Genomic DNA, 143,133 nt, shown 5'->3' on the forward strand with positions numbered 1-143,133 from the left:
CATACATTCAGCTGGATGGATTACATAGCATAATACTTTTAATTGGTTCTAGACTATGGTTCCTGAATTCACCTTCCTGTGTTGTATTATGTTCCTTGGATTTCTGTATAACCTCTGTGGCAAATAAATATTTCTGCATTATAGGATCATTTATTTGTTTAACATTTTACTTATGTCTGCAATTCTTTACTTATCTAAATGATTATTCCTTTTGTAATCATAGAGTCGATGATCAATGAAATATCTCATAGTACATACTTTTTCTTGTATAAACAACAGATACCAGAGAGCTGAGACTCCTCGTAGTTATCTTTTCCCTAGTAGATTCTATTGCTGACAGTTCAACGGCTAGTTTGTAGTAAAATCATCAAAATGTAATTACAACACACTTGACTATGCTAAAGTTAAAGTATGTTGATGTTTGGACTGCAGGATATCTTTAAAGTTCAACATATCAACAAATAATATTTACAGAAACAACGCATCCTACTGTTGAACACACAAGTTTGGTTCTACTGCATCTACGACTATTAGAGATAATATACACAAGCTACAATTCAGATTCACAAACACCTAAGTCAACTATTCACAAAACAAGGCCTAAAGGTCAGTACAAAAAAAATAGTTGTAACTTGTAATTAAATAGCTGAAATATATTTTGGGTGTGTTTGTCTCCCCCTGCTGGTCAGACAAAAAAAACATCGCCCACTAAAAAGTGCCAGTATCAGATATTCAGGAGAAGGGGATCACCACCACTCTGTACCACCAGTTATCTGGGATTTAGAAGGTGGAGTAGCTCTTCTGTTTGCCAACAATTGCAGTACCAGTACCATAATTCTGTTCTATTTGGGAAGTGTATGAAAAACATCCTGAGTGAAGCTCCTTTGTAAACCTGGTGGGGAAGATGCTAAAATGTCCAAAGGTTCATATTAACAAATAAATAATAGTTGTAATTTGCTTTTTTTTTTAATTGTATAACATTGTGCAGATAGTGTAGCTAAGATAGTTAAGAATGTGCTGGTCACACACATATTTGTTCAAATAGAGACTGAGATAAAGATTTTATTATTTAAATGATGAGCAAATTTTTCCTCATATCTTGAAAACCAAAAACTTGTGTACTTGGCCCAAGTAACCTTACTCACTGAATCCCTGATGTCATGTCGGGGTGGATCCAGGGCCTGTTACTGCGTATGAGTATACCTGAAACTCAAACACACACGCAAACACCCAATTCAATTCAATATTCAACATCTGAAGCACCACCCATATTATAACTGTTTACATGCTGTTTTTTTTTTGTTTGCACTTTTACGCAATTGCTGTTTTGCCACAAACTTCTGCTATGAAGAAGTGTATATGTTTACAAGAACCATCTTTGTTTACAGTTCTCCTATTTTCCACATTGCACTGTATAATATAATATACAGAATGCATTTTGGGTGGTGCCATTTTGTGTATTTTGTGAATCTGTCTTTTGTATTGTCTGTTTGCACTGTCTATTTTGTCTGGCACTGTTTGCACTAGGTTGTGGCTAGGACAACTTACTTTCAGTCCTTGGCGCTATGTTGCTATTTGTTTTATGTAGCACCATGATCCTAGAGAAACGTTGTTTATTTTCACTGTGTACTGTGTCAGCTATATATGGTTGAATTGACAATAAAAGCTTCTTGACTTGACTTGAGATGAGAATGTACCCTGAATGGACATCATACACACACATACATTTAAGGCCTTAGGCAGACAACCTTATCCTGGACGACTTACAAATGTGTGTTGAAGTTTTTATCAATGAATACATTCATACTGATTTACTAGGTCAAGGACCGAGAATACCACCAGTCTAAAACTCTATTATGGGGGTAATACAGCAATTCTATTTTCCCACATGATTTACACTAAAATAGCCCAAATATTCAGTCTGTTCACACCGAAAAGCCAACAAAGCAGCCAAAAAACTATATTAGTGACAGGTTACAGAAACTTGTGACTGAAGACAGGCCAGAGACCAAACTTGAGGACGAACGTCCATCATCTTGAAAAGGTTGTTCCAAAGAAAGGCCACACAACTTCCATTTGTAACCGCTGTCAATCATAAAGTGCAAAATATGTCACTGTTCGGTGCTGGAAACACCTCATTTAAAATAGCACCGACCCATTAACATTTCATTCTCCTTTGGTTGTTCTCTTGTGGTTTTCTTACACCGATCAGTCATGACCTGCCTAATATTGTGTTGGTCCCCATTTTGCTGCCAAAACAGCCCTGACCCGACAAGGTATGGACTCCACTAGATCCCTGAAGGTGTGCTATGGTATTTGGCACCAAGATGTTAGCAGCAGATCCTTTAAATCCTGTAAGATACTGACCATTGCAGACTAGGAACACCCTGACAAGAGCTGCAGTTTTGGAGATGCTCTGATCCAGTTGTCTAGCCATCACAATTTGGCCCTTCGTCAAACTCGCTCAAATCCTTATGCCTTACCCATTTTTCCTGCTTCTAACACATCAACTTTGAGGACAAAATGTTCCCTTGCTGCCTAATATATCCCACCCACTAACAAGTGCCATGATGAGGAGATAATCAGTGTCACCTGTCAGTGCTCATAATGTTATGGCTGATCGGTGTACAGTTATATGACATGTAGAAGACATGTAAATGGTTGCATTACGTTCATTTAAGTTCGTTCTGCAGGATGAAACTTGACTGAAAACATTTCATAAATATATTCAACCGACATAGTATATTTAAAGAGAACAAATGAACTCCATCAGCGCAAGCTGTTGAGTACCAGGCCCCAGATGTAAGAATCAGTACGCATGCGCAAATCGCAAATTGCTTGGATTGTCGATACGCGCGCTGCTGTGTCTGTCTCCCCCTGCTGGACAAAGTGAAAATCACACAGGTAAATCACAAAAGCCTTGATCTGTACAATAATCTGTACACAAGGGGGCGATATCCACTTTGTTATCTGCTTGCTTACAAGAACGGCACGAAGAAGAAGGAGGAAACTACGGTATGGGTTTGATTATTTTTTAAGCTAAACACACTTGTTTTGTACACTAATTTTGACAAAATCTGCACATCTTGCTTAGCAAAAAAACTGGATTTTTGGTTGCACTTTTTGTCGTCTGTGTAGCAAAGCACGTTAGGGGGTTAGTTAGCTTTAAGCTATTAGCTAGCTAACACATTCGCAGTCTGCACAGTATATGCAAAATAATAATCCGATCAGTTTCCCATGTCTAACTCCACATGAACCCTGGTGTTCTGCTTATAGAGTATTTCACAGAGGGACCAGCTGTTCTGCGTAATGGCGATGATCCGTGTGATTTCTCAAACGTTTAGCATCTGTGCTGAAATGGGAATCTCCCAGATCCTGTGAGTCTTCAATCCCAGTAAGGCGCACCAGTGTGCACACCAACACCAGTGACAGTTCTAGGACAGGAAGTATTATGCTTAGATTTTAGTTGAGACCTAGCCCTGGAATTCTCCCAGTCCCTGGCCATTTTGGTGTTTTCTTTTCTCAGACACACGTGGTCCAAATAATCAGCTAATTAGTGTCCATTTCTGATTTGTAGTGGGTGCGTTAGAATTGAAAGAAAACCATTAAAATGTGCAGGACATGAGACATTCCAGGACCAGAATTAGAGACCTTTTGACATATCCAACTGTACTCACACACTGTTTTTTCTGAATTCATACAGAAGTGGCTGTTTGAGACGATTAGCAAAGGTAAACACCTCTGATTTATCATATGTCATTACATAAACAGAATAATTACAGACACATCCTTTAAGTGACCAGTGTGGACAAATATTTATTTCCTATAATAATGGCTATGATCAATACAATCTACTATTTCATATTATTATTATTATTATTATTATTATTATTATTATTTACAGGAGCTTCGTTTGTTAGGTCTGAGTGTTCCAGCTTTCGACACTTCCCCTTGTTGATCTCTGAATATATCTGCACTATGAGTGGCCGAAAGAGCAGAGATGACACCCCCAACAGTCTGTCCAATCGTGACGCCATTGACCTACCTGATGATGCCTCTTTGAGTGACTCGGATCCTGACGAGTCTCTACAGCCCCTCAGCAGGAAGGTTGAGGAAGTGTCTTCTTCCTCTGATGAGGATAATGTTCAGCATGGCAGTGATGTTCCTCAAGGAACTTCCACGTTCAAGTTGACTGGTGGGAGTCTGGGCTTCTCATTCCGCAGCAGAAGCATCTTTGATCAGCTGGACAGTGCTGTGAAGCAAACTTCAAGTCAGCTGGCTGAAGACAACGTCATCGATGGTGCGTTTGCTCGACCTGCTCCTCCATCGCCCCCTATGAAACGTAAAGAGCCAGAGAGAAGCAAGAAAGCTTCATCATCCAAGACAGTGCCAGACTACCTGCTTCACCCTGAGCGTTGGACTCGCTATGACCTGGATGATGTTCCTGAGACAAGTGACAGGAAAAACAGCCAAGTGGCTCATGAGTTCATACAGGAACTCCATAACCATAGAAGGTCCCAAGAAGCTGCTGCAAGTTCTTTCAGTCCAGCTTTCAACCAGGACCACAGCAGCAGCGCAGAGCACAAAATTATGTTCTCCAAGCCCAATCAGGCCTCAAAAGATGAAGGCCAGAATCTGCACAAGGTGAACCGAGCAAAGACAAAAGAGGTTGGTTTAGTTCACTTGGATGATGAACAAGAAGAGGAAGAGGAAGGGGGAAAGATGGCATCTCTTCCCCACAACCTTTCACTGGATGGCAAGGAAAAGAAAAGAAAACGGGTGGATGAAAGCAGCAATGAAGATGCAAAAGAGACTAATGTTATTTTCAGTAGCGGGAGGAAAGTGAACCGCAAAAACTTCCGCAAGACAGTTGAGGAAGAAGACTAAAAGCTTTTGAGGGAATGCATATGCCCATTGCTGATCTCTGAAAATATAATCCGCTCTTATTCTTAGTCTCTGTAACTGATCAAGCACTTAGAATTTTGTTAATTTACAATGGTTGTAAAAGCAACAGACAAGGCATTTTTCCAAAGTATATTCTCTGTTTCATCATTTGTAATTTTTTGTGGGTGTAAAACAGTATTGTAAAGTAGGAAAAGTGATCTGTAAACGATTTTAATGAATAAATGTCAACTGAAATAATAAACTGTTTTTCATGACATTTTCATAGTAAAGAAACTGATATCAGGTTTGTATGGTCATTCGGCTGAGTTGGTCCTGCAAGTTGAAGTTTAATCGTCTTTTAAAAATTGCTCATACACATTGTTTGCACATATATCATTGACATGACACATTTATAGTAATGTTTTGCAAAGAAATAAAATTAGACCCAAATGTGGTACTTATAGACAATATCCCAGAGATTCTGTGCTCAAACACATCTGATAAAATATACACAATGCTGGACTCCGTCTCCTCTGGGCTAGATAGATTAGCTGACCTCTACACTCATTTGCCTTTTTATCAGTTACACCTACCATCTAGCTGGACTTTATACAGATACACATAATGAATAGCTTGTCTGTTGCTAGGTATGATTTGTAAACCCCAATTTACTTTCAATCAATAGGCACGAGCTTAAAGATAACCAAGGCCTTGATATTAGGTAGGACTAGATATTTGGTAGATATTTTTCAACACTAGAATGCCACACCACTGCTGCTGTGATTAATACACTCCTTATTGTCACTGGTTGAGGATTAGGGTGCTGACAAAATATGTAGTGAACAGCAGCAGATGATCTCCAGTAAGTATTATGTGTCCACACAACCTATATAGTGGTCTTACAAGTCTAGTAGGATTTATTAGTGTAGTACTTCTTGTGAAGAATAGCATCATCTTCTTCTATTTCTTCTTCTTCTTCTTCAGTAATAGCTTTTTCCTGGTCAGGGTCACTGTGGAGGTCAGGTGTTCTGGAATAGTTCTTGCAAGAACAGTATTGTCAAGTGCATTTGCAAAACCCATCAAGCACCATGATGAAACTGGCTCACATGAAGACCATCCCAGTAAAGCAAGACCAAAAATTACCTCTGCTGCAGAGGAGAAGTTCATTTAGAGTGACCAGCCTCAGAAATCACCAATTAACACCTCAGATTAGAGCCGTTATGAAGGCTTTACAGAGCATCAGTAGCAGACATATCTCAATATCAACTGTTCAAACGACATTATTGTGTACTGTTTTACAATGTAGAAAGAAATAAACATCAGGAAAGACCGTGGAATTAGAAGGTGTGTCCAAACTTTTGACTGGTAGTGTACATATGTGTGTGGGGTTTTTTTTGTGTGCATGCATTTGCTTTGGGTTGTTTTGCTTTTGTGTGGGTTGCTGTGTGTTTTCTTTTTCTGTTTGTAGGCAGTATTCCAAGCTACATGCCTATTTAAATTAATTGGACTAACGAGGGGATTGGACGACGGATTAGAGCTCTCGTTTACAAAAGAGCAGCTGTGATCGGGAACAGCTGTGAAGTGGAGGTACCGTGTGAGTGAAATTGGGCCTAGCTTAATGAGAGGGCGAGAAGAAGAAGAGGAGCTTCTGCACCAGCGTTTCCAGTAAGGAGTGCGCTGTATACAGCGTGGCAGTTTATGGCTGTGTGAAAGTGTAACGTTGTGAGTAATGCCGGAAGGGTTATTGGTTCATGGAGCACCGTGGGCGAGCAACACGCGTGACTGGTGGATGGATGTTTGCGGGAGTCTACTGCGGGTGCTGCGAGATGAGAGCGAACACTGGCGTGCTTCTTCCGTGCCTGACTACACCAGACTGGATAGCGGGGTTGCTATCCGGTCACGCTGTGAGTGATTTTTAGCGATTGGTTTCGATTTTAGCGGATATACTAGTGTTATTGAGTAGACTGTGTGGATATTAAGTACGTTAGACGCTGGCAGTGTTTTCTTATTTTCCAGCATCACCATTCCCCAGTGGCGGACCGTCAGGGCCAGCAAGGCCTTCTCTGCTGGCCTATTCAGCAGTGAGCTGACTTGCATTTTAATATTTTTCCATGCATGTGTATTAAATTATTCCCAATCTATTCTCTACATTTCATAGCTTTTCTCTCGGTTGCGCTGCTTCCACTAGTGTAAATTTATGATAAGAGTATTTATCCAATCATATTTCGGCTAGTGGCTGACATGTGTCGCCCGGCCGTAAGGCCTTCAGAATCAAAAGTGCAGGCGCCCGTAGCTTAAAATAAGTGGCGATGAAATTGTTCCATTAACCAATCAGATTTCGGGTTGGCATCACTGGTGCCATCCTGCAGGCATACGATTACGTTAGCAATTCCCCGTCCTTTGATTGGATAGTTGGAGTTGTCAGAGTCAGCGACCCGCCCATGTACGTTGTTTCTATATTCTCTGCGTCTCATTTTGAATGCTGCGTCCTCCGGAGTAGGGGTGGGCGATACTGCAAAATTTGGTATCGAGCCGATACCAAGTAAATACAGGGACAGTATCGCCGATATTGATACCGATACTTTCTAAAAGCATGAACTTGACTCTACATCTACTTTCCTGTAGAGCAGTTTGTCATGATTTATGAAGTGAATGCATCATATGCTAAATTAGAATACATTTTCTTGGACACTGAAAGATTTTGTAATTTGTGCTCTCAAAGCACCTGTATTTTTTAAAACCCAGGACAGATTTTAAACACTTCTAAGCCAAATAAAAATACATTTTATTACTGTAATGAACTGAATTTGCAAAAATGAAATTTGCACAAGTATTACAAGAGAACAATGATCTTTTTTTTAAACTTACATTTTTTCCTTTAGTCTGGGGATTTTTGTTCAGAAACAATATAATTTCTTTTAGCACTTTGTCTTTAAACAAATAACTTTAAAACACAAATATTTTTTAAATAAAGTGCACAATTACTGGAGAACAAATGATTTTATTCAAAATAAAATGTTTCCCTTTCATTACACATCTGCCTCATTTTATAAAAAGTGAACAGCTTGTAAGAATGAAGTAAAGTGCAGATAACTGAACAAAAGCACATACTATTGCATCCGAGTCTGTCTTTGGCTTTATACCCCCAAAGCCCTCCATGTCCAAGGAAATATTCCCTGCAGCCCCCTTTTAAACCCTGACACCCTGTTAAGACTTGGAGGTTTATGTTCAGAAACAATAGCATGTTTACATGTTTCCCTTTCTACAAACATCAGTTTGCAACGCTTTGATTTACTGCAGTAAAAGTTCACACAATGCTCCTGTCATCTCTCATTCAGAGCAGCCAAAACTGCTTGTTTGGCGCAGCTGAGTCACGTGATTTGCCGGACAACTGAACACGGAGCAGGGGCGGAGCAACGTGTGCGTACGAGTCGATATATAAAAGGAGCAACTTATTCAGAGACATGTAAGCTTTTTGATGGACCAGAGCAACGTACTTCAGGATAGATTAGAGAATTTTAAACTAAAGTATCGATCTCGGCAGGGTGGTATCGATCCGATATCGATACCAACGTTGGTATCGATATTAGGATCGATTCGCCCACCCCTACTCCGGAGATTACAGTTTGCTGCAAACGGCATCAGGGATGTCGCTTTTTTTTTTTTTTTTTTTTTTTGAGAAAAGTAACCGGGATGAAATAAAGGTTTGACTAACAGGGTAGGATGGTGAACTTATTGCAGCATTCCACTGTATTGCACAGATGTGTGTAACGTTTGAGTACTGAATAAGTTAAATACGAGTCTTCCTCATCTCTCTCTCGCGCACACACGTCCTCTGATCCTCGCTTTGAGACGCCGCGGATTGAAGAACACGCTGAAAGATGGAGAGGAGCCGAAGTCTGCCTCCGTTTTCATATGAAATTTAAAGGGGACTGAGGCGACCACCAATTTGTGTACAGTTTATGGAGAATCGCAGAATTTTAAGAGGGAGTAGAAAATGTCAGGGGGTCATAATGATGGTATAGAGGTGGATTAATTCAGGAAGGACACCAGTGAAGGCCTAGGTGTGAAATGCTCGGCCCGCCACTGTCATTCCCATGGTCTTTATTTGGGGAATTGAGGGTAAAAGGACAGTGGCTGTGACTTCTGATGCCCAGCTGAGACTGCGTTAACTCCAGACTGTTACTGAGCGTGGACTTTGGACTCTGGTTTTCTTTTTCCTGTATTCCTTGATTGTAATAAAGAATTGTATATTTGAGTTTTTTGTCGGGTGATGTTTTTCCACTGTTCCATACCTTGAAAAATGAACCTATTTTGGTAGGGAGTTCCTGGGGTCTCCATTTATGCCCTAGGTGGCGTAGTCGGTTGTAAGGAAGCTTTTGCAAATTTAACTGTCATACTTGTCAGCCGGGTGGTTATCACAGTATACAATACACACACACACACACACACACACAGGCCTAGGGGCAATGTAGAGTAAACAGTTCACCTACTGGAAAATGAAAAGAAACCGGAGAACACTAAACACTGCATACATTGACACCAGCATCTTATTTGAAGATTCGCTTTCAGTCTCACTGTTCACCTGTAACAGTCGCACGCGCCTCCTTCGCTCGTAGTACAGTGACGTCACTGGCACCTAAACAGCCGGTGCAGCCAACTTCGGGCGCGCGCACAACTTTTTTTGCCAGCAGGAGTTCGTGAGCCAAGTAATGCGGAAGTATCTGATTGCGAAAAGTTGTGTTTAATCCTAAAGCACCTGATGGACTTTCTGTGTTGCTTTTAGTCGTGGACCGGTGGACACTGCAGATGTCGACAAGGCAACAGAACTGAAGCGCGCATTTTTAATTAATGATTGTCGGACCTTAAATCCCCTTAAAGATCTCCATCATGCCTTTGGGAGAAGTCGAGGTAAGGAAAGACAGGGTGCGAGAAAGGAAAAAACTTGTTTGTGTTTTGGGGCAGATGGATTAAGGTTATGACGTATAATTGGTGTGAAAGGTCGATGTCTAGTTCTCGACGTATGTAAAGTCATTCTAATGACTTTTTTTTGCATGTTATTGCAGAACTAATTGTACTTTGACACAGTAACTCCTTGCCAAACATGTAGTTGATTCTAACCAGTTTTCTCTGAAGCTGAATGAAGTTGTTCCACCTCGATGACGCATCTATTTCTTTCACATCATTTTAATATCATTTGGAATTTCCCCCTATTGTTTAGAATCCACAGGCACAGTCTTTTAAAAAGTGAGTTGCTTAGGAGTTTCTTAGATTAATGCCTTTGTTTTGACAGCAAAAACACTGTGATCGGTATTTTTTTTATAGCATGTTAGGATTGTTTTCCAGGAAGGAATAGGCCTACTGTATCCCTAACTTTTCATAGCTAATTCTACATGCACCAAAAGGTAAACATGTGATCTGATGTAGAAATCTGGGTTGAGGTTGTTGTAATAAACTTTCAGAACTATCCCAGCCATTTCATACCTTCTAAATCCAGATTTTTAGATTAAGTGTTGTCATGCTTTTTAATTAAAAACAAAAGTGAAAGCAGATAGACCTGTGCTGTAATCCCACCCTGGAACATTTTGCGATGTGCTAAATTGTTTTGATCTTAAGGGTATTAGATAAACATGTACAAGAGCCAGACTCTTATCAACAGTCTGTCTTTATATATTGTTTGGACATTCTCAATGTGAAGGTAAATGCAATGTGAAAATGTGTATATTTGTGTCCAAATGTAGGTGAAGCTAATAGTTGTCTGGGGTATTGTGGTGTAAAAAGAGAAGACCGGATGAACAGCCCTGGTTATACTGGCTGTGTTAAGAGCTTTGTTGCATTATTTCTCTCTCTTTATTTCATGCACCTACACATGCCTCAGAGTCATGCCTGGACCTGTAATTACGTTAAACCTGTAGGAGTAGGCATTACGGTGCAACCTGTTTGCTGCTGTTACAATGATCAAACAAAATGTAGCATCAGCTGGTAGACACACTCTAGTCCACTTGTTTACATAAACTGGTGGTTTTACTTTTACACTGACCTATAAAAACTTGCAAAGTGCTACACCTATTTCCAGATCACACAACGGAAGAGCAGTTAATAGTATCAATATGTGATGGCTTTGGTTTTATACTTTTTCTTGTATCCTGACAAGACAAATACAAAGATTTTGTGTTGTCCTGATTGTATTGTAATGTTCCTTTCAGTTAATTGTACTATATTGTGATTTTAATAATAGACCTTGCCAGAAAGCAGCTTTACAAAAAACAAATGTCGATTTACATTTAGATGTCTAATGAACAAGGTAGAGGTAACAGTGGCAAAAAAAAATTTCCCTAAGATGGCATGTGGAAGATACCTCAAGTGCAACGAGACTTGAAAGGGAACTCATCCTCATCTGGGTAACCATAGATAGTGACTTATAAAACATTACAGTATTACGTTATAGTATAGAGTAAAGTTAAACACTACTGAAGGTTTTGTAAAGAGGTTCTTTATGAACTTCTTAACCCTGACAGAACCTTGTATACTAAGGTCATAATTTGTGTTTACGACCTTAAAAAAGTTCAGAGCTGGAGTCAGATTACTGTTGCTTAGCAAAAGATTAGCAGGAAGTTAATCATTTGCATCAGATTTTATGTATAGAATGATATCTTTGAGTTAACACACAGAGCAGGATACAATGGCAAACGAAGCAGTTCTTGAGGATGTCTATTATTTAAACAGGTATGCAACAGGTATGCAAAGACAGTGAAACCAAAAACAGAAACGTGTCGCGCATCACTGTTTCCTTATTATTTTGTCTAAGAATTAGATCTATGTTTTAAAAGGACATTTACTATTTTTGGTCTGTTATGCTGTAGGATGGCATAGAGCTCAAGGTGATGAACAGGAAAAGCGCTGGAAATGGCAGAGATACCTTAATACCATTGGTAAGACTCTTTATGTGAATGAAATAAAGGCTGTTGAATCATTGGATTCTCACAAGACTCATGGTTAGCCGACATATCAACGTATCATATGAGTATTACATGAAATGTATTACACTGTCACACTTCCTCTCAGCACACCAAAAACCACAGATAAGCAAATAAACACAGTATACTGTGAATGTCAATGAGTCATGTGAATGGGTTTTTGTTGTCTCATCTGTATTGTTTTCCATGTTGCTTTTCAGCTGAGCTCTCCTAATACTGCTGTGCGATCATTTGACTGCATACTAGTAGCACACACAGTTGAAAACCGAGATCAGAGATACCAAAAGCAGAAAGTCTACATCAACGAGCTCAAATCGAAAAATTTGAAAGTGACGGTGAGTCCTCAGTTGCAGTCTAACAGAGGCCAAGAAATGTTTTATCACAACAGCATAAAGCACTTGTCCTCACTCTGCATTCACAGAAAATCCAACACGATAACAAGATATTCTATGGCATTCGTGCTCCTGAGGAACTCTTCGACAAGTATAAGTACCTGCTGAAGGTGTCTGATTCTTGTAACTGGAGTGCTGAATATGGAGGCTGTGTCCAAAACACCACAAGGTGTGTGAGAGAACTTGTCTGTCATCTGTAGTCCAGTAGTTTACTTCAAAATTAGTGTTTTATTTTATATACACAAGCTCATACTGATCCCACTTTGTCCAGGATTAGGATTGTCTATTACATCCTGCACCATACATTTATTGGAAAAGGAGGTGAGTGACCTGCCTGTCATTTCAATGTTTATTTTGAAATTCTGTATAATTTTCATCTATGTAGAAGTTGCTGTCATATATTTACATTTATTCCTTACTATAATACATATAGGCACATTATTAGAAGTAGACTAGATAATCAAGGGCCATACTAATTTTTAGTGTCACAATAATTTTATATATATATATTTAATATAATTCAGGAGATTTCCAAGTATTTCTTTTATTTGTACACATACATTGTTTAAGAAGGGCTCAAAAAATTTTTTTAGAAATATTTTACATTCCTTTCACAGATAATACTTAAGCCATTAGATTTCTGTTTCTATTGTAATGGATAAATTTCACTACAATTGGCTGGCCACAGTTAAAGTATGGCCTTGAAATAATAATAATAATAATAATATAAACTACCAAGAACCTTATCACAAATCTGACTTGAGGAAAGCTAATGCTACACACTAATGCATTACATAAGCAACCAGTTTATGTAGTATACAGAGAAATGAAGCCTCTATGTTAATCAGTTGTATAATAATCCTTCTGAGCACACCCAGAGGGCTTCAGGGATCTTTTGAGGCAGGAAGTGTTCGAGACCTTGTTCTGCCTCCATGAGGTAAAACCTTATTTGTTTGCTTGCTTTTATTCATTTTATTTGATTAATTGAGATCTAAACATATTATCATACATATTATTGATGTTTTTGCATTTGTAGAGGACGCAGCAGAAGTATCTGAAGAGGAAGTGGGCCAACTGGGGGGCCTTAAAACATCTAGTCAACCAACCTGTTGATGATATCAGGTAAAGCCTGTATTGTTGTTTTTAGAGACCCATCTCAAGTTGTACTATTTATTGAGTGTTTATTTTTTAAATTACTCCATGCTTATTCCCCTGTGAATTAGTATTGGCTTACTGGCAACATTGTGCTCTTGCAGGGATTACTTCGGTGAGAAGGTAGCATTGTATTTTCTATGGCTTGGCTGGTACACACGCATGCTAATCCCTGCTGCCATCATTGGAGTGGTTGTGTTTCTTTATGCCCTGGCCTTCTTTGACTCCAACCCCCTCATGTGAGTGAGCCAAAATTCCTACTGGCATGTGTGCAGTTTTTGAATATAAACTTTACATTATACGCCAAAATAGATAAACAACCTTGATGTTCAAAAATCAATGAAAGGTTAATTATGTCTCTAATCTGATTAGATGTAGATATGTTTTGTCATGATGTTTGTGTGTGGGTTCTAGAAAGGAAGTCTGTGAGTCAAACATCACTATGTGCCCAATATGTGACAAAAGGTGCCGCGTGTGGAATCTGTCAGACACCTGTTTTTATGCTAAGGTAATAAAATAAGAGCTTCACTGGTTTTTCCATTTATTTGTTAAAAGAAAACACTAAAAGTCTGTATGTCATCTGTCCTTATTTTAAGTTGAGTCATCTGTTTGACAATGAAGGAACTGTGGCCTTTGCAATGTTTATGGCTGTATGGGGTATGTATCATTCTCCTGTTATCTCTAAAACAAATACATCCAGACCACATCTATGCCTAATGATTTATTGTAATATGTTTGAACTAGCCACTTTGTTTCTGGAGCTGTGGAAGCGGCATCGATCACTACATGTCTCCCGGTGGAGGGTCTTTGACTGGTGTGAAGATGAGGTGGAGTATTATTTCATTTGAGAACTAATGTCTACCAGTATCAGGCCATCTTCTTTTTATTTATTTATTTTTTATTTTGTACCAGCAAATTATACTTTAATTAATTAATTAATTAATTACCAAAATCTGTCTTCCTGGATTTGATTAAAACTTTGTGTCCACAGGAGGATCTGATTCTGGAAATTGTAAATGACCCACATTGTAAACCCAAGGAGTACAAACACTCATATTTACGGAGCATTCTTGTTCTTCTGCTGGTCACAGTGGTGGTAAGTCATGCAATTCACCACACTGCTCATTGTCCCTTTGTTGATTTTGTTTGAGAGTGGTTTGAGTATTTGATGTGTGTTACCTATTAACAAGCCTCAAATGAAATGTTGCCCTAAACCCAGTGGTCGTTTTTCACGCATGTAAGCGAGTAAAATGTCTAGTGTTCAAGGTGCATGGGAGTAAAAAGAAATGACACAAGATCATGTCAACAATTTCTAAAGTACTGATTATGGACCAGTAGTTTACAGTCAGGGTTGCAATCATGTGGAAATTAAGCCACATGTATATACTTTGATTTCAAAACTTTCTGCACTGAATGGTCCAAGCATATCACAAAGCACTTTTTAGATAAAACACCACTGCTGAGTTGCCAAAAAACCCATTAAGAGCTCAAAAGAGGAATGTTAAGCACAGTTTTGGAATGCAAAATAAAAAATGGGAGAAGTCTGTAGTCTTAAGGAAATTGGAGTGTCCCTTGGGACAGGGAGAAGGATGGTAACTACTAATCAGCTTTATGCCCTTTTTCACTGTGTATAGCTAGTGGTGATCATAGGCTTAACACATGCTCTGGTGATCGTCCGTGTGGTATCGGCCATGCTCCTATCAGACACCCAGTGGAAGCTTATAAACGATAATGCCAACATGATTGCAGTGACTCTGGGAGCAGTGCTGCACTACCTGACTATACAGGCTATGACTCGGGTAAGAACCACCACCTAGCACCATATTTACAAAATTTCAGACCAAGATTCTGTTTACGAGCTGCTATTAACGTCCACTGTCAAATACTGGTGTGAATGAGGTCAAATAGGTGGCCAGGCTTTCCACATTTCTAGTGTGACCAATAAAGATAAATACTGTACATCACTAAAGAGTCCCATTAAGTAAAAGTATGCTTACTTAAAAATAGTAATATTTAAAGCTGTCATCCAAATAACAAGTTGGGTAAGAGTAGGCAAGCTAAACAGCATGTTACGGACTACAGTCAGTCATCCATTTAGAATAGCCAGTCCACTGTTTCAGCAACATTTTTTAAATGGATAAAAACCTGGACAAGCTCAAGATCAAACCGAGGACCCTGGAGCTCTGATGCAGCCACAATAATTAAACATAATCAAAATTATGTTCTGTTCAATTCTTAATTCTATAATTAAAAGTATTAGTCAGTAGTTAGTCAGTGATATTAATGAAATCTACTCATTGAAGTTTTCTAGACATGCCTAATGTGAACACTTCACTGTCCTGTGTACTTATGATCAAATGTTAATACTGAGTCTGAACAGGTGGCAGATTTAGGATCAGTTGGTGTTGACAGCTCTGGGGTATAAACTGGGCAATAATACAGGCAACATTTATCTGATTTCGGTGCAGTCTGCTGTAGTAGTTTCAAACAGTTAATGCCTGTGGATTATAATGACTGTCATGTGACTCCAGTTTCATGACATCACCAGTGTGTTTCACACACAAAGAGGTAAATGCTGTTAGAGCAATTTTTCTTCCTTCAATAGAGCATATGAAATCTTACAAATGGGATGGAAATAAGTTTTTATTACCTGCTTAAACATATTTGAACATGCTTATGAATATCCAAATCATGCCATGTTTTTGAACTCCAGAGAACCTGCTCTCACCAGTTTGTTCAGTTATTTGTTCATGTATTTTCTCATCAGACAAGGTCTTTGTAGACTAGCTTATAGTTAAAAAAAATTATAATTTATAATAAGTGTATGGTCATTGAATGGTGTTAACCTTTTTGTTTGCAGGTGAACAGATTTGTGGCATTCAAGCTGTGTGCATTAGGTAGGTATAAACATTCAAGAAATAAGTCGTGTAATCATTTGATTCCTCCACCAATCATGTGTTCAGTGGTGAGCTGCTATAAATAGAGCCAAATGACTCAGAGGCACTAGTTGAACAGGTTTCTGAAATGAAATCTGTGTCTAAACAGTGTATTTCTTTGCCTGTCTTGTATGTACAATCATATTTGATACATTATCAAGTAAAGTATTTTCTTTCCAATTCTAAAAAAATCCAGTGCATATTATACATATAATATTGTGGTAGCTTAGTGGTTAAGGTGTTGGACTACTGATTGGAAGGCTGTGGGTTTGATTCCCAGGTCCAACAAGCTGCCACTGCTGGGCCCCTGAGTAGACCCTTAACCCTTAATTGGTCAGTTGTATAAAATGATATAAACTGTATGTTGCTCTGGATATGGGCATCTGCCAAGTGCCTGAAATATAAATATTCAGGCTACCCATGAAAGAACAAAAGACTGATTAAGTATGCTGATTTAGATGCGTGTTTGCGACCATTAACTTGCATTATCTCTGGCCGCCACTTAATCTTCTGAGACAGAATCTTTAAAAATAAAAATTCATGTAAGAATAATGTCTGTTAAAGTAATAAGTGAAAGGTATTGATGCTAATGAATCTGGTATTGCTTATGAATGTGTGTCCCTGCAGAAAAGACTCGCTCATTTGCAGCCACAGAAAGGAGCTTTACTGTGAAAATGTTCACCTTCCAGTTCTTCACACTCTTCTCCTCACTAATCTATGTGGCCTTTTTTCTGGGCAGGTAATCGTATACTAATTTCAGAACTTATATTAAATAAAAATGTAATACATGAAATTTTTAAATTAAATGCATGTCTGTCTTATTGCCAGTCAGCATATGTAGTACTAAAAGATCACGCATACTGTACTTTGCTCAGGCTTAATGGTTACCCAGGCAACTATGTGCGAATAGCGGGAAAATGGAGACTGGAGGAGGTAAATTTTATACATTTTACAAATGCCATAATTTTACTTCAAAACTTACCACATAGATTATGGCTGTCCCCAACAGACATAAATGAATAATATGAATATCTGTGTATAGCTGATGTCACGCATCCATTGTGTTTTAGTGCCACCCTAGCGGTTGTCTTACTGACCTCTTCATTCAAATGGCCATCATTCTTATGCTTAAACAAACCATCAGCAACATATTTGAGTTTGCTGGGCCGTAAGTGATTTTAACTGAACTACTAACTTCCCATTTATTTATTTATTTATTTATTTATTAAAACTTGACAGTCTTATTAAGGTGATTTGTTTCCTCCAGGTGGCTCAAGCTTTGTCTTAAAAGGGCAACATTTATGAAAGACCTGGAGAAGTGTGGTAGCTGCAAGACACCAGCATGTAAAGAAGACGGTCCTGGTATTGAGCTCTGTGATGTCTGCAGTCTCCAGGAGTGGCTGAGGAACTACCATCTAAATCCAGTCCATTCCTTCAGTTTGTTTAATGAGTTCCTAGAAATGGGTAGGTGTGTGTGAACAGAAAACACAACACAACAAAACAAATAAAGCATTCACCCTTTGGTAAAGTTCAAATCCTGATGATGGCACCTGTGGTTTGGAGATGAGGAAGCAACATTGGCCATGTTCTCTGACAGATGATAGATGCCGTGATAGTCACCAGCTTTTCAAAACTGTGAAGAATATGGTGTAAAGATTGTCAATTCAATTGTCTATCATACAGTGAGGGAAAAAAATGATTTGATCCCCTGCTGATTTTGTACGTTTGCCCACTGAAAAAAGAAATGATCAGTCTGTACTTTTAATTGTAGGTGTATTTGAACAGTGAGAGACAGAATAACAACAAAAAAAATCCAGAAAAACACATTTCAGAAAAGTTACACATTGATTTGCATTTTAACGAGTGAAATCCCCTATCAAACAGAAAGATTTCTGGCTCTCAGGTGTCTTTTGTACAGGTAAGGAACTGAGATTACAGTAGGAGCACTCTCGGGGAGTGCTCGTAATCTCAGCTCATTAATTGTATGAAAGACACCTGTCCATAGAAGCAAGCAATCAATCAGATTCCAAACTCTCCATCATGGTCAAGACCAAAGAGCTGTCCATGGATGTCAGGGACAAGATTGTAGACCTAAACAAGGCTGGAATGAGCTACAAGACCATCGCCAAGCAGCTTGGTGAGAAGGTGACAACAGTTGGTGCGATTATTCCCAAATGGAAGAAACACAAAATGACTCAATCTTCCTCGGTCTGGGGCTCCATGCAAGATCTCACCTCATGGAGTTTCAATGATCATGAGAATGGTGAGGAATCAGCCCAGAATTACACTGGAGGATTTTGTCAATGATCTCAAGGCAGCTGGGACCATAGTCACCAAGAAAGCAATTGGTAACTATGACTATAACTCACTACGCCGTGAAAGACTGAAATCCAGTAGCGCCTGCAAGGTCCCCCTGCTAAAGAAAGCACATGTACAAGCTCGTCTGAAGTTTGCCAGTGAACATCTGAATGATTCAGAGGAGAACTGAAAGTGTTGTGGTCAAATGAGACCAAAATCCAGCTCTTTGGCATCAACTCAACTTGCTGTGTTTGGAGGAGAAGGAATGCTGCCTATGACTCCAAGAAGACCATCCCCACCGTCAAACATGGAGGTGGAAACATTATGCTTTGGGGGTGTTTTTCTTCTAAGGGGACAGGACAACCACACCGCATCAAAGGGACAATGGACAGAGCCATGTACTGTCAAATCTTGAGTGAGAACCTCCTTCCCTCAGCCAGGGAATTGAAAATGGGTAGTGGATGCAAAGAGGAGTGGGCCCAAATTCCTTGAGATCTGAGATGTGTGCAAACCTGGTGGCCAACTACAAGAAGTGTCTGACGTCTGTGATTGCCAACAAGGGTTTGCCACCAAGTAGGCTACTAAGTCATGTTTTGCAAAGAGGTCAAATACTTATTTCACTCAATAAAATGCAAATCAATGTATAACTTTTTTGAAATGTGTTTTTCTGGATTTTTGTTATTCTGCCTCTCACCGTTCAGATAAACCTACCATTAAAATTACAGACTGATCATTTCTTTGTCAGTGGGCAAACGTACAAAATCAGCAGGGGATCAAATAATTTTTTTCCTCACTGTATGTTTGTATCCTTAAAATGCCTTAGTTATCACAGTCTCTGTTAAACCATGTGCACTGTGCCTTATCTGAATTCATTATAATTTGCCATTCTCCCCTCTCTGTAGTTATCCAGTTCAGTTTCACAACCATCTTTGTAGCGGCATTTCCCCTGGCTCCACTTCTTGCCCTCATCAACAACATATTTGAGATCAGGCTGGACGCCATTAAAATGTTGCGCATGGAACGCCGCTTAGTACCAAAGAAAACCAATGACATTGGTAAGAGGTACTTACTTGCAACTGTGCATGTAATTATTCTGAAAGAATATTCAGAATATCAGCAAGCTTTGCTATTTTATTTAACCATGCCTCTTTCCTGTATGCACTCAGGTGTGTGGACTAGAGTTTTAGAGGCCATTGGGGTGGCAGCAGTCATTGCTAATGGACTTGTAATCGGCATTTCATCTGAATTTGTTCCTCGTTTGGTTTATCGCTATCGTTTCGGACCATGTGCCAATGGGACAGCCACAGACATACAGTCAGTATCAGAAATTGGATCCATCACCTTATATTTATGAATACAAAGCTTCACTACATTCCTAGCCTTGTTGTCTCAAAGGCTTGCTATATGAATGCTAGAATAGTCTATAGAAAAACTTTTAACTACATTATTTGTGTTCATCAGGTGTTTGACAGGCTACACTGACTACACACTCACCACTGCATACATGTCTGATGCAAATGTGCGTAAAGACTTCACCACTGAGCAGATGATGGATGGTGGGATCAATATCACTCAGTGCAGGTGAGGTTTGGCAACACATTTGTCTCCAACTAAAACTTTCTTGAACCCAGCCAATGACTGTAGATATGGGTGGAAAAGCCAAATGTATGAGTCCCTCTAGTGGCTGGATGCAGTACTTTTTTTTTTTTTTTTTTTTAAAAACCCCTCCTATTCCCATGTTAATGGATGAAACAATTTTTACAGCCTAAACTTTGTAGATCCTGTCAGATAAAGCTAAGATGGGAAGATGGTAAACTAACGGCTATAAAACTAGTGTGAGAATGTAGTGATAAATGACATGTATTTAATGGAATTAGCAGTAAAAGAGCCAGTCAAAGAACACTGTAAAAGCATTACTAACATGTATTTGTCATCCTCCAGCTACAAAGCCTACCGCACTGAAAATGACCAGAGCTTCACTTCACAGTACTGGTTCATACTAGCAGCCCGCTTTGCTTTTGTCATCTTGTTTGAGGTATGATTGTTAGCCTTGTCTATCAAGCTGTACATATAGTTGTCTGTTTATACCAGTCTTTTATTTATTTATTTATTTTTTATTCTTTACATTTTTGATTGCTTTTTACCAGTCATAAAGAAATACAAATATTTGCTAATATGAGATTGGATCACGAGAACAGAGATGGATTTGCTTTGGTTGATGGACACCTTAGAATTTACTTCAGGATGAAACGCTCTTTTCTTTCTATACATACATACATATATATATATTCCATGCTAGTTGGAATGCCATCATGCTGATCTGTGCTAACTATTCAAATACACAAGAATTTATGCTTTCCTGTAAATATTGTAATACTTCACTAACAGTTCACTAACAGTTCTGCTTCTTCTTCTCCTTCTTCTCAATAGCATGTATTAGTGGTGTGTAAGTTTATCGTTGCCTGGTTTGTGCCCGATAACCCATTGCGGGTGAAGAACGACAGGCTACATGACAAACTGAGCAGACTGAAACAGGAGTTACAGTGAGTTGCATAGATAGATAGAACATTGGATAATTCTGTCTTGTTCAAGATTTTGTCATAGCACTGATTTTTTGCTTTTTTCCCCCTTTTCATTATCTTTAGGGAACAGAGTGCAAAATACGACAACAGGACCACTGACGTTTAATGAATCTTTTCACTAATTGCTTTCTTTAAAAACTGAAATTCTTACATGGACTGTGTTTGTGTGTGTGCACAGAGAATGCAACTATATAGATACTGGCTCAGATGTACATGATGGAGAGATTTTAGCCACGAATTGCACTTTGACTCTAGGTTAGAACCAGATTAATGTTGTACATTAATTGAATCTCCATTTTATTTTGCTAGCCATGATTTAAATACATTTCATAGCACTATTAGATAAAGAAAAACTGAAATATTAGTTGCTGGGGTAGCACTCTCAGGTTACACTTTTTGTACAAGGTGCACCTAAAAGATAATTCCATACTTTCTGTACCTTAAATCTTTTTAAAAGTCACACTATGTATTTTTATTACATTCATTTTTATTACATCCAAGAAGGGCAAGGAAAAGTACGGTTTAGTAGCCCCCAACCCAACCCCCCCCACATATTCATTATTGCAGGTTACTTTTTTTAACATTATGTATTAAGCTTGTCAAAATGACTGTATATCTGTATAACCCCAGTTCATTTGAACTTGTAACCCAAAGCTTTCACAGTGTTTATATAGTATAAAATTATATAATGGATGATACTTGCCTATTCAGAGACACATGCTCTCCTAATTTTGTATTTTTTGCTATTGCTATTGTATTGTTAACCTTTTCACAGAAGGTAAAATGAACTTTAGAACCATACTATAACCTCCTTTTAAAACGGTTTAATAGTAAACACTGTTATATTCATTGTCATATTGTCCCCACTTGATGGCAGTAGTGGCAAGGTTAAACAGTCATGAAGCCTATGTTATTTTTTATTTTATTTTATTTTTTTACATACAGTAAGTTACAAAAGTGCCTTACTGAATCTCAGAACGTTTGCAGTTTACATGTGTGCATGTTTTATTTTATTTTATTTTATTTTTTAAATATATGTACCGGTGTTATTTTTTTTGCACAAACAGTATGAAGGGAGAAATTTTGGGTTACATGAGTGAAATTAAAATTGTGGTTGCGTACTCTAAAGTAAGTTGAAGCTGTGTTGCAAGAACTGTGAATGTAGGAAACCCCCCGCCCCCAAACTTCCTGTCGTATGGAATTACATTCAGGTCTGAAATGTTTTAGATGATAACATATTAAGAGGAAACCAAATGGAAATGTATAAAGTTTTCCTTCATATGTTTTACAGATGTGTAAGAATTGAATGTCTTTTTTTTTCAGTGATATTTGTTAGTGTATCTAGATAAAGTAATAGATAAAATGGCAATGGAATCAAAAATGTTTTTTTTTTTTTTTTTTTTTTTTTTTTTATTTTACATAAGTGAAATTATATGTGCAAAATAATTTGATATTGTGTTGGTATGGTATATTAGAACTAGCACATTGTGTGTGTGTTGAATTGAATTTACACTTGAGAAAGGAAGGAACACGATGTCCATTGATTATAACGTGCAAGCCAATAACTTTCTTTTGTGTTTGGTGCGTAAGCAGTTGTACTTCAAGCTAAGAAATATTCGTTGACCACTTACTCAGGATTAAAACTACCATAGGACACTTTAATTATATGTAATTATGACTGTAGTTAGTTTGTTACTTTACACAATTTCCCCTGAACCTCATCCATCTGTGGAATGTGACTGCGTTTGTTTTCTTCTTTTCTAAATAACCACAACCCCCAGCCTTTCCTATCCTCAAGACATATGTATTTCAACACTGTTTATTTGTAAAGCTTGATTTTATATCCAAGAATTGTATTTTTGATCTTTTTTTTTTTTATTATAAATTTGTTATCGTGGTCTATTTGTGTTAAACTTGGTTTATATCATTGTCCACTAGGTGTCAGGTTATTGGAACTTTCTATCATCCACCCTGCATTTAGTCTAAAGAGACATAAGATGACCATTTTCTTAGTAACCGGTGTGTAATTGGTTGAACTTTATTTACACTGGAAATCCCCAGAGAAACAGAAGTCCCGCTTTTCACATTCATACATAATGCACATGCTTATAAAGTTTAAGTCTCTTTCATTTTGACTTACCAGAAATCAAGGCACATACCAAGAGTATTAGATTAGTAGTAGATTTTAAGTAACCTCTGTGTAGGGGAAAAACGTTCCTGTTATAAATGCTTCCTTAAATGCATGCATTTGTCCTCCTGGGCATCTTACATCTGAGTGATGGGTAGTAGCATAAATATTTCATCATATTCACCAAAAGTCAAATTATTGATGCTATGGTTTGATTGTAATGGGACTTAGAATGATGATAATGACATTTTTCTGGGACAATATATTTCGATTTAGACTTGAAACATACTCAGCCAAATACACACCATATACCCATAAAAACTGCCTTGTTGACTGCAGAAGCATGTTTTCACTTTATAAGAAGCTTAAATATTGCATTGTAATATTTGTTCTCTTTTAAGTAAAATAAACATGTTCTTTGAAGCTGCTACAGGCTTTTAATAAAAGAAGCAAAAACAATGGATAGACCACCAACCGGGGTCATCCGGTCACTTTTCGCCTGTAAAACTTGCATTCAGCTTCTGTTTGGACGTGGCTTTTTAGAGAACACTTAGGGAGGCTATTTTATATATTTTTTTCATAATTAATCTTGACTTTCATAAATAATTTTGATATAATTGTTCTTTTCTCCTGCAATAGAAAGGCATCTTATCCCACCTTGCCTACTGTGTTCACAGTATAAGTGCTAGAGCTGGACTTTATTTATTCATTTGTTTCATAAAGTTTGGTTTTATAATCCAGTAGACCAAGTTTTAATTTCTCTTTCTAAACTATTTCAAGTAACGTCACAAAGTTTCTTCAAATGGAGCCACTTGAAACCAATCTCAAGCATCTCCGCTTTAACCTTGTCTATAATCTGTGGTGACCCATTGCGTTTTAATGTGAATTCAGAGTAAAGAAAATTGGATATATTTACCAATGCATCTTGTAAACTAAATGTTATTTGAACCTGTTATTAAAGCCCAGAGCAGCTATTTTAAGGAGCTCAAGACTCCGAGGTAATTTTCCCTTTCACTGAACCCTACTTCTTTCGTTTTTGTGATGTAGAAGAATTTTTCCCAGTAAATTCTTTAAAAATGAAGAACACGGCCAGTTCTGAAAAAAAGTTAGTGAGTTTATTGCAATTTAGATTCATAGTATTACACTCTTTGCCATCCATTTATCTCACTATTTTCCACAATGTAACTCCCTTTTTGCCTTTCTGTTTCTACCCCTCGTTGTCCCTCATTCTCTCTCAATGGCCTGCACAGTGAGAAGATAATAATAAGCATTTGAGATAAGGTCAAGCCAAGCCTCAAGGTCAGCATTTTTGGCTGAAGACCACCAGCTTCCTGACATCTGTTTTTGATCTGTTCCTTTTACATTTCTCAATCTTCTGTTATTTACCACCAGTTTTTCCAAAACACCCCTTTCATACAGCTATTACCATTTGCACCCATACAGCAGACAGACTGTGAGGAGGGCAATCTGTCTAGTCACTGCCTAGTGAGAGAAATGTGTATCCTGTTAACCTTTAAATCCTCCCATGTGTTTGGAAAATATCACCCGGAACAATGTGCTCCTGATACGCAGACTGATGCCAGAGAGAGAGCGTGAGAGAGACACACTTTTTTAAAGTTAAAACATGAAATGATGGACATGCTAAAACAATTTTAGTAACACTAACAAAAGTAAACATTATTACCAGGACTAATGTAGTGCGGATTCATTTGTTCAGTTATCTTTATATGAGATGATTACGATGTTAATTATAGATGTCTGAAAACAACAGGGTAATTTTTTTAAAATAATGGGCAACGTGACGCCAAATCTTTGGTTAATGTGTTAAGATGAACGTCAAAGTCGAGGTACCGTTGCCGCCTCTCATATAACACTTCATTTCGGTATTTAAGTCAATCTATTCTGTTACACTAATAGTAATTTGTTACTGTAACCGGAAACCCTTCACTGACAAAAATAAAAGAACACTCAAATCTTGTAGATTAATAAACTTTAAACATCAACCAGCAAAGCTTGCAGCTTGAGTGATACAGAAAAAGCAACAGCAATAAATCAAGCATTAGGAGCAAATAAACTTGATTTAAGATACCCTTTCTTTTGTTTTAAATCCAAGTGCATGACTGTACTAGGCACCACATCCTTCTTCTTCTCCTTTTTTTTGTTTTTTTTTTTAACTCTGCTAAGCACCTCAGCATGCTTGGAAGAAAATGTTAGTCATGTGGCCAAAGGTTTAACAAAGGAGATCTAGAGTGTAAGCTTAACATAAAATCCCGTCCCCATTAAGACACATTTGTCTCTTGAGATTCAGTCCCAGTCCAAAATGCTTGAATCTTTCTTTCTGACTCCAGGAAACAAATCTGAATTTACATTTTTTTTTTTAAAAAAAATGATAATACTATAATGATAAAAATTTGAAAATAATGTGTGAACCAAAACAATTGAAAAATGTTCATGATAGATAGCAGGGGAAAACATCTAGCATATTTTCAACACTGAGTTTGACAAATAAAAGCATTAACACACACATCCACACACACACACACACGCTCACTCACACTTAAACACACAAAGGACTACTGGACATAGAATGACAATTCTTTTCACGGGCAGTTTATATATCATGGTATATGCTTGTGCTGCTGAATTGAGTGTGCAGAAAAAGTCCAAAGTGTTCATTAGTCCTTTTATGAAATGGTGCTAATCCATTCCAGTTTTATCCCACTTCACTGGAAAAAATAAAAACAAGTCGCCTTCCCAGAAATCCACAGCAATCAAACTCGGGAGGAAGAAGGAGCTAAAACAAAAAGCACTCAAGCTCAGTCCACAGATTAGAAGCGTATCCTCAGAATGTCTTCCTTCATGCTGAGCTTGGTTATTCGTGTTAAGTTTCACAACAGGTCCAGACATTTCTCGGTATTTCTCAGGATGACTAAATCAGAACGTATCGGTGAAGTCTCTTCTCGTGAACCCCTTCTACAAAATGGAAATGGAAACAAAAAAGGAACATCAGTGAAGTACTGCTTACAGAATACATTATTTTTGTTTATTGTACATTCATACTGAATGAGTGCACAAGACTGCGAACTCTTGCTTTAAAATAATGATAAAACCAAGACATTTGGCTGATTTTCATTTATCATCATATTAAGATATTAAGAATGATATGATCAAATAGATATTTCAGAATAAGACATATACTATGTGTATATTAATACAGAGCTTATTACACTTATTATGCCTTATGACTTATTATTGGATTTGGCCAATTCAAAATTTTTTTTATTTATTGTATTGTACTTTTTATTTACAAGTTTAAAGGTTGTCCATTGTTAGTATGTCTCTTTCTTAACACTAGAATCTTTTAGATTTTTCTTCAGCTCTGTGAAAGTTCAGTGTTATGTGTTGTAGGTCTTGCTATAGCTGTTTTTATGATCCCAATGACAACTGACTGTTCACAGCCAACTCCCAGAGTTTTCATCCAACTTTTTCATGCTCTAAATACAACTTGACGCATTGTTTTTTTTGCCTTAATAAGGCACTTTCGAATAAATTATCTAAAGCATTTCAAAAGGACTGCAAAAGTTTGGACTTTTGCAACTTTACATGATGAAATTTTAACAGCATCCACGCCAAATCTTAAATGAAGTGAGAACAAACAAACAAAAAAAAGTGTAACAGGAATAAAACATGGCATAAAATCATCCTTAAGATTATCTGCCACACCCAGTGTAATCCCTGTAGAACTGGAGTTTGATATTATACAAGCTTGTGAGAGGTGCTGTCTATTGTTCAACTTGGAAGACTACAACTGCCTCAGCGCTAACAGAACTGGGTGAAACAATGCTTTCTGCATTCCTGTCACATTCCACACACTGCACTTATCTGACCATAAGCCGTAATGAGTGTAGTGTTACTCTGAAACAGTGCCATTACAGCGTCTGAAAGCACAGCGCCTTTTGGAAGCACAAATTTGAGCTTATTATTCCGGTCACATGAAGCATGAAAATACAGTTCCTTTGAATCGGTACTTCCAACTTCTCAAAAAAAAGGGCAGGTTTGTTCATTCAGTAAGCAATAAAACGCGTGGAATGTGCTGTTGTGTAAAAATAATCAACGGTGTGGTAGTGATTAAACGTGAAGCAGAGTTTCCACTCTAAAACATATTATTTTCCTAAAACAGCACCATGTTTTACTCTTATTTATTTATTTATTTATAAATAATTATTTGTTTGTTTGTTTGCTTATTTATTTATTTAAGAATGACATACTTTTGATCTGTTTTTAGTTACGTTTAATGTTGTGGAAAATTATTTAGTCTGTTATCAAGTTATATCAGCTAGAAACATTTGTTTCCTCACCAACCTCTCCTTTTACACCCGAAGAAGTTAATCAGACCAAAGAAATGCAGCTTGTCATATTACAGCACACTGCAAAGCATCACATCATCGTGAAAAATTTCACGATACCAAATGTTTTTAATCCAACATGTGGAGCGTCTTCCAAACAAATCCCTGTGTTTCTATTACTGTTACCATAGAAACGATAACATACTATAATTTCTTTTTCTTTTGCAGCCAAACTACTGTCAGAGCTGCTGTTATAACGACAACGCAGTAGAATAATATGCATTCAAAAATACAAAATATGCTAAACTGAAATACAAATGTACCGGGTTCGATTCCCGGGCAGGGTGCTAACCCAGCCACTGAAGAGTTAACTCTCAGTACCGGTCCCAAGCCCGGATTAAATGGGAGGGTTGAGTCAGGAAGGGCATCCGACGTAAAAAACTGTGCCAAATCGAAACTTGCGGACCAAATGACCCGCTGTGGCGACCCCAAACTGGGAGCAGCCGAAAGAACAACAACGTATTATAAATAAATTAAGCTTCAATAAATTAAGCTGGAACCTTTCAATGTGTCCAAATCCTTAGAAGTATGTGCCTAAAACTGCCTCTTAGTTTGTGCTGTGCATTTTTAGAGGATATTGTAAAACGTTAATTAGTAACAGGTTTCCGGTGAATGAACCTCATGTAACTCTGGAAAAGATCAACAAGACTTGCAGGATGAGCAGTGAAGCAAAATAAACAACACCTGTGCAACAGCAATATGACCATGTCCAGCAATACTGTCAGTATCTCTTAATGCACTGCCTGTTCTGTGGTTTCCACAGACATGCTGTATGTTAAAAAAATCTTTGCTACTGCATGGTTTAGTTTTAATAATTCGGCAACTCTGAAACTGTAACATCTGTGAGATAATGAGGAGGAGCTTCCAGGCCCTCAACCAGGAAAACACACTTTTCTGCATTTCTGCAACACCATATAACCTCAACCAAATTTAGCATATGTTGCATTAAATTTGTAATATAAATATAAATAAATATATGTTATATATATTTTCTCTTCCTGCTTCTATAGATAAATTCTATTTCTATGACACGCACCGTCCGAAAAAGCATTTAACCCTGCACGTCATACTGTGCATGGTTATGAATGTAAAATTTTCATTTGGATTTGAATATCAGTCTCACCTGCTTGTAGTCTTTATGCAGCTTGTTGTACTGAAACATGTTACACAGCACTGTAGAGGCGGCCTTAGCTGCTTTCACCTTCCCTGGGCTGAGACACAGAAGGCAGTTCGAAACATGAGAACCACCCACTGGACAATACACAGGACAATTTTGCTAAATAATGAATAAGCCATACAACACGACAGCGCAGGAGTAGGAGTGGAGGAGATCGGCTTGAACAGAGGACATTTTTGTGTCCTGAAGGCATTTGCATCACGGTTGATTGCTTAAAGACTGCAAAGAAAACACGAGGGACATGAACAGCTTGGCTTTCGTTATGCTATGGACTCTCAGTTTACTGTCATACTCTTTGATTAAACATCATAACCTGGAACATCAGTGACTCCTTTATGCAATAGGATCCTGCTGGGTTTAAAATCACACAGTGAAGTAGAAATCTTTGAGAATTCAAGCCAATTTTAAAACTTACATTTTGCACCCAGGTCCCAATTGGATGCAGTGCTTTAAGTGGATGTCACTGAAGTAATCATGAATGCTTTTTCTTCAAAATTTTAAGTTAATTCTCGATGTAATTGGTACTGCGCTAGCATTTTTTTGGATGTCACAATTAGCAGGTAATGGTGTTGACCTGGTTTTAAAGAAACCTCTACAATTCTACTGCTCACAACAGGAGCATGGCCTGATACCTAACACTAGCATTAACGCAAAAAGAAAAGAGCAAAAATAATCCTTTCCAACTTCTTCTTTTTTTCCACTGCATATAAAACTGTTTATAAATATTTTTTACAGGTCAAATCTGCTTTTAAAGCTTGTTTTGCTGGTTTCTTGCTTGCAACCAATAAACATTATGCTGGTCATACCGGTGACCAGTTATGCTATTTTAAGCTGTTTTTTTCCCTCAGCAGGATTGGTAAGCACTCTGTTTACATCTGTCTTGCTTATGTCTATGCCATTTTTATACAAAAAGTAACATTACAAAAGACTAATCAGCATTTTTTTTTAGTTCTACAGAGATAGCAACGTTACTTGACAGGGGTTATAACTCTTAACAAATTAAACATGGCGTAAAAAACATCACACAAATTTTGTTTTGTCATAAACGGGGAATAAAATGCTCGAAAAGCTGTGGATATAAATTGGTAGCTAGTTAGAATGTTTACTAGCCCCATTAATATTACACTTAGTATTAGTTAGTTAGTTATTCATTTGTTAGTTATTTATTATAAATTTTCAGTTCATTACAACATGTACAATTTTCTAAATTGAAGTTACATATTTAAAGTAAAACACTTTCCCTCACTATGTTATGTTGTTTGGCCCATAACAGAGAAAACTGACAAAACATCAGCTCATTATCTGGGCCAAACAACCAGTCCAGAACTAACCTAATTCTAGGGTTTAGTTTTTCCTTTTTTTAGTGCCTGCCTATTTTCAACTCGGTCACTTTTCAGACCGGTCATTTCACACCAACTGTAGGCTACGTCATCACATTTGGCTCAAATTACTATAGCGTCCACATGGTGAATATAAACTGTATAGAAACTTGAAGTTTATACATCAAGCTACAAAAAGAGGCCAATTTTACCTACAATTGAGCAAGTTTTAATTTTTGTAGTTTTGTACATAATAAAATTTAACACTTGCTCACCAGAAGATAACATTAACCTTATTAATTTAATTTTAATCCAGATCTGTTCGGAAAGCCAGACTAGTTTATCTTCGCTACCTGTTGTCATGAGACGTCTTGATTCCAACCAGTTTGGGCACTCCGTCAAAGTAAGTCACATCTCTTGCAGCCACTGAACTTGCCATGACCAGGTTATTGAGAATGCCACAGATGTTGACCACCACATCGCTAGATGGCTCTTTCTGATGGCCATCACTAGGCAGCTTGGGCACCAGGACATTCACCACTTTTGTAGCTACAGTAAGAGAAAGGGGAAAATATCATGTTAGGTCAGTGACAGATGAGAAAGAAATTCCACTGGTAAACTAGAGGAGTAGAACAGAATGAATGGGGAAGCAATAAACTGCAGCCAAAAAAGAAAGCATGGGTGGAGACACCCAACAAGTATGAGGCAAGTGGGACCTTGGGAAACAGAAAACAGAATTAAGGCATGATAAGGCAGAGAGACGTTGTGTAGAGATTTTGATATATCGCTGGAGTTTCGTGGAAGAAGTTCTCGTTATGTTTAATTAAGAACGTGAAAGGGCAGGATTTAATTGTTGATTTAATTTGATGAGGTGGCTCTGAGGCTTGTGCAATTCAGACTTTCCAGCATATGGTTTTGAGTATAAAAAAAGAAAGTGAAAAGAAAAAAAGAAGCCAGTTTGGCTGTTTAAGCACAGAATTGTGAAACAAGCACATTGCAGAACTCTGAGTAAAAACCCCAAAACTTTTTTTTCCCTCATCCACAAAGAAAAAAACAGGAAAGTATGAGAGAGAGAAAGAGAGAGAGAGGACATGGAGAGTGGGAGGCTGGTCAAAAAGGAACAAGTCATGGAGAATGGTTTTGTAGGTTATTTCCGGTGTGTAATGTGTAGGAGCTAGTTTTACAACGACATTTTATGATCTCTGTGAATATCTATGTTGCAAGCAAGTGAAACTGAGCCAAGCAAAATCACAGATCTTAATCTCCACAGAAATTTAGCACATTCGCTGGTGCCTGGCACTTACCCATATCTGCCTTGTCCTTGGAGTGCCGGGACAGATTCCTCAACAGACCGGTGAGAGACCTCAGCTCAGCTTCGGTCGGGGTTCTCAACTGATCCAGAATCACAGGTAGCATTCTCTCCTGTTCCAGAGCTACACGACTCAACACTGATGCCCACTGAGAGACAGAGACATAGATTGAGAGATAAGAGACAAATTCAGGAAGAGAGATGATTCCTATGTTTGGAATAATTAGGGTGCCCTTCTCAGAATAGGAAGATAAACAAAATGATGAAAGCAGAACTAGAGATAAGAAGTGAAAAAAAAAATGACAAGCTGGGATAAGCCATGGAAATGACGGAAATGTGTTTTGGTTTGTGGGAAAAAATAGATAATACTTGCTCTTTGTCCAGTTTCAGGCACAAAGATTCCCTCAATAAAATCATGTCAATTCTGTCAGTTCTCAGAAGTTATTGAGACTTTCTTTTGTATAACATTATCCAGATGTTTTGAAGACGTCACTTATAAACATCCTGTCATGGAAAATCTGAAGTATTCTATATTATTAAAAATCTAATATTAAAATAGTATGCATATGTAATGCTAAATGTATTCACAAAACTTCCACTACATAAAAATTAACTACTATTTTACGACAATTACGCAAAATAAAACAAACAAAGAAGAACTTGATGTTGACGAAAGACGTCAGAAGAGACTGGACAGATTCGTTTGAGCTAAAAGAACGACTGTGATAACTCATATAAAATCCCTTTACAACTGTGATAAGCAGAAAAGCATCTCAGGAGCGGTATTTTTAGTTGTATGCCATGCTGATGTCACAGTATCACATTGGCTCAATGGGTAACGGTCAGTTTTTGATTTTAGTGTTTAAAAGCGGAAGAATAAGCACATTATTTCTCACTCACCATTACCAGTAATATTAATGAGAAATACAAGCATCCGAAGTGCAATGTTGCAACACAATGCAGCTTTGATGAGCTGCAGAAGAGACATGGTTCAGCTTGTTAATGACAAGAACAGCGGCATTGTTGGTGGTATTACAATGAAATTCGAAGCTTTGTAAGCTGATCTGTTTAAGCAGAACTGAGAATGCTGAGAGGTGAGGGAGCTGAACAAACTAAGGGAATGAACTGCTGCTGCACCACTCTATTTATTTAGAGATGAAGCAAGAACTGATTCCCATTGGTGTCACCATCAGCTGGTAATTGAGCACCACAGTGTGAAATATAGGACACTGTTAACCAAAGTTTTGTTCAGTCTGCTCCAATTACGAGTCAACTCAGGAGTTAACTGATCTGCATGTTTGATTTTGGCAAAGCTTTACACCAGATGTCCTTCTTATTTGTAGCCAGGTTTTGGACAGATATTGAGAGTGCACTGACTTGCCAGGCCACAGAGGCTGGCTTGGTTTCCTGCCTGGAAATTGAACCTGGGCCACTGCATCAAGAGCAGGAGATCCTAGTCACTAGACTACCAGGGATGCTAAAGTAAACTAAATAACTAAATGGTCAACTCAGATATTCATAACATAACTCTTGGATGCCACTGAAGGTCACATGTTAATTATAAAAACTAATAAATATGTTAGAATAGAGTGTTAAGTAGAACCAAGGAAGTGCAGAAATGAAGTCTCAGCAATTAGAAAATATTTCACAGATTGTGGGTATGCTGAAGAGTGATGTCTGACCCGGCCATCCCCTGCTGTGATGTTCTGTAAGGCTCCAGCTGCAGCTTCCCGGGTAGCATTGTTCATCTCGCAGTTTTGCAGCACTTGGTTATACAACCCAACTATCTGAGGATGCCAAAGCCACTCAGCCCCCTTTGGTACTCGAGCTACCTCAGACAATGTGGACAGCTCGTGGTTCCTCTTCTGCAAGACAGAAACAACAACGATTTGGAAAAATTTGAAATAAAGCATTAAAGTACTTTTCTTTTCACAAATGCACGTCACTCACATCCTTTGTCTTCTTGCTCTGTGGTGTGAAGCAGCCGATGGGGTCTCTGCGATGTATTTCCTGAGCTCGTGTCCGACCCTCTAGACGCTGCTGCACTGATGTGGGGATCTCAGCGTACAGCTGGAAAGACAGGTTTCTCAGGACGCACACACAGTTCTCTACACCCTGCATCATAGGAAGAAACACAGAGAAAATATATATGAAATGCCTTGACTTTATTATTGACAATGAATCAACTTTATTTTTTTTAAACAAATTTTACATTTTTTTGTACAATCCCTTAAGTTTATTTTATTACTTGAGTCTGATATCCTATCGTTCTTCTCATTAAGTCACATTTAAAATAATATTCTTGCGAGATATTCATTTTCTTAGAGATTGTAACTCAAGCACATTCAAATATTTTGTAATACACTCTAATTCTCAGAGCTGACCTTGTCCTCAGCCTTGCCCTCCTGCAGAGAGCTCTGTATGTATCCTATGAGAGAGTCAACAAGGCCACGAGTGTCTCTCATCTGCTGCCTGGTCCTCCCATTCACCGAGCTCAGGTTTCTACAGGGAAGGATGGAAGAATATAGGATACTGTATATGTAATGCATACAGTAAATGCTTTGGCTTTGCACAGAGGCACAGAGGTGGTTGGGTTTTACAAGAAATGCATCGCTGATAACTTACTGTATTTGAATAGAACTCAGTTTGATTATGCATGCATGCATATGCAGATGCACATGGATCTTTTAAATATTGCCTATAGCCTTTGCATGTGGGTCTTGTAAACATTTACACACAAACACAACCACCCACCAATACACACACACACACACACACACACAGACACAAAGTGCTTTATCAGCTGTGCAGGCAAAGTGCTCTGAGTGTTTGAGGTGTGGATCTCCTGTTCCTCTGTAAACTTGATGCACCACATCTAAAACTGTTAGACTTCAGTTGGATTCTTCTTCGGGTTTATATAACATGGAACCCAAAAAGTGTAGGCAAAATGTCTACTGCAAAAATATTTCAATTTGGCATTCTTTTCAAATTTCACATATTCAGCATAGCAACTTAAGTTACAAATAGAATTTATCAAAAATATGTACATGACTTTCAGAAGTCCCAATTTTGCTTTATTGACAGCTGGTATGGACTCCACAGACCTAATTACCCATGTTAGAGGACTGAATGAAATCTATAATCTGAATTACTTCCTTACAATGTAGAATTAGCCTGTAATCACCTTTAAAACAATTGGGACTTTATGCACTATGATATTAACTTGCAGTTTTTTAAGTGAACTGTCAAAAAAATATCCATCCATCCATCCATCCATCCATTGTCTATACCCGCTTTATTCCTAATTAGGGTCACGGGGGTCTGCTGGAGCCTATCCCAGCGCACATTGGGTGAAAGACAGGGGTACACCCTGGACAGGTCGTCAAAAAAATATATATACCCGATATCAGGAGGATGCAAACCACTGTACTGTAAATTGTGTTTGTGTGTGTACCTAAGACAGCCTGTAGTGTTGTAGAATATGTCCGTTTCAGACTGGCTTTGCTGGATAACTGCACACTCTCCACCTCCTGAGAGAGGAATCAGCACTCGCTCTGTCAGCTCAGCTAGACTCTCCCTCGCCAACTTCTCCTTCAAACTGTCCTTAGACGACAAGTTCCACAAAATACCTATAGAGAAAAATCCCATATTGAAGAACTACACCTGCACATTACATTTATTTAAAACATCAATAGTGTACTGTAACTTTGCTGTATTCTTGCAAAATCCACTTGTATTCATGGTAAGTTTTATGGCAATAAATAGAAAATTCACATATAACACATAACTGACTGAGCCAAAAAATATTGCTAAATCACCTGGCAACCGAGAACAGAGAAGCAAAGAATTTCTTGCCCTGTTTGAGTGTGTGGGTGGAAAAAGGGGGGGTTATACAGGCACAAAGCAGACCTATGGGAGGGAAACGTCCACAGTCCCTCAGGACATTAAAGCTGGAACAAGTCCAAAGAACGGTCTGACCATTTGCAATCTCTGCCTTTCTTTCTAACTGGGTGTCTCTGACCTCTACGTTTCACAGGATACACTCAGTGCTCTACTTGCAGCAAGTTCACCTGTGCTTATTGCCAAAACTAAAAATAAATCACTCTACCTACTTAGTTATTAGAACTTTTTCAGTACACCGTTTTTTTGTGTACTGTTTTTTCCGTACACAAGTATTTTCACCGTACACAAGTATTTCAGCTTGTTCTCAATTTGAGTGCTTTGAATAGTAGCCAGTAGCTGCACTATGCCGATTTGTCAGAAGTGATCAGGGAGGAATGTATCAGGAAGGAAGTTTTAGTTGTTAGAGCTGATCCTCCCACTAGCACTGAAAGCATAAGTGAAAATTCTGCTTGACAGAAATCCTTACCACTTAGCAAGTTCAAATATTGTTAATATAGTTACATCGTCTAGAATTTCCTACTACGAGACTACATTAAACCGAATATGATTATCAAATCTAATTCTAGATATTAGTTGCTAATATTATACTCTAAAAAAGCTAAATTATCTTCCAATAGAATAAGAGCATGTTAAGACTGAAATCAGTATTAGCGTCTAAAAACAAACTAACAAAAATAAAGTAATGTTTGCCCATATTCACGATATTTTCCAAAATGTAGGGTTTTTTATTCGATGTACTGTATGTTATACCTGTAACGTTCTTGCGAAGTTCATCATCCTGCTCTCTCAATGCAGAAACCAGTTTGCTGATACCGCCGGCCTCGATCAGCGCTGCTTTGTTTTCCATGTTCTCGTAAATGAGGTTGCGTGTGGCTCCTGTAGCGTACCGTTGCACTTCCTGGTTCTCACTGCTGTATAGCTGCACCAGTGCAGGGATCCCCTTCAGATTTCGTACCTTTGAATGTGTACAAGTATAGAAAAATGCTTTAATTGATGGTTTTTGTATATTGCACTTCAAAATTCCTGGTTTGTCACTGTCGGACACATGCAGTGAAGCGCAGCCTAACGTGGCAAATGTAGTGCCAAACATCTGCAGCTTCAGAGATGAAAGGAAAAGTTTTGGCCAGTTTTTGCTATCATGTGTTCTCAGGCACAAAATGTTTTCCACCCCAAGGGCCTCTGGATTACGACTGCAGACACGCGGAAAGCATTCCATGCATTTGGTTTGAATGTGAAGCTGAACAATAGAACATATGCTTTAAAAATAATTCTCGGAAGGAAGGGCTTTAAGGTTAAGAAGAAAAAAAATCTTCATATTTAATAATATTTAAAGCTTTACAATTAAAATATTTACTCATAATGATGTTTTTCTCATTAAAAATTAGATTTCTATTTAGATTAGATATCATACCTGGGAGGAAATCAGATTTTTTGTTTTTAAAGGGGCAATCATTATTTTTCATTTCAACTAAAAATGAAAAATATTTTGGAAATGATGTAGAAATGATTGAAAACAATAGTTTTTTAAAAGCAATTGTCAAAACAAGTGTATAGTATTTTGAAAAATTTCCTTTAGGGAATTTGGAGTATCTGAAATATTTGTTTGTATTTGGATTAGGCTCTTGTCAATAATTTTATATAACACCTTTTTGCACAGAGGTTGCATGTTTATAGATTTTTAACTTGGCTTTCAAGCAGCTGAGTGTACAAGTGTGCCTGGAAGTGATGACATGACATTCCTTGCTAATGATAACTCTAGTTTGCATGCTAACTCTAGCTGAATTGGAAATAAGGGTGGACTCAACGGGTAAAAAATGCATTCAAATTTTATTCGACACCACCCTTTTTTATCCTTTAGAGGCCTACCTACTGTACCGTTACTGTTTAGTGAGAGAGATGCACTTTCAGGCCCATGAAACCAAAGAAAATGGGCCAACAATGAGCACCATTGTGTCTAATACAGATCAATTCCTTTTACTTTTACACAACTGGAGAAAGAGCTAGGTTTGTCCCGCTGCCTGCTGCTTTCGGTACAGGATTCTCAGAGATGTCTTGAGTGATCATTTACACATTTAACCATAAAACAAAAACTGCTATTAAACTACTATTAAAACATTCTAATGAGAATAGTTTTGTGTTAGAACTCTCTTGAACAGTCTAGTTGCCTGAGTGTCATGTAATATTTATTGTGTTTAATATACATTTAGTTTTAATCATTCTGATGAAAAGTGCCATTCCGAGTCTCTCACTAGCTGATTTTGGAATGGAATATGATTTAATGTACAAAAGCTGTATTGTAGCTCTAAAAAGGGAAATTAATATAAATATAGATAATGTTTATCTTAGGAAAATGTATCTATTGGTTTACAGATAACACCTGAATGTTGCATAATAAAGATTTGTTTACCAGGTCCTTGGCTTCATTGCTATGGTAACACTGATGCTGAATGTAGGCGGCTCCAAGCATTTGCATGGCAACATCTGCTGAGCTGAGATAGCTGACTGCAGTTGTCATGTCCAGGCTGTGGATTCTGACCATGGGACAAACACAGGAAGAGCAGGAAAGACATCATGGAAAAGGTCATGAGTAAATCATCAGCACAGATCAGTCCAGTTTCCAGTATTCCATTATTTTAACGGTCAAGGGCCAAGCAGCTTACTACATCACAACAACATGAATGGAAAAGCTATATAGCTTTTACTTGAACCGTTTGACCAAAAAATTAAGCCAACTTCTGGCATAAAAAATACCCAAGAGAATACTGAATGCTTTCTTTGTTGGCAATATATCATTAATATATATTATGATATATTCTGATTGGATTAAGCTAGAAGCTGTAGGGCCTCACCCTCCAGAAATATCCCTGCCACTGGTCAATGCATCAGACACATCCACCCCTCTGCCGACACTCTTCAAGCTGTGCATTGATCCTGTTCTCCTTATCATACCAGGATACTGCCCTCCGGCCATCATAGTGCTGCCCCCAGCCTGCTGCCACTGAATAGTGCTGTTGCCCATCCTCTGGTGCGGCATCTGCCGGTTATTCATGCGCATTAGGGTGCGATGGGCTGGGCCTTTGGAAGAATACTGAGGAGCAAGCTCTGCCTCCTTCCATCCTCTGCCACCAGCATCTTGCACCAGCGTACCACTGAGACTCCGTCTCATAGGTGACACACTGGACAACGGGCTATGGCCATAGTAGGAGCGCTGATCCGAGGATGTCATACCCTCCTGAGTTACCCAGTTGCCACTGGGAGAAGGCTGCCCTTGCAATACTTCCTGCTCCACTCGATTTACCTGGCCAATATGATGCCCTTCATTGTAGGTGTCATCATAATATTTGTATGGGTTGCCCACAACAGCAGGCACAGGGGTACCAATGCTGACCTTGCGCTGCGTGCCCATTTCCACAGCTGAGCGTGAGCTGAACCCTCCGCTAACCTGATGCAGTCGTGGGTTCTAGAGCAAGAGACATGATAAGACCATAAATAATGAGTTAGACAAGAAATACTCCTGAGAATTTCAAAACTAATCTCTATCTACAACATCTGTAGCACATATGTGATTACAAAATTCAAGAAATTCCCGGCAATGAGAAAAATTCAGACTACATGTTCATTTGAAACATATTCACATAATAACCCTTAAGATACAAATAAGCTTGTAAGTTAATTCCTAAAGGAGTTAAATACTAACTCTTGTTGAATATTATAATGAAATTCTTAGTAAATAAAGATCTAAATCATTAAATAGTAGTGACTTTAAAAGATCTTAGACTTTTCTCATTACTGGGAAACATGTCATAATTGTTATGCAAAGTAATCAAGCATATAGCATCCATAAACATTAAATGAAAAATCCTTTAATATGCCAAAGAAAAACAAATAAACGATTTAAAAGTCATGCTTGTGCATTCCTATTGTTTAAAAGACATTAGGACACATACATACCACACATACCTTGTAACTATGCTCTAAATACGATACACTAGTATGTCTATTTCATAACTTTAGATTTATAAAAATAAAACTCGTGAGTGGAGAAAACGTTTGCAGTCTTAGTTTTGTTTCTGATTTATATTGCAATAGCACACACTTGGCACATTTCCTGCATTTTTTGCTATCACAGCTTTTTCTTGGCCATTCAACTCATGAGATCATGGATTGGGAATGTTCCAAATGGTCCCTGAGCACTACATGTGTAGCGGCTGTACTTCACCTTCTAAACGTGGCTTTGGTAGAAGAACGTCAAATACTACACCAGCGTGTGGCAGAGGTGTAGTCACATAATGTGTCACTGCGGAGCTTGTCACGAGGCTAACAAATGCTTATTTGTAAATTAAACTTTTACCCTATGACGTGATTGAACAGCAGTTGAGGTTGCTTCTCAGACCTTTATTTTTTAATAGAATTAAAATGATCTGGAGAGTCTCTGCTATACATTTCTTTCTTAGCCCTACATTGTGACCTTTTTAAAAGGTCAGTAGTGACACATAACCTCAATTTACCCATCGACCGCAATATTTTTTTTTGTCTCTCCCACATTCTTCAACCTTTTCAGCTCTGATAAAAGAACAATACCTAAATTACAAAATTACAAAAGAAACAAGCAAATAAATAAACAGACGTTTCTTTTAGATGGTTGACTGTTTGCACTATGGTTTAATTTTTTTTTTTATTTTAAAAAGTAAAAGAGCACTTAGTGTTGATGTGATGCAATACTTACTGTTATTCTGCTGCCATTGAACATAAGTGTCTTAGAGTTGATTCCAGTCCCTTGGCTGTTGTACCTCGTCATGGATATGCCACTATACTCTAATACAGAAAAATAAAACAAAATGAATAAAATAGCTTAGAGGTTAGCACTGTTGCCTCACAGTATGAAGGTCCTGGGTTCGTATCCCGAGTTCAAACAGGCAAGGGTCTATCAATAGGTTGATTATTAATTCTAAATTGCCCAAAGGAGTGAGTGGTTGTCTGTCTATATTTGGCCCTGTGATGGACTGGTGACCTGTCCAGGGTGTACCCCTGCCTTTCACCCAATGTGTGCTGGGATAGGCTCCAGCAGATCCCCATGACTCTAATTAGGAATAAAAAATGGATGGATGAATAAAATAGCACTTCTATATTCCAAGTTGTTTTTTTGCCAAAAGAACTACAACAACTCTGAATGACACATGAACCAAAAAGACACCAAATACGCCTTAATTAATTCACTGTGGTCATTCAAACAGATCAGGTTTTCAATTTAATTCAAGCGTCTCTTATAATCCGAACCTCTCTGCTGTGAGAAGTTAATACCACACATTCACATTCTTTGTACATGACATCAGCGGTAAGACCCCAGGAAGCTAAAGGGAATTTAGTCAAGTGTTTGGATAACATCTTAACAAAAGTTCAACAGAAGAACTCATACTACAGGCAGAAGTACACTACCAGTCAAAAGTTTGGACACACCTTCTAATTCCATGGTCTTTCCTGATGTTTATTTCTTTCTACATTGTAAAACAATGCTGAAGGCGGCCGAAATACACAATAATGTCATTTGAACAGTTGATATTGAGATATGTCTGCTACTGATGCTCTGTAAAGCCTTCATAACGGCTCTAATCTGAGGTGCTGTTAATTGGTGATTTCTGAGGCTGGTCACTCTAAATGAACTTCTCCTCTGCAGCAGAGGTCAGTTTTGGTCTTGCTTTACTGGGATGGTCTTCATGTGAGCCAGTTTCATCATGGTGCCTGATGGGTTTTGCAAATGCACTCGACAATACTGTTCTTGCAAGAACTATTCCAGAACACCTGACCTTCGTGTCTTAAAATAACAACTGACTGTTTTTTGTTGTCATTACATATGGATTACTTAAGTCCATGTGTGTTATTTCATAGTTTCGAAATCTCCAGTATTGTTCTAGAATGTAGAACAAAATAAATCCCTAAACAAAAAACATTGAAATAAAAGGTGTGTCCAAACTTTTGACCGGTAGTGTATCTGAATTTTACTGAATAATTAGAATTTTTTGAATTACCTTTGGTTGCTATAATTCACTGTTAATCTGTCACTTTTTATCTCCCTTATCTCTTTGGACCACCCCTGCTCTACACACACACACACACACACGTTTTCTCTTACTCCTAATTCGACCATTAAAAAATTTCAGAGGAAACAGGAAAAGATGAAGTCAGCTATAAAGAAATGAACACCAGTTAGTTTGAGACAGTGGGAGGAGGACTACTTATCAGACTTGTTTGCTTCAAAAGCTAACCCTAACCCTAGGATTTCAGAACCAGCCAGACTGTTAAAACACTCTATAATCTGATTCGAAGCCAACCAACATACCAGGTCTTTATAAAATGTTTAAATAAAACTACAGTAAATGAAAAATTGACATACTTTTTCCAGTAATCATGAAATCACACATAAAAGCACTATTCTGTTTAAATTGCTTCATTTCTGATTTTCACTTTTCATTACTGCTTGTCTATATATTAGCATATGGATTTGATTTTGTCTTTTTATTTCTTTGCAATAATTAAATGACAAGTATGCCAATCTTCATCTGAATCATATTAAAAATGTCAGAAGAATTCCGAATAACAGTCTGTGGTAGAACCTGCCAACATAAGAGAGCTTATAAACGAATGCAGAAATTATACATATACATATATATATATATACATATATATATATATTCGTGTTAATTTCGTCTTAATACTGGGATGGCAGGTCTGTTGGGTTTAAACAAAAATGAAAGAAAATTTTGTGACAGCTATATGCTTTAAAAAATGTCTGCACTTAAAAAGAGCCTGAAATACCTTAACCAAAAAATCCCCAAATTTTTATGGTCTAAAGTGTAAATTATGCATACAGTAACAAAATGCATCAATAAAAAAACATCCAGATTTTTGTCTTAATTTAATGGCTTGACACTGGTAAGCTGAGGACTGGGAAAAGACCTGTGCCTACTATAGCCTTAGATTCTATTCTTGGCTGACAGGACTAGAGCCTGAAGTTGTTTTTCTGCTATTTAATCCCAGCTGCCTCAAAATTTGGCATGTTTTGTGTTCTGAAATACTTTTCCAGCATGGTTTTGTAGTCCCTGTATAATTCCCGTCAGCTCGATCCTGTCTGGCCATCCTCCTCTGATCTCTCAACAAGCAGTTCCTATTCAAGTGGCTGTATATGAATTGCATAGGTAGTAAATAACATAATTCTTCTATTTATTGTTTTTCAAGACAAATCGCCAGCTAAAGAAACATACTAACTAATGTTTATTTCATTTAAATAATAAAAAATTATACACTACATGATTGCAACTGTTTCTTGTTTTGTCAAAGTAGGTTAAATAAGACTGGCTTTCTTTCATAATCATGACATAAAATATAAAATCATAATTACATGTTATTTGAGAAATGAGCATAGAGAAGGAGTTCACAAGCCTTTAATCACAAACGCGTTAGTGTGTGGTCCTTTTTTCAACATATACAGCAATGATGAATAAATTACGGATGCCTAGCTAGACATACAAAAACAGCTCCCTTTTTTCGTCCGACAGTGTAGACAATTCGGCACTGGTGGTCTTGCTGAGAAGGTTTTGGAGTTGTTTTTTTCCTTTTAAGAAATCAGAGTTTGGCTTTCTGTGTGCTGCAATTGCAGCTCATCAAGCTTGCCAAAAGTGTGAAGTTAACTCTAATCTAAAAATCCTTCTACATTTCTCACCCCCCCCAAAAAAATGAACAAAACTATTTTAGGTAAACATTGTCATGCTTTATTAATGTTGTCTTAACAGCTATATTTCAAGATTTTATTTCCCCCCAGAGACCTACACGGTGAGTCAACCAAAAATCCCCAAAAAGCTCCAAATAAGTGTTTGAGGGGAATGTGTAGAGAGAAATACTTATTTTTCATTTTTGTGGATATGTTCTTGTTTATAGTTGGGTTCGTACTGAAGCTGTAACATAACTGTAAGTATCAGAGTTTGATAATACTTATTGTACTGATTCTGTAATGCTAAAAATAAAATTTCATCTCTATATTGCTTTAACTATCAAAGAGCATTCAGCAGAAGAACAGTAGGACCGGTATGAGCAGTAGCTCACCTTGACACAAATAAAATGAAGGAGTTACTGAAAGATATTTACTTTCTTATTAAATGATAAACCCTCAGGACAAGGAGTTTCTTGAGAGTCTAATCAGAGCTTTCTACTGATATCTGGACATCTGGTCTTCTTCAAAATGCCTTTGCGTGACCAGGGCACAAAGATCTGACGCTTACAAGCTGCTTGCCTCCTCTGTGTTCCCAGCTTTTCATTCTAGAAATTTTCAAGCAGAATGTGGGAGTGTGTTGGTCACGTCCTTTCTTAAACTGATCTGGAAAAGTTCAGATACAAAGCCTCAGCTGAGCTAAAGTCATATGGTGATGTTGCAATATAGGTATTTAAAACAGTTTCAATTGCTTACTAGTTGATTCTAACAATGTTTTACACTCTAATCTGTTAGACCTGATAGCTGTTTCTGGGCATCCACAGACTTAATTTCTATCAAACTCCCCCTTCATCTCAGTAACATTGCATCCTTAGTCCTTTTGTTCATGAAACGGAAATTCCTTACTGTAATTTCAAAAGAAGCGATCAATATGAGCCTAGCTGTATTCATGAGCAACGCAATAAGGGAGGCTATTGTCTGGCAGCTGTCCTGCTAAAGCTGGGAATGCAATCATAAATCCTACTGACAGCTAAATAATGAAGCGGATGCAATTTTTCCGAGCATCGTCTTAAAGTAACAGTAGCCTGAGAAATATTAAGGAGTATTACACCAAACCCTGCTTATATCTGTCAGCTTTATCACAAAATGTTTACTCGGAGACTTGACGAAGTTCATCACTGCACAGCTTCCCACTCAATCAGCAGTCTAAAAACAGCAGTGGGTTACTGATAACACATCCCGAATAACAAGACAGGAATGTCTCCAACACAGGAGTCATTGATTCAAGAGGAGTGACCAGTGAACAGGTCATGCTGAGACTGTCTGATACAGAGTCTGGCTAAAGGTTCAGTCAAAATACGAGAGCTACTCAAAGCAACACTACTGTTTTCAATCTTACATCCATCTACTGTGTCTGTAGTGTATGTGGAATTATCTCAAGCAAGAATTTACCTGAACTGAGAAAAGAAACAGAAAACCTACTTACCAAAAATAAAAAAATCGTCTAAGAGCAGTTGCTGAATTACAAATGAACAAAGCTTCTTATGTTTATTTATTAAGCATTTGTGTTTGTGTACCTTGAGCTATAGCATAAAATCATAAAATTTCAAATGCAAGAAAAGTAGTTCTTCTTCTTTATGTTCAGGACTGCCTTGTATGTAGCTGTCATGGATTCTACCTTTTCCATTGCCATTTCCTTAGAAACAAACTCTCATGTGTTCATGTGTTGTTTTCTGGTCTAGTCCCATCTTCAAACCCATTGTGTCTTTGCTTTATCATGCATTATTAATATGCATATGATACAGATTATCATCACTTGTAAGTCAAGCAAGGCTCATTTTCAGCCTTTTCTAGTTTCCTGATTTTCTGGATTTGATCAGTTTCCATGTTACATTTCTGACATAGATTATACCTACCTAACTCTGCCTGCCTCACCCCACACTATGATTTTTGTAAACGCCCAGACAAAGCTCCTATCAAGTTTACACACTTGCATCCTGTCTCATGCTGCCTATACCAGGTCTCTGCTATATAACGCTTATCCTTTTCCTGGTCTTGTCTTGCCCAGGAGTTGAGGAAATGTATTCATTACCCTAAGTATAGCTCTCTAGTCCTTTGTTCCTTGGTATCTTTGTTATTCTTATATCTGGACAATAAAAGGAGTGTGTGTTGTTGACGCACAACATGCATGTTAAAAATTCTTATGTTTTACTTATTCTCATGCCTGTTCATTCTGCAGACATATAAAGACACTGAGTAACTAACTTCATAATTTTATACCTTCATAACATTTTGTGAATTGCCAACCTCTTGTATTACAGGGCAGGATGGAAAGCCACTTGTTCTGGAGCTGTATGATGTACACTGGTCAGTGCTCAAACTGAATAAGCATCAAAGCTCTAAATGCAGCATGATGCCAGTAGAGATGTAACTCCTGCTGACTAGTCATTATCCTTTCTTTGATGGTGTGTGGTCACTAAGGAAACAAACACAGCTGCAGAGCCTCCTCTAAAGAAACAGGGAATAGGCTTAGGCCCCAGAACTAGAAGAATGCCTTGATAACATTGAAAAGAAGATGAGGTGGCAGCAGGCATGAGCCAATTGCAATAGTGGAGGAAAGCGAGTATAATATACAAATAGTACAATATGGTTCAAGCATACGTCTTCTTCTAGCCAACTGGAAACATCTTTTTTTACAGTTTCTTCCCCTGTGACTTCAGGACCATCAACTTATAAACTTTAATAAAACCAGTAAACTTTGCCTAATGACCTTAAAGTTTGCAAACAAGACCTATTAAACACATATACCGCCTGACTGTAAAGCACACAGTTGCGGAAGTGTAATGACTCATAATTGCACCCATATCATCTGCTGTCTCCCAGACAAGGAAGGGTCCCTTGACTTGAGAGTGTGGTTCCTCTCAAGGTTTCCTCTGCATCTTGTCTTAGCAAGTATTTCCTCTTCCTCTGCTGCCTCTGGCTTGCTCATTTAAGGATCTAAATTTAAAGCTGTATCCATATTTCAGTGAAGCTACTTGTTTAAGAATGTCCACTGCTAAAAGAGCTATGTAAATAAAAATGTGAATAATGAAGTTGACTTGAACTGTATTCATGGATACGCATATCTTAGACATTGGTTCTGTTCCAAAATAATGTTCTTCCTTAAAGCAATCTATCATAAGGTTATATTCTACTTTACTGTCATTCTATTTCATGTCTTACTTCATCACTCAACAACAGCTCAAACAAAAACTGAAAGGCACACCACCGTCCAGAAACATCTGCATCGGATTTAAATATTTTCATTAGTGCAGGGTCATGTATTGAGCATCTTCAGCACACTGAAGCTATGTAGGATTTAATTCAAACAGGCTGGGCTCTAAGATCTAGACCTCACTTGTCATACAGGCTAAAGAAGCTCTGAATGCAAATCCATGACATGCAGCCGAATTAAAAAGAGCTGCCACACTGGTTCGCTAAGTATACAATGCAGTGTGGGTTTTATAACACGTGGCACAGTTGTTCCTTGAGTTTGAGATAATTCCCAAAAATTCAGGCCTCATGGGAACGTAAATTCTACAGGCACCAACGAGAGACATCGCAGTGGAGTTTAGTAGTTCACTGGGGCCACAGATGAGGAGATAACATAGCATGCCATTGCCAAAGTCTAACACTAGTTAAGTGTTAAACACTAGTACTTGGATAGGTCTTTGGTGCACAGACCCATAATGAACTAAATCTTGACCTCATTTGACAAACAGTACTTGATTAATTCACCTTTATAACTCAAAAGGTAGCGCATTATATAATAAAACACATCTATTCCATCAACAGGACTGTTCCTACAAAATTGGGTTTCTGAAAACACAGCTACGGATGGCCAGAATTACGCAGGACACAATATAGGCCAGGTTTGTGCTATATCAGGACACGATAGCTCATACTGAATGTCCTGAGACATCTCAACATTGTTTCTGAATACTTTACAGCACTTAAAAGTTTAATCAGCGACCACCAATAAGCACATAGTCTGTAGGGTCGATTCTTTTCATATCCAGAGTTCTGATTTCCTAATAGTCTAATTGTAATTTATCTATTAGGAATCTAGAATCCCTATCTAGTTGTGTTCACAGACTGGAAACCAGTTATTGGTACATAATTGGCAAGGACACAAGCAGAAAGGAAAGAAAACTACCTCAGAACGAAAACAGCATGACACCTCCACCATGGCCTTCACACAAGAACAGTTACACACACATCCTTTGAAAGGATGAATTTTACAAATTTAGATCTGGCCCAACTGCCCATAAACTTTCATTATAAGGGAATTTCCAGTCAGCAGTTTTCTGTTCCTTCCTTGGGACAGGGAAATGAGTCAAAATTCTTGTCTGGGAAAATTATGACATTTACTTTCAATATAAAAGCAGGATAATTCTTTAGAACATGTTTATGAACTATTTTTTCCAATGAACAAATTATTCTCTATGCTCCAAGGAACATACCAAATTTATCATGGCACATAAAGCTTTGGTCTAATGTATTTGCTTACATAAATGTAAATCTTTGGCAAACACTTATCACAAGGTTTTGTCTTTCACAGTAGTAGGTGAAGGCGTAAACACGATAATGTTAACACTGGAGCTTCATTAAAGGCTCAGAAATGACACATGACCTAATTTCCATGCCTATAGTGAGCCAAGAAGAGGTAAATGATACCTTGCACTCACACACACACACACACACACACACAACTCTCTAGCCAAATACTACCAAAACACAATAGTCTGGTGTGACCCATTTTCAACATTTTGCATTTGTAAAGCAACATAATCACACCTGCGTCTTTCACACACACACGCACACACACCAGAATGATTTTTATTTCTTTTTAGTTTCTAATCCTGAGGACAAAAGTGATCAGACAGTATCCACTGAAAGTCTTAAATGGAGGAAAGAAAGTCTTTATGCAGTTGTAAAGTAAGTCTTTAAAGTCTTAAATGCAGGGCTTCTGAGGTAAAAGGAAACTGCAAAATGTTGCCCTTTAGTGAAGCTTTGCGGCTTTTCATAGTGACATAAAAAGATCTACATAAAACGAGATAACAATTTTCCCACAGGATTTTCCATAATCACAGTCGGTTGCCTGGACATCCAGCATCTGACAAAACTGTGACTATCAGCGTGACAGTGCCATTCTGAGTTCCTGAATATTAGGAACCCTGTCTTAAGACAAGCCCTGTGAAAAGCCTTCTGAGTTTTAGGGGAAAAAATGGCTGTGGTTTTAATAACAGAAGCCAAAATAATGTCATATCTGTTAGCCAGTGTGACTAATTCATTAATTGTGGGATATGCAAAAAAACCCCACAATATACAGGGAAATTTTGTCAAACTACTAGGGAAGTTTTTTTTTTTTTTTTGCAATTTTTGCATTTTCTCTCCATTCTGTTCGCTCCATTTTTAAACTCAAGCAGATCTCAATTGCGTGTAGCTTTTCAACATGTCCTTTTGTCTCTGCAGGCTTTTTCCAAATATTTGAACAGCAAACCATGAACCCTGTGATACAATAACAATGCTGAAGGCTATGGAGGGTGTAGAGGCTTATTGTGTGTATTTAGAGATGGGTAGAGGCACTGCCTGTGTGTACTGATAACAGAACTGTAATTCCCATCAGCTAGGTTAATTAACCTTATTGCTGGCTTTTGCGTAATAGTAACCAAAATGTAAAAAACTGTACCACTGTATTTGTTATTATAAGCAATAACATCATAATAGGATACAGTGAACTGATCCAGAGAACAGAAACCCCACAACTGGGCAGCAGGACCTCTAGGTGAATGCCATGTTACAGAAGGGTCACATGAACTTCACATGGGATTAATCACCCAGTGAAACTGAAATGTGTTGTTGGACACTTTATATTAGTTTAGGTCCTAGTTTTCACATGTGATAGTTCAGATGACCTTTTATTTTAACATGCATATCACATTTACTTGTTTCACGTTCATCACGTTTCCATTTTTCAGATGGTTTGCTCACATGAATAATTATTAGTTTTACATGTCACCACACACTTTGCATGACGTCACACGTGCTGTAGCTACTAACGGAGTACGCACGTGCAATTTCAGGGCATCGCATATTGCATTGCACCTTTCCAACCTCCTCCCATCCACCTCACAATATCACATAATTAAGGAAGAATCGTGAAAAGTGAAATCTATGTTATATATGTTAAGAAATAACTAGACAAAGTTGTCTCGTGCAGGTTCTTGCTGTTCCGCGCGCCTCACCTGTTGACGCTTTTTCCGCGAGCCTTTGTTGGACCTGCTGCTGCACGCGCTTCTCCCTGGACTGCCGGTCCGCGGTGAGGTCTCGGTCATTCGGTACGGCGTATGTGCTCACGGCTGTGTGTGGCTGCAAAGCCGAGAAAAACAGACCCTCACTGGTGCTCATCCCGAATTTAACGCACAGTCCAATATACCAGTGACCGAAAACGAAATAAAACAAACGGGGGGAAAAAAATCCAAACTTTCCAAGGAAATCGTATCCGTGCCAGAAAAAGTGGTTCGAGATTAAATAGAGCTTCAATAAAGTCTAGCGACCGCTTCCGAAATACACAGGCAATTCAGGTCTATTACTTGACTCCTGTGTCGCCGTTCCACAGAGTAGTCTCCTCTTTCTCTTGTTCGGGTTGCCAGATTGATTCATTTGCACGCTACTGATCACGCATTAAACCCCACCCCAACCTTACTTAGTCCATCCCATACCCCAGCGCTTGTATTTTCAAACGAAACACTACGAGTCCAGCACAAACTAAACATCCTTACACATAAAAATCATTATATACTTTGTAAAATCTGGCAACCCTGTCTAATGAGCCCCCACGCAGCAGTCCACCGGGACAAAAAAGAACTATGTGGATGCGGGTGGTGTTAAATGGATGGATGGACAGGGAATTAAAGAAATGGCGGAATGGATTTCAGTGCAAATCTTCCTCCAAAGCGTCAGTTCAACCTCGACTTTAATTATGCAGTTAGAATAGTCAGGAACGGAAAGAGTGCGTTAGTATGCACCACCTTAGAAACACAGTAAAAAAAAAAAGAAAAGAAAAGAAATTAGAGAACTTCTGTAGTTTGATGGAGAGTTAAATGTTCTAATGAAACGTTTACTGGAAGCCTATGAAAGAGTTTCCTCAAAGAGTCATGTTTTTCTTAGTTATCTGCTTGCTTCTTCTCCAGTTTCTCTGTTTAGTTTCTCTTTTCTTTGTTTCTAAGGTGGCTCCCTTATCAACAGGGGTGAGAAGAGGAGAAACTTAGTTATACCCACTCAAAAATACATTACATCATCCCTCCCTTCTCCTCATTATAAATCTCAGAAGATGATGGGGGTGTGGGAGAGCAGTTATTCTCTAGGACGAGGAATGAAACCAGGCGCAAACCAATCTGAGTATGGAGTTGAGGAAACCAGGCAGTCAGTGCTGGAGGTTGCTGAACATCAAGATTTTGAAGAAGACATCTCTCTAAAATGGTGCGGAGCAGTTTGACTTCATGTGGAGCTTTCCTGGTATAATTACATGTTTGTGTGCTTCTACATTAGCAGCCTTACATTAGACAAGATTTGTTTGATCTGTGTTTTTTCCCCTTTTGCATTTCTCCCAGTTTGAAAGGAGAACTAAGAAGCCTTTGTTCCTTAAATAAAACTAAAGCCCTGTACTGACTGCTCAGTCTGATACGCCCAGCCCATAAATGTGACAAGTTACCATGTTGGTCAGCATCCACTGTTTCTTACAAAAGCCTCCCTGTGATTCACAGTCCTGAGAATCTTTTTAAAGGTTTCTTCCTCCTTTGAGTTCACTTCAGGGTAACGCTTATAGCTGAAGATAAATCTTCACAACACAGCATTTTTCAAACCCCAACATGAATTTTAGAACATGAGACCAGTGAATTTCATGACACATCAGTGAATAGAAGGGTTAAATATGTGAAAGAAAAATCAAGCATTTTTGTAACCTCTTTCATTCCATCTGTAATGCATGAATCATTACCTGAAACAGTTTCAACCTATTCCCCACTAGTGACGAAAGAATAAAAAGTTGTCAGGGAGATTGTTGCCTGAATCTCCGTCCTTAGACTTTTATTATGGCTAAGTCTCAAGTAAACAAGTTGCAACTCTGTTCTTTTTTTCTATCAGCATTGGTACATTTTCAGAATTAGCCTTGTTTTTGTTTGCTTCAACTTTACCACATAACGCAAATGTTTAGGTCTAAAATCTAATAAATAAATGAAATCACAGCCTATTTTATCCAAATTTATCTGCATATTATAATCGCTTCTTATTGTATTACTGCTTTAAAACCATATTATATAGACTATAAGGCTAACAATGAACCTTCCCAAACTGTTGGGACTATTGTATCTTTGTATTCTGTACAATTAAGATTTCCCTGCACTTTATCAAAGAGGCCCAAACCTGTTTCAACATGATCATGACCCTGTGCAACAAGTGAGACTTATTTTGTTTGTTTACCAAGGCTGATGTGGAAGAAACTGACGGCACTGCACAGAGCCTCGACCTCAACCCCACTGTAGAAGTTTAGGATGAACTGGAACATTGACTGTAGACCAGGCCTCCTCAACAAACCAACAGTGCCCAACCTTTAATATTAATAATCCAAAATCTAGTGGCAAGCCTCCCCAAAATCTAGTAAAAGCCATACACACAGGGTGGCCAACTTTGGAATAAAATTCTCAATAAACATATGGGTGTGATGGTTGAGTATCCACATCTTGGGCGATATAGTGTTCTTGAAATGAAAACAACATGACAGACGATTTATTTGTAAAATACATTTAATCCCTAAGTATCTGGGCAACAAAAAAGAACCAGGAACTATATGAATCGGGTGAACCAGGACAGAGATTGGAGTGAGAGTGTGTCCCGCTGAATGGGACATCGTCCGAATGGATGCTGATTACGAATTCCATCATTTCTCTTCATGTAAATACTGACTGTTATTATCCATATGTCTGACTCCTTCTGCGGGACTGCAAGGCCTGGCCAGCTGTAATCACTGTAATCTCTGTCCTTTATTTGACAAGTACCAGAAAAAAAAAGATATCACAATGCCTTTACATAGTCATTAGTACAATAATATATAGCTGTACATATTACAAGACATTTGATCAGCATATCAGCGTAGGCATTAAGTGACAGTTACAGCTTGTATGTAGGAAACAATGTAAGTGGTGCATGGGCATGTATGTGTGTGTTGGGTTAAAAGAAACATAGCTGATAGAAGGAGTGCATTAAATTTATGTAGTGAATACGATGTAGGTGTATGTCTTCGATTGATATTAGAGGAAGTTAATTAAAGTGTCAAGAAACAATGAAGTGTTTCTGATTGTAGAAAACGAATGTTATTTGGGCGACACCTTGTGGAACTAAGAGGTACAGTAACTGCAATCAATGGCAGTGGCAGAGGCAGTGAGTTTAAGTTGTAAATACTAGATCTTTCCAAAAGGCTATACCATCAACACATCAAACACACGCTCACACACCAGAGCCTTACAGTATACTCAGTAGACTGATGCTATGACATTGTTAAGCAATTCCCAGCAAAGTTTTGGCAAAAAGGAGTTACTTAGAAGAAAAACAAAATACTATCATCTTTTATCCTTTTTTTTTTTTTTTTTTAAAGCATTCCATCAAATGGATACAGAATATAGAGTACAATATACGAGTAAGAAATTCCACTAGGAATCAACAGGACATACTAGATAATGCAGTCTCAATTACTGAAGGATAGGACATTCGGTCAATAAGGCTGGGAGGTGCATATAAGAGCTTTGGCTTGGGTTAGTCAAGAGCGTGAGGGTGGCCTGGGGTCAGAGGTCAGAAAAATTCCAGCAGTCAAAGCAAAGCTATGCGAACGATTCTGCTGGTTTCCACCTTCCTCAGTGAACAACATGCAGGCAAACATTAGTCACAGCATTAGCATTAGAGGACTTTTAATTTCTAAAGACTTGCTAGGGTTTCAGAGCATGGTCATGCTTGCAACAGCTATGATTCTGGCAATTTGCTGGCCCACAATGTATGGCACAAAGGAAGCCAGGGCTACATGGCATTACATATTTCAGCTACACAAAGGTACAAGATTGAAACTTCAATATTCATGTTTTAAGGTCTGACCCTCTTTCTTTTCACTAATACTATTTCTTAGTGGTTGACCTTTTGAAAAAACGTATAAGCACATTCAGAAAAGAAGGTTCATAGGGCTGTCCAATTACAATACTCATGCTGCAAAGCCAAATATACAATTTGTGTTTTTTTACATACATAAGAAATCAATAGTCTTACGTACATAATAAAAGAATAAAAGAAACCAATAGCAATAGTAATTCTCCTCACTGTTAACACTTCTACAGAAAACAGAATCTAAGTGGCCGATTCGTTTTATGTATCCAATTTGTTTTCTTAACTGTGTATGTGTGTATAAGCATCTAACAATTCTGTCCTAGTCTTGCCATTGTCTACTGGAGTATCATAATAACAAAACACACCAGAGAATAAAATCATTTGCTCCTTAAGACAAACTGACTATATTAGGAAATTAGGGTAGATACAAAAATTAATCAGGAGAATAAAGTTTTCCTTCAATTTCATTGGCTGGTATCTCCAAATGCCAAACACCCACAGCCTGCTTCGCCAAATCGTCTTTCAGTATACCGGGCTGTTTCGAATTCCACAGCAGAGCACCATGCTGAAAATCATCTCGAAGATCTTTAAAAAAACAAACAAACAAACAAACAAACAAAAAAAAACAAATTAAAAATCATTTCTACATTTATTCCACTATCATACAAAAGCTAGCTGGTACTTTCTGAGACATGTGAAGCCAGCTAACCACATCTTTTTCACAGTGCTGCGTGTTACACTCGGAGGTAAGTGCGATCTACCCTCTATCAAATATATAAACTGGCAGATGTCCACAACTGCCCAGTGCTGGGTATACCATCCCACTCACACAGACAGCACTGCAAATTCTGCTCCTGGCCCAGAACATCTGTGGGATCATGGCATGATTTCTCAAGTATAGAGTGAAAGCTTTTCTGCTGCCTATTCGGGAGCTCACTCTTTCTTGCTTAATCTGGTGTTCGACTGTCTGATCAGGGTCTTTTAAGACAGTGACTTGTCACATTGTATGACATGATTGCACTATAGTCAGATTGTGTGAGGCACATCAAATTAATCAGTGAAGATCCATTAATGACAGACTAGTGAGTAAAGATAAAAATGACTACGTTGTGTTTATATCATCATTCAGCATGATCTGGGCTCATGCAGAGAACACTTGTCTGATGTAATAAGGAGGTCTTAATAACATTATATTTTTTGCATTGCAAAGGCTGCTTAACTCAATTCAGTACTAATGAATTTTTCCATAATGTGTGATTTTCTTTTTTTCTGCGACTGCAAAATCAGGATTAAAATAACTCACCATGATGACTGCAACAACCAAGGCAGCAATGCCAATCAGATAGATCTTGTCATTGAAGAGCTCCGTGATTTTGGAGTGACAGTCCTAAGAAAGAATATATTGGTTCGGTTAGACACATTGAAGTGTATGTGATCAGAAACAAAACCATTAAATTATCGCTCATGAAAATAAAACGAACGCAAATTGAACTAGGACTCAATATGTGTTTGGATAAGGCTTACCGGAATGAATTCAATAACGGCTGTCTTTTTAGGACAATGTTCGACCAACCAGGATGCAATATTTGACCATATTGCATTCTTGCCACAGCAATACAGCTAAAAAGCAGAGAGATAGCACATTTAATACAGAACAAGATCAATGTGTCACACTGTGTTTGGAAAAAAGTAACGCAACAAGACCAACTAAAGACAGAGTGGTGCTTCAAGAAACATATTTGTCTTTTAAACAATATTTGTCATGCTTCAAAAAAATTAAGAAATAAATAAATTATTAGTAGATTTTTATTATCATTTTTATTAAATATCCGTGTAGGGGTGTGTGTGTATGTGTGTGTGTGCATGTCTGGGAGACGTATGTGTTGAATACTGCTGCAAATACAAGTACAGCATCAAGAAATTTGTGTACTACATTTAAGTTTTCTTAAAGCCACCAAATGAATAATGAACAAGGGCAGCAAGGTATGTATTGTACATGACAAAACCACTACTTTGTGATGATGATGACTCCTTTAATAAATGAAATAATAAACAATCGTAACAAATTTTCAATATAATGACAATATAATATTTAGGTCATGATAAATGATGCCACACAAAGATTTTCTGAGATATCATGTTATCCTTTGCTTTTACGAACTGACTGTAAGCTGTTGATTTTAGTTCTTACATGTAAAAAGGTTTTGTAGACATTAATTTACAGGAAAATGCAGTACTTTCTGTACATTTTGCTGGCTGTTTGCCTGTATATCATGAGACATATTATCTGTTGTAGATCGTCTCTAATAATTACTAATAATATTTCTATACCTTTGTCCAGTTCCTCACCTCTAAATCATTCTTTATGTCACAGCCTATACAGTGTTTACGGATAAAAAATGTCACAGTTTGGGTGAACTTACAGTCTCGTGGAAGACCTTTAGTACAGCAACTGCTGAATCTTTCTTTTCTGCTTTTTCGCCACGGTCATACACGGTGTCATAGAAGGCGATCACATCTTTAGAAATCTGAAAACACAGTGAAGATAATCAGTTGGAGGTGTCCTGGATATACATTACAACTAAATGGAAAATGTGTCTTATGTTAGTATATTCCCCCCTCACATGGTCTTTGTGAATAAAACCCCAGATACCAGCAGCAACCTCACAGGCAAACAGGATGACCAGGCAGGCGAAGAACTAGAAAGGAGAGAAAACATAGTGATAATGAATTCTGTACTTTTTTCATCACTCTACCTGAAATCTAAAGCCCACGCAGCCATAATGTTATTCTTGAAAACAAACAATCTGGAGTGATCTATTGTTTTTCTTTTTTACAGTTGAGATGATTTCACAGTTTAATTTTTAACATGGGCAATAAAAGAAGTTTTGCACCTGTATAAAAATATAGTCAGGTGACACACTGGTGCAGCAAGTAGAGCTGTTGCCTCACATCTCCAGGGCCCCTGGTCTAACATCAACCTCATGTTCATTTGGGTTTTATCCATGTTTGCCTGTTTCTAAAAAATGAAGGTAGGTGGATTGGCTATGCTAAATTAAGTGTATTTGCTTCCCTAGCTTTGGATGTGTGTGTGTGTGTTCATTTCACATCACAATGAATAAATGTTCAAAAATTGTCAGGAGGGTTGGACATTTCCCTGCCAGAACACTAGGGGGCTTTCCGGCAGCGTGTGTTCTGTGTTGTGTTTTGGTTTGTTTTGTGTTTTCACGTGTTTGCCCTGCCCGATCCTTAGTCCCTCTCTACCTCTGCACACTTGTTCCTAATGTGTCACTATTACTTTCCCTATTTATTCCGGTTGTGTTGCGTTTATTGGTTGCTGAGTCCTCGTTGTAGTTGTGTGCCTCTTTCGTTCCCGGTACCCTGTTTTGGTATTGTTGTTTCTGAGTTTTCTCCCCCGGTGTTCCTGTGTACGTCCTGTGTATGTCGAGGCACCCGGCCGTGACAAAAGTAAAGCAGTGCAATTGTTTGCAGCACAAGTTAACTGCAATATTTATTATGGAACTGTCATAGCTGGATATAAAAACGTGAGAAAACTGAGCACTAACATGTGAGAGCAGACTTGTCTCTCTAAGGGAGATGACTGAGGGATAAGATAAATGTACTGACTAGATAATGAGTGACTCACAGTTCCCAGCAGGCACTGAGACTCCTGGATGGCGCCATAGCAACCGAGGAATCCGACAAACATCATCACAGCACCAACAGCAATCAGGATGTAGATACCTATAGGAGGGAATAAAAGCAGGTCAATATTATGGATTTTTCACCCAGTACATTTTTGGTGATTTTAACAGTTCGACTATTTAGTCAGAGAAAATGAGCTAGTATTGAATTTTTGAGTGGAGGTGTTTCCATTTCCCTGCAAATTCATGCTTCAGTGCTCCAGTCTGTGAATCTGAAATGATTTTTCACTTGTTCGGCCTATGAAGACCGTATTTGCTCACCTAAATTTCACTATAACTATAATGCAGACTAAAGCTCTTTAACTTGTTAGAGTTTTGTCTGTAGTGACTGGACTTTAATCAAAGTGAAATCTATTTGGCAAAAAAATAGCAATACAAAAAAAAAAAAAAAAAAAATATATATATATATACATAGATCACTAAAGAATAAATAATCTAAATATACCTAGTTGAAATGATGTGTTGTTTCTCACAGTACAACTGTGTCGAGAGTGTAGTACTCCCATATGACCACCAGGTGTCAGAGTGAGAGCAAGGTTATTTACACGCTAGTCCCTACTTCTCAAGTGACTGCGACTTTTTCAGGCGTTAATACTTCCTTATTTCACAATTATTTTCCATTGCAACATAGATAAAGCGAAGATTTAAGGAATTCAGTGGACATATGACAACAAACCAGCAGATTCTTTTTTTGTGTATAAATAAACAACAAAAAAGAAAAGGGAGACAGAGAGAGACACAGAGAGAGAGAGAGACAGACAGACAAAGAGACAGAGAGAGAAGAGAGAGGACAGAGAGAGGGAGGGAGAGAGAGAGGGGGGAGAGACAGACAGACATATAGAGAGAGAGAGAGAGAGAGAGAGAGAGAGAGAGAGACATAGAGAGAGAGAGAGAGACAGACAGACATAGAGAGAGAGAGAGAGAGAGAGACAGACAGACAGAGAGAGAGAGAGTCTGGAAAAAAATAGAAATGAAACCACATTTCAGCCTGTTTACAGAGGTTTGGCTCTTGTACTAGTTTTGTAACCATAGCAACCAAACCCAGACAACGGAGACCAGGGAATGGGAATCACTAGAAATATACAGTGATTATGTAACTCTGTAAATCTAGTAAATGAAACCATAAAAAAATGTAAAAGCAAGATCCTACATGTGCGCTTCATGTTACTCATAACCAGCATCCTCCATCTTGTGCTCGGTTTCTTCAACAAATACTGCGAAAATGTGACTTCTATTTACGATATAAAAATATTCCAGCACTTCACTAAGAAGATAAAGGATCCTGTACTGGAAATGAGAACATGACCCCCCTCTGGTATTTTCTCATCCAACCTCAAATCCACACCCTTAAAGCATCAAATTACTTCAGGAGGACACTGTGGGTAAAAAAAAAAAAAAACATTACCCAAACATCTTCAGACAAGTTAGTGTCGCTTAACGGATGATACTTTCCCTTGCCCTGGAGCTCTTTGTGGCCTTTTTGTTTCTCTCGTATTGTTCTGTCTCCTTCCATCTCTCATATCGTCCATCTACCGACCCTAATTTTTAAAGGAATAATATATAATAAGAGGAATATGGCAGAGGGTGGGAGACAGGTTAACATCTTTATACTATCTCTAACTTACAGTTGTCTCCCAGGGATAATTTGATTCTGGATCCCTAGGTTTAAATAGGTCTGTGTAACATCTCGGTGGTTGGTGCATAGACAAATTGATGGAGGGAAGGAGGATGGGAGCTTAATTGTGTTGTGAATCTGGCATAGAGCACAGACAGCCATCAGCCCACAGCTTGCTGAGACACACGCAGGGCGAGCAGTGCGTGACTGGCATGCTGAACAGCTGGACGATGCAGACCAATCTCTCTCACACTTTCTCTCTCTCTCTCTTACTCCCTTTATACATCCACCCTGCCCTTTCCCTCTCTTTCTTACATTTATCGGAGACACAACGTTCCGTTTATGTCAGCATCAATCGGCTTGCATGGCAAAAAGCTCAGACATTGACTTTCCTACTTGCGTTCCCTCAATTAGCATTCAACAGGTCTTTATACTGTTTCAGTAAATCAAAAATCAATGCGAAAGTTGACTTTAAAATGAGAGCGCACCAAAAAGTTTCCTTAAAACACAATATTCCAAACCGTACTGCGCTTGTGACGATCAGTTTATCTGACACAAGTGTACAAGTGTTATTTTAGTTTCAGGTTTAACAGTAGCCATAGTTTAGTCATTTAGCTATTGGGAGATTTAAGCTAACTTAACTTACTTTATGTTTCCAAAATATCCAAAGTACTACGAAACAGCAGCTCACTCTAAACAAATATTTATTAAAGACATTGCAATTACAGGCTTACTAAAGCCCTTGTTTATCTCTGAACAAGATAAGAAGAAAAAAAAAAAAAACGGTTCTGACATTTGCATCCTTTTTGACTAGACAGTTTTTATTACTTTTATATGGAGAATATTGCGGAACATATTTTTCACATTAGTTTTCGTAAAAAAATGTTAACACAGAGTCCATCCCCCTGTTTTGGCCTTGAAAAGTCTGTCTGTGTGATTGGGCATGTTTAGGTCCCTTTAAGAACCAAATGTTCCCATAATGATTAAAAACACACAAGAATGTGGAGATAGATAAAGTACTTTCCTGAATGTCAATAAACAGTCCTCAGAAAACTAGTAAACACGAACTGTGTGTGTTTGAGATCAGGGGTGTGTGGGGGTGGTGCGACAGGTTTTTATTTTGTTTGTTTTAGTGCAAAGACAACCAGCAGCGAAAAGAGGAACCAACAGAGAAAGAGGGAGAGGGAGAAGAAGAAGGAGAAAGAAAGAGCTGGGTGTGGCATGTAGCGGGAATACCCAAGCCAAACAAAGTAAGGAAAAATGGAGACTAATGAAATAAAACCCCTAGGCACCATTAGCCCTGAAAAAAAGGTGGACGCTGGAGAAGTGGTGGAGATTGAAGAAAAAAGAAAAGCAAGAAAGAGTGTAAAAAGGCTGAAAAAAAGTGAAAAAAGTGACACAAGGTCGCAAAAAAGTTGAAAGGAAAAGAAAACGAGCAGACGCTGTACACTACTGAGTTTAAACACAAACAGATGGGGTGTAGTGCAACCTCAGTGGAAAGCAATGATGTGAAGCAGAGAGAGAGAGAGAGAGAGAGAGAGAGAGAGAGACAGAGAGAGAGAGAGAGAGAGAGAGAGAGAGAGAGAGAGCTCGTCGACTTTTTTAGACAGAGAACAGGGGCCATTAGTAGGGGGCTGGAAGGAATTTTCCTCTTGCCTTTTTAACACCCGAGCTTGGGTTTTATGGGTTTTGTGTTTTTCTTCTGTGACATGAAGTACTTGAAGTAAGAAATAACATTTACTTATTTAAAGTATTATTCATTATTAATTACACTACAGTGCTGATCAGAATGTGCGAATCTTTGATGACAGCAGTGTTGACTTTAATTTAAAAAAATTATTAAAAGGTTTATAAGGTCACTAATACGCTTGTTATAATACGTGATTGGTTTTATAGTAACGACGAATTCACTGTGACTTATGACAGACATGCTACATAATCAGTAACTGATGGTATTTGACATGGTGGCGGCTGTGTTTTTGCCTAATTAACTTCAAGAAAAAGATAAAAACAGGCTGGCTGATTTCTGTGGCATAAAGGAAGCATGTGCTTGCTGTTTTTAAGAAAAGCTCAGGGTGGGTATTGTTTAAGACCACCCATTCTACATCAACAAGCTTCCTGCCTTCAACTATGAGGACGATCGTTTCGTGTAAATGCTGCCTTTTTCTTTTTTAAGAGCGTTAGCCGGGCTGTATCCTCTCCCTCAGGAGTCCAGCCCTATAGACCTTGGGCTTGTTGGGTATAATTTAGGCATAATGACATATTTCCCCTTCCTGTTTGCATTTTTCTTGCATTTGCGTCCACTGATTATAGTCATCTCACTGGTAATGTAATATATCAGTACATGTAGGTGTTCCCTTCCCGATTGAGCCAAGATCCGAACATAAGCAGGTTGTAATGATGTGAACGAAAACCTTCGCCATTTGTCTCATTTATATATAAATTACTCCACAGAATGGTTTATATATGTCCCGATGAACAGCGGGAAAGCGTTCTTTTACGTGGGCACACATGTATACACACATTTCCCTTGTTTCAACTGTTAAGAGAGGTTGTGTATAAATTTAAACAACTGACTTCCTTTGAAAAGAATTTAGGCAGGATGTGCGTGCTTATGTTTGTGCTCTTCTGTATGAGATAAATTGACCGTTGATTCTCGACCAACTTGCTTTCAGATGCTAATAACTTGACTCTCATTCTGGCTATATTAGCTTAAGAAGCAGTGTCACATGCTCATTATGATAAGCAGATAACCTCTAAGAAAAGCCCCCCCCCCTTTTTTTTTTACTAATAGATCCTGAATCTCATATAAATGTGGATTTGGTGACTGTTAGGTCTAAAATAAGTGCCAAGCTACAAATAGGAATAAATCAAAATAAATCAAATCAACGTAGCGTGCTATAGAAAGCCGCTTATTAAGCAGATTGGTCTTGTTTGGGAGTTTTCAAACAGGTGTGGTCATTCTGCCCGCTTGGCGGTCGGCCAAAAAAGCACTTTTCCTTTCACCACCTTTAAAAGCTCTTAAAAGTGGACCCAGCATGGCTTGCGAAGATGCACTTTTAAAATGCTCAAGATTAAATATGTTACACAAGATGTTGCTCGGTAGGAGAGGTTTTCCGTTCAGCATGTGGAATAGGCATTAGCTTATGTCAAGTACACATAAAATTGATTAGCTGACACCACAAATTTCACGTTTTTAAATGAGCTCACTCTAAATATTTTGTCTTCCAATCTATGTAATATGTAAATGCAGTTTCAGTTACAGTAATAGTAATAAGTCAGGAAAATTATCCGCATTAATAGTTATTTTTGTGTGTTCTATGCACGAAATCAGAAGTGAACCACTAAATTTAAGTGTATAGTGATATCAGTGTGTATTTTTCAAAATCATTCCCTGTTGCCTGTAGTTGCGTGGTCACCTCCATTCCTGTATACATTTCGTGGAAAAGCGTATTACCATCTAAGCAAGAAACAATTCTTTTCTATTCAAAGCTACTCAATTTATTCCCAGATCTCACCCTTGTATTTGTGGATACATTTTAACTGTTGCTGTAATTATGAGGACTGTCTCCCAGTATTCTTATTCACAGTATCATTTCGCCATCATCACACCAGTCACTGACAGGATGTTGCATGTTGCTGTTCAGTTTCTGGGTATCCAGTGACTAAACCATAACCATATTTATAACATAACATTCATAACATGATGGTACTTGTTTTATACCAGTGTTTTATCTGTGAAGTGTTTTCAGATGATTGGAATCATAACAAGCATGTACAGTCTTAGGTCGAACAAAAAGTCTTGTTAAACCTTCACAATCACACACACACACACAGACACACACACATTTATTTCGTTTTGTGATTAGTAGGAAAATTGCAGAGGCTTTGGAAGCACAACAGGTCCAAAGCACAACAGGTACTAACGTTTTTCTAGAATAACTTCAGTTTAAGTTAATTATCTTCAATGACGTTACAAATAACAAATAACGTTAATAATGAGTATTTGCAACAGACATTTAGGAGTAGTTCTCACAACAAAATCATGCTCTATATTGAGCAAGATAATAACATGCCACGATACAGGCAATATGGAAAAAAAAATGTAGTTAGCAGTCCTGGTGTAGTAATTAATGTTCTGACTGGAAGGTTTTGGGTTGCCAAATCCCAGGACTGATATAGCAATACTGCTGGGTCATTGAACAAATTCATCAACTCTCAACTGCTTGGGCTTCATTTTGTCTCAAATATACACTGCACTGGATAAAAGTGTTTTGTAAAAGTGAATACATTCAGAACAGCGATAACACTATTTAGTATTTGAAACCAGTATTTGACATTTTTGAAAAATGCCTGTGAATATTTCAGAGGAAAAAACAAACAACACACAAAAGTACATTTAATAAGATAATGGTATCATCTGCTAGCATTCAATCAGCAACTAGTTTCTATGTAGCTTTTAATTTTAGGGTGTATCTTAATGTTCCGGGGTTTTTTTGGTAATGTACTGTATATTAGGGCTGGATATTGAGACGAACAAATATATCAGTTGAGATAACACAATATTATTTTTTTTTCATGTTAAATCATTAAGACGTTAAGTAAAAGCACAATTCAGCTAGTGGTTTTTCACAGGATTTTAAACCGTGGCTCATAAAATGTTCTTGTTGTGATATATTTTTGCTATACTGCTCATTGTTAATGTATATTATATATGCTGAGATGACTTTCACCTTTAATATTCACCTCACCCAAGAGCACCAGTTTTAAAGCACTATTTTCAATCTATATTCTCCCTGCAGTACAAGCAGTATAAGTTTTATAAAGGTTTTGGACATACATAAACACACACTGGGCGTTACAAAAAATGCAGTCAATTTATATAGATAGACTTTAGTTTATGTGTATGCAATATTAAATAAGACTTGCTCTTAAGTTCTTAAAAGCAATATTTCACATAGATTTATGAATGGACATAAAGTGCGGGAAAATTCACGCCTAATACTTAAGAAGCCCATTAGCTTGATGCATGAATTCTGCCTCCAAAAGGCTCTTGTCTCATGCTGGACTGAAGCATTAACAAAGCAGAAGCACTCAAGTAATTTGGTTTCTATGGATATATCACTCTCCTCCCATCAGGGGTAATTGAGTCACCCCAACCAAGCTCGGTTCCTCTAGCACTCCGTTCTGTGCATTCTCCATGCAAGGCTAACCACACACACACACACACACACACACACACACACACACACATGCACACACAACACTGAGCTGATGTATTTTTACTCAGCATAGCAGTGTTTTAAAGAGTGCAGTGGATAAAAAGACTAGGGCAGTGTACAGCCAATGGACACCAGCTGGGAGCTCTTGTCTTCTTCATGTTATAAAGTAAATACTATGACTTATTCAGTAGTCATGGGTGGAAGGATCATAAATTTATTAGCAAGCCCAAAAGGTTAGTAAACTCTAATGTGCTTGCCTCCTTCGGCAACATGCCATTCCCTAATCAGCCCGCAATTATTGTCACACTGCAAAATGTCCTTATCTAAACACAACTGAAAAATTCTTGGCAACAAAGTTGCCCCAAGAAACCCACTACAGTTACTGAACTGTGGAAGAGACTGGAAGAAGAGTGGTCCAAGATTACACCACAGCAGTTTGAAAAACTAGTGATGTCCTGTGACCACAAACGTGCTGATGTCATTCAGTGCAAGTCCTCTACACTTCCTTAAACTCATTCCTCATATTAGCCCTCTCTACTTACATCTAATAATATCAATCTGCTTTCCTTCATCCTGTATTATGACTGTGTGGATTAGCGCTAATAGGAGTGAGCCATGCCAGTTCAACAGAGAAGGCCAAATTGCCCAATATCTACATAGACCTGGTGTGTGCCATCCTACCACAAAGCTCACCCAAGCTGAAGGCTCTGTTTTTCTTTGGAAATATTCTGATTAACTAATTTCACAGGAAGCGTATGGTGGTTGTAGAAAAGGTTGAACCAGAATTAAATGTTAAACTATAGTAACTGGTGGCTTTTACTTAACCAACCTTTGGGTTTATTTACAGAAGCCGGTCAACACATAGAGAAACTGTCCCTGTCATTAGGGTGTACGCTCCAGATTCTAGACTTTCTGGTGGGGGGTGCGTCCTTTTTTCAAAGGGCAATCTGTTACAGGCATGATCCAGAAAAATGGGAAATGGCAAATGAACTCAGGTCTAACTTAATGGTATGTCTGATATTTTTTTTCAAGTGGAAGTGGTAGATTAAACTATTTTCAGCACTAAAGAAATGTGCGGAAAAGATGCCTAGTCATGTTATTCTCTGCAACATGAGTATGTATGTAAACTGTGTTTGACTGTAACCAGAAACTGAGAGATAGCACGTAATACCATGCAACACTGTAAGTGAGCTAAAATCGTACAAACTTCAGGGCTTCTGTGTGCTGGTTATGGATACTACACTAATACTTTTTCTTATTTACTGTACTTAAGTACATTTTGTCTATTTGAGCAGTATTGGCTTCAGTGTCTACATATTCACCACACCACATCAGCCTTTCAGAGTTACAGGAATAGTGTACTTTGTCCAGAGCTAGGTATTTGGTTTACATGCTGAAATGATGGCTTTCAAAATACAGATGACTTACGCAGACGGACTATTAGGTCTTGCTTTGTTTACTCAATGCAGTCTTGTGACTTTCTTCTAGTTCACTCTTTAGGGTTACCAAAATGTAAAATGCTAGAACGTTACTTGTGGTTGAGGTATGGTCAAAGAGAAACGTATTTTAGTTCAGGAAAACTTGTAATTTTCAGAACATCTGAAAGGGTTTTCCCAGGCCGCCACATATATTTGGGTGAACTACAATTAGCCCTGCATTCCCGCCCATTCCTCTAGTGTGTGACCTGCAGCTGTTCCCAGACATCAGCGCAGTCACCCACAGAGATTCACAATAGGCGCTGTGTCTCCATGAGTCCACTGGAGCCTAAAGGTTAAAAGGTCAAGGCCTGGTTAAACTACTTTGCAGATATTGGGGTTATGAATTTTCTTCTGCTTCAACAGCTGATTCACTGTTGGTTATGTGAACATTGCTGTGCACATCACATCAAACTTCCCTTTTAAAGCACAGGCACCACACCCATGACTTTCTGAGTCACGTCCAGTAGTGGTTAGCTCATTCTCTCTCTTTCATTTTCTCAAAAAGGCATGTGCAGGAGAGAGTGAATATATAAAAATACACAGTGAGACACATTTTCGAACAGGGCTTAAATGTTCAGGAAATACCTTGACTGACTCACTGGGGAATTTTACATTTTCCAAAAACTCACACAAGTCCCTCTTTCTCAGCTTCCCCTTTCAGCAAAGAGGGCTCTTCTAAATGTGCACAATAGAGATAATTCAGGACGCCGAAAATAGAGGGGTTCAGTTTTCAACCGATCCTCTTTATTCCCAATACAGAGAGGAAGCTAAAAAGGGAGAAAAACCACACAGATTCTCTTTGCTTAAGGCTCATGGTCAGTTCTTTCCTTGTTGCCACTAGCAGCATGCTTCTTTCAGCTACAAGGCTGAAATTAACAAGACTTGGGTTTGCATTTGGATTTGTGTGAGGAATGGAGTTTTCCATACGGCAGGAAATGTAATCATGCTGGAAAACTCTGATAACTGTGCCAAGATTCCTCCAAAACACTGAAAGCAGTGAAAGAAAAGAGTATGTCTAAGTGTGGGAGGGACCTAAAAAGTGAATGAAACTGCCTTAGAGTTCTTTAGAGATGTGGTGCAACTAAGAAAAGGCTGATGTTTGTGGAAATATTTCATCAGTCTGGAAAAAGCAGTCATGGGAGAGATGTATGTGGGTTTCTTGAAAATGTCAAGTGACAGACACTTTATTAAAAAAAAAAATCCCTATTTGCTTTAATGATAAAATCATTTAGTGAGTTCATTGTTACTTTTTTACTAAGACACAGACAGTGGCCTCGCTACACTAGGTACATGATCGTAAAATACTATATACAGCACTCAAGTTTCCCTCACTGCAACAAGTTCTGTGTTTCCAACTAAGGAATATGTTTACTTTAAGGCAACTGCTTAACACCAAGCTAAAAATTTCTTTATATACTGTATGTTATTTATGTTATTATATTATTTTAGATGGCTAAAATAAAATAATGCATTAATAGAGTGTGTGTGTAACATATTAGAGCATTAAAGTCTGCTGTTTGGTATCTAGCTTATATAAAATAATTTAGAATTTACATGTAACTTGAAAGCTAGCTTCACTTATTTCTATGATGCGTTTTTAAAATATAACCTTCAGTACATGGACTAATTCTGGTTAAAAGTCTGAGGTGTGTTTTGTCCAAGCTGAGTGCCAGTACAAAGCAAGATCCTTTGGTGAGAAGAACCTGAATAGCTTTATACATACACACACATATGTTAAGTTTCGTAAAAGAATTGTGGATAAAGTAGCAACAACAAAACTAAAAATAAGCTCACATATAATGTGTCTTGTCTTAAACAATAGTAAGACAATGATTAAGCAATGGCTAAAACCCGCACCATACAGTCTGACGTACTATTAATGGGTTTGGAACTCAAAGGTTAGAGAGGATATCCTGATGAAGGAAACACATCAGCTACAGCAAGCAAAATTTTGCAGTCAAAGTACAAATACAGCCTTATCAGATTCTTGCAATTAGCTCTTTTCCTAAACAAAATTAACAAAACTTAGCTAATTAAAACATAGTCTTCTCAATAAGATATATTTTCATCTGGAGAAGCAGGGCTGAGATTAGACCATGCTGCTCACAAATTAAAAAAGGGGGGAAAAAAGAAAAGAAAAGAATTTAAAAAAAAGTAAAAAATCATTTTTAAATGTTGTGCTAATGTGTAATAATATATATATATATATATATATATATTACATATATATTTATTATATAACATTAGAACTATTCCTAAAATATAAATATATATATATATATATATATATATATATATATATATATATATATATTTTTTTTTTTTTTTAAGTATAATTCTTTTCTTTTTTCCCCCCTTTTTTAATTTGTGAGCAGCATGGTCTATATATATTTATGCATGGTATATATATATATATATATATATATATATACATTTAAATACAGTTCTAATGTTGTGTAAAACAATATCTTTAAAACACAGTACATAAAGATGTTTTTTTATTTATTAGTAATTTTATTCCAAATTGAATAGGTGGGCCTGAGCCATGTATAATTAGACGAATGTGACATTAATCCAGTGCTCTACTTACACACAAATTAGGTTTATTCTCCATTCAGTCAAAGATGAATTTTTATGCTATTGAAATTTATTTAAATGTATAAAATTCCATTTATTTAATTTGTGATACCAGCTATTATACAATAACATTACTTCCTACATTAATTACAAAATTAAGGAATTTTTTTTTCCTCAACAGGACTGGTATGGTTACCTCGTTACTCCTTGCTGTTAAACAGATGTAGGGCGCTCCTGAATAAACACTTATTTTCCCACAGAGAATGAAACGGTGTGTTGTGGAATGGTGCACCTGTGGACCAGTTACAAACTGAAACCCTCTGACACCTAGTCTCCTTGGTTTAAAATACAAAGAATATGGACATAAATCCGGTGTTGAATAAAGCAAAGCAGTCATACTGGGACAAATGGTTATGATCATGCCTGTCTGCACAGGCTTGTGGTGTAATTTCTTTTTAAACTAGAAAAGCATTCGTGAAGTTCTCTAACAAATGAATGGTTTAAAGAAATCCAGAAGCTTCCAGGATCATTGACTTTTAAAAGTAACATGAATTTGTTGGACATTTAAGGTGTGAAATCCAGTAAGAGCTGTGTTTTACAACGCAGATTATTAATGTCACTGCCAGATGAACCTCTGCACTGTGCCAGGACAAGTACTCACTTGGTTGTATGCCAAAAGGTGTGTGTGTGTGTGTGTGTGTGAATGATCTCAGGTTCTCTGACTCGGTTTGAACTGAACTCAGATTGATCATCGAAATAAACTCTCAGTACTGTATTTACTTGTCACTGGGGTGGTTACATAAATGGTGTATTTATAGCATTAATAGGTATATTTTAACTGAAACATGAGTATACACTCTTTAATAGAACTCACTATAAAACACACTTTTACTGAAACACACCTGCACATTCATGCAATTATTCAATCACGTGGCAGTAGCGTAATGCATAAAATAAAGCTTCAATTAATTCTCACAGCAATATGGGAGGAATATTTCACTATGGCATGGTTGCGATTGCCACCTCGACTGGTTTGAGTATTTCAGAAACATGCCATGCCTGGAATTCACATTTTTCTGTGTAGTTTACACAGAATGGTGTGAAAAACACTCGCATGAATGAGCAGAGGGAGCAAGTGAACTTGTGGGGCTATAAACTACAAAATGTTGATGTTATGCACATCTCCAGGACCAGTAACTATAACAAATTTGCTCAGGATGGAAAAAACAGAGGGGAGAGGGAGGAGGAGGAGTCAAGTGTATCAAGAATTTCGATTAGAATGATAGTGATACAGCAAAAATGTGAGAGTGCTTACTGATGTAGAAGGTGTTGGGTGCCTCTGCGTCATCATACTTTAGGACCAAAAGGCTACTGGTTTTCGTGTCATGGCGGAGCCACAGAGAGACACCCAGGATCACACATCCAGCCAGCTAAAGAGAGAGAAAGAGAGAGATTAGTCTTCCGGCTATTCTCTGTCAAAATGATCCCTTGACAGTGGGCATGGGTCAAGGTTCAAAGTTCAGCTTGCCTACAAGAAATGCTGACAAATTCTAAACATGGACTTTACCAGACCTTTCCCACATTTCTTCCTTTGGGGCAAAAAAAAATGCAATGTTGGTATCTTTCTGTCAGCAGGTTTGAGTGACCTAATGATCCCCTGTTATCTTTCTTTCCACTTCATACAAACAAGAAAAAACATCTGTGCACAAACTTCTGGATCTGAGCACACAACAAGCCCTCAACATTTTTACTCAGTTTAAGATTTTGGCGTTTTAGCAAAAATGGAAAATTCTGCTCAGAGACAAAGAAGCAACAAACTGAAGGTGGGACGTCGTTATTTAAAGCTGGAAAAAAAAGTCAGACTGTGTCCGTCAGACACTTTTTAAAGTTGCTCTACAATGAGTGGTATTGTATGGGTGGGGGCTATTAGAAGCGGGTTAGAGACCTCTGTTTCCAAATAAATCACTGTCAATTCGAGTTGGGACTGCGCACTGCTGGGGCAGCTGGACCTCGTCTTGAGCGCACAGACACTGTGGAGGAATGTAGGATACAAATAAAGGAGATCAGAGACAGTGCAGACCCCAGCGGGTGCTCTCACTAGCTGAGTGAGTGAGAGGAGATCCAAGCACACTAGTCCCAGCAGAGAACTGGGAATGAGAGGAGTGGCAGTTTACAGCAGGAATTCCAGGAGAGTTCAGACTCTTAGCCAACAGCTCAGAAAACAAAGAATTGCTACATTCTCATTATGTTCTCTAGCGTGCTGCCCACCTCGTTATAGGTTCCAGCAAAACCCCCAACCCCCCCATCACCCAACCCTGATCTCCTCCTTCTCTCCCACAAACACACACCCACACATTCAAGACACACACACATCTGGGAACAGCTGCACAATGAACATTATCCACCCACAGGTCAAATCTAATGGGATTTTCTCTCTCATATACACCATATGAACTGAGAAACATGGTGGGAAGACAAGAGTTTTAACATTAATCCCAGTGATAACATGTTGTAACACAGATTAAACACAACCGCATAAAAGACTAAGAAAGTTTACATGTTTCGACAGTGTCATTTCCCCACATGTTTAAAACGTGCTCCAAGCTACCAGTACAAGTATAGCTATTTTTATTAACTGAGAAATGCTTTCCCTTTGGGTGAATGCTAAAACTTTGTAAAGTCAAAGAATCAGAGCAAAGGAAAGTGATTCATTCCTGAAACCCGAACTGTTGCCATGCCAGATTGCTGTCCCAGGAGAGGGATAAAGTTCAACCACTTCTCTAAGGGTTTGAAGCCGCCCGAGTAAGAATCTGTGGGACTGATACAGAGACTCTCTTATCCCACTCCTCCCCCTCTTGCTAGGTCTCCATTTTGGTTCATTCCTGAGCTCAGGCAACCCGTTGCTCAGTGACCGGGTAAACACAAAACCTACCGGGAACAGCACTCATCTTCAGCAACACAATCATATAAACCATGTTCAATCATGTTCTGATTTTAAAGTGATGCTTAACTGAGGGGGTTTCCATGGCTTGTTTAGTCATTAGTTAGACTACAGTGACAAGAGTCATTACAAGTGAGTAACCAGCCAACATGTTTATTGGAAACTAAAAACAAAACATGAAGCACAATTGAAATCTTGCTATATTATGAGTAATCAAAAGATGTGTTTTTGGAACATACTAAGATTACACCCCAGCTGTGTCTTTCTGGTGCTCTTAGAGGCTCTGGATTTTCCAGTATATGCGTTAGATTACGGTTTCCTGTAATTCACACATACACACTCACACAAACACACACCACCTAACAGCCACTTGCTGCCCAACTGTAACCCTAGCCCTAGGCGTAATTGCACATACCCAGCTAACTTTAATAACACCGTGGAGGAAATTGCAAACGTCCAAGCTATGCTTTCATAGTGCCCGAGTCATGTGACAGAACTTAAACCTTTAAGGGTCAATCTCTATCCAGATCAGTTCATCTAATCTAATGACATCATTTGTCTTCATTCACTTTCAAACCAATCACCATTTTCAAAATCAATCACCATTTTCATTAATGAGTTTTATGTGTTTAGAATTGTTTCCTGTATTTTGAGAAAGATTTAATGCAAAATATTTTCTAACCTATATCCTATAAATTGCCGAATATTAAATAACTGTTACTCTTAGATTGTAATGTGGTGTCTAGATATTTTTACAGTGTTAAAAAGGTTCAAAAGGTGAAATACACTGATTGACACGTCCTGCTAAACAGGCTAAACAGGTTAGCATTAGACCTAATTCATAATTTATATTAATAACAGTGCAAGGGGTTTTGGACTGAATGTGAAAGCTTATTGTGAAACTGTAGGCCTGCATGATGGGCTACAAAAAAAAATAAAAAAAGGAAATGCCTGAACCAACCACAAACCAATCAGTGTAAAAACTTGAGAAACATGTTTCTCTTATCGTCCTATTCATCTCTTATAGCTCTAATGCAATGAAATAAAATCTACTGCCATGATCAGGTTCTTTCGGTATCACTGACTGCACTTTATATGCAAGTCATATACAAGTGTGAAAGATGCGTTCAAAGTCTGGACGCCATTGCACACCCTGAGAAGCAGTGAATGGATGTGTGGGTTTTTTTTTTCAATGCCTTTGTCAATACAGATGGGTCATTAATGGTAAACATCGAGATAATGACTTTACTCATGAATTATTAATTTTTGTAAGTCTACTGAGATTAAAACCTCTTCTGCAAGGTGAAAGCTGGATGAAGGATAGCCGTATAAACTGAGATGATAAGATCAAGTATTCGATGATTGACCTCTAAGTGGAGGAAACAAAATGGACAGACACTGATCATTTTTCAGTGAAGTATGGTGTTTTGGAGAGAGCTCTGGAGTGATGGAGAAAGCTGTAAGTGTGCATACTGATCTCAATCTCTAATCAAGATGAAATGGACAAAACACTTTCAGCAATTTCTCTGACATATGAAAAATGCCAGTTGTCCTAGAGTTTAAAATATCTCCAAGACCATAATATTCCCCTCCCATTAAGTTTGGGCTCATAGAGTAGATTTAAAGCTGACAGTAACCTTTTCTTAACCACTAAATAATACACCAGTAATAACACCCCATTACCACACACTTGCAGCAACACCCAAGTAATGCAAAGCGGCCGGAACTCATTCATTCACAACAATCTATAATGACAGGATGTGAAGAAAACCTAATGCAAAGTAGGAGGAGAGACCAATGTTTAACCTTTCTAAATGAGGCAATCAACTATGGAGACTACAAGTAGTAGAAAGCTCCTTCTTCCCCCCCACTGTAAAAGCTTTTTTGGGACTAGTTCCTAGTCAAGACTTTACAAGCTGCTACAAGATTTAACCAAATTACAAATATTGTGGTTATTTTGTTGTTTGTATTTATACACAAGCAATTTCTCTTCAGAATTTCTAGTTTAGCAGGAATACATCTGAGCAGGAGTCAAAATGGGCAAGATATCTCATTTTTAGCAGGCAACCATCTAATTTGTGGTCAGATGGGTGGGCTTGCACAAGGTCTGCCGCCAGCTAGGCCATTTATGTGACCGCACACACACCGCCGTGACTAGAAATAAAACCATGTTAACTGACAGCAAGTGAAAAAAGGAGTAACCATACAGAGTACAGTGAACAGCACAGAACGACTTGAGCAACAGGTAACATATTCGATGCCAAAGGAAGTTAGTCACAGCTGAGTCATACTCTCCACCGAAAACAAGTCTTTCTTGCATCTGTACAATATAAGAGCCCAAACGATCATGTTATTCATGCTATGTATGTAAAGCCACTGTTTTTATGTGGACTGGAGATTACCTGGCCTCTACACCACCTCAGGTTTAAAAACAATTTAAATTATAAGCTAAAAACAGATGTGGTTGTGTCAGCCTTAGTCATTTGCTTGTCCTAATATGCAATAGGAAGCCTGATATTCTATCTCTGCTCAGAGAAGAGTGCATCGCCATTAGGCAATCGGAAGAGCAAACGTGACAGGCAGAGAAACCGAAATCTCTAACAAACTGAATTCTCCATTTGAATCAACAGGGCCTACGAGGCTAGATCATCTCTTATCCCTGATACGCCCATGCCAAAAAGGTCATAGTGATCTGTCCTTCTGTCCTATTTACTGTAGAAGAAATATTATTAAAACAGCCTTGAGCTGGCGTGAACCATTTATATCAAAATTCTTGTGGACTAACACCTGCACAAAAAGCAGGACATCCAATGCTTTTTTGGATACCATCACCATGCTAGGAAGTGCTATCTTTAATGATTTTGATGCGTCTTCATGGGTCACTCCTCTCTTGGACTCCTCCTACTCCATGCCAGAGTCACAGTGGAGGCTATTTCTATCCTGTGACTAACTGATAGGGGTTTGTAGAATCTCTGGCATGCCACTGATAGAATCCAAACATAATTCCAAGCAGACCACACCTCAAAATTACTCTTTCGATTCAATGCTTGAGAGCCTGAACTCGGTTTTAGCACGATGGTTCAATAATGTTCTGAATTCATAATTTCAATGCACTTTTTTTTTATTGCTTGAAGACGTCTAAATGGGCCATTTTTAAATGGAGCCGCTCATGGATCCTGTTTGTAGTGTACACATCCAACAGAAAATTGCATCCACCTGTTGTGCTTTTGAGATAAGTGATCACACAAATCTCCTCAGCTACTATCAGTATCAAGTTTCCCTCAGGGAGGACGTGAAGATAAAAGATAAATGAATGAAATCCATCACCGGTGTAGACAGATGGACACACTTATATACTGTAATGCACTGTATTGATCAACGTACAATGAATGTATAATCTCGGAGTGAGCTGCCAATACCACAAGGCTTCTTGTCTCTTCCTGTCTCTCTTCCATCTCTGGACATGGTTGCATAAAGGCGTGCGTACGTGTGTGTGTTTTTGCCTCTCCATTGTTTGAGAAGACCCGATGTTTTTTTCCTCTGTGGTGGTGTTTATGCCACTTAAGTCTGGTCATAGTGTAAAGAATCTCTCAAAACAATACTATTCAGCTTGACGCTTCACACCGGGCTCAATGTGTGTGGAAAAATCGCCTCACACTCTGAGGTCTTTTTCATGTGTTTGGTAATTTTCCACAATCCCACTGATGACTCATAACGTCTTAGACAGAACATCTGGTCACAATCAGTCATCTTTTATTGTGAATTAAATGTGAGTGCTGAACCTGGTTAATGGCTGTTCATTCTTAAGACTTGTTTGGGCCACACACACACCCACCCACACACACACACACCACGGCAGATTTCATTTCTAGGCGCATTTAAAGGACAACCGGATTTAGACGTCACATGTCTAGTGGAAACAAATATTCCATGTTTTCTCAAGTCGATTTAGTGATATGTTTGCGCCATTCACAATGAAATCCAACCACATGGCTCTAACTTAGCCTCAGATTTCTGATATCGACCCTGTTTTGGTTTATTAGTGTGGGCTTTGATCATTTCAAAACTACACCTCCCCCACATTACGTCACACGACGGTGACATTTAAACACCGAGACGGAAGCATGAAGTCCACGCACCACCTTTACAGCAAAATCCCTGTCTGTTTGGACTGTTGACCAGCGCTGGCCTGAATCATTTGGGTCAACCTCTTAAGCCAAAAAATAAATAAATAAACAACAGATGTGCTCCCATCGGCAGTGAAGGACATCAACATACACAATAGCTCCGTTATTTCCAGCCGTTAAAAAGAAACCGTTATTTCCGTTTTAAACCTAAGGACGCAACCATCGTGCCCAGCTATTACAACAGTCTGGCTGCTTATACTATAAGCCATCTACCTGCTTGTCAATTACGCAGATCGCCTTCGCTTGCAAACGAACAAAATCCCTCATTTTCCCTGATCTGATGGTAGACGTATCGCTGCAGCCGTTTGTTTCCTGATGCGAGACAATGCGGTTATAAGAGAATAAGGAACACTCACCCAGAAAATAAAGTTGAAGAAGAACAGCATATATTTGATGCATTTCGTGCAGCCTTCCACTCCCATGGTTGCGGGTGTTTTCTTTTTTTTAGGTGCGTCCCTTTCACAGCGAGTAAAGCGTGAAATGTGTGTGTCGACCAGACAGATGAGCGCAAAGAAAAGTCAGTAATGTGGGCCACCCGATGTGTACGTTATGCTCCTCCTGAGGAAAGAGTGGGCACCACCCAGCCTCCCCCTCCGCCCACAAAAAGTGGGACAGTCCAAAAGAATCATGGCGTCTGTATGCACACAAGCCTTTATGTTATCCTCAGTAAATATAGCTACAGCTTTTTGAGGGCGTCTTTTGTCAAATTATCTTTTCCTAGTCGAGAAATCATCACCTTCTCAGCATGTTTAAGCCTTTTTCTTTGTTTACATCCTGGGAAACCCAACTGATTAATTGTTTTTATCTACAATGAAACCCAATTCATTAGACATGAAACTACAATCTGTTTCAGTGAGCTTCATAGTTTCTAATGTAAATGGGCACATTTTGGGGGGGAATGGTTTAATAAAAGAAAGGAAAAGTGTACAGAGGAAAACATCAAATTTATTTACACAGTGAAATGTGATGTGGTTAGCGGTTATAGTTGTTTTTTGTTGGTTGGTTGGTTGAATGCTACAAACATGATCAATAATGTGATTTTGCTGTTAGGTCATAAAAACAAAAGAGTAATAAAATTACTTTCTGGCTTTTTTTTTGAAGATTGATTCAGAATACGGATTAACACATGACAGACCTTGGGTTTTTTATTTTTTATTTTTATGTAAACAATGCTATTTTTACAGTATGTAAACAATGTTATCATAACAAGTGACCACAGAAGGTCACTATTTCTGCCAGCGTAGTAGTGTTTTATTCAGCTTATGCTGTAATTATATGCAAATAATGACATTATTTAATATATTAACAAATGCATTTTAATGGCTTATAGTTGGATTTTAAGTTGTGGAACATACACTATATTGCCAAAAGTATTCGCTCACCTGCCTTGACTCGCATATGAACTTAAGTGACATCCCATTCCTAATCCATAGGGTTCAAAATGACGTCGGTCCACCCTTTGCAGCTATAACAGCTTCAACTCTTCTGGGAAGGCTGTCCACAAGGTTTAGGAGTGTGTTTATGGGAATTTTTGACCATTCTTCCAGAAGCGCATTTGTGAGGTCACACACTGATGTTGGACGAGAAGGCCTGGCTCTCAGTCTCCGCTCTAATTCATCCCAAAGGTGTTCTATTGGGTTGAGGTCAGGACTCTGTGCAGGCCAGTCAAGTTCATCCACACCAGACTCTGTCATCCATGTCTTTATGGACCTTGCTTTGTGCACTGGTGCACAGTCATGTTGGAAGAGGAAGGGGCCAGCTCCAAACTGTTCCCATAAAGTTGGGAGCATGGAATTGTCCAAAATGTCTTGGTATGCTGAAGCATTCAGAGTTCCTTTCACTGGAACTAAGGGGCCAAGCCCAGCTCCTGAAAAACAACCCCACACCATAATCCCCCCTCCACCAAACTTTACACTTGGCACAATGCAGTCAGACAAGTACCGTTCTCCTGGCAACTGCCAAACCCAGACTCGTCCATCAGATTGCCAGATGGAGAAGCGCGATTCGTCACTCCAGAGAATGCGTCTCCACTGCTCTAGAGTCCAGTGGCGGCGTGCTTTACACCACTGCATCCGACGCTTTGCATTGCACTTGGTGATGTATGGCTTGGATGCAGCTGCTCGGCCATGGAAATCCATTCCATGAAGCTCTCTGCGCACTGTTCTTGAGCTAATCTGAAGGCCACATGAAGTTTGGAGGTCTGTAGCAATTCACTCTGAAGAAAGTTGGCAACCTCTTCGCACTATGCGCCTCAGCATCCGCTGACCCCGCTCCGTCAGTTTACGTGGCCTACCACTTCGTGGCTGAGTTGCTGTCGTTCCCAAACACTTCCACATTCTTATAATACAGCTGACAGTTGACTGTGGACTATTTAGGAGCGAGGAAATTTCACGACTGGATTTGTTGCACAGGTGGCATCCTATCACAGTTCCACACTGGAATTCACTGAGCTCCTGAGAGCGACCCATTCTTTCACAAATGTTTGTAAAAACAGTCTGCATGCCTAGGTGCTTGATTTTATACACCTGTGGCCATGGAAGTGATTGGAACACCTGATTCTGATTATTTGGATGGGTGAGCAAATACTTTTGGCAATATAGTGTATATAGCGTTTCAATAGTCATTCGTTACAATCTCTCTGTCTGTCTTTCTTAATAATCATTTAAATAAACATTTCTTTACAAAAAGCTTCAATCATTTTAACATTTGTTATAAGAGCCTGTATTTAAATCTGTTAATTATTAGCCTTAGATTATTTGGAGCATCTGCCATATACACTGCATTAACTTCTTCAGCAATTTGAGCAACAGCAGCTCGTCTGTTGGATCGGATCACACGGGCCAGCCTTCGCTCCCCACGTACATCAATGAGCCTTGGCCGCCCATGACCCTCTTGCTGGTTCACCACTGTTCCTTCCTTGACCACTTTTGATAGATGCTGGCCACTGCAGACCGGGAACACCCCATAAGAACTGCAGTTTTGGAGATCTAGCCATCTAGCCATTTGTCTAGCCATCACAATTTGGCCCTTGTCAAACTCCCTTAAATCCTTACGCTTGCCCATTTTTCCTGCTTCTAACACATCAACTTGTTCACTTGCTGCCTAATATATCCCACCCACTAACAGGTGCCATGATGAGGAGATCATCAGTGTTATTCACTTCACCTCTCACTGCTCATAATGTTATGCCTGATCAGTGTAACAACCTGTACTTAAATCCATTTATTATTAGCCATAGATTATTTGGACCATCTGCCATATAAGTCTCTGTGTCTAACATGTTACTATCGAAACAATAATGTACAGTATTAGAGCAAGTGCATTAATATTAACTTATCATTCATGTTAACCATGCTGTTACAGTTTGTTTCCTTGTAAGTCTATGAACAGCAGCATATTACACAGCCATTATGTTTTTTTTTATTAGTTGTGTTGGTCCAAAGTGTAGTGCAATGAATCAGTAATGCTTAAAACATTGATATTTAGATAAAACCTTCAGCAATACGCAGCCTTACAATTTAACTTTAGTCAATGATGCCCCTGACTTCTTTGTATCAATTTAATGAAAGTGGTAGTATTAGCTGGGCGGTGTCCTGGTAAATATGAGAGAGACATTGCAACAAACAATACAATGTAGGATGAGGTCTTCGATTTATGGGTTACGATTTAATGATGAAAGTGCTTTGTAAGCATGTGGAAATATTAATTATCATTATATCCATGGCATACATGGCAGTATAAATGTGGTTTCTAATGAATGTAAGCTGCAAAAGATGACGTGAAACCACTGAAGGTCTCTACATAAAAGGTATAAAACTGGTGTTTTACACAGGATATGCTTTAATTACATTTAGACAGAATAGGCTTATATCATATTACATGATAATACATGCCTTGTACCACAATCCTATTTAAAGTTTGCAGAATACACAGATAATGCATGGCATATATTATCTGTGAATTAAAAACGAGGAGTATATGATAGACACTTAGGCAAAATAAAGTAATGAATTCTGAATATATTATTAGTTTGCAGAAAGAGAGTGCAATACCTCAAGGCAAGTCTTTGTAAACGTCCGTGGCTCCCTCTGGTGGGTAGAAGCCTTGAAGACATTAAATTGTGAGGAAAAAAAACCCCCACATTTTATTTGTTTAAGTGAGTGAAGGATGTTATTCAGTGTGCTCTGGGCATTCATTAATAAGTAGTTGAAAACATGTCTATCCATCAGTAATATATTAATCTTATAAGCCATTTAAGTAAATACTTGTACATATAGGTTTAAACAGTTCTTCTGTACTGCTGCATAGTGACCAATAAGTATCCCAGAATAGTTGTTGCTCATTTTGCTGGATAGGATGTTTGGGCTCTGCAGTGGCATCTAGTGGATATGGCACATTCTAGACTAATTATACTCTCAGTAATGACGTGACATTTAATGCTGTTGTTTAAATGCTGCTTATTTAGGGATTATGTGGGTGTAACACTGAACTTTTGAATAAAACATTTTAATTCTATATTTAAAATACTACATTTCAAATATTTTATATACGTCTCAGCCAAGTGTGTTGTCTTTTTCTGCAGAGAAATGTCTTTTCCATTTCCAAAATTTCTGCAGTTTTGAAAATAAGCATGATTTAAAAATACCAAATAAATAGCAGTATATAACATGCTATGTTCTCTATGTACTATAATTGTGCTTTTTCTACACAGACACATGTGAAAATGTGCATTTCTGCTCGCCCTGTAAATGGGAGTAGCTGGAAAGTTCCGCCTGATAATGAAGAAATAGAAAGAGCATTCTGTGATCCCACTCAGACACACAGGCATATATTCATATTACATATTAAAACAGCACCTAGCTTTTGTCAAGGTTAGACTGGGCACATTATCCATCAGACCCTGCATGTCACATGACCCTGGATGTCTCACTGAGTGCTCACACCTCTTCTGCATTTCTCCTAATCAGCATCTATTTAAGTTCAGGTTTCTGTACACATCATTGTCATGCTTCTGTCGATGTTTGTCACTTTGCCTTCCATTTCATTGCTTACTGTCTGAATGTTTCACTGTTTTGATTTATACCCCTTGTTTTGGTTTTCTTTAGTTCTCTATGAAATAAAAGTCAGCGCTTGCATCCTCCACCTTTAGCGTTCCCTGTCACTTTTTCTCCTACTAATGCATACCTCTTATGAACTGGGAGAATTTGACTGGCTTTTATATTTCATCTATTTTCTAGCTAGAAAAAGCATAGTATTAGTAGTCACTCTAAAGTAATGTCGGCAATTTAAATTAATGTCAACAATTGCTAAAAGATCTAACTGTAAAATCATAAAAAAGTAAGTTATTTACAAATACAACCAGGAATCCCTTATGACAATAAGCAAAAAAATTTTCCATCTGCTTTGTGTTAATTACCAATGAAGTCATGATTTAGCATGTTTGCTTCACATCTCCAGGGTAGGTGGTTCTATTCCTTCCTCTCTGTATATTCTCCCTGTAAATTGTTTGTGGTGTGTGTGAGTGTGTGTGATTGTGCCATGCTATGTGTTCAGGCTGTCCCTCACCTCATAGACTCCAGATTCTCCATGACCCTGTGTAGGATAAGTGATACAGAAAATAGATGGATGCAGTGAAATTGTTGGTAAACGAACATTAATCCAGTTTTATTTTAATTTTTTAAAATCCCCTTCTGTTTTCCAGTGAGAGTGTCATAGCTGTACACTTTGAGGGTTCTGTATATGTCTATCATCTATCTACTATTTAATCAGTTCTGCTTCGTCCTCAAAATGGATCTGGTACTGGGGAGATGAATATGGGAACTGGATCCAGTATGGATCACCATTAAATGGCACTCCAAAGTGATAACAATGTCTGAAAAATTTCTATGATTATGTGATATTTCACTTAGTCTCAGTTACATGGAGGCCATGGGAAGAGTTACGGTTTTGTGATATGGCAGAGGTATAATCTTTATATGTGCTAATATGGAGTAACCTAAGCAGAAAAACATGGATTAAAATGTTGAGCTGCTGAGCAGAAGTGTACACGAGCCAGATGTATGTGTGTGTTTGTGTGTATGTAAGTGTGAAACTCACAGGCCACAGACTCCAGCATGTAGATGGCCAACTGTTTCCCAGGCATTAGAGATGTGGGTGCATCCTGGGAACAGAAGATAATAATAATAATAATAATAATAATAATAATAATAATAATAATAATAATAATAATAATAATAATAATTATTATTATTATTATTATTATTATTATTATTATTATTATCATTGTTCTATAATCACATATTTACATGAATACCATAATGTATCATAAACTATAATTGTAATATTAAGCATGCAAAATATTACTAATATTAATAATAGCATAATAATTCGATCAAAGAATCATTCTCATGAATGATTATCATCAGTACAAAAAATAATGAAGCATAGCGCTAGACCAGGAGTCTCCAACCTTTTTTCCTTTGAGAGCTACTTTGACAAAATGAAAGTGGTCAAGAGCTATTCGTGTTATAATTATTAATTACAGTCAATTAAACAGTTTATTGCTATAAACCAAACCAGCTGAATAAGCTATTGTGTGAACTTTTAAAAAATGTCAATGTTGAACAGGTATATTTTGCAATATATTTTGCAAGCAGCATGTTAACTGTTGGGTGCAGGTAACTGATTAACACAAAGGGTTTGATGACTAGATTTTTCAGTTATTATTATTATTATTATTATTGTGTTATTATTGTTGATTTCCTTCATTCAAATTGGTTCTGTTATTTACCAGTTACTTACAAGTCTCCTGGCACATACCCTGATGTCCTCAGCAAGACTGAAAAAGACTCTTTTCATAAAATATGGAATACCTTTGATATGGAAGTTAATATAAATTTTGAAAGCAGAGACCTGAAATTGTGTTGGACTTTATGTATATAAATAATAGTATTTTTTATGGCATTCATATGCATAATATTAACTGTACAATGTGCAATGTGTACAATGTGCTTGTTTGGGATGACATTTAATAAACAGGTTTATTGAGTTGATTTTGAATGAATTTGATTGGATTAATTCTGTACATACTCTATAACACTTACTCTATGAGACCTCTGCTTTATACGAATACTTTATAGCACGTATCACGACACCAAAGAGTAGAGTAACAGCTGCATTTTATTCTTTTGAACACTAGATGGTGTACAGTGTGTTAGAAATGCTTCTAGTGATGAAATCTGAAATTAAGATTCATTTTACAGTCAGCAGCACAGTCTATATATTTATATTAGATCATATAAGCATATAAATGTCTAATAATATGCATAGTTGTAGCGATTCTGAACAAAATTTATACATTCATTTGAGATTATTATAAGTGCGAAGATAAACAAAAGGAGAAATGGCATAGAATTTGGTAGATAAGTTCTCATTGACCAGCAGATGTCGCTAATTTTTGCAGTTACTCAATAAAAAAGTCAATATGATCCCCCCCCCCCATTTGTTTGTTTATTTATTTATTTATTTATTAGTCCGTTTATCTGGGAAACGATTGATGCAGGTTTTTCAAACCTTCAGAAAGACCCTCCCATCACTACAGAAAACAATTTTAAAAAATGTATCTACTTCTTTTCCCTTGCTCATAAGATCAGTATACAGTATATGCCACTTAAGATGAAGGGAAGCCTGACAAACTGTGAACCACAGTGAGTTTATCACAGCTTCATATACGCAGTTGCAAGATTTGTTTTGAGGTCATGGGTAGCCTAGTCCCATGCTGTAGGATTGCTCTCTAGGCTTGATGGCATCTGACCACTTTATTCTTCTCCTTCTTCTCCTTCTTCCTCTTAATCATCATCAGCAGCATAATCACTATTATTATTATTATTATTATTATTATTATTATTATTATTATTATTATTATTATTATTATTATTATTATTATTATTATTCACCATGACTGTCCTTTGTACTTCAAGCCTATGATCTCCATGTTTGTATGTCATTAGACTGTGAAGCTATCATTCACTGTTTGTCTTTGGTAATTGCCTTGGGGAAGAGCCGAAGCAGGATCAGTTCTTGTCCCTGGACGTAATGACTTTCTGACAGTGGAGCCTTAGTGAGTCCCATGAGAATGCAAAATGTAAGCTAACTTGGGAGCTAACAAATCTTATAGAGAGTCCTAACTACTTTCCTTTTACCAGGCAGAGGGATTAACCAACCACACTTACTACTAAGCTTTATTTAAAAGAACGTGCTGGCAGCCAAATCTATCAAACAATTCTTGTATTGTGTGTGTGTGTGTGTGTGTAGTAGGGGGCATTATAATGTTAATCCATGAAGGGGCTGGCTTGATCTGTATCAAAGTTTATGTAGGTGGCACATGTCAAAGTAACATCCATATGACAGTACCCAAGGTTTCCCAGTGTATCATCACACTGTATTTTGTCATTTTCCCATAGTTCATCCTGATGTTCATGTGTCCATTGTAGGCACTTTTGGCAGTGGATGGGAGTCATTATGGGCTCTCTGACCAGTCTACTTCTATGCAGTCTCATTTGCAGCAAACAATGCACTGTGTGGTTTGACACCTTTCCTTCAGAGCCAGCATTAATGTTTTCAGCAATTTGTGCTACAGTAACTGTTCTGTGGGATTGGACCAGACTGGCTGGGCTTTGCTTCACTTTGCATTAGTGAGACTAGGACCATGACCCTGCTGCCAGTTCACTGAATGTCTTTTCTTGGACGACTTTTGCTAGGTAATGAACACTGCATACTTGGGACACCCCATAAGCTGTTTTGGAGATGCACTGACCCACTCGTCTAAGAATCACAATTTGGCCTCTTTAAGAGTCGTTCCAACAAATCAACTTTGAGAAATGTCTTTTCACTTGCTGCCTAATATATCCCACTCCTTGACAGGTGGTGCCACTGATAATCAATATTATTCAGGTCAACAGTTAATATATGTACGTGTATATATGTATACACACACACACACACACAATACACCGCCCCCCCACACACACAAATTGTTGTCAGTGTTCCTGAGCTCTGAAATTAACAGGTTTTCTCGTCGTTAAGCAATTGCGCATGCGCATTGGCCAATTGAAGTGAACTGATGCTGCCGTCTGTCATTCATTTTTTTCTTTTAGGCGCGCACTGCAGTGACACAGAAAAACACAGAAAAAACACAGGGACGGAGCGTAGGTGAAAGACTGATGGATCTGATCTCATGCTGTTTCGAATCTAACGTAATGAAGATGTAAAACGCACCCTTGACGTATCCAAGACCAGTTGATGCATAGAAACGCGCAGATATGACATTTGATCCGCACGGATTTGTGCTGAACACAAATCTATAGACATCCCACCAAAACCGAGAAGGAAACCTTTCTACATACTGGACTAAGAGAGGAGAGGAGAGGACAGGAGAGGACAGGAGAGGAGAGAAGAGAAGAGAAGAGAAGAGAAGAGAAGAGAAGAGAAGAGAAGAGAAGAGAAGAGAAGAGAAGAGAAGAGGAGAGGAGAGGAGAGGAGAGGAGAGGAGAGGAGAGGAGAGGAGAGCTCATCAGAGACTACACACAGGGTGTGAGGAGAGGAAGAGGAGAGCGCTTTGTCAGACTGGAGCTGTCCGTTCAGAACCAAGACATATACAGCGTTGCCTTTGCTAAATGCCGCCAGTACCACTGTTCTGTGGCTCCACACCTGTATAAGATCTTTCAGTGAAGTGCATTATAATGTCGGAGTGCATGCTTTTTGGAAAATTGGTTCACGTGTTCGTGGGAGTATCTTCTTCTGCGTCGCATTTTTTATTTTCCTAATCGCTATCATACCATTTTTCGACAAAGCGATTTACATAAGCTATGCGTAATTGGACAGACGTTTTAGAATTGCACGACCACCACTGACAGCGTGCTTAATCTTTTCGGTTCAGTGCAACCTCTCATTAACCGGTTTACCCATTGCGCGCATGTTTCCTCCGGGTCGGTGCGCGTTGCCTCGCCCGAGCTTTAGGATGTAACACCCGGCCCTCGCTCGCGACATGCCCGAGCGACGCGATGGTCCAAGGCGACGAGAAAGACCGAGTTGTGATTAACGTCGGGGGGATCCGGCACCAGACCTATCGCAGCACCTTGCGCACTTTGCCGGGGACGCGCTTGGCCTGGCTCGCCGAGCCCGACGCCCACAGTCACTTCGACTACGACGCTCATGGCGACGAGTTTTTCTTCGACCGACACCCGGGCGTCTTCGCGCACATCCTCAACTACTACCGCACCGGAAAGCTGCACTGCCCGGCGGACGTGTGCGGCCCGCTGTATGAGGAGGAGCTCGCCTTCTGGGGCATCGACGAGACGGACGTGGAGCCGTGCTGCTGGATGACCTACCGACAACACCGCGAAGCCGAGGAAGCCCTAGACAGTTTCGGCGGCGGGCCCGCCGACTTGGGCAGCGACGAAGTGGATGGAGACGGTCTGGGCGAATCTGGGGACGGCGACGACGAGTTGGAAATGACCAAGAGGCTCGCGCTCGGGGACACGACCGATGCCAAAACGGCTGGACTGTGGCAACGATGGCAACGGCGCGTCTGGGCGCTCTTCGAGGACCCCTACTCCTCTAAATATGCAAGGGTGAGTTATGTGAAATGTCACAACATGAGCAAAAATGATTACAGTTGCAATCATGGACTTCTTTAGACTTGACTTGAAACCTTCCTGTCTTCCATGAAACTAGAGCTCCTACTGACTGTACTGGCTGTGTACTTGATTTCTTTGATTTAACCCATTAATGAATATCCATATTTAGCGGGAGTTTCAGTGCAGGGGGTCACACTTTATAGTAAGTTAGGAAAATTACTCTGAAGTTTTCAGTTTACAAATGTTAATGCCAACTCGTTATTTCTTAGCAAATCTAAAAATCACACGAAATAGAATTATTAAAAAAAATGCTTTGTATAAAATTCTTCTTTTTTTATTCCCAATATTGTGCACATATAGCAGGTTCGCTCATTATTTGTGCACAATATGAAAAAAGCAAATGAAAAAAAAAAAAAGAACATTCAGCAAAAATTTCAACTCTCTCTGGCTGGACTTTAAAAAAAGGAAGCAGTCCTCCATCTCAGTTATTTGGTGGCAAAGTGCTAGCTTTTATGGAGCAGAAGATAATCCTAGAATTGGGGTGGAGTCACTGATCAAATGGAAGAAATGGCAAAGAGGGATGTTGTTTCTAAAAGCTCTGATTCCATAAAAATTCAGCCTTATAAAATGGTAAATAAATTTTTTTTTTTTTTTTTTTAAAAAGAAGAAAATTTTTTGTTTTGCTTCTCCTTCATAAATCATTAAATTGTATGGGAAGTTCTGATGTTATTTGCAAAAAATCTAGCTATATATTAAATATGGCATAATGACCTAACAAAAACACAATGCTTATGTAGATACACACACACTTACAAAGGAGCTTACAAAATCTCAAGTTTTTTGTTTCAACCAGTCAGTTGTACGCACAGATGATTCTACAAACTCAGTCAGTGTAGCCAGTGCAGAGATCTTAGATTTCGAATTTGGTTTGTTATTGCTTTTGTGGAACAATAGTCTGCACCCACAGCCAGCACTTTCTGGACCTGCATGCTTTATTTTAGTGCAACTGCTTTTTAGAGGTGGCTAAGTCTTGTACAATTAAGCACAATCACCGATATTGCTTACGATGGCCAGGACTTCAGCACTTTAGGACACTAATTATGCTAATTATCAAGAAGCATGAGTGGGGAAATCAAGAGTTGTTTGTGCTTGATGTAGAGAATGCTTCTCAGCTGCTGTGGGATTATGAAACAGCTCTTTATCGAGTGATTCTTGTTATAATATGTAGAGAAATGCATAGTTCATGGTCAACTGGTTGTTTCCTTTAAAGTTTTATCAAATTATAATGTGTAACCTATACATCAGCTGTGTAACGATTACAGGCATTCAGCAAGGGGAAAATGAGCAGTCTGCCTGGGCGTCATGTTGCATTGATCGACAGCTTCCCTCGCCTACAATAAAACTGCTGTGCGACGTGCCGTGAGCTCGCTCTCTGACAAATAATTCTCTATGGGAGTTAGATTAAAGGGAATGCATCACAAGCCAGAGGGTTTTTGATATTCATTTTTCCATGCTGCTTTGAGCTGCGAATCAGGGGGAGCTGATGCATCATTAACGGCACAGACATGCCTCTCATTCCGAACTGCAGGATTTCTGCAGTTGAGATTTTTGTTAATACGTGTTTATGTATTTATAGGGTTCTTACAAGACAAAGCGAGCTATGTTGTTTGATGTTAGTTCTCAGTAACGTAAGCAAAAGAACAGCGTAAAGTAATATCTCCTCAAGAGCTCAATGCACAATAAATAACAACATTTCTTCCATGGTCTTTCACACAGCAAAGAAAGAAAGAAGAGAGCCAACATTTGATATTTGCACTGGAGATACAACCGCAACCTCATCTCATGGGAAATTTGCATGAGATTTCAAATGAAATATACTTTCTATATATTATAAAGTTTAGATACTATATATGATATGATTATATTGTTGGTGTGCAGTGAAAGCTGATTTGAATAACCTATGAAACTGATTAGAAATCATGAAAGTCCCAAAAAATGTGAATACACCAGGCAAAGTCAGTATGTTTTAATATAGATTAAAAAAAACACCTATTAACTACCTATTAACCTTAACTATTAAAAAGATTAATTACAAAAACCTTCAAATCTTGTATGGGGGAAGTCAATATCCATTAAAAAACAACCTTTTCAAGTTTGTAAGTCTATCAAAATAACAGATAACTATGAATTCAATACAGATTTTTTTGTATGACAGTGTGAGTTTGGTGCTGTCTAGTTGCAGGACAACAACATCAATTTTTAATTCCTCTCTAAAAAACCGAGCCACCACATTGCAATGAAAGCAGAATACTGTACCATTAGCATATTTTAGCTGACAAAGGTCTAGCAAAAGCCACAGAACGTTCCTGCAGACAGCTAATGGAGGATTACAATGCTGTGTTTACCAGAAATTATGAAACAGATAGGAGGTCGGAAATGCAGTAATGCATGGCGTTAATAGATGGTAATGGCATGTTGGCTGATGAATTAGGTGTAGAAAGCATGGTGAGGGATAATGTGGTGGAGAAAATGAGTCAAAATTTGATAAAGATGATCGATGGAGGTGGATAAAAACCTTTTCATTACAGTTACATTTCCAATATGGCTAGGGTTAAATTGTTGCTGGGAATTCAACTGGTAAACCACTAGGAATCTGTCTGGTAAACCACATCTGTAAGACCTTCATATACTGGGAAAATGTTCTTTAAAGTTGTGTTGAAGTTCAAACTTTCTTTGAGAGATTTCCATATTGTATAAATATGGAAACTGCATACTCACTGTTTTTTTTTTTTTTTTACAGAGCCATTGTTAGTCTGATTTAAAGCCTTGTCCCTTGTTGGACACAGAAGGCAAAAATAGCCTACATCAGGCAACAACAGCCTACTGTGATTGAAATACAGTTACGACACCCTTGTTGTGTGTTTCAACCTGCCGCTCTTGAATCAGAGCTGCGCAGATGAGATCTAGAGTTCTCATTATCAGTGAATGAGACCAAAGGCTGATGTATTTCTGCATGCATCTGAGTTCAAATGTGAGTCATATGACTGAATGAATTACTATCTTAAACCTAAACTCTGTAGTCCTTTCTACATTGTTCCTAGCGCTGGGGAAAAAAACTAAAAAAAAAACTAGAGAGATGCCATAATGTGCTCATCTAGCTGCTGTTTATGTTGCTGTCCCACAGGCACCTGATATATTCATGTCCTTGGCAGATGAGATGCTGCTTTTTTCCCCTCATGAAAGTCTTGGGAATATGTTGTCATGGCAACAGGTTCAGAGCGCAAATGAAACTGATTAATGCTGCTCTTTCTCACGAGGTGCCAGAGAACGTGACAAACTTCGCCGGCGCGTTCTGTGTCATGTGACAATGTGGTCGCAGCAAGTGAGTCATTTTTACTTCCACATGCATTTCACATCTCGCCGAAAGCCGTCAATTAACCGGAAATCCAATCATCGAGAACAAATGCCATCCAGTTGTCATCAAATCTTTGTTAACAGTCTACCTGCATTACAGGGAAATGAATGCATACTAATGATACCCCTTTTTTTTTCGCACTTGATGGCCTAAAATGGGTTGAATCAATGATGGATTGTTAATGTGTAATGTAGAAATGGTTCAGTAGTATCAGGCTTCAATTCTAGCCTGTCATAGATTCAGAGAGAGAGAGAGAGAGAGAGAGAGAGAGTTCTCTTCTGAGCTGGACTAGTTGTTATGCACATTGTGTTCATTTAGTTTTCACAGAAAATGCATTATCATTTCTGACATGTCAATCACAGAAGAGTTTAGATGAGTCATTGTTGATGCTTCAGTATTAATGCTTCCGTACGGATTTTACTAAAAAGCTTTGTTTGATTTATATCATTATAGGCCATTTTAACTAAACAATCTGGTGTCCAGTTTAATGATCCAATAATCCTTTCTACTGATTTAGTCCAACTTCATTCACAATTCACTTTTGCACACCAGTGGATTTCAAACACTCCCCTCATCAATGTTTCATGAGTGCTATTCCAGTTTCTGTCTAATCTGATTCTCACATATTGTCCCCTGACCCATATTGGCCTTCGAACTATTACACACACCAGTACGCTTTTCTCTAGGTGTTGCTTTACACCAGTAAGTTTTTCTCTCTAGTATTGTAAAGCTATTTGCTATTCATGCGCTGGTCGATATACAGCACCTGCCTACTTGTCCATGTGAGAGTAGATTGGCATGTTTCCAAGACTCAGCACCTCCCATCTCCCACAAGACGCTCCCTTTGCTTTGGGCTTTTCATGACTGGGTAGATTCATAAAAAGTGACATACACCTGCCTTTTTTTTTTTGTTATGTTCTGATGCAACCGTGTTATGAAATGCAGTAAGTCTGTATAGTCTTGAGTCTTGAGTCTTGTCGAAGAGGTTTACTCTCCTCTCACACCTTCTTCCACAACTGACTTCATTAACTCCATTCATATTTCAGTAGCAAATATGGAACAGACATCCTAATCACATACACTGTGTTTAAAATAAGCTGTATAGTAAAGTTTGCGTCACTGCAAGTTAATACAATGTTCTTCTTTATTCTGTGATGAAACATACCTACCCTGATGGTAGTGGTCTCTTCCAACCTATCCACAGGGTACAAGGGCAAACTGAACACTTAAATAAAGATGAAAATAATGTAAATCATATGGTCTTTGGCTTTCACAGTCAACCAAACTGAATGCCTGGTGGAAATTTTGGACTAACAGTGTTTTCCATCACCATTATTAAAAAAGTTTAGGGTATATTACTTAACGAGAGAATGGTACTTATCACTCCAGTACAGCTCCAAAGACTTGTATAGTCAATGCTAAAACTTGTGATGGCCTTAAACCTTACCAAAACACTTTATGCTGTTTTTACCCTTAATTTGTTATCTGTATATATTAATAGGACTCAACTCAAGGGTCCAGTTATAAATAATAATAATAAAACAACCTGCAGAAGAAGGCCAAGCTATGGACAGTTACCTTTAAATGTTTAACCATTAACAACTAGCTTATGGCTAAAATGAAATGAAAAATGAAATGAGATTTGCAGTGTTTCTGCTTTATTTCACGTGAAACATTCTGAAATATTCAAACATTTACTGGTTTATTTCCCTACAACTTTAGATGCTCTTTGCCTGTACAGCTGATGAAGATCTTTTGTCCGACATACTGTATGTTACAGTGTCATTTTTAACAATAATATAGCTGTTCACTATAATGAGATTATGAAGTTATGACAAATCAGGAACGGCATCCCATCATAAATTTACATACAAGGGTAATGGTCAATCTGTTTTTATATATCTTATTCTATTTATTCTATTAATGTCTTAATATTTCAGTGTTTGTTTTCACCCGATATGTTGCTGTAGAGAGGACTGACAATTTCTACCCCTAGGTAGAGTCTGTTTTTGTACCTGTGGAGAGTGACAATTCACGCATTATCACCTATGTCCTCAGCGGATCCTCACTTTCTTGAGCTCTGACCATTTTACTTGTTGTTTCCCTGTGGGGATTAGAGAGTGTGCACTCAATCATTCACTGAACAGCAGAGTCACTCTCAAAACAACCACTGAGCAGATCCAGTAAACAGACCAATTAACACGTGGAGCTTTTCTTAAGACCACATGAAATAGCCAGATTGCTCTAAACAAAAAAATGGGATCATGGTTAAAAATTAAATACCATGTCTCCAGTCTTAGTAACATCCACAACACATAAAAACTCCCACTCGGTTTAAGGATAGACATAGATGACGTTCGAAAGAGAGTATGTTGAAACCAAATGCTTATGACATAAATACACTGTACAGAGAGTTAAGACATGGAACTAAAATGTGAATGGAAGCCAAAACTGAAGGATGTTCAGGAGGCCCAGGCTCATCAGATTGCTCTTTGTTGCCATAGCGACTACGGTGGAGGTTGAGAAGCTCTGGAGAGGAGGAGACCCATCACTGCAGAAATTACAAATAAACCGAACTGCGCAAAGATGATGATCATAAATACATTTACTAGGTAAATATATTTAAAAATAATAATGAAAAAGGTGTATAGTCAAGTCCAGTGCAGATTTTGATAGTGATAGAACCTCAAATATGTAGCTTTAAAACCCCTTTTAGATTCACTGCAATTAAAAATAAGTCATACTAATAAATATTAACCTGTACTAATAATAAATGACTAATAACAACTATAGGCTACAACTTGTGATTGACTAAGTGTTGATTTAGTAAGAAATCTAACCCATAATCATATAATTAATATTTCATTATAAAGTATTAGTTAAAAGACAGCTTTGAATAGAGATCAATTTCAATGCTTAAAATATTCTTAATATTGGACTAAAGCGAGAAAAGGCAATTAAACATTTTCCTAAATTGAAGTAGTATAACATTTTGTTCCAGGATTCATATTTATTTTCAACAAACATTCTTTCCTCGTTTATCTTGTGACCATCTGCTTGGTTTCCTCATTTCCATTCTCTTTCTTGCCCTCGTTCTTTTTTGTCTTCTTCTACGCCTGTTTCACTCTGTGCATGATTATTAAGCTGTCTGCAGTGCCTGGCTTTCTGTTACTAGCAGGCTCGGTTTAGTTCCGAGCAAGCGATCACATGTAGACATTGTTCCTGACTGAAAAAGAAGGTGCAGCTAGAAATAATGCATGGCTACAGTTAATTATTTGTCCTTAATGCCTTATAACTAAACTAGTCATGTTTTGTGGTTAATGAGATGTATGTGGCAGCACAAGACGAAGTTTGCATAGGATATCAGGGATTTTTTTCGACTCCATGAATACTGAACAGAGATCCTCCCTGGAGGGAGGTTGGAGTGATTAGCATTAATTAGAGTGCAGCAGCAGAGCAAAGCCCAGGTCCTGTTAATTACTGGAGGAAGATAGGGAGGAGTTGCATTACTCCAGCATATGATTTCACTCACATTAACTGTTTGCAAGATACACATAACAAGGTTTACCACATTATCTCTGGTATATGATATGTTATATTAGCATACAGGTGGAGTAAATTCATATGTACAGCCATTCTTTTATGAAGTTCATTTGTGGATGACTAAAGTTTTGACTGCACATAATATCACACAAGCACATTCATTTATTGCAAACAAAGACCTACTCTGTTCTGCAGCCCACTCACCAACTATATTATGCATGCCTGCATGCCTACATAAACCTACACACCATATTTCACTACGCCCCCCCCCCTTCTCCTTGCCCTTTACTCGATTCACAGTTTATAAGACGCAAAGCCGGATAGACAAACTCCCATCCGCTTTCCAGAGCGACCCATGTTTCTCCCTAATCATGTCACCTCACTCCCTCGTCTCCCCCAGTTCTGCCTCGGAGCAGTAAGTGGAGCAGGGCATCCCTTTAAAAAGCACCAGAGCAGTGCCTCTGGAGAAAAAGCAGCTGTTAATAGCCTTGGCAAAATTCAACTAACAGCCATGATGTCAGACACCCAAACTGGGGCGTCACAGAGGCTAAGATTACTGATTCCTGGCTTTGTTTAAAGGTTATCACCTGGGGAAAAGCTTGACTGGCTTTAGACTGGGCTAGAAATCTCCATGGAACGGTGACTTGAAAAGCTTTAAGCTGCTTTGTAGTGTTATTTTCTGGTTCTACATGCAAACACAACCACATACACCCTGTCACGTACTGATTAAAAGCCATGGGGAAAGTCTTTAGACTTTAAAAATCAGAGGAATAATCCAATTCTGTGATGCTAAAAAGAATCTGTGATGCAGTTTTACTGGAAGTGATGTGAAGAGCGAAGAATAAACACGGTTCTTAAAACGAAGTACATTGTGAAAGCTGAAAGCAAGCAGAGAGGACTGGAAAAGAGGCTGCACTCCCAGCATGTATCTCCCTATGAAAACAAAAACAGACTGGATTTATCTTTCAGATAAACTTTAGTGTGTGATGATGAGTATGCAACATGCACCATTCAGAAGCTTGACTGAATTTTTTGCTATGTGTGTGTAGTCATGGAAACTCATTTCTGGCCTTATAGCCAAGAGAAAACAAATGAAGTAACATGATACCAGCCTCAATCGGTCACACAGGTATTAGTAAGTAATTAAATGCAAATATGCTACGTCACGCACAAATATTTGTCTTGACCAATGCATGAAATAAAAGCAAAAGGGTATGGATCAATGCAGAATAATACATGAATTAAGTGTATAATCGAAAAAGGACGTACTTTTGCATGGTCTGTTTAAATCTGAGTATTGCTGCATGTATGCAGAAAAAGGATTCTTTTTTTTCCAGCAGTGATCTTTACATCTGGAGGTGAAAAAGATTTATTTTTTTTGTATTGTAGGTGTGCAGATATTGGATTTGTGTAGGTGCTGTGTGCATTCAAAATATATGGGCAAGATAAGTAAGACTATGGATACAGTACAACGTAAAAGTAGTAAGAATTGATGACCCTGATTCAAAAGAGATGTCAAGGATTCATTATCAGCAATAAAACAAACTAGCAATCCTTCAGGGTAATTCTACATGACGTCCAGTACTTTCTTCTCACAATATGAAAGACTATTGAAATAAGTCTTTCAATCATGGCCATAACTAGCTATGGTCTGACCTCTGTAGGCTGGGAAAGTTGTTTTTTTTCCCATGTGTCAAATTCACAGGGAACAGTGCTGTCCCAATTACGTGGTGGCAAAATGTAGTGATGCGGAAAAATGTGTTCCAAGACTACCCAATTAGCAGAGCTGACTCTCAACTGACTTCAGAGCAGCTGAGGAGTACACTTTTGTCTAAAGATTCTCTCTCTCATTATATTTGGCTGTCATGGGATGCTAGACTACCAGATTTTAACAGATTGGTGAGAGGTATACATGGCATTATTTAACGTTTGACATAGTTATGATTTCTGATGGCAGTTGTGGGGGTTTGTACAATGTGAACCTTATTTTTTTTGTTAGCAAAATTAGGTTAGGTTTCAAGCTCCTTGGGCTTAATGTGAGTTCAGTTTTACTTTGCCTTGTGTGATGTTACTCATTACTCATTAATAATCCACTATGAGCGTGATAAAAAAGAGTTATAAATATAAATGCTTGTTTAGACGACAGTGTCACAATTCAGAAATGAGCAAAAATAAAAATGAAATAATTAACTAGTTATTTTGGATCAAATCCAGCTGCTTTTCTAAGTTAAACAGGCTCACAAAGTGGCTGGGTTTGTGTATTAATTACCCAGTGTATTGTAGGGACCTTTGGAAGAGCATCTCCCGTGGTGTTACCATTTGGGACAGCACCTTGTGATTTGTCATGTGGCTGTTTGGATCCCTTGATGTCAGAGGTCTATAGTGATTAGTAGGGAAACATCCATCTAGGAACATTGTGTGTAAGGACATGCTGATGTTTTTGTGGAGCCCCCATGATGAAGAGTGTTGTAATTAAGGGTTAAGGGTTAGGATTAAGCATAGACCTAGAATTATTTAGCTCCCAAATATAGCAATAGAACACTGTAAGATGACGCACATGCCACAATATCGGTGGTGGTGGAGGAGGTGAGGGTGGCAGAAAGGTCCCTGCTGATCAACAGTGGGTGTGGAGGTGTTGCACATGGACAAAGCAACTGGTCCACGCAGGTCTGTGCCAGATCTCTGGGGCATTGGGCATTAAAGCCAAGATCATGTGATAGTGGTGTCCCACATTGCCATGGACCTGCCACAGGTCTCATTTATGATGTTTAGAGAAGTGCCTGTTTCTGGTCAGATTTTAAAATAATTTAGATTTAAAATGGTTTTGGATTAGTTTATATATATATATATATATATATATATATATATATATATATATATATATATATATATATACACAATATGTAGATTTCACTTTCACAGTTTTATCTACTCATGACTTAAATAAATACTGTATACGAAATAATACATTTTAAAATAAGTGCTATTTAAAATTTCTACCTAACCTGCATTCAGAAAATTTTACATGTTCATATACAGTCCTAAGTATATTTCAGACACATATCCCAAAACAGTGTAAATTATTGGATTTATATTAGATTTTATACAGCATTAAATTAAGTTTTGTGCCAGTTCATGATACTGTGTATAGAAATATTAATGAATAAACATCAAAATATTTTTTGTTTTTAGTAAATTTAATGTATAATTAATTAAATGAAACCTAATTTGTAGAAATTTTTAGTTTCAATAAAAATACCATATCTATCTATCTATCTATCTATCTATCTATCTATCTATCTATCTATCTATCTATCTATCTATCTATCTATCTATACTTCAATTAATTTTTGTTTTTTTTACTAGAAATTCTTTACCTTCCTTGGTTCGTCATTATCCATCACATATTCTCATTTCTGAATATGGAATTGTCTAGTATATTAGGTGTGCCAATACTGGATGTGTGTAGGTGCTGTGCACATTCCAAAAAAAAATACAAGAAGAATAAGTAAGCCCATCTGCAGTACAGTATGATGTAGAAGAAATGATAAAGACCTTGAACCCTGAAGTTCACTCACATAGCACTACTGTTTATCCTAAATATGAAGCAGACATTAATAAGGTCACACTGTTTCACCAAATCAAAAAAATTGACAGCTACAGTATGTGTAGAGGAAAACAATGACTCAGCGGAGACGAGGCGTATTGAGGCATAGTGGAGAAATATTTTCTCTCTGGACTGTCAAAAGTAGTGGCTATGTAATGCACTGCCTACTTTGTGTCCTGAAAGCATTTCAGCATACAAGAATGTTGTTGTTGTTGTTGTTGTTTCAATTCTAATTTCTGGCATTAGCCAAGTCATGTAGCTAGCATGCTATGTGTAATGATAACGATAAGGTTAGTGAAGTCTATAGGTATAATTTTACAAGTGCCATTGCCTGTGTTGGTAGTGTTGCCTTCTCATACTGTAGGTTTGATCTTGTCCCCTAAACATACCTGTGGATTGTCTATTTTAATGTTGCCAATATGTGTGTGTGTGCATGTTCTGAGATGGACTGGCATCCTATCAGGGTGTATTCCCACATCATGCCCAGTGATCTTGGATTAGACTCAGATTCCACTAGGACCAGACCAGACTAAAGCTCTTGCTGAATGTGAATGAATGAAAGAATTATCTATGTTATGATCTAGCTAAAAATGCTCCCTCAATGCTTATTTGTTCTAACTGGTTTTAGCTTCAGGTTACCCTTCATTTGAGAAGGATTTCCCAGACTAGTCAAATCCCTGTAATCAAGAGCAGTGTTCAAACAACCAGCAAGCTTGGAAATGTCCAGAACCTAATCGGTTCATGAACAGCTACTGATTCTGCCATAATTGCGTGGTGGAAAAAACACAGTGTTGAGCTTGTAGCTGTGTAGCGTGGACAACTCATGCTGTGACTTGAACAACATGATTTTCACATCTCCCCCACTGGCAGCCATAAAGATCCTTCATGGATGCCAGGATGTCAGGTTTGCCCACAAGTGTATTTTTTATCTTGAATTAAGTACCGTCCACAAACACACACACACACACACACACAAGCAGTGCAGTATAGTAGTATTATAGTATAAATCAGTATAAAGCAGTAGTATAAACAGAGGAGCCTTAACAAATTGTATGTTTCTCCTAAGCAAAGGAGTCAAAGTAATCGAAGCCAAGCAAAGCAAATGTTCCTGAATATAATATGCTTATAGGGTGCATCTAGACTGCCTGTGGTAACATTTTCAGGCCACAGTAACCACAGATATTGACGCTGTAGATGTTTTTCCTTTGTACCTCCTCGCATATACAGCATTCATCACAGCTACAATCCTACTACATGTTTTGAGACTACTCTCTATGCCAAGTCCTGTTCCTAACTAATGCGATTTGGATGTGTAGATTCAGTCCAAGGCATTCAAATAATCATATGTAAAGTGCACCTGGAAGCATCCAGTTGAACAATGGCTTTTAGTGAGTTTACCTGTTAAAGAATGTTGAATAATTTAGATGCACACACAGACTTTGAAAAAATATAGGCCATTTTGGAGAGGGTTGGCTCTGTTCTAGTTTCCCTGTGGTTTAAACTCTCCACACACATGCATATATAAGAGGGTATGACAAGAACAGGAGTGCTTACAACTTTACAGATATATGTTAAGATATCTTCTCTGTTATTCTGAGCAAATATAAGCCATGAACAGAGAATTTTCTGTTGTCCTGCGGTAAGCAGTATTTAATTCTCATGCAGTTAGCAATGAATGCACTCTCAACACCCTATCAATCTAACTCACTCACCCCATTCTCATGAAAATCATGAACTTTGACATTTATAAAAGGGCACCAGTGGTCTCAAGTGGCTGACCCTTTAGCCCACGGACATTGGCTTATGTTTGGTGGATCCCCATTGAGTCAGGCTGATGGAGTATAAATGTTGAAGGTCATGCCTTAAAGGTCAGACGTCAAAAGTCCACCTTGTCGGGGCGTGGTCAGTAGTGTTCACAGCCTTGGTGCTTTGATGCTGTCAGGCTCCTTTCAGTCACTCTAAAACACACAGAAAAGCAGACAGGATCTGGAATGTGGGTGCAAGGCAGCACTGGGTTACATAAGAGAACGTGACAGGCTTTTATCTTCAGGATGCTTCCTAGGTAGAACAAGAGAAAGAGGTAGAGACAGAGAGAGGTGATGTAAGGGGGAGGGGGAGGCTGCCATGCTATTTTTGAGATACTTGATCAAGGCTCTTCCCTTTCTCTCTCTTTTTCCCTCTCCATTCTGTCTCCCCCTCTCTCTTTCTCTCTCTCTCTCTCTCTCTCTGCAGTTTTTGCAATTTAATAGAAATACTTAAGAACAGAAACCAGTTAACTCTAACACTAGTGACCACTCAGCTATTTTTGCTCTGTAGGGACCATTTTGAAAAGAGCCGATTCTCTTATATTGCAATCTTGCACCCTCCCTCCAGCGTGCAGCATGCAATTATGGTTTTAGTACTAACACACAGGAAGCCATTTGAACCCATCACATTTATTATACCCGTACATTCTGCGCTGTGTTAATGCAGGTACGTGTGTCACTACCATTGATCACTATACTAAGATATTAATGTTTGATTTACTAATGCTTTAATGCAGTTGAACGTCTGCTTATCTTAAGTGGTTGGAATTATAGAAGGAGCGCAATGCTAATCATCTGAAATGTCTGCTTGTGGAAAAAAAAAAAAATCCATAAATGCATTAGGTTTTGTTTTTTTGTTCAATTACAATGAACATGTTCATCGGGATCAACGTGAAACAGATCTCAGAATTCAATAACCCCTTTCATTCCAGTAGTTAGGTCATCTTTGTAACCCTGGTTGGTGATTAAAAGGTCTTGATAAGATGCACCATACCCTACTATGAAAATGATCATTCTGTAGAGTAGTGTACTGCACTGTATTTCGTTTCTAATGGAGCAATACTGAAAATTATTTTCTTCTAATTGCCACAAATTTATGATGTATCAGCGTTGCTAAACCGTGCATTTGGGAGTGAAAATGGATTTGGCAGTTAATTAAACACATTTGGTATTTCATCATCTTTCATGTTAATCAGATCATTTTGATGCCGCTAGTCTTGACTGTATTTTCTGTATTCATCAGGAACTCTTTGTAATTCTTCGATGCAGAGTTACGGACTTTGACTTATGACTCAGACTTGAATTGAACTGAATCACAGCATGACTAGGACTCTTGAACAAAGAAATCCCTTCTTGAACAAAACATGAATAAAATCTAAGTAAATTACGACTTCCACAGTAAATAAATTGAACTGCTTGAGCTTGACTGGTGGTCCAGGGGATCCAATAACACGTGGAATGGGATTCTTCTGTCCAGAATACTGAAATGAATTCAGGTGCTGAACATTTTGTATGTAGATTGAAACTTGTAGTTCTATACTAAACTCTAAAAGGCAAAAAATATTGGTTATTTCTGATATAAAGTGTGTCATCCATCTATAGCTTGCAAATTGCAATCAATACAATTCAGGAGGGTAGTTTAAAAGTTCATTTTCAAGCTGCATGTACAGTATATATATATATATATATATATATATTAATGTTGCATTACCATACTTTATCCTGCATTCTTTAAAATAAATTATTCACTAACCTCTGACTCTCTCGGGTCATTTAAAAGCTATTTGGGAGCTTTTTATATCTGTACAGGTCTTTAGATTATCGTATAAGTATGCTTTACACAGTTGCACAAACACCTTGTGACAGGAAGTAGGAGGTAGAAAAATACTGTCCTGAATGTAGTTTTTATTAATTATTATCTGAGTCATTTAAAGATAATGATGTGGGAGAGACCTAGATGATTCATAAAGTATCCTTTAAAGTATGCAAAAAATGATCATTAAAAATTTAACAGTCAGAAATATAACAGCAGCAAAATTGTTCTTTGCGCTCCTGAGTCACTGTGGAAAGTCCAAGGTAGAGTTGCTAGTACAACTGTGTTACCAAAAGTTCTTTGATTGTATAATAACATTTGCTCATATGTGCACATCTGGCAGGTCTTTTTCTTAATGCATTATTGAGTAGAAAACGCATATCAGTCTTGCTTTTAAAAACAAATAATTAAAAGTAAATCCAATTATTTTTTCACAAACATAGACTATGGCAAACAAAGAGAAAGTATAAGTGCACTGAGACCTTCTATAATATACAGAGCCATTTCTCTACAAGTGGAAAGAAGTCTTTTTGTGTTGGATGGCTAAACTATATTGTCACATCATGAGTAGCAAGTTCATTTTATTTCATTTTTTTTCCTGATATACCATCAGGAAGGTTATATATAGGAAAGATTGGGATTATGTGGTGCATATAATGGCCATACCAGGCAATGATAAAAAGGTGTACTGCAGTTTGTATAAATCAGAAATATGTGTACACTATACTGACCTTGTTTCCCACGCAAAGACTAACACAAGAAAAATGAAGCTCTGTTTTCCAATGTCTGAAATCTTTAGGACAGATTCAGGTCTTTTGGTGTGATTTTTGGAATGTAGTGAGGCCGGGCTATTTTGCCGAGACCTGCCAACCCCGCTTAGTGCATAATGAGAGGAGAAAACAATTGATGAAGAGCTTTCAGAGCTACATACATATCAGTTACATGTCAGTAAAATAGAATGCATGTTATCGTTTTGCTTTTGGTCCATTTTAGACTATAACCATAACTAAAATGCATGACTGGTACTGTTGGAGCCTGTATAGTGTAGTCAGGGAGGTGGTGATGGATGATCTGTGGTCTTGCTGCACTTAGTTTAGCCTGAGAGGTTGGAGCAGTATGTAGTGGTTTGTCTTGCTGTAAGTTTCCATGCGTGGGACTCAGTGTAGGAGGTTTGCACAAGGCCTGTACTCTCTTCACCTGTAAAGCAAGCAAGGACACACTAAGAAAAAAAGGAAAAAGAATGAAATGTAGAATGAAAAAAAAAATGTGGAAATATACCGTAAATAATATTTAAGTTAGATATATATGAGAGTTCTGATGGAGCAGAGAAAAATGTCATCTTGTGCAATGGGCAAGATATTGCTACAGAAATTCATGATTCATGTGAATATTATGCATATGTGATCAAACTGAGGCCACTAGTTTTACTTGCTTCCTGTAAATATCTGTAGTTGTTATATAAAATGGGCAACTGCCATTCAAAGAAAGCCTGTAGGCTTGTTTTTTTTTTTTCTGAATTATCAATTGATTGTGAGAACGATGCCTCCAGATTTGTGATACTGAAAGCTGCTTTTAAAAAAAAAACAACACAAAACATGGGGATACTTTAATTGCATGCCGTTTCATATGTTATAACAGATGCCATATCTTGCTCTGACAGATTGTGTCCTGTGTTCTGTTGCAGTGTGGGTTACCATGGCGGGTAATTATCATCATAGCTGTCATAACGTTTCATTTCGTGACAGCTTAGACTATGGGGTAAATTTTGAAAGCATTTCAAAAAATGAAGGTTTACATGAAGTACATTTTTTATGATGCGTCATAAAACATATGATAACTAGAAGACTATAAGAAAAAATGACGAGCGGCAATAAGCAACATGGCATCAGTCACTTTAACTGCTATCGTGACAACTACTGGTAAAGGCAACAAAACCTTTTTTTATTAATGGCTGTAAAGCATCACAATGACAAATCGCAGTATACGACATCTATGATGGCCGTATGTGTTTATGCCAGTCTTGTTTTCATGCAGCAGACAAATGAATGCAAGTGCAGGTTTCCATGGTAGCAGGCAAACCAAACAGCTAAGCAAAACTCAGAAGCTTGGTCTCATGAGCTGCCAAAACATATGCCAAGCTGGTCAAACTGGACCAGATATTTTTTCCATAATGCTTCACTAAATGCTTGAGATTTTCTATCTCGGAGATTGCCTTACTGTTGTGTTATTTTCTTAAGAAATACTTGTCTGTGATGTAGCATTAGTAGCAGTAATTCTGCAGATTTCTTTCAACCAACAAAACACTATCTGACAAAATGGTCTACTAGCTTGATCAGTAAGACTTGCATTTTAGCAGCTGGTAGCTAATCAGACTAACAGGGAAGCAATCAAGCAGGTGTAAAGCAGACAAAACCAAATTTGCTAGACGCTGAGCAAGACAAGTGGATAAAAGGTCTCATTACAAACACAATGCTGGTACAAGACTTCAGAAAGTGATGTCGAGCGGCTAGGTTTTGTTATTGGTGTGTGTCATTAGTAATCAGGTTCCTTGGAGCGGGTACTTGATGGAGGTCATGAAGGTGATGATGTTGTGGGCTGAGGCTTATAGGAGTAACGTTGGGTGTAGATTCCGGATTTAAAGATAACATTAAGAAGACATTTCTTCACACCCTCGAAACAAGCTGGGCTTGTAGAAAGGAAAGAATATCTGAATTAAAGCTGTAGACAAGTTGTTTTAATTAAATAGCACAACAACTAGAAAATCTCTACTAGTTTGGCTATCGAAGACTGTAGCTGGTAGCTTGTCAGACCAAGCTGAATTTGTCAGCAGGGATACATTTCACTGATTTGAATGAAATTGAGTGGGCATTCCAGACTTCAATTAAGACCAGTTAGCGAGAGACAGAATAACAGACAAAGAGAAAGCGCTAGTGATGTCTCAAGGATCCTGAGTGCTGAAGGCTGCTACAGATGGCGTGATTATAGAGCTATTTCATATCTCTCATCAAAAAGCATTCAGCCCCAATCATGATTATAGACGCCAGTCTCTGGTTCTGGGACTTATATTTAGAAACATATTTAGAACCATTATCAGATATTGTGTTCAAATATTAATGCATTTGAATATCTAATTGTAAATGTAATAACTCTGTTTCGTACGTGTGTTCCAAATAGGTTGACATATTTAATTTTATATTATTGTCTACTGTTTAAGAGATCACGCTAGAATGCAGATGCTAAGTAAGGATCCCATTAGACAATGGATGCATTTATTCTTCAACACAACTAGGAATATCAGCAGTAGCAATATATCACTGTTAGGTGATGTATGTTTCTGTGAGAATCTCAGGAGATCAGAGAAAGAGTTGTAAATCAATAACTAATGTGTCCAGTCCTGTGTGTATTCACAGCAGAGCTGCAAAATGTTGACTGATCATGTAATCTAAATATGGGGCATCTTGTAGCTTCTACTTCATCAAAAATAATAAAATAAAATAAAATAAAATAAAATAACATAAATAAACCCAGCCCCCCCCCCCCCCCCCCTTGCAGCTAAATGATAACAGTGTTGGGTCTTTAGCACAGAATGTGCTCCAAAAACACAATGTGGTTAACAGATAATTAGCAGGAAATGCATCAGTTGTTTTTAATGATTTACTTTCAATCAATAATTTGGAGACATTTGTATTTTAAAGTGACTTTATGTGTCAATATCACAATTTCACTGAAAACTGAGTAAAGGAAGAATGTTAGAATTTTATTCTTTCTTGGAATGATATTCAGGGGTTGAGTGAACCTTTTATTTTATTCTTTCTTGGAATGATATTCAGGGGTTGAGTGAACCTTAGGGACACAATTAAAATATATCTTTTTGAAATAAGTAATATTAATATAATAAAATAATATATAATAATATAATGAGTAATATTAATATGATAAAATGACACAATTATGGAATCCCTGATTCATCCTGATTCAGCCCCTGCTTTACTGTTTCATTTATATTTAGTTTGCACTGTGGTATGATGCACACTGGCCAGTGTAGTTTAGTTTCTTGATCTGTTTTACCCTTGTTAAAGTAACAAATATTTTCTCATACCCCGGACTCAAAGATTAATTCAGATAAATGCAACAAAATCACCCGTAACCCTTTCGAGCACTATACTGGCACTTGACTTTTTACTCATAACAAATCGGTTATCACTGCAAGTCTGTTAAAAGACAAGCCAGAACACTGTTGGGCTTCTGTTTGTAGAGTATTGTGTACTGGTGAGCTGGAGGATGGGAACTGGGAAGGGTATGAGCCTACTGGGCAAAAAATTGTTTTTAATTCTTGTAAATTTTGAAGTTTTTAAATGTGCTTTCTCTTTCTGTTTGGAAATCTGACCACATGGGTAGTGTGGGAGATCAAATCCACTCTATCAGAGCTGTTTCAGCTGTACAAGTTATATGATACAAGTTAAAATGGTGCTCTATTAAAGGCACCATCCTTCTGTACATTTTCACCTTTTCGTAGCTAAGAATTATTAATGGACTTTGGATAGTCTGAATACCTGATTCATTCTTTATCTGACATCAATTTTACTTATTGAATAAAACTGCAAAGGAATTAACATGTTCCATCCATTGAGCATGGAATTGCGTCTCATATCAACCCACTAACCCATCTTTCACTGAAAAAATATTTTTGTATATATACTATAGGGCCAAAAGTGGACACCTGATCATTACATCTATACATGGGTCTTCCCTAAACTGTTGCCACAAAGTTGAAAGTCCACAATTATACTACAGTATGTCTAACATTACATTTTCCCTTCACTAGAACTAAGAGGCCCAAACTTATTCCAACATAACAATGCCCAGTGCACAAGGTGAACTCCATAACAATATAGTTTGCCAGGGTTAGTGTCAAGAACTTGATTGGTCTGCACAGAGCCCTGACCTCAGCCTGGAGTGAATTGAGCTGCCTACTGACATCCACACTAATGTTCTTTTGGATGAAAGAGCAGAAATTCCCCAAAAGGGCAAGTGGAAATCCATCCTAAAGGACAAATGTTACAGACACAATGGGGGATGAACTTTATTATTATGAACAGGTGTTCACATACTTATGGCTATGTAATGACCTTATACCTATGCATCTATATATAACATTGACTGGTGAATTATAAGGTAAATCAATGAGATGCCAATAGAGTCTAACTACCACTCAGAAATATAATTTATTACCTGTGCAATAAAATGATCTTGATCTCATGTTCCCACTTCTAGACCAGTGCCACTAAACCTTATCACTGCAGTTTTTATACTAGAAAATAGTAAGAAAATATTTATCTTTAGTTATATATATTATATATATGTAAAGTTATATTTTGTGTTTTTCCCTTTTCTCCCTTTGTCTTGCTCTCTCTTTCTCTTGCTCTCTCTCTCTCTCTCTCTCCTCCAGTGGGTGGCGTTCGCCTCTCTGTTCTTCATCCTGGTTTCTATAACCACGTTCTGCCTGGAGACACACGAGGCCTTCAACCCCATCATCAACCGCACGGACATTGATCCACAGGATAACAACATCACACGTGTCTACCAGGAGACTGAGACCGAAGTCTATCTCACTTACATCGAGGGCGTGTGCGTGGTATGGTTTACCTTCGAATTCCTCATGCGCATCACCTTCTGTCCCGACAAAAAAAAGTTCATCAAGAACGCCCTCAACATTATCGATTTTGTGGCCATCCTGCCTTTCTACTTAGAGGTGGGTCTGAGCGGCCTGTCCTCCAAAGAGGCTAAAGATGTGCTCGGGTTTTTGCGTGTGGTCCGATTTGTGCGCATCCTACGAATCTTTAAACTGACACGCCACTTTGTTGGCCTACGTGTGCTTGGGCATACACTCCGGGCCAGCACAAATGAGTTCCTCCTTCTCATCATCTTCCTTGCCCTTGGAGTGCTCATCTTTGCCACTATGATATACTACGCTGAGCGCATTGGGGCCCAGCCTAATGACCCCCGTGCCAGCGAGCATACACACTTCAAGAACATCCCCATCGGGTTTTGGTGGGCCGTGGTCACTATGACTACTCTGGGTTACGGAGACATGTACCCACAGACGTGGTCGGGCATGCTGGTGGGTGCGTTGTGTGCCCTGGCTGGCGTGCTCACCATTGCCATGCCCGTCCCGGTCATCGTCAATAACTTTGGGATGTACTACTCGCTGGCTATGGCGAAGCAAAAACTACCAAAGAAAAAGAACAAGCACATCCCACGTGCCCCACAGCTGGGCTCTCCAAATTTCTGTAAGTCAGGCACGAACTCGCCCCACCACAGCACACAGAGTGACACATGCCCGCTGGCTGCCCAGGACGAGGTTTTAGAAATGAACCGAGCAGGTAGGAAACCCTTCAGTGGCATGACCATCTGAATGCACGAAAAGAGACTAAATACTCCTAGCCTGAGAATGAGACTCAACCCTCTGTTTCCTTCCCTTCTGCCCCACTGACTTCTTTACTGTTCTCTCAGCTTGACTCCTGAATGCAACATTTCTCACTTTCCAGACAAGCAAGCAACTTCAGCATATCAACCTCCAGAGGCATTAAAAAAAACCCATTCAGCATTTTTTCCCATTCTGTTGCACACACATACACACACAGTGCCATCAAAAGTCTCGCTCTACACCACATACTTTTCTAACGCTGGATGCTTTCCTACTCTGGAACATATCAAGGTGAACTGCATTTTTATAGAAAAAAAAAGAAAAATTCATAGCATGCTCATTCGGCTCCATAATGAACCCGTGTTATACCGATCTAACTCTTAGGTCCTTAATGTGTTTGTATTGACATAGGACTATACATATTTATGTAGATCATATAATGGAGTCAATAAGAATATTAAGTGTTATTGATGTGTAGTTTGTAGTTGCACATAGACTGATGAAGCTGTAACTTTATATAGTACTATATACATGTATACACACATATACTTTAGGTAGCAAACTTTACATTTTATAATTAACTAGTAGAGGATAATTTGTGGTGTTTTATATAACCAGAACAACACTCCAGTGTTATTTGAAGCTTAATTTCTATGTATTTTTACCAATTGTAGCATACAGAATGTGTTATCACATACAGAAATTTTTTTCCCTATACTGAGAAAAGAACTTGTTAAATTTGTTTAATCCAAACTCACTTATTATTATTATTATTATAGCCAAGGCAGATGTAAAATGCGCCATCATATAATGCAGATTCAACAACTCCACAATAAACATAAATAGACATTTTTAGATGAGACAAACATGAAACAAAAAAATGCACTCGCATTACTTAAAAAAGATCGATTTGTACTATGCATAAATGTTTTGTAAGTGAATTTAGAGTAAGCGTAAATGTACTTATCTTCTCTGTACAGGGAAACATGTTGAAACAAACTCTTTAGTACAAATTTAGTACCAAACGTGTCAACCTACTACCTGTATAGTTCACAGACTGTTAATTAATTCTCCTTTATTCCACAAAGTGTTAATGCCAGGCAGTCACTACTACTCTTCTCTGAATCCTAGTGAGAAAGATACTGATCAGTATGAAAATTCTGCCCCCTGACATGAGTAAGTAGCCTGAAATGAGAGTAAGAGCAGATAAGTGCTTCCACTGGAAGTACTTAGAGACTGTCCACTTTCAAAAGAGGGAGAAAGATAGTAAGAGACAGAGAGAAAGAAAGATAGAATTGTTTCATTAGTGTGTAATTGAGAGTGGCCCTTCTTCTGTGTATTCAGGAAGAGATTATGCATAATGCTTCACATATATAGACGGATGTACTGTACACAAACACACACACACAATGGTACACCTGTGCTCAACGATGCCATCTCTCTTAGATACACACCAATCTGTAAATACACACACTCTTGTTCTTATATATTGCAGTATACACAGCTGCAATCCAGGAGGAATTTAATGCCAGTTGTTTAAGAAAACAGCTACTACTATGATATGTTTGCTAAGGAGAATAGTCGAACTGGATAGATACGTTAGCATTATACCTGTGTTAGGATTTCTAAGTGAGTGGAGTGGAGCATTTTAAATAAAACTTTTCACGCTGCCACATTGATATTTCACTTATTAGTACTATAAATGGTGAGGCTTATTTTCACATTCGCAGTCTCACCCACGTAGGTGTAAAAAAACTGCACTTGAAACTATTTCGAACCACTGCACGGACCTACATTTTGTCTGTCAGCCAGTGAACATCTTTGCAGGTAACTGAAGCTTGCTGGTGGTTATTTATATATTACCGCTTACTCTAGAATACAATTGCTGGCAATGAACATGTTGCAGTGTTTTTTTTCTTTAATAGTTTGGAACGATATGGTTTTAGGTTTTTGGAATATACGGCATCGTGGAAGATTGTTGTATTATTATAGCTGTGATGAAGGGGACCTGTGACAGGTGCTGTACTCAATGAATAAGGATGCCACTATTAGAAAAGGGTGCAGGGATAGCAATGAGTCATAACTGTGTGTGTGTGTGTGTGTGTGTGAGAGAGAGAGAGAGAGAGAGAGAGAATCACATTACAGCAGCATAGAAATGATCCAGTATTGTTTATCTGTTTACTTATAGCCAACCATTCTGGTCAAACAGTACAGTATAAATGCTTTGGACTTCAGTAATTATTTCCAAAATTAATATAATATTAAAATTATTGTATTATCTCAGACTGCTGACTCAGAAGTTCTATTCAAAAATGGTATAGTTTTCACTGTTTTTCCGCTCACCCTCCTTTTTCATTTGATGTCTTGTTTATTGCCTTCCACCACCACCACTGTTTTTTTTTTTTTTTAATATGGCACTGGAGCATGTTACCATGGCGACAGTGTCTGAGCAACCACAAAATAGGAATCGGGCTCTGCATCACGCCGCAGTCATTCAGCTCAACTTGAACAACTCCTGCAGAAAGCACACACACACACACACACACACACACACACACACACACTCACACACACACACACAAACTAGCAGAGATATTTGTAATGTAGCATCTTTGAAGCCTCATTTGCTTGTGCAGTTTCATTGGTTGCTTTTTCTAGCATTGCCTTCATGATCTGTGTGTAGACACATAAGGCAGACACGCCTGGTTAATCAGTTCGAGCTGCTTGACTCTGGGCATAATACCATGAGAAATAGCAAAGATGGACAGATGGCATTTGTCAGACTGGCACCAAACAGGAAAACACACAGCAGATGCAAAGCCAGCATGGACTTGCATTGCATGAACATACATTCTTTTTTTTTTTTTTTCCTCCAAGGTTGATGCACAAGTAGTGGTTTACACACATGCACAAACAGGAACCCTGCTGGTAAATAGCTCACCTTTCTGCTACAAGCTCTCCCATTCAGTGCACGCACACACATACACACACATACACACACACACACACGCTCAGATTGATGGAGATTAGTTAAGACAGTGCTTTCATTCCTGTAGTTAGTTCTTTACATCTGTAACATGCCACTGCACTGTTCAAATTCATGGACACCCTAGATAGGATGCACTAATTATTTACACCTACCAGAAACCGTTTTTCAGTCTGACACCAGTGTTGTCAGACTGACAGATGTCCTTTATTGACATCAAAACCTATGGTATACGGTATATGTGTGGCATCCATACACTGGACTAACAGCATGCAGCACATTCCCACTGGGAATTCACATCAACCTCTGACTGGGAAATTTGGGACCCCAACTGAATGTGTGCCATGCATACAGAGGAATAAAGAGAATAAAAAATTACAAATAAAAAATTGTACCACCTGGTTCAATTATGTGAAAGACAGGAGTCTTAAATATTATCTGCAATGGTACAAGTGGATGCAGTCTTTCATTCCAGTTAAGTAAAAGACACAGCCGCTAGCTGATTAGATTCCAGGAACATCTGATTAAACACATGAAATCAAGCAAACATGACTGGATTAGGAAGAGATGTGCTATTGTTTAACATGAGCTACGTTTTATGTTGATTTATGTTGGTTAATATAGGATAAAAACTGTTACTATTTAGCTATAGTTAACAGCTGAAATCTGTCAAAGCTGTGATCCACCAATTAACAATGCTCTAGAAGGCTTAATTGAGGTTGATTTAGAGATTTGTGTTGTAAATGTACTGCTGTGTGCCATCTCAGAGCAGAAATAGTGGAGTGGAAGTAGGGCAGTCCCATCAGAGCCCCAGTACGACTGCTCTCTGCCATGGCCTTGCTTTAGTTACCCTGCTTTTATATGTAAATAACACAGTCTTGGTGGTGCAGTGGGACTACAAGCTCTGGATCTTTATATGTTTATTCATAAAATCCAGGGCTGGCTGGTATAAATGGGCTAACAGGTCTACGACCTTTATAAAGGAAAAGAATATATAGAAAAAAGGTGCAGACCTGTTTCTTGTTTCTGACCTGAATCTTGTTGCTTTATATAGTGGATTCATTTTCACTTTTGAGGAGTAAAGCACAACAGCACTACCAGTGACAAAGTAAATATACACAGCGTAGTATGAATTCGATGCTGGGGCTGATTTCTTTCTATCCCAGAGTGTTGACTCATAGTGCTGTCACTGTCCCTCCGAGTTTTTGTGTGCAGTGAAGTTGATTATTTTAAAGCCAGCTTTACTTCCATATCCAAAATCAGTAATGAGTGAGAAGACAAAGCAAATGAATTGAATTACAAGTTACACAAAGGTACAATTGACAGAACCATACGTTATGCATACTTAAAAGAGCAGGACTTTTTTCTGACATGACATGATTACAAAATGACTCAAAAGACTTGTAGGAATCACGAATGGACCTGAGATCTTTTAATGTGTGTTTCTACGTCAAGTCAATGAGAGTTTTATCATTTTGACCGTACATAGTGAAATGAAACAACGTTCCTCCAGGACCAAGGTGCTACATAAAACGGCACAGAATTAAGGACTTAAAATTAAGTTAACCTAGCACACACAAAGTGCATAGTGTGCATCACAGTGCAAACAGACAAAAGACAGAAGACAGTGCAGACAGACAATACAATACTCTTTAGGACAGATGCATAATATAGTGCCGACCAGTATATAGCCAGAATGGTTCACTGTGCAAAGAAATGTACACAGATATGATAGTAATGTGTATAATGAATGAACTATGACTGCATGCTAAAAGGTTTAACCATAATGGTTTCATAATATTAACGTAGCAGTACTGAGCATAATACATTATATTACACATACAGGCTTGAAATCATGCCAGATTCTTAAACCTGAGTAATTGTTTATATTTAATGTTGCATTAAGTTAGATTTAAACAGCAGTGTTCAACTAATGTTATATGACCTCTCTCTCTCTCTCTCTCTCTCACACACACACACACAATCTTCACCCACATGCCCACACACATTTGCTGCATATATAATGTTTCACAAGAAACGAAAACATGCCATTACACATGCACATATTTGTGCGTGCTATGCCATGCAGCTCAGTATCCGCACATTTTTGTAACAAATGTCTATTTTAAGACAGAGGAGGGCACAGGAAGTGCAGATAAGCGACAGAAACAATAAACGAGCGAGAGGAATGCCTTAATTGTGTGTGTGGAGCTATTCTAAAGATGACTCACAGCCCACTCCCCTCTTTCCACCTCATGTCTTCATCCCGGGAGCTTTGCGTCACATCCCAGCACTTCCTTGGGGTGGTGTGTGTGTGTGTGTGTGCCTAGCTATTTATACACATATGTACAGAACTGTGTGTGTGAGAGAGAGAGATTCAACACTGTTGAGGGATTCTGAGCAGGTGAAACATGAAAAATACCCTGCACTGAGGACAGACACTAGAGAGTTCCTGCTGAATGGATGCCATATTTAATAAGGCATAATCAAGACTATATTTTGTAGCTGTTTGTTCAACAACAAGAGTAACATTGCCAGAGGTTGAAGTTAATTCCATCACTTGACCAAAATGAAGTTTGCTGTAATATTGCCAAACAGGCTGCAAAGGTCATTTATCGATAGCCTTTAGATTGCTGCATCTTGACTACAGCTGTTTTATGGGTGACCTTAACAAATGTAGGGAGGAACCTTTGCCATTAATGTGCAGCTCCTTTACAACAGCTTTTTGGCAGTGCTCTGCCTCCTTGGCTTTTTGTGATCGATGAGGCATAAATTTGTCAGAGTTCTCGGTGCCAAAGCGTGCACAGGTGAACAGGCTGGTTGCCATGCAGCATTTCTATAAATTCCTCTTCAGTATGAAACTGTCTTCTGATTCTCTATATTTAGCCCTTACCCAGCGTCGCTTACTGCAAGCTAATGAGACACAAGCATGCAAATGTATACTTCTATTTTAAATGTGCTTCATTTTGGGCAAATGGGCTTACTGTGTAAGGCTAACTGATCGAAATTAAATATTAAGATTGCGGTGTCCTGATTGGGTATATAGTCATATTTATTCTTTCTAATAATCACTGAGTATGAGTATTGCAGCCTGCAGCTGTGTGTTTTCATGCCAAGAATGACTATGCAATGTGTATTCAATACGCTTTAGCTATTTCACTCGCATATAAAGACAAATCACATAAGATCTCGGAACATTTCTAGGGCCCATAGTGTCTATTTGTATGTGTGCACGTCATGCTGAGGACATTCGGTGATCTATCCAAAAGAATGAGTGTGCTATTCCAATGCAGTTCACCGGGTCTTGTAAAAAAAGACCATAGAATGCATGTTATATTCGCCTCCTCCTTCAAACATAACCTCCTACCCTACAGAGGGCGCTGTACTCCCTTCATTCACTTCCTCTTCCTAACTAACCCCTGCTATGAGGCATGCAACCCGTCAAGCGTAGCCCTGCACCTGTATTCTCTCACATGTGCTTGTGTGTTCGAAGATCCCAAACTGAACGGTGAGGCGGCTAAGGCAGCGCTGGCCAATGAAGACTGTCCACACATAGACCAGGCCATTTCTCCTGAGGACGGGCAGATTTTTAGCCCCTGCGAACCACGCGGGGAAACTCCGTGTTTCCTTCTAAACATGACCGGCCGAGCCACGCACCCTGGTGCCAGAGTGAGAAAAGGTACGTAGTAGCTATTCACATGCACATAAATGCATATTCACTCATAAGCTATCACAAAATTAAATGTTCTGCATACACATAGCGAACACAGCTCATCTCAGTGTCTCAAAAATTATACCGAACCAGAGCACACTCATAACAGAGAGACAGTGAAAAGGCCTAAGAACACAATGCAGATAAAAAAAATCTTCTATTAGAATTTTTTCCACACAATATAGCCTTGCACTCAGACACCATTCAAACATGTCTGGACTACAAAAACTTTTTCGGTTAAAAAACATTTTCAGTTTTTTATATTTAATCCACATTAATTCCATTAGATACTAACCTTATGTTCACACTAGCAAGCGAACATTCTAGGACAAGCAACAATCTTTTTCTGTTGTACATGCTCAATATGGAGCGCAATTACAGCAAAAGCAGCAGGAGACAAGCAACATCTGAAATGAATGTAGATGCATTAAAGCAATTGGCTCAAATGTTTCCATGGACCAGAGTTTCTATGGACCATGTGGTCTGACGTTTATTCAGTTCCCTGATTGCAACTTTAGTTCCTACCTGCAAATAGTTCCCATTGAAGCAGTTGCTACATGCCTACAAGAGGCTACAACTGACACAAATAAACTTGTCACTTGCGAGTGTGAAAATAAGGTAATGGATATGACATCTTGAACCTCTAGAGCTACATAACTACATTCCTTCAACTCACTCCACTTTTCTAAACATGCAATAAGTTTTTTTTTTTTTTTTTCCTCTCAGCACCGTCTTGCATTATGTTCAATCTCACTTTGACTCGCATACAGCTGCCTCCTGGGGCCAACCTTAATCTTTCCTTTTTTCTGTTTTTTTCTTTGTCGTTTGTTTGTTTTTTACTTGTTATCTCCTCCACTTGCCTGTCTGTATGTCTGTCCGTTTGTGTCTGTTATTCCTGTCATTTTTTCCCCCTGATTGGCCTATAGCTGGAACATTCTCAGGGAGGGCAGGGGGTGATCCGGCCGGTCCCACGCTAGGCTATCCACTGTTGCAGCTAGGGTGGACACACAGCCAGGAGGATGGCCATGCCAGAGTCACCACCTGACTGCCAGCCCCACTTTAATCACTAATAGCAGAATGCAGATGCCTTTTAGGACAGCATTAGCAACTAAGAGTCCCTCCATCCCCTGCAGCTTGTGAGATCCCTGTCACATCTACACACTATTTAAATCAGTATAGGGAAACACTGCTTGTACACACTCACCCACCTGCAGCCATCGTAATTACAACCAAGACTGTTTAGATGGAAATTCAAGCAAGGAGTAGGTCATAGATAACCATTATGGACGAGAAAGCTTTCAGCAAGATCTTTTCATCTGTTGTAGCCAGACTGGAGATGGTCATATATCTATGTATAATATTCTAAACAGAGGCTACGTAAGACCAATAAAAGTTGAACCAGTGTCATCACTAGCCAAGCAATAGCACTGTCTCTCTGTGTCTTGTGTCCAGCTCTGTGTGAGCATGCTCTGTTCAATTCCACGTTTCTACTTTTAGAAGCACCATAAGAACAATCAACAGCTACATACCACACGCACTTCTCCTACACACACATATTTCTGTCTCAGTTTGCTGTTTAAAATGTGTTGAATGTGTTTGTAAGAGCTTTTGTCAGTGTGAAAGTATTTTTATGTACATATGTAGGCTATGTCAGCAAGTGAGAGAGAGAGAGAGAGCGAGAGTGTGAGAATGAGAGTGTGTGTCCAAGTGTGTTTGGTTGTATGAGTGTTTGCTGTGTTAATATTGCTGTTTTGAGGCAAATTCTGTAATTTGGTGTGCTGCTGTGTGCTGCATGTTTTGGGCCAGTTTATGAGCCTTCCTGCATGCTTTGTCCTGCTGCAAAGGGCTGGTATTGGTTGGAAGAAATGGATCCTGTAGTGATTACATAACCAGGAACGTGTAGTAATGAATAGGTAAATGAACTTAGTGTTGATCTTGATAACAGCCATAACAGTTACTGCTTGTAATCTTTCAGGCAAAAGCAGAGCCTTTCTGGGCAGCTGTAAGATGATTTCAATATCACTTTTACTGAGGGATTTTTGGGCCCTATCTACTAACGCTATGCATCTACCTGATACTGCAGACAAGGAAGCCATGCAAAACTGTGGATCTACTGAACCAGCAATATGTTAATTAAAATACTACATCCTCAATAGATCACTTTCAAAACTGATCATAACCACCATCATAAATATGGGGTTAAAACAGCTGTAATTAGTACTTCTTAGGCCTAATCCACACTAACACTAATAATGAAATGAAATGGCCATACTATCATTCCATAAGCTTTCTATCAACAAATAAGCCCAAAGATAATTGAAAAAAAGGCATGACAGGTGTCTGGCATAAAGAAATATTTGCACTGGGTATATAACCCATGATTTCGAGCCAGATTATTGCTTGTATACGTGTATACAAAGCTGTCAAACTGAAAATGAACAAAACAGATAAGAAGAGATATGCTTTCATTAGTAGCATGGATTCTAGTGTGTAATGAGGTATGAGGTAAAAGGCAGGACACTCTGTATGAGCTGTATTGAGACAAATCCATAGCAGGGGTCAAAATATAGGCAGGCAGTGTTATATGGGGATAATCTATAATACATGTCAAAACCAGGAAGTATACTGAAACAAGGCTTGGACTTAATGTTATATATATATAAAAAAAATACAATTAAACTTTACAAAGCTACATTGAACTTTGCAAAGCTATATTCAGGTTATACATAAACAGCCTAATCAGGGACTGACACAGAACAGGTGAACACACTCAGTTAACAAACCAATGATATGACAGATCAGAGATAGGTCTAGAATAGAAAACCAAATCACATAATGCAAAGGAGGAAACTGAGAGTCTTAGTGAAAATGTCCACAGTAGGCCTTAGTAAATATGGCCCCCTTGAAGTACAAATACATTTTCCAAATACCTCAAACATATTTGTAGCAGTTCTCCTAAACCTTGTTCTCTATCTATCATCCTCTATCTTACCTGATATCAGCCCAAACATTTCCTATGTGCATGTGTGCTCTGTTTTTTAACTGCATGAAACCTGACAGCTGGTAAAATGACCCAGAGCAGCTGACAACTAAATCCAGCTATAACTCCATCCAGAAAAGTGAAAACAGAGCTCAAAGTCTCTGTATATGACAGTCATTTGCATATTCTTCTTCATCGAACCAAGGTCAGAAAAAGTACTGGCACATGGGCAAAATAGTCAACAGAGCTGGCCAAGTGGGTATTGTTATCCGCTAAGTCCTGTGCTCAGCTTGTTCTTGTGCAGAGCTCCCATTCTCCCTTTATCCTGTGGGGAATGAATGGTGAAGTAGGGAGCAATGTCCTAATCTGTCTGCTAGAACTTCGGTTCTCCCTCCTTCTCTTCTAACCCCATAGCCTCTTGTTGTGTTGGTGTGCTCTGTCCTTTTTTTGTCCTTGTCGAAATTGGAGCTGTGCTTCTTTCTCTGGCTTTCTTCTCTCCTCTTTCCCTGTCTCAGTGGCTTTCTGTCACTACTGTTTGTCGCTTTTCAGCTGTTAGAAAGAGAAAAAAAAAAACAACAAATCTGTCAAATGTCAAAAGAAGTTCTCAGGGAAAGTGTATACACCAGGCTCCAACTGCATATCCTACATATCTAATTGCAAACATACTTGAGGTTTCATTTAATCCTCCCTTTTGATTTTTTTTTGCACTGTAGCCCTGTTTAATTCACCAGCAGACACATGTACATCAAATCAGAACAATAAATCTTTAAATGCAGTCTGTGAGTGGCGACGTGTAGCTGAAACGAGAGCCCAAGACCTTGAGCGGTTTCCTACCCATGCTGCACCTTTTCTTTGTCTTTGCCTTGTCTGTTTCTTAATCCACAAAAATCTGCTCAGCTTCAAGTCCCCTTCCTTTTTACTCCAGTTCACCTGCAAAACAGGTTTCCACCTCTGTCCAGTCTGACAGCAAAGCCCCCTGCCCTAACCCCCCTAAAAAACATCTCCCGCATGCCACACTCTCTTTCTGCCGTCCTGAACAGCTGTCTCTCTCTACTGTTTCCTCTTTCTCTATGTCTCTGTCCATCTCTACTCTTTTTTTGGCAAATCTGGATTGTCCAAGAATCCAATGCTGTTTTTTTTTCCTCCGTGAGAAGTCTCCTCACCTTATTTTTCCCTCCCAAACGTCCTCATTGTGTAAGCTGAGTTGAATGGCCGAGGCGCAGTGGCAGGATGACCCTGAGCAACCCCACCCTCCCCTGTATTCTCTACTACAGATTCCTGTAAAGACGAGACTGTCCTAGTTAAGTATATGCAGGCAGAAGCGCTCCGTGTGACCTGACCACAGGACCACAGCGACTCAGAGAGGAGAACTTTCTCTCCAACGTTTCTTGGCTCCACAGTGGCTTGAGGTCACTTTCCAATGGAGAGAGGCATGTAGAGAAAAGGAAAGAGACAAGTCAGTAGGATACTGGTACTACGTTGGAATTTCCTTCACATACCATGAATGCGAAAGCTTTGTTTTTTTTTTTCTGTCTGATGACCCTCTCCAAGCAGCAAGGGGTCTTTATTTTTTTTTTTTTTTTGGACAAGGACAATTTTTTTTTTTAAAAAAAGGACTGAAAGTGTGGACAAAAATCCATCAGCACCGAAGACATGGTACACTCTGCTGTTGATTTGACAAAGTGGAAGAACATTAATAATCAATGGCTCATTATAACCACTAACACTTCTAATGGTATCATCTACAATGTCCTATGTGACAATTGTAGAAGGCTTACATTTTAGCATGAGTTGCATGGTGGTATGTTTAAAAAAAAAAAAAAAAAAAAAAAAAAATTGCTTACTGCTGTTATGAATATCTGTATGAAAAAAAAAATATATTTTCTTTCTTCACTTTTTGAATACGCTTCATGTAGCCATGATTACAAGATGTTCAAAGATGTACATTTCCTTAGCAGCAAATTATTCACGTTTCCATATTTTCATTTGTGCTTCTAAATACCTGTAAGCCAGCTCTGGTCATATTGACCTCAAATCTCGAATGAGAATCAAATCGTTGCTAAGGAGAACAAAAGAAATGATTTCAGCAAGCTTTCTGTGTGCTCAATGCAATCTTTTCATCTTGTTTCTGTTTGGCATGCTTGTGCTATTGAATCGTACTAAGAGAAAAAAAAGAAAAGAAAAGAGAGCAAATTTAGTTGATATTTTTCTGTTTTATGCTATAATATTGGTGCGTAGATCATGTGGAGAGCTATCGTGAGCAGCTGTTTATTTCACATATTAAAGTACAGACTTTTGACAGTGTTATTTTTGAAAAATAAATGACTGAAAAAAAAAAAATGACCAAAAATGTCATAGTGTTAAAAGAAGGGAGTCGAGATGTGCGTTGCACAGCTTTACTCATATCTTTTCTTTTAGGTACAAAAATAATTGCAAATAATAATAAAAAAAACAAAACAAAAGACAACAACAGATGTATATTTACAACATAAGAGCACTGTATGCAATTTAGAACTGCGGGGAGTGAATCAGATGCATGCACAATGTTATGCAAAAAAAAAAGAAAAAGAAGAAGTTAAATAAATAAAATAAAAAAAGTCAATAGATAAAAGAGCACATGATTCCAATTCTAGCATGAAATAAATTTTGTATGAAACCTGTTTGCAGAGTTTGGTTTTTCATTGAATGGAAATGAATGTTTTATTTTATTTTATTTTATTTTATTTTATTTTATTTTATTTTATTTTATTTTATTTTATTTTATTTTATTTTATTTATTTATTTATTTATTTATTTATTTATTCTCTCCTGGTATGTATAGATACTCTCTTTGGCCTGGTGATCAAAGGGCAAAAAGAGGTTGTCAAAAAAATGATTGAAGGGAGGAAAAGAAGAGAGCGTGTGACGGAGATAGCATGTCAAACTGCACTTACAAGCATGGAGACAAACGAAACAAGTGACATTTTTTAAGGGAACAGCAGATCAACTTGGGCTGCATGGTGTAAACTTTCAGAAGAACCACCATCATGTATAATGCATTAACCCACAGCATGGTCGAGATGCATGTTTAACTTTTCTGCTCTACCATTCCGTGCTCCTTTTATCTCTCTTTGCCTTCTTTCCATTTCCCTTTTGAACATCATCTGCCACTCACCTGTCTGAGTAATAACTGGTGTGTTGTCTCTCTTCTTTTTCCTGTGTGTAGCGGCGGAGCGGCCTGGCCGGAGCAGGCGGCCTGCAGACTCTGTGTGTGTCATGAACCGTGGTGTTCCGACCACTCTGTGCATGGCTCACAACACTTCTGATCCCACCTGATTATCTTGTCTAATTGTCGTACATAATTCGAGTGGCTAAACCAGCTTACAAGAGGGAAGCGTCTTCTCATGTACCTCCCTCTCCTTTCTACACTTTTCTAGGAAGAAACCTTTCCACCCTCGTTTTTTTTTGTCCGTTGCACATCTTCCTGTCAACTTTTCTATTTGTGGTGTAACTGTGATGTGAGTAAGACTGTGTTTGACTGCATGAGTGTTATCATTCGTGTGACTATCCATGTTGTTAATGGGCTTTTTGTGTCTACTTGTGGTTGCCATTGATAGTCCAGAGTAATGTTTTCCCTGTTCTCTGTAAGAACTTGCTCACTAACCACTTGTGTTTGTTATTCGCTTCAGCCATTCATGAAATCGCTTTTTTTTCGATAGGTATTTCAGGTGTGCTTCTGTTTTTAATGTTACTGCTATACATGAGTTGCCTTTCTTTGCGCTTTGCACATGCTAGCCTGTTAATTCCTTCAAGCTAAGTTAAGGTCTGGGGTTTAAACTGAATTTTATATTTATATTTATATATATATTTATATCTTCACCTGTTGGGTATGGACCTAGCAAGTATTTCAGTGGATCAAACCAAGCATGAGAGAAACAAATACTGTAGAAAAATCTATATATATATATATATATATATATATATATATATATATATATATATATATATATATATAAACCCATAGTTCAACAAGTCCCACTTTCTGAGTATGACCCATTATCTATAATGTTCATTAATGATATAAATGTTTAATGACAATTGGACAGAGTTTATATATATATATATATATATATATATATAAAGGTTTATATATTAGGTTCAAAACAGATGTTCAGAACAATAAACAATAACTATTGTCCCTATTCAGTCATTTATCAAGAAACAATTTTATGTAGCTGCTTTTCACAAATTGCAGTAGAATGGCGTATGTGCCAGTTTTTAAACCAACTTTACCTCAACCTCATTTTGTTTCAGTGCCAACCAAAACCCAAAGGATACAAATGAACATAACAAGGATTATCTTTGACCTTACTGAGTTTTGTATAGACAGTATTAATGGCAAAAGTGTATGTTTTTAATGCATGTGTATTTTGCCATTTATGGATAGCAAAAGGAGCCCTACTATAACTATAACTATAACTATAACGGGTAGGTTTGTAGGACCTGAAAATCGATTTATTATCACAAAATGATGCACTTTATATAATAATCAATGATAGTGTATGTGGATTTCTGAAAGATTACTTGAAATGATTAATAAGTATGGCATGAGTAATTAGAAAGCACTATAATGTTTTTTTTGCCTTTTATCTAGTATAATACAGCAATACAGTCACTGGTTATAGTATACTGCCATTTAATATCTTAATATTACAAGGCTTGCCTGCTACTTTTATTCAGCATGTCCAAGATCCTGAACAAGATCTTGAGCACACACATACAGTATATTCTGTTATGCTTTTAGGTGCCTAAGTGTTACTGTATTTTATACTCTGTCATTTGAAGACTGAGATAAAATGATATATTAGATAAAAAAAGCAAACAGCATGATTTGCAAATATTAAGCTATATTGCATTCCTCGGTTCAACATTTTATATAAAACGTCGACCTCGAAAAGTGACCTTGGACACGTTAACAAGCATGACACATCACTTTTCTCTTACAGAGACTTTTGAGTAACGGGAAATTTAAAGCCTCTTCTGTAATACTGCTTCAAATCTCCAGTGTGAAATTGCCAGAACTGGCAGTACTGCAAAAAAAAAAAAAAAGCAGAGGTGAACCTCAGATCTCGAGCTGTTATTGTGCTGTTTCAGCAGTTCCTGACGGAGATAATGAAGAGGATCTTATGAAGCTCATATCCACCAGGAACAAGGAGAAACCCACACAAGAGCTGAGCAAACTATAAAGGCTACTTTTCAAAGCGAGCCCTTTGCAGTTGTTTTTTTTTTTTTTTTGTGACATTTCATAATTTCAATAAAAAGACAGCGATTTCAACGAATAAAACATTCTTTCTATTCATATACTTTTGTGCGGCGGTGTTTGTTTATATTTTATTGTTTCCTCTTCACAGTCTGCATAGATTATTAAAAAATTGTGCCTTCAAACGAAGTACTGCCCCCCGTGTCCTAGACGTGAAGTTCACAGTGTTGTTCTATATATACACTTATTTTTTTCATCTTGGTGTTTGATGTTTGTGCGTGTGTGTGTGCGTGTGTGTGTGCATGTGTGTGTGCGTGTGTGCGTGTGTGCGTGTGTGTGTGTGTGTGTGTGTGTTCTTTATTCCTTGTTCTCTTGCTGAGCTTTGATCTGTTCAGACACTATGGCAACCCTGTTACCTAATAGCGTAACCATAGCAACACAAGTGTGTGATCTGTTCTCAAGGGCGGTCCGAATTTCCCATGACTCTATGCTGCATGGGCTTAGCATTCCGAATCTTTCTCTTTTTACTATATTACCGATAATTAGTAAAAAAAAAAAAAAAAATTCAGATGAATTTTTCATTCTTTATGTGTGTGTGTGTGTTTGTGTGTGTGTGTTTGTGTGTGTGGGTGGGTTTGGGTATGTGTGTTTTTGCATTCAAGTACATAAGTATTAAATAATGTTATATATATATATATATATATATATATATATATTCTGAATTATAGTGAAAAGCAAGTCATGGAAAGACAGGAAGTTATTTCGGCCTGTTCAGTACTACTATAATTCAGACAGTTTTGCTTGAGTGGACAGTATGTGAATTCACAGGTGAGTAATTGCTTGATGTGTGTGCTGCTTCCTGGCTGTCACACAGGAAGTGTGCTAAACCTTCACTTCCTCTCACAAATTCCCCATCGCAGGGATCAGCTTTCTCAAAGATCAATTTGTTCTGATGATTGAACAGCAGCATAGAATATTCCAGTAGTGTTCCACAGCATTTCATTAGCAATTAGAACAGAGATCATGGGACTACACTTGTCAGGTGCTAGACATATTTCATTCAGTTGATGTGTCTGTGATCGGTGTATAATAATAGCTAGGCTGTAATGTATTTTGGAGCCCCAAACAGTTGATTCTCAAAATAAACATAAGGACTACACTTTACTATACAATTATATTATTATACCAGGTTCACACCTGGCAACCTTTACGCATTTTCCATAGGAACTCCACATTTAATAATCACAATATGTTTCTATATGTTATCACTCCACAGTTTGGCACAAGAGTCCCCCTGATATTGATTTAAATGACTGACAAATGCGTTACAAGTATTTTGAGCTCTCCTTCTATTTGTTTTTTGAGCTGATACTCTTGTCTCATGTCTTGCTTGAAAGATCTAGCTTTCTTATTAATGTGAAATAAGATCTATCAGGGTATGTTTGACCTAGATGACATCTGACTATATTTAACAAATAAGTGTCAGAGCTTACATTTTACAAGAAATGTTAAGTAGAAAGTAATGTAAGTAGAAAAAAGTAACTAAGAAAACACTAAAAATTCTCATGAAGATTGTAAATTTTATGGTTTATTGTTTGTCAATTCCAGACCATAGGCGGATTTGAAATCTTGTAATTAGTGACAGTTTATGGCAGAATCTTTGCAAGCATATAAGTCTGCATAGAATAAGCCATTTTACAATAATCTATCCAAGCATGGGAATACACAATACATAACATGCTGATATTGGACAAGAAAAAATTGGATTGGAAAAAATTCATTCCATCTGAAAAGAGCTTTAAAAATTAATGATGAAAAGCCAAAAAACCTTCCAAAAATCTTGAAACAATTGTTAGCTATATGTAAGGGACGTGAATCACTTTGTTTGTGTGTGTGTGTATGTGTGTGTGTGTGTGAGAGAGTGTGAGTGAGTGGCTTCACAAAAGCTTCATTTGTAATAGTAATTCACATATCATCAAAGTCCAGAGACCTTTTTTTACTCTCCGTCTCATGGTTATGTAAGCCTTGCGGTGCTTTCTGAATTTACCTGATTCATTCTGTTGCTATGGTAACAAAGAAAATATCTCCCTCCATGCCGACACCGACACCGACACACACACACGATACGTTTACAAATCTCTCTAGAATGGCTATCTAGATAAAGAAACAAACACCCACACCCCTAAATCTAAAACTCTCTAGTCTCTCCTTGGCTTTAGCAGTACAGCACTGCATTTTACATCCGCAGCACTAACAACGCCATGGCAACATGTTCTACATACACGCTTCTCCTCATATTAACCCTTTCACAGGCTATATTCGCGTGTGATACACAGCACAGCATCATCGGTTAAGCGTAACTAATAGGGCAGGAGAAAAAGAGAAGAAAGCCAATGATATAAAGATACATGATATATAAAGATTTAAAGTGAAGTCTATGGATCAAGAGAGAGATGAGAAGAAACTTGCACAACTGCTGCATACACTGGATGCAGGAAAACCCCTGAGCTGTCAATGAGAGAGAGAGAGAGATAGGAGATATACATGCATCTGAGCTCAGGTACACAGCTACTGCAGTATTTCACAGCCCAGTCCTCAAACCCCTTGAGACAGTCCACATTTTTGTTTCTTCCCAGCTTTTAGCAAAGCCGTATAAAGTATTCACTGTTCCCGCTTGGTACAGACCTGGGAGGCCCTAACAACTTTGGATACACTGACTTACAGCATAAGGGTGGGTATACTTCTCCCTAACATCTCCCCAAGTCTAACAAGAAGACACATGGGCTGTACATTTCCCTTTTGTTCATGTACATGGACACAGTCTGGGTTATAGTTACTTGCTGTGATGCAAACAACATGGTGAAAGATGTGACAATATGATGAAACTTGTTAGGCTGGAATAAGTGGGAAAAATGGACTGATACAGGGATATAACTTAAAACAAGTGCAGACAGACAACTTGGAAAAGACAACACTATAGACACAGACACACAGAAGAAGAAGAAGAAGAAGAAGAAGAAGAAGAAGTGTGTACCCCATAAATATGGTATAAAAAATACACTAACTTTGTATGATGAGAGATCTTATTTCTATATTATTTTTTCAATTTTTATAGATCAGTTTATCATAATTGTCTATTTGGCTTAAGAACATGAAGAAGTGTAAATAGAGTTGAGGACAGTCCAAGTCTATGACTAAAGTGAGTGGTTCCTTTATTTCATTGTTTCATGAATTTCTATGTGAAAAATAACAAACAGGGCAGTTACAACAAGCAATACAATATTTGAATAATTTATTTATACCAGACAGCAAAGATGAAGTAAACAACAGTCTTGTTTCATGTCTTCCACTTTTTCCTATAACTCTTTATCCCATAACTCACTTTTTTCACTCTCTTCCTCAGAATTGAGGAAATTCCATTCATGCTACTTTATTTTGATGATGTTACTGCATATAGATTGACAATTTATAATAATCTTTCAGTCTTTTCACCTTTACTAATGTAAACATGTTGGGACTAACAGTCACCAGTGAGGCAACACAATCTAAGGGCAATTGCTAGAAATAGAAATCAGTGACTATCAAATACACAATACTAGCATAGCATCAGAAATAAGGCAGACGGGGAATATTCATGTGGCCAAACAGCATTACCGTGTACTGCAACACATTTTCTTCAGTAGCAGGTTTTTAAAAATATGTAACATAAGCAGAAGCTTTCCCAATCCTTTTGCTACGTCAAGTTTGAGAACGAAGACTTTTTTGGAAATAGTGACTCCTAAAGCCACTGCATGTGTGCACCCTGTGCTCAGTGCCTTGTGATTTTCATGCAGTCACTTCATCTTCCCTAGCTGTCATGCCAGCGGCCCAGGATGGAACAGCCGGCCCTGAAATTTTAATGCACAGCAATTAAGCCTTCACAATCGCTTAAGTGGGTTGGCATAGTGGCAATGGAGATGGAGGAGCTCTGGAATGAGGATGCGTGGGATAAAGGGATGACACCACATTGGAGGAAACTGGGGAGACAGTGCATCAGTTAGAAAGAGATAAGGAATTTAAGTGGAGCAACTGTCTATCTATCTATCTATCTATCTATCTATCTATCTATCTATCTATCTATCTATCTATCTATCTATCTATCTATCTATCTATCTATCTATCTATCTATCTATCTATCTATCTATCTATCTATCTATCCATGTAGAGGAATGTGTTTGAGAATGTGTATTTTACTGCAGTGCAATACATTTGATTTACAATCAATATGACATTAAAAATTCCCATTATTGAATAGTAATTTATTCAAAAAAAGTCCTAAAAAAGAGGAATGACCAATTTATATTCAAAAAGCAAAAATGTATGCACATGTATGCAGGGGTACATGGTTACTTTTACGATTTTCAGGTAGAAAACAAAACCCATTTGTAATTTGTTTTGTATAAGACCATCTGTATGAGATCATAAACGCATAAATGCCATACAGAGCCATTTATACAAATGGAAGTTTTATATAGTCCATTTTGTTTGAATAAGTAAACATATTACGAAAGCAGAGATCGAAAGTACTTAGTACTTACTTCAGGTAATTAAAAAATGATTATTGTATTTACCGTAAATATAATTTGAGGTGACTTGAAATTATACCTGAGTATAATTAAACATTAATGCTTGTGCTCTTACCCAATTGCATTTCCATAAGAACATCGATATGTTTTATTTCTTAAGTTTTCATTCAAACATTCTAAGTACAAGTCTGCTGACTCTGGCAGTATTATTTTGCTCCTTTTGACTGACTACAATTTCTATTATTATTTAAAAGATCCAATGAAGTGTATGCTAATTTTAATGGATCTTCTTCTTCTTTCGGCTTTTCCCTTCAGGGGACGCCACAGTGAATCATCTCTCTCCACCTATCCCTATCTATTGCATTCTTAACACTTGCACCCACTAGCTTCATATCCTCATTTATTACATCCATATACCTGCTCTTTGGCCTTCCTCTTTGCCTCCTGCCTGGCAGCTCCATGTCCAACATTCTCCTACCAATATACTCACTCTCCCTCCTCTGAACATGTCCAAACCATCTTAATCTGTCCTTCCTAACTCTGTCCCCCAAACGTCCCTCTGATGTACTCGTTCCTAATCCTGTCCAACCTTGTCACTCCCAAAGAGAACCTCAACATCTTCAGCTCTGCTACCTCCAGCTCTGACTCCTGTCTCTGTCTCAGTGACACTGCCTCCAAACCATACAGCATGGCCGGTCTCACCACTGTCTTGTACATGCTAATTTTAATGGATACAACAAAATAATCAACCTAAGACACAGCAATACAGTTGATGCTCAAATTTGATCCATTCTGCAGTAGATAACTTCATTTGAATACGTTAGATTTTGAAGTTACTCTACTGAAATCTCTACTGAAATCATAAAAGGTCCAAATGCTTTTCGTGAAGATCCTTTCAAGACACTTAGTACTGTGTGACTTACAGTTGTGGGAGAGTAATGACTCATAATCGCAGTATCTGGTGTCACCCAGGAGAGGATGGGTTCCTCTCAAGGTTTCTTCCTTACGTCATCTGCGGTAGCTTTTCCTCGTCCCTGTCACCTCTGGCTTGCTCATTAGGGATCTAAATCTATATCCAGATTTCTGTAATGATCTTTGTGGCTGTTGGTAAATTTAAATAAAATAGAATGAATAGATTTTATCAATTCATACAAATGATCATGTCTTCAGCTGACTATGATGAAAAACCCTGTCTAAAATGTTTTTTTAAATGAGTGAATTTTTACTTTTAAACACTTTTGCTCACGTATAATTGACTATAGCCAGTGGTTTTGATATATTACCCAAACATTCGTGTACATATCATTTTCTACTGTTTACAAAATGGAGATACTAGGTTGTTACAGTCTTGTGGTCCACTAAATGTCTAACATAAAATAATTGTGAGAGTAATTGGATGACACTCAACCAACTCAGCATCATCCGGACAGGGGTGCACCTGGTCAATAGTCAACTGACCCACATTAATATATAATGTATGATCAGGAAACCTGAGTACAGAGGCTTTGCAGAACATCCATAACTGACACTCAGTAGAAAATGGGAGTAAGGGGGATGGGGGAAGCTCATTAGGGCAGCAGTGATGAAGCAGTAAATTGAACTGGTTCTCCTGTCTCTTCAGCTGCCTGACCTGCAGTCTCCCAGGGGTTTTGGAGTGTTTCCATGACTGAGAAAGGCCAAGCATTTTCAGGAAGCATGTACAACACACATGTAGCTCAATGCTGTTGATCTGCTTTGCATGCTGTGGTTGGATAAATACTTGTACTTGTTGATATGAAGCAAGTATGAGTATCTGTGTATTAGTATCTAAATACTTGGTGCTTGAATAAGTGTTGCATAAGGCAAATCAATCTAACTTGTCTGACATAGCAGGTGGAAAATCTGAAAAGGTCAGATGAATGTAAAAGCACTGAACAGGAAATGTATCATACATGAAGCCATCAAGCTTTCTAGTGAGCATGGCCTTCAGGTCACATTGATTTTAGCCAGCTTTTTAGTCTGTAGGTTCTCCCCTGGGGCATGTAAGTGCTATCCACTTAACATCAGCCTCATTGAACAGCACTCCCTTCAACTGTTGAGATAATATGAACACCTGCAATTTAAGAGTGCACCTTAATGCCTATATATCCTGAAAGGACTACTATCCTTGATTATAACATCATCACTGCCACTATTGTACTAGCTAGACAGCAGCTAACATTCATTACCCCCTGTTTGCCATTGCTTTCTGGTGGAGTCTGATGTCTCTCTCCTTCCAGTCCACATTTGATAACTCTTTCAGCTTCAGTGATCTTCAGTACCCGAGCTAAGCTAAGCCCTTAGCTTGCTTTCTGCTTCAGAACTCTAAAGTGATCTTTAACCACCCATTTCCTGTTAGTGGATCAATTCAATTCAACTCAAATAGACATTGTGACAAAACAGCTTTACAGAAAGTAGACTTAGTGCCCCAGTGAGCAAGCTAGAGTCTACTCAAAGAAAATCTACCTGAGGAGAAAGAGGAACCAGACTCAAAATGGAATCAGTTCTTTAACAGATGATTTTTAAATTAGAAATATCTAGGTGGTTAGCACCTTCGCCTCACACCTCCAGAATCCTGGGTTCAAGTCTCGCTCCCACTCACTGTGTGTGTGGAGTTTGCATGTTCTCCCCATGCTTGGTGGGTTTCCTCCGGGTGCTCCGGTTTCCTCCCACAGTCCAAAGACATGCTTCTAGGCTGATTGGAGTCTCTAAATTGCCCATTGTGTGTGAATGAGTGAGTGTGTGTGCCCTGCGATGGGTTGGCAATTCATCCAGGGTGTATCCTGCCTTGATGCCCGATGACGCCTGAGATCACAGGCTCCCTGTGACTAGTGACCCGAGGATAGATCGGATAAGCGGTACAGACAATGAAATGAAATGAAAATATCTAGGGTTAAGGTTAGGGGTTGGGGGTTAGGGGTATGGATACATGTGCATAATACAAATACAAACAGTACTACATGTGTTGAAAGGATATAAGTATGAATATATTGTGAATTGGTGTCCTGTAATAAGCATATGACAGTTTTTATGATTAAAGCAGCAGTTCTTAGATACGTATCAGTAGTGTTCCAATGAGATTTTTTTGCTCTCTAGCAAGGATGAGCCTTGGGCATAAGCTGTTTTGGAGACGTTTCGATGTGAGACCATCCCTGGTAGCAGAAGGTGCAACATACATCACCTTATGCCTGGAGGATCTGATGTTTATGTGCATTCTTAAACATCAGGCCAAGATGTTGCTTTCTAGGAGATGAACACAAAGAGTTACAGAAATACCTGAACAAGACCTACACAACTCTAAAATGAGGTCCCATACATCATGGTCAATCCAGTTTCCCATTATAATCTCTGGTAATCTTTTAGCTTGCTCTGAAATATCAGTGACCTGTTTATTTTAAAATGGCCGATAAAAGGATTTGTAATCCAGCTCCAAAGTGGTGCAGCAGAAAGGCATTTGCCTTATTATTGTGGGGATCACATGATTGAATCCTTGTAATTCCATAGCCATCCATGGCTGGAAGCCAAGGGAGAAAAATTGGCTATGCCCTCAGGGTGGGAGGAAGGATTTCTCATGGGTGTCTGTAAGTTCATGTATAAGCTAGAATGCAGCTGAGGGCTTTCTGCTGCCCTGTGACACAAGATGTTCAACAATTAAAAATGATGCATTTTCTTTGCTTCATGTGTCTCAAAGGAAGCATGTGCTACCCTTCACACTTTTGGTTGGTATCATATGATAAAGGAGTGTCCGGTGAACAAATTTGAGAGAAAATAGGGAGCTGTTTATTTCATAAAGTGTGTATTTTTCCAATCTGCAGTTTTCATTTTAGCATCAAGCATCCAAAAAGCCTCTGTTCTACAGAAAGAGAGGAATTAGAGCAGGAACTACAAACATCCTGGAACTACAGTATGGCACAGGTTTGATACATGGCATGCTTTCTGAAACTTACTAGGTTTCTGAAAAGGTTCCTGTATTGGAAAAAAGTCACATCAATCACCCTGACGAACTGTCCACAACAAGATTCAACAAGAAGTCATCCACTGCAGGGAACTCATAAAAACAGACAAGCCCCATAAACACTTAAGGCAGTGGTGTGTGTTAAAGCAACACAATTCATGGCTTGTGCATTGACTCACATGTAAATATACATAATTATGATTAGGAGTTTGCATTTTGGAACAATGAATGTGCTCCCTGACAGCTGCTAGTCAGTACATATTGAAAGAATATTCAAGCATTCACATTATGATGAGCAATATGCAATTATCTGCTGTCATCATCATAGTCTCCTTAGTAGGAGACAGCAGTGTTGTGAATAGAAATACTTTATCGAGCATTAGCTTGTCTGGTACCGTTGCTGAGCACCAGGCAAAAGATTTAGGCTCATACTACTACATTTCACTATAATCACATATTTGTATTATATCATACAGTGACTTTTAATCAGTAGACAGCTTCAGGGAGTTCAGAGCCTACAAACAAATCAAAGCTTTATGACATGGCAGCAAGCATGAGATGAGCATAATAACCATCACTGTGTCAAGTTAGTTAACATTCAAGAATTTATATATATATAAAACTGTTGTTTGTTTGCCTTAGCTAATATTTTTCCTACATTTCCTGGACACTAATTTACCAGAATAATTTAACATGTAGAGCACTGCACACCAGGGAGGACTCTCCATTGATAGATGTTGAACCGGATATTACACACACACACACACACACACACACACACACACTTTTTTTTCCTCTCAGAAATCCCCAAAGTTTTGCTTTAGTCATATTTGTATCTTAAGATTTTTCTGTTATTGAGTCAATGCTTTGAGTGCAACAACAAATCTTAAATTTGCTCTGGTTTAACCTCTAGCTTCTAATATGTGCATGATACAAAGTACAGCATGACATGACTTCAGAGGCATATGACATATGGCATATGAGTTACTAGTGTGCTAAATATAGCTATATGGTTTGCAGGGGAATTGGCAAGAGAATGATACTTTTGTAGTATGTAATTTTAACTAAAAACACCTTTTAAAATATCCATTTAATTAAAAAAGCATGCATGGAACTGTATATAATCATAATCATGCTTAACTCACTAATTTATCAGTAAAGAATTGTTTACTATCCTAGCAGAATTAGTTCATGGCCAATTGTCATTACATTTTCAATACATAATCTCTTAGCCTGGTCACTAATTAGCTAAAATCATGAACTTTTAGCTAAATTCCAAAATTAATAAATACTAGGGGGTAACATCCATCCATCATCTATACCCACTTTATTCCTAATTAGGGTTACGGGGATCTGCTGGAGCCTATCCCAGCACACACTGGGCGAAAGGCAGGGGTACACCCTGGACAGGTCACCAGTTCATCGCAGGGCCACATATAGACAGACAACCACACACTCACTCCTATGAGTGATTTAGAATTACCAATCAACCTAATGTACATGTTTTTGGACTGTGGGAGGAAACCGGAGCACACCCACAGGGAGAACATGCGAACTCCACACAGAAAGGCCCCTACCTGTTCAAATCCAGGATTCGAATCCAGGATTTGAACCCAGGACCTTCTTGCTGTGAGGCAACAGTGCTAACCACTAAGCCACTGCGCTGTCTGTTACATTAAAACCACTGACACTGCACATACACTATATTGCCAAAAGTATTCGCTCACCCATCCAAATAATCAGAATCAGGTGTTCCAATCACTTCCATGGCCACAGGTAATAAAATCAAGCACCTAGGCATGCAGACTGTTTTTACAAACATTTGTGAAAGAATGGGTCGCTCTCAGGAGCTCAGTGAATTCCAGTGTGGAACTGTGATAGGATGCCACCTGTGCAACAAATCCAGTCGTGAAATTTCCTCGCCCCTAAATATTCCACAGTCAACTGTCAGCTGTATTATAAGAACGTGGAAGTGTTTGGGAACGACAGCAACTCAGCCACGAAGTGGTAGGCCACGTAAACTGACGGAGCGGGGTCAGCGGATGCTGAGGTGCATAGTGCGAAGAGGTCGCCAACTTTCTGCAGAGTCAATCGCTACAGACCTCCAAACTTCATGTGGCCTTCAGATTAGCTCAAGAACAGTGCGCAGAGAGCTTCATGGAATGGGTTTCCATGGCCGAGCAGCTGCATCCAAGCCATACATCACCAAGTGCAATGCAAAGCTTCGGATGCAGTGGTGTAAAGCACGCCGCCACTGGACTCTAGAGCAGTGGAGACGCGTTCTCTGGAGTGATGAATCGCGCTTCTCCATCTGGCAATCTGATGGACGAGTCTGGGTTTGGCGGTTGCCAGGAGAACGGTACTTGTCTGACTGCATTGTGCCAAGTGTAAAGTTTGGTGGAGGGGGGATTATGGTGTGGGGTTGTTTTTCAGGAGCTGGGCTTGGCCCCTTAGTTCCAGTGAAAGGAACTCTGAATGCTTCAGCATACCAAGACATTTTGGACAATTCCATGCTCCCAACTTTGTGGGAACAGTTTGGAGCTGGCCCCTTCCTCTTCCAACATGACTGTGCACCAGTGCACAAAGCAAGGTCCATAAAGACATGGATGACAGAGTCTGGTGTGGATGAACTTGACTGGCCTGCACAGAGTCCTGACCTCAACCCGATAGAACACCTTTGGGATGAATTAGAGCGGAGACTGAGAGCCAGGCCTTCTCGTCCAACATCAGTGTCTGACCTCACAAATGCGCTTCTGGAAGAATGGTCAAAAATTCCCATAAACACACTCCTAAACCTTGTGGACAGCCTTCCCAGAAGAGTTGAAGCTGTTATAGCTGCAAAGGGTGGACCGACGTCATATTGAACCCTATGGATTAGGAATGGGATGTCACTTAAGTTCATATGCGAGTCAAGGCAGGTGAGCGAATACTTTTGGCAATATAGTGTATTTGAATACATATGGAATAGTCATATGGTAATGGTGAATGTATGCATTATCAAAATTTATTTTCTGTTCTCTATTATTTGGAATAAAAACTTTCAAATGCTTTCAAAAACTATATGTAAAATTTAAGTGTTATTTTTTTTTCTTTAAGTTTCATTTATAATATACTACATAAAATACATGTTCAACAAGCAGCAATGCAAACGCTGGTTCAAACTATAACACAATACTAGGTGTCTACCCTGTCATTATAATTTCTAAACATAATAAGCTATACTTGTTTTTTTTATTATTATTTAATTTTTTAACATTTTCAGTTTATCCATTTTGCCTGTTATTCACTTTGAGCTCATTAAGAAAAGAAAAGAAAAGAAAAGAAAAGAAAAACGGACAGGTCAAATGTAGAACTGGACACACTGCATTCTTCCCACAGTGCACCTGGACAAACACTAAAAAAACAAACAACAATGTCAACAAAATGATAAAATCATTGCATAATGAAGCCACATTTATGAATTTGTTTGTACTTCAAGTGAGAGCTGTGAAGAGACAGCCTAGATTGGGCGTACAGTATCAAATCACACACACACACACACACACACACACACATCCTTAAGAAAAGCTGTCAGAGTTAACACACGGAGCCCTAGCGCCATCTGGCGGTCAAAATGGTAGTGCAACTGTGCAGCCTAGTCTACTTCTAGTGAATGTTGCAGGAGGATTTTGGGTTCAGGCTAACAAACTATTTGTGCCATCTAGTGCTTTGTGTGTGTGTGTGTGTGTGAGAGAGAGAGAGAGTTTGTGCGTTTTGCATGAGTATGGATAGTGCCATGTATTGGATGGTGCTGGAGACATGAATGTTGAGCTAAAATGAAATAAATAAACTGCATGATCAATTGAAATAGACCATCTTATGGGGCTAAGGGTTTGAAAAGCCATGTCAACATGTATCCTTGTTTTTCTTGGTAGTTCTCGACAATTCTTTTGTTAATCAGTTACCAGAGATGCTGAAAGGAACAACAGGGTTTGGTGTGCAAACATGTTCCTCCAGTAATGTCTGTCATTCACAGCTAGCATTTAATAAATCATAGATCGTTGGGATTGTGGATCATTGGCCTGTCATGCATCAGTGTGAATTTTCTTTGTATATTTCTCAGCATAATACCATTATGAAACTCTTATATGATTTGATTACATTTTAAATGAGAAAATACGCCTGATTGATTGATAGACTTGCATAAACATATGTATTTCATGCTTTTACTTTTTTTTATTTTGACATCAACTATTTTCACTTTGGTTAACAGTTTGTTTGCTTCAAGTCCAACTCCCTCACCGCTGTCTTTTCCTTCTTTATCACGTTTATATACCATATAACAAGCTTCAGCTTAATGTCAAGCCTACTTAAGAACGATCAAAGACAAGTCAAAGGTCATTTTTTGCTTTATTTCTAAACATTTTACTTGATATGATGCTCTACATTGAATTACTACCTGCTATGTCAGTCTTTTCCTGTTCTGTACTGTTTACATAGAACTTCAGCAGACCACAAGGATAACTGACATCATAGTTAGGAATTAATATTCACCAATACATGAGAATGGATTCATTATGCAAGGGCTCTCTCTCTCTCTCTCTCTCTCACACACACACACACACACACACACACATATAATGAAATAATATTCTTTGTAACTCATACACTACAGCAATGAGAACAAGCAACAAAGCGTCTCTATATAATTACAATAATATACCATTTAAAAAGACTTTTGTCTTTTAAATAAACTTTCATTTAAATAATCCACCCAGACGATGTATGTGTGAGGCTTAAATGTATTCTCTCTAGGCTTTGATCAGTTTTGTGTTTGATTAATTAGGACATCAAACTCGATCAGATTCGATCATTAATCGATCGGGACAAGTGTACACCATTTACTGAAGTCTCTTTATAATCAGTGAAGTGTGTAGTGCTGGCATTCAATCAGCACTGATTTTTTTCAGTGGAGAAAACAGGATCTGACATATACATCTTAAACGTGATAGTGATTAAATGGTTTGCAGTTGCAGTGTGAAAGATAATTGACAAGATTTAAGCCAGTGATCTCAGATTGCACTCCATCACACTGCAGAGAAGGTTGAATTCAACCCCTCTGAGCTCACTAAACTCCGCCTTGCTGTGGCTTCCCCCAGGACCGGGTGCATTGTGGTGTTAGACTCCCATGCGTTTGTGGAGCCTTTGGAGTGCGTCTCCCACTATGTCCAGTTCATGTCGGAGCTCCTCAACCACGCTGTTAATGCTGGGCATGTCCCTCAGCACACACACACTTTGTGTGTACGGGTTGTAGCGCACAGTGAACGGACGCCTGATGGTCTTGGCAAATTCCCTATGGAGGGAAAGTGATTAATTAAAATGGAAAATAAATAGGCGAATTATTAATATTAATATGAACTTTTAACCCAACACTATATTTATGAACAGGTAGACGTTAAATCACAGATTCTAGAGTTTATTCTCTCCATATGGAATCTCTGGAGCGCCCATGTCTTTAAACAAGATCCATATATAGATGACATTAATTGTTTGCCTGGGATTCTGTTAAAAAAAATGACTGTTATATGATGTTTGTCAGTCATTGTCTCAAAATATCCTGTTTATCCATGAGTCATTTTTCTCCTTATTTCTCACATAGCCATTTCACACAGCCAGGCTTTGACAAGTACAGATATTCATAAAACTATGCAAATAAGCACAAATGTTATTCTTTAAAAATGTTACGTGAGTCTGACCAGTGGATGTGTTAGCATAATAAAACAACAATAAGAAGAAGAAATCCATTTATTTATAAAATGGATTATGGTCATATTAAAATGAACATTTATGTGTGCAGTTATATACTGTCTCTAAGCGTATATCTTATATATAAACAAGAAACTTATTCTATTTGGTTCTATTAATAAGTGAAGAAAATAAGCTTTCTAGAGTGCATTAAAAGTATAGAAGTAATCTGCCATGATGTTGTATGACTGGCATCATACAGCAGAAGGATTAAGTTTTATTCAATTTGAAATTCATTGACTGCACTTAAGAAAATATCTCTAAATGTTCATTTTGCTCATTCCTGCTAAAGTTATGAAAGCTCAGCATCTACAGTATATCTTATATTTATTCTTACTTAGATGATCCAGTGAAAAATTGGTTTAAATGGTAAATCCAAGTCTTTTTGATACATTTACATTCAGGATTATGGAAATAACAGAAAAGAACAGATTATTAACATACCTCATTTTAACCATAGCCTCCTCAAAGCTCTCAGACATAAAGTAGACCTCCTGAAAGGTGGTGATGAGACACTCCTGTCTGCATGTCACTTTGGGATCGAAAGGCAGGATTTTGGCACCGCCTGAGAGTGCGTGCTGTTAAAGAAGCTCACTGTTATTGTCTAAGTTTAAACAATAACACTGTATTTTCATATTAAGACACTTAACACAGCTTAACACACATAATGAGTGTGTGCATCTCCACTAGCTACAATAGATACAGTAAATTTGTATTAGTTAGCTACCTGAAGTTCACTGATGGATGAGAGAAGACCTGCCCCGTAGGCTCGAAGCTGGCCGTCCTGCTTACATAAGCCAAACTCCACCGTGAAGAAGTAGCACTGCAATTAAACATCCAAGATGTTTAATCCAAAATCCAAGATTTCTATATTGACAATATTCACTTACAGAGATTGTTTTCACTTTACAGCTCCAGCTTCAATCCTGAGCTCAGATTACTGTCTCTGTGAAGTTCATATATTTGACCTGTGTTTACATAGGCTTTTTCTGGGTTTCTTCCCACCTCCTAAAACATGCCAATAGGTGGACTGGATACACTGCCCGTAGGTGTGAATGAGTGCATTAGTGTGTTTGAATGGACTGGAGTTTCATCCAGGATTTACTCCTGCCCAGTATTCCTGGGATATGCTCCAAATCCAAAATGGGGGCCCTGACCAGGATAAAGAGTTTAATGAAGATGAATGAATGATGAATGAAATTAGGTCCATATATTAGAAACAACTGCACTTGTACAATGTAATAAATAAAACATTGGCAGTATCTAATAGAAGGAATTTGTGTACTCAACCCTCTAGAACTTTTTTTATGTGGCAGGAACTTTGCGGTAACTTTTCACTGAAGTATGTTTTAGTTCCTGCACAACTATTGAGATTTCTGTCTGCATTTGTTCATCCACAGTAACCACTTTATTATGATCAGGGACACATTGGATACAGAAAAGAAAGCAAAAAATGCTTTACCTGCTGCACCAGCACGCAATGCTAGGACTACTTGTTTATGTGACATGTTGAGATGACTGTAACTCTGAGGAACAGAAGACTTACGGTTGCCAGTTTCTGTACGGCATCATCAGAAGCCCCCAGTGAAGCTAGGCCTAACTCCTGAGAGAACTGGGCAAAGCTTGGTTCTGCCAGCAAGGGCACATGACCAAGCAACTCATGACATGTGTCCCTGTAACACAAAACAGCACACCAAATATAAAGTATTGTATTAGATGAAGGGCAAGGCTGAGCTTTAAGCACAAACATGAGATTACAGAAAAAATATTAAGTCTTTTGAGCTTCCTAAAATGATGCTACCTATGATAAATAGAAAAGGTATTTCAAGTGAAGAGATAGTATACACTAACAGGCCAGACAATAGGCACACTGACAGCTGTTTATTGTGTTGGTGAGATGACATGATGAGAATGTTGTAGAGACAAGCAGCAGGTGGTGGTGTGTTTGTTGTTTTAGATCAAGGACAAACTGCCAGGCCAGAGAGTTGATGTATGATGTATGATGTCATACTCACGGCTCAGGTGTGTAGAGTGGATGAGAACTGTGGCGAATGTACTGAGTACAGTGGAACACGCGAAATGCCAAACCTGCCAGGAAATCACGGGGTGACAAATATCCAGCTACTGGGCGAATTGTGAAGCCTGTTTGCTCTGAAAAAACATGAACACAGACATGACATAGTCTTTATACACATATACACGTTTTATTTCATGTGTCAAGTACAGTTATAGGGGAAAACAACATTTCTCATATTTCTATTTGATTGGGAAACATAGAGTAGCACCTTTAAGAGATCCCCTGGAAGGACAAATTGATGAACTGTTTAAGTAATACTGTATACATAAACATTATCTTTTCTTAGTAAAATAAAATGTGCTTTCCACAAAGGAGTCTATGCACATTAAAGAACAGACATTAATATAGAAAGGATGGCGAGCAAAACACCACTACTGTCCTGTTCCTTCCTTCCTTCCTTCCTTCCTTTCTTCCTTCCACCCACCCACAGAAAAGAGATGGTACACTTACATTAACACCAAGGAACAGTTTAGTGTCACCAGTTTAGAATAATTTTGGAGGTAGGACGGAACCGAAGGACCCAGAAGAAGAAGATATTTGTGCACTTTGATGAAGCCCATGTTTTGTAGATGTAAAGAGAACATGCAAAACTCCACAGAGACTGAGATTTGGAATTAATCATGGACTAAAAAGGGGAGTGAAGTGTCTCGCAATTCCGTCTGTCACAATCTTCGTAAAGTAAAACTCTTGGAATTAATATGATCATTAATAACGCACACAAAAAAAAAGCTTTTCATATTACAGAGAACCTGGAAACTGTCTTGTTCTTGTTCTGTATTGAAGACTTTTCCATGGCAGAAGGTTGGTGACCATCATAAATAAACCGTCATCTTCTTATAGAAAGTTTTACCGTACCGATGATTAAACAGTTTTCTTTGTTAAATAGTAACATGCATTTTTTCCCCCCATTTACTATTAGCTTTAGATTATGTAGTGTTCACCATTCTCTGAATGATTGGCTACTATAGAAATGTTATCATATTAGGCATTAATTAAGCCTATTTTTTCCCCCCGGCTTAATAAACTGAAACCTGAACAACTTTCTGAGCTGCTGTTAAATAAATAATGAATAAATAAATAATAAAATAAATAATAAAAAGTAATAGAATAATAAAGTTTTTTCAAGATTTAAGATTTAATAAATCAACAGAACCATGGTCTGTACTGTAATTTTTATGATTGTATTGTAAACTCCAATCCTTCAGCTAAAGTCTTTTACAGAACTGATGATGAAGGAATTACTGTCTCACCTTTGAGAAAGCGGGATACGTCCTCCAGCTGAGGGATGTTGTCTTCTCTGTAGCCACACTGCTGTGTGAGCAGAGGCAGGTTACGCAGGTACTCTCTACAGGCGTGTGTAGGGTAGAGCTTATTCAGCTCTCTGAACACCACGCTCCACGTCTTCACCTCCTCCTCTGTGAATTCCACACGTGGGATCGGGTCTCCACTTCACGTAAGGTATGGATAAAGGAAGCATGTGAAACAGAAGAAACGACTGAGTGACATATACCTTCGTTACTCTTGAACAGCAGATTATGAAAAGCAATATAGAAATATGGAAAACCTACTGTTTGTAGTTCATTGCAAGGTCAGCAAAGTACCTCCTTCTCTTTCGGTAGACACTGTCTTTAAATCCCTGAAACAAGATCAGAGAAATATATCCGTCAAATAAGGCTTCCTGGTAAAATGGAATTGATGCAGCAAGTTACAAAGAAAGTAAAATTGTAATGAAAAATACACTCACAGGATGATCAGCATCCAGGTCAGAACCGTACATCAGAACACGGTTGGCAGATTTGTCAAGATCTGAGATCTTCCTGGGAAACCAGGGCTCTTCTGAGATAGCTAGAAATAATAACAACAGGTAAAACTGTGAAGCTCTGTTAAATCATGATATCGTAATGCTTGTGTAAAAAGAAGAAAAAGACTTATACTTTCATCAGGTGTGCTCTGTTGGTCCGGTAAGTCCATGGTGATGATGTTTGTTTGTTTTCTCAGCAGCTGAATGATTTTGTTCAGAGTCTCTTGCTCACTGTCACAGTTGACCAACACCTCCAGCTCAGAGTTACGCCACCTGGACTTCCGGGACTCGATGTGTAAAAGGCTGATATGGTGTTCCTGGTTGTGAATGTTAGATGAATATAGGTCTTACTGTCAATTTATTTCACTTACACAAGTAAGGATTGTAAATAAATGTACTGCACATGCTCAGAAAAAAAGGACACTAAACTGTACTGTTCTTGTTGCTGAAGTTAATTATTTTCAGAGAAAATATCTAGTATACTTAGCTAGTACCAGATCTTAGCTAAGTTACGCATACCTGAAAAAGTTTTAATGCCTTTACGAGGTTACCAACTTCATTCTTCAGAGAGAAGACAATTGCTGCATGTTCTTTTTTGGAGGACAGGGAATCATCTTGGCTCTCATTAGTATGATTAAATGTGGATTTATTCATCTTTAAACAAAAGGACACAACAGTGTAACAAAGTTTATTACCATAATACAGATACAGTTTCAAATAAGATATCACTGACAACTAGATAATGTTGCAATAATGTTGCGTCTAACTTTCTCCCCAGTTACAGCCTCACATTAGAAGATATTAATTATGAAACTCCAAACACAAACATATCAGGACCGTTACATAAATTATGCAACATGTCACTGGCTGATGTTTATGTTGCCGCTGTTCTGCACAGTAACATTTGCTTCTATCTCTTAACAATAATGCATTTACATTTGTGAGAATAATAAAATGAACGTGCTACATCCCTTTACTAACACCTTTTTCGACTCTTTGTGCTTTTCTTCAGTGTTTAAATTACATTACATTATTTATTTATTCATTTTGAAACTGTCTGACTCTAAATAATATTCCATCATTAGAAATGATAAGTGATTTAATATGAGACAGGAATGTACAGTTTTGACATATAACAAATATTTGGAACAATTATAATCATTTGGCATGAAGTAATGCAAGGTTGAATGCATGCAGTATGTGATGCTATGCAAATATTACATGCAAATATCCAGTTATGACGCAGCATTAATGCGCAATAATTTATTAGCTTTACTCAACTCAATTACTATCAAAGAATGTTACATTCATTGAGTTGACACTACAGGATTTTACTATTATTATTACTAAGTATTAATAATGGCAGGACCAGGATTAAAAATTCAGCGATGTCCATCTTGCAGAAACGGCACAGTTAATATATTACAATGCATAGTATATCAGGTACTCGTTTCTGATCTCTGTCATGTTATCCCACCATTCTTCCTGGAACCTGGACTCCATTTAGACAAGTTGAATAAGGTGGTTTACATTCAGCTGATTGAAGAATTTCACAATATCTCAACGCTTTTTTTTTTTTTTAATTAATTTTGCTTCCATTTTCTAAATTCATCATCAAGCTAAGTTCATATTAAAGGTGCACATAGTATAAGAATTGCAAAAAAAAAAAAAAAAAAAAAACCCAACAACTGTCTGTTTACTGAAGAATTTCTTACATTTGTTACAGTGAACCGATTTTTTTTCAATTTAAGAACAATAATGTAGAGAAACTTGACATGAATAAGTAATGATGATGAATAATAAAAAAAAGAAGGAGTGCATGTAAACGTTTCTAGCGTCTAGATTTTAGCAGGAAAAGTAAAAGCGTCAAACCCTGTACATACACAGAAGAGGGAGAGAGTTCAGCACTGTGTTGTGGACAGCGATCTCAATCTGATCAGAGGTCTAAGTTCTGTCCACTGCGTTAACATTACAACTTTTAATCACCTTCACTTATAAGTCTCCCTTGCTATAGTCTATTAAAGACGAGATGTGTAGATGGTCAGTTTGTTAAATGGTTGTGTAGATCAATATTTTTTTTTTAATATATATGAAAAAAGACAAGAAAAATCCACTAACCTCATAGTTGTGTTGATTTTCTATGTGATATTTGTGAATGGAGTCAAAAGAGCGTCCTCGGCGTGGTCCGTTAGTCTTAGTCGAAAACATGCCATCTAACTCTGTGGACGCGTGAACGCGTCACCGAGAAGGCGCGTGTCTTCCGGACTTCAGCGCGAAGCGGTATTTATCCAGCGCTGGGCACTGGACAGGGGCAATTACGCGCATGCGCGTGCACGAAGGGGTTTTGCACTACTAACACCAAGTGCTGATTACAGAACTGGGAAAGGACACGGAAAATAATGATCAAGAAGCGTCATCGAGTGGTGTAGGCTAATTAATCCGACACGGTACTCATTATAATAATAAGGTAATAAAATGTTTCTTTGGAAAATGCTTTTACATAAACCTTTATAGTTTAACACCTGAAGATGGTGGCTGTTTGATTTATTTTTGTACTCTTCTGCAACGCCTATATAAATAATGACCCTTAGAAGAAAAAGAATAAATAAAACATTTTCCTTTTTACTGAGCTACACAAGAACTGCCATTAGGTATAGAACATTTCCATTAGTTAGTAAAATACCTACTGCAAATAACACAAGCACAACATGCCGACATAATTAATGAAATGTAGTTGGAAATTTGTCATGGGATGATATTATCCTAATAAACTTATGCAGGGTGACCTAATGGTATTTTCCTTTAAGAAAAGTCCCTTATGGTGAATGGAATTGAGATTTTTTATTTTTTTTTATTTGTATGCCTAATTATAGTAAGGTAAATTAAGATATGTTTGCTTATGTTAACTTATTTGTTATTAATAACACAATGCCTCAACACATGATGCATTATGCAATTCTAAAAAAGTGTTTTAGATCATCTACATGTGAAGGAAATGTTTTTTATATCATATACTAAAGGTTAAACTGACTAAAACTATTATAATGAAATTTTATTTTCATCGATTTAGTTCTTTATTTAATCCTCACACAGTTACACAGAATTAAAAATGTCCGTTCATTGCATTATTAAATCAAATTTCAATAGAATTATCTGAAGAAATCCTCCTCCTCCTCCTCATAATCATCCTATTCTAATTGTATGAAATAATAAAAGAAATATTGATATATTAAGATATTCATTCCAAAACAAGGACATGGAGGAGCACATGAAGGCACTTGACCAGCCATCACACTCATAGACAGACCTTTTGCATCTGTTTACTTTATTTTGGTCATGTCTCCTCAGTATTTTTCCATGGCGTGGTGTGGATCAGAGAACTTCAACAATGACCTCGCTGGACAAAATGCCTGCTGAAGGACTGATGGGGGAAAAACGCACATACTCAAACAGGACCGCAAGCTGTAATGAGGTTGTGGTGAAGGACAGGTATTTGCTTATCACTCTTTACAGGAAACCCCCGATCAAACCTGCTGGGGAGTAAATTCAGATTGAGTCCTGCTCAGCTAAGTTGTTCCAGTGGGTGAAGATGGAAAGTAATTAAAGCACACGTTAATGTATTAATAATAATAACAATCTGGTAGTTGTGAGCAATGGCGTTTTACGATCTCGCCCCTGCAGTAATCAAG

At 38.2% G+C, this 143,133-nt stretch overlaps 6 protein-coding genes across 16 annotated transcripts; 3 read left to right on the forward strand and 3 right to left on the reverse strand.

Moving 5' to 3' along the window:
- Nucleotides 1–2,941: 2,941 nt before the first annotated feature.
- Nucleotides 2,942–5,146, forward strand: tssc4 (tumor suppressing subtransferable candidate 4). Of its 6 annotated transcripts, none has more exons than XM_058381562.1 (4): nucleotides 2,951–3,015; nucleotides 3,277–3,394; nucleotides 3,704–3,731; nucleotides 3,905–5,146. In XM_058381562.1, exon 4 carries the CDS (start codon nucleotides 3,979–3,981, stop codon nucleotides 4,885–4,887), a length of 909 nt encoding a protein of 302 aa, XP_058237545.1. In that variant the 5' UTR covers nucleotides 2,951–3,015; nucleotides 3,277–3,394; nucleotides 3,704–3,731; nucleotides 3,905–3,978; the 3' UTR covers nucleotides 4,888–5,146. The 6 variants fall into 6 exon arrangements, with proteins under 6 accessions (XP_058237548.1, XP_058237545.1, XP_058237546.1 ...); XM_058381563.1 differs by having other exon boundaries at nucleotides 3,921–5,146; XM_058381564.1 differs by having other exon boundaries at nucleotides 2,961–3,015; nucleotides 3,277–3,377.
- A 4,400-nt stretch (nucleotides 5,147–9,546) lies between these two features.
- On the forward strand, nucleotides 9,547–23,121 carry ano9b (anoctamin 9b). Of its 2 annotated transcripts, none has more exons than XM_058381342.1 (24): nucleotides 9,547–9,795; nucleotides 11,748–11,816; nucleotides 12,062–12,196; nucleotides 12,283–12,422; nucleotides 12,525–12,574; nucleotides 13,123–13,190; nucleotides 13,290–13,375; nucleotides 13,510–13,644; nucleotides 13,820–13,913; nucleotides 14,002–14,062; nucleotides 14,150–14,232; nucleotides 14,397–14,501; nucleotides 15,040–15,204; nucleotides 16,266–16,302; nucleotides 16,969–17,080; nucleotides 17,217–17,274; nucleotides 17,412–17,509; nucleotides 17,609–17,805; nucleotides 19,542–19,694; nucleotides 19,806–19,953; nucleotides 20,101–20,220; nucleotides 20,581–20,674; nucleotides 21,070–21,182; nucleotides 21,285–23,121. In XM_058381342.1, the coding sequence occupies exons 1-24, from the start codon at nucleotides 9,775–9,777 to the stop codon at nucleotides 21,325–21,327; spliced, it is 2,385 nt and encodes a 794-aa protein (XP_058237325.1). In that variant the 5' UTR covers nucleotides 9,547–9,774; the 3' UTR covers nucleotides 21,328–23,121. The 2 variants fall into 2 exon arrangements, with proteins under 2 accessions (XP_058237325.1, XP_058237326.1); XM_058381343.1 differs by having other exon boundaries at nucleotides 9,548–9,795; nucleotides 13,132–13,190.
- A 1,321-nt stretch (nucleotides 23,122–24,442) lies between these two features.
- Nucleotides 24,443–49,861, reverse strand: pkp3b (plakophilin 3b). 2 transcript variants are annotated; one of them, XM_058381344.1, is made up of 13 exons: nucleotides 49,453–49,860; nucleotides 40,190–40,278; nucleotides 38,313–38,923; nucleotides 37,871–37,994; nucleotides 36,214–36,418; nucleotides 35,015–35,189; nucleotides 33,945–34,062; nucleotides 33,511–33,675; nucleotides 33,243–33,425; nucleotides 31,556–31,709; nucleotides 30,605–30,800; nucleotides 28,879–28,966; nucleotides 24,443–26,322 (listed from the first exon to the last, which is right to left on the reverse strand). In XM_058381344.1, exons 1-13 carry the CDS (start codon nucleotides 49,613–49,615, stop codon nucleotides 26,284–26,286), a joined length of 2,310 nt encoding a protein of 769 aa, XP_058237327.1. In that variant the 5' UTR covers nucleotides 49,616–49,860; the 3' UTR covers nucleotides 24,443–26,283. The 2 variants fall into 2 exon arrangements, with proteins under 2 accessions (XP_058237327.1, XP_058237328.1); XM_058381345.1 differs by lacking the exons at nucleotides 24,443–26,322; nucleotides 28,879–28,966 and adding an exon at nucleotides 28,992–29,151 and having other exon boundaries at nucleotides 49,453–49,861.
- Nucleotides 49,862–51,993: 2,132 nt separating this feature from the next.
- On the reverse strand, nucleotides 51,994–75,638 carry cd81a (CD81 molecule a). The gene is made up of 8 exons (XM_058381724.1): nucleotides 75,437–75,638; nucleotides 69,268–69,382; nucleotides 57,003–57,100; nucleotides 55,981–56,055; nucleotides 55,780–55,884; nucleotides 54,881–54,976; nucleotides 54,660–54,743; nucleotides 51,994–53,941 (listed from the first exon to the last, which is right to left on the reverse strand). The coding sequence occupies exons 1-8, from the start codon at nucleotides 75,500–75,502 to the stop codon at nucleotides 53,879–53,881; spliced, it is 702 nt and encodes a 233-aa protein (XP_058237707.1). The 5' UTR covers nucleotides 75,503–75,638; the 3' UTR covers nucleotides 51,994–53,878.
- An 8,582-nt stretch (nucleotides 75,639–84,220) lies between these two features.
- kcnc1a (potassium voltage-gated channel, Shaw-related subfamily, member 1a) lies at nucleotides 84,221–119,915 on the forward strand. Of its 4 annotated transcripts, none has more exons than XM_058382154.1 (4): nucleotides 84,221–85,711; nucleotides 105,350–106,283; nucleotides 112,807–112,992; nucleotides 119,211–119,915. In XM_058382154.1, exons 1-4 carry the CDS (start codon nucleotides 85,142–85,144, stop codon nucleotides 119,318–119,320), a joined length of 1,800 nt encoding a protein of 599 aa, XP_058238137.1. In that variant the 5' UTR covers nucleotides 84,221–85,141; the 3' UTR covers nucleotides 119,321–119,915. The 4 variants fall into 4 exon arrangements, 3 of the variants coding, with proteins under 3 accessions (XP_058238137.1, XP_058238136.1, XP_058238138.1); XM_058382153.1 differs by lacking the exon at nucleotides 119,211–119,915 and adding an exon at nucleotides 113,952–118,665 and having other exon boundaries at nucleotides 84,222–85,711; XM_058382155.1 differs by lacking the exon at nucleotides 119,211–119,915 and adding an exon at nucleotides 117,280–118,665 and having other exon boundaries at nucleotides 84,222–85,711.
- Nucleotides 119,916–134,656: 14,741 nt separating this feature from the next.
- Nucleotides 134,657–141,908, reverse strand: tph1b (tryptophan hydroxylase 1b). The gene is made up of 11 exons (XM_058382157.1): nucleotides 141,563–141,908; nucleotides 139,964–140,098; nucleotides 139,578–139,761; nucleotides 139,388–139,488; nucleotides 139,212–139,279; nucleotides 138,894–139,090; nucleotides 137,582–137,717; nucleotides 137,113–137,239; nucleotides 136,294–136,389; nucleotides 136,011–136,144; nucleotides 134,657–135,114 (listed from the first exon to the last, which is right to left on the reverse strand). The coding sequence occupies exons 1-11, from the start codon at nucleotides 141,650–141,652 to the stop codon at nucleotides 134,940–134,942; spliced, it is 1,443 nt and encodes a 480-aa protein (XP_058238140.1). The 5' UTR covers nucleotides 141,653–141,908; the 3' UTR covers nucleotides 134,657–134,939.
- Nucleotides 141,909–143,133: the final 1,225 nt, after the last annotated feature.

This window comes from Hemibagrus wyckioides, linkage group LG27 (assembly GCF_019097595.1).
Source record: "Hemibagrus wyckioides isolate EC202008001 linkage group LG27, SWU_Hwy_1.0, whole genome shotgun sequence".
In the NCBI taxonomy this organism is placed as follows: Eukaryota; Metazoa; Chordata; class Actinopteri; order Siluriformes; family Bagridae; genus Hemibagrus; species Hemibagrus wyckioides.

Bases quoted from the DNA above. Each gene is read 5' to 3' on its own strand.
- tssc4 (XM_058381565.1), top strand. From the start codon at position 3,979: ATGAGTGGCCGAAAGAGCAGAGATGACACCCCCAACAGTCTGTCCAAT.
- ano9b (XM_058381342.1), top strand. From the start codon at position 9,775: ATGCCTTTGGGAGAAGTCGAG. The intron at 14,063-14,149 runs GTATGTATCATT...TGTTTGAACTAG, and splicing joins AATGTTTATGGCTGTATGGG to CCACTTTGTTTCTGGAGCTG. The intron at 19,695-19,805 runs GTAAGAGGTACT...GTATGCACTCAG, and splicing joins AAAGAAAACCAATGACATTG to GTGTGTGGACTAGAGTTTTA.
- pkp3b (XM_058381344.1), bottom strand. From the start codon at position 49,615: ATGAGCACCAGTGAGGGTCTGTTTTTCTCGGCTTTGCAGCCACACACA. The intron at 36,419-37,870 runs GTAAACAAATCT...ACACATTCAAAG, and splicing joins GCAATGAAGCCAAGGACCTG to GTACGAAATCTGAAGGGGAT. The intron at 35,190-36,213 runs GTATAACATACA...TTTTCTCTATAG, and splicing joins ACTTCGCAAGAACGTTACAG to GTATTTTGTGGAACTTGTCG.
- cd81a (XM_058381724.1), bottom strand. From the start codon at position 75,502: ATGGGAGTGGAAGGCTGCACGAAATGCATCAAATATATGCTGTTCTTC. The intron at 69,383-75,436 runs GTGAGTGTTCCT...CTCTCTCTTTAG, and splicing joins TCTTCAACTTTATTTTCTGG to CTGGCTGGATGTGTGATCCT. The intron at 57,101-69,267 runs GTAAGCACTCTC...TCCCTCCTATAG, and splicing joins ACCCAACACCTTCTACATCA to GTATCTACATCCTGATTGCT.
- kcnc1a (XM_058382153.1), top strand. From the start codon at position 85,142: ATGGTCCAAGGCGACGAGAAAGACCGAGTTGTGATTAACGTCGGGGGG. The intron at 106,284-112,806 runs GTAGGAAACCCT...GTGTGTTCGAAG, and splicing joins TTTAGAAATGAACCGAGCAG to ATCCCAAACTGAACGGTGAG. The intron at 112,993-113,951 runs GTACGTAGTAGC...ATTGGCCTATAG, and splicing joins TGGTGCCAGAGTGAGAAAAG to CTGGAACATTCTCAGGGAGG.
- tph1b (XM_058382157.1), bottom strand. From the start codon at position 141,652: ATGTTTTCGACTAAGACTAACGGACCACGCCGAGGACGCTCTTTTGAC. The intron at 140,099-141,562 runs GTTAGTGGATTT...TTTTGTTTAAAG, and splicing joins AAAATCAACACAACTATGAG to ATGAATAAATCCACATTTAA. The intron at 136,145-136,293 runs GTAGCTAACTAA...CTTCTTTAACAG, and splicing joins CATCCATCAGTGAACTTCAG to CACGCACTCTCAGGCGGTGC.